The 134,631-nt window shown below is 45.4% G+C and overlaps 3 protein-coding genes across 3 annotated transcripts; 1 reads left to right on the top strand and 2 right to left on the bottom strand.

Annotated features, from left to right (window-relative positions):
* Positions 1 to 13,216: 13,216 nt before the first annotated feature.
* STXBP2 (syntaxin binding protein 2) lies at positions 13,217 to 64,599 on the bottom strand. Its single transcript, XM_044279054.1, has 19 exons — positions 64,449 to 64,599; positions 48,948 to 48,997; positions 47,574 to 47,655; positions 46,955 to 47,031; positions 42,306 to 42,384; positions 41,428 to 41,531; positions 40,320 to 40,468; positions 39,515 to 39,599; positions 39,077 to 39,207; positions 35,523 to 35,630; positions 35,383 to 35,440; positions 34,247 to 34,312; positions 30,654 to 30,734; positions 21,617 to 21,755; positions 19,942 to 20,048; positions 18,036 to 18,134; positions 17,227 to 17,315; positions 16,978 to 17,135; positions 13,217 to 15,939 (listed from the first exon to the last, which is right to left on the bottom strand). The coding sequence occupies exons 1-19, from the start codon at positions 64,483 to 64,485 to the stop codon at positions 15,860 to 15,862; spliced, it is 1,779 nt and encodes a 592-aa protein (XP_044134989.1). The 5' UTR covers positions 64,486 to 64,599; the 3' UTR covers positions 13,217 to 15,859.
* Positions 64,600 to 64,818: 219 nt separating this feature from the next.
* Positions 64,819 to 77,036, top strand: LOC122927324. Its single transcript, XM_044279053.1, has 8 exons — positions 64,819 to 64,901; positions 68,039 to 68,099; positions 68,207 to 68,253; positions 69,647 to 69,697; positions 70,063 to 70,143; positions 70,243 to 70,459; positions 75,956 to 76,079; positions 76,288 to 77,036. Exons 2-8 carry the CDS (start codon positions 68,066 to 68,068, stop codon positions 77,000 to 77,002), a joined length of 1,269 nt encoding a protein of 422 aa, XP_044134988.1. The 5' UTR covers positions 64,819 to 64,901; positions 68,039 to 68,065; the 3' UTR covers positions 77,003 to 77,036.
* A 15,942-nt stretch (positions 77,037 to 92,978) lies between these two features.
* Positions 92,979 to 101,270, bottom strand: LOC122929431 (protein PET100 homolog, mitochondrial). Its single transcript, XM_044282991.1, has 4 exons — positions 101,136 to 101,270; positions 98,356 to 98,442; positions 95,982 to 96,014; positions 92,979 to 93,142 (listed from the first exon to the last, which is right to left on the bottom strand). Exons 1-4 carry the CDS (start codon positions 101,160 to 101,162, stop codon positions 93,074 to 93,076), a joined length of 216 nt encoding a protein of 71 aa, XP_044138926.1. The 5' UTR covers positions 101,163 to 101,270; the 3' UTR covers positions 92,979 to 93,073.
* Positions 101,271 to 134,631: the final 33,361 nt, after the last annotated feature.

Raw genomic sequence — 134,631 nt, 5'->3', positions numbered from 1 at the left:
CGTTTGACAAATGCATTGAAATACTGGATCCGTCTCTCCGGTATCATCCGGAAAAACTGATCCGGTATTTATCATTTTCACATTTTTAAAGGTCTGCTCATGCGCAGACTGGATCCGTCAATGCGGCACGAATACATTTCAATGGGAATTAAAGCCGGCAAGTGTTCTGGAATTTTGTCCGGAGAAAATACAGCAGCATGCTGCGGTATTTTCTCCGGCCAAATACTATAAAAGTGATTGAACTAAAGACATCCTGATCGGATTGCTCTCCATTCAGAATGCATTAGGATAAAACTAAAACGTTTTTTTTTTCCAGTATTGAGCCCCTAGGACGGAACTCAATACCGGGAAACTTTAACGCTAGTGTGAAAGTACCCTAATGCTTGGATATTATGGGTCCTCTAGAGGAGCAGGATCCTGGAGACCCTCCCTTCCTTCTATGGGGCATCTAGTCCAACATATGAGCTCCTGGATGTGGGTTGTGTCACCAGGGCCTGAAGGCTTTTATGGATTTTTTTTTACATTGTAGGTTTTTGTAAGTTTTTATGTTGTCCATATCTTAGAAGAAAGTAACATGTACGGTATATGAGAACAGTGGAGGTGCATGAAGACAAATATCTGGACACCTTGATCTCTTTTTTGGTTTACAGTCTTTCTGCTTTACTAGTTTCATAACATATTTTCGCAGAAACTACCACCTTGTAGCTGTAGACCTAAATCGGTGAAGATGATCAAGATGGAGGTTAAAGAACATAACCGGGAGATCAGGGCCATAACCAGTTGGCCATATGAGGCCTAGCGATTTCTCATGGTAGCCCTGCACCTACCTTTAAGCTTTGAGGGTCGTGTCCCCATTCATGACTACAGTAAAGACTCCTTAGGGTATTGAGGACAGCATCTGCTCCAGAACTCTCAGAACCAACTGGTGGGATTTGGCGCACCTCCAGTAATTAGATGTAAACTATTTGGCAAATCTTATTAACGTGCAGAATATGGTAATATTTTAAGAGGATTGAATTTATACTATGACGTTTGGTAAGCACATTACTCTGCAACGTGCCTATATTTCTATATCCCAGAGAACATAATGATTGGCTTCCTATAATAGTGAATAGAACTTGGGGCCATATGTTGCAGTTGGCAATTGCCTTGATCCCTCTCCTCAAGCACATGATCACATATACATATCCATACTTGAAGACTATAGAAAACGCATGTAGTGCCCAGAACATAGGATTATCATACGATGAAATATTTGGCAGTCATATCTCATACAGATGGTTGTCAGGTCTGTGAGTGTTAATCCATGAGAAGGATTACTCGGTACGGAGCCAAACGGAGGTTACCGGCTCTTCTGTGTGGGAGAGATTTGATCACAAGGGCACTCGCCTTATGAGAACCATAGAAGTTTGCTATTTTTAGAAGCAATAACTGACCATGAATGGGAGGATGATCATTGCTGCCATATTGTCTCCTGGAATCTGCTAACTTCCATGTCTTCCACATTTCTGAGAGCAGAGGACATGGTGAAGGGTAAAAGCATGCATCTTTTTGGGGGGGTTGTGTTATTAAGGTCTACCTAGATGTGAATAGAACTGAGCCCATGAAAGTAGGGCTAATTCTGTAAAAAAAAAAAAAAAAAAAGGCGAAGGCTATGTCAACCTTTTTTTTTATTTTTTATTTTTTTTGGGGGGGGGGATGATTAAAAGTGAGGAATCAAGCATTTATTTTTTTCTGTTATTGCCCAGGATAAATGATTTTATAGTTTAAGGGCTCAAGTTGAATGGGTCTGGATCTGTCCCGGAGCCTGCGCGAATGTTCTCCGTGCATTGGGGACTACAAATTGCGGTGCCCAATGCACGGAAAGGAACACATACATTTATGTGCATGAGCCCTAACCCTTAGGGCCCTTTCACACAAACGATACGGATTGTCTCCAGATGCATTCAGGGTGCGTTCAGTGAAACTCGCACCATTTTGCAAGCAAGTTCAGTCCGTTTTCAGGGTTTTTTTTCCGCACGGGTGCAATGCGTTTTAATGCATTTTTCATGCACGTGATAAAAAAACCTGAAGATTTACAAACAACATCTCTTAGCAACCATCAGTGAAAAACACATTGAACCCGGAATTGCTTCCAGATGCAATGCGGTTTTTCACGGAAGCCCCATTCACTTCTATGGGGCCGGGGCTGCGTGAAAAATGCAGAATATAGAACATGCTGCGATTTGTATGCAATACAGAACTGATGCGTGAAAAAAAATATATATATGTACACAGACCCATTGAAATGAATGGGTCATGATTCAGTGCGGGTGCTATACTTTCATGTCACACATTGCACCCGCGCAGGAAACTCTCTTGTGTGAAAGAGGCCCTTACAATTTTCCATTTTCGATTTTCACTCACCACCTTCCTAGAGCCTTAACTCTTTTTATTTTTCAGTTCACATAGACTTGTTTTTTGAAGGACAAGTTGAACTCTCTAATGGCACTATTTGATATTGCATATTATGTAGTGAGCTGCTGGGAAAAAAATCCCCAAAAAAAACAAAAAACCTGCAATTCTGCCATAGTTTTATGGGTTTTTTTTTTACGACTTATGTGGTAAAATTGACCTGTTACCATCATTCTACAGGTCACTGGGATTTTGTGTATAGAGCTGAGGACATGGGTTGCTAGATGGCCGCTAGCACATCCGCAATACCCAGTCCCCATAGCTCTGTGCGCTTTTATTGTGTAAAAAAAAAAAAAGATTTGATCCATATGCAAATTAACCTGAGATGACTCCTGTCCCTGAGATGAGTCCAGCATGAAGGAGCCCAGCACCGCCCTGCATCCTCAGAATCTCCTACTTGCTCCCTGAAGTCAGACAGCCAGAGCGCCGTAATCTCGCGATGCGCAAGATAGCACTTGCACAGTTCGTTCCTTGAGGCTGATGCCAGCACAGGGAAGGAACACTATGACGACACTGCGCATGCGCTAGCTTGAGCATCGCGAGATTACGGCGCTCTAGCTTTCTGACTTCGGGGAACAAGGAGGAGATTCTGAGGATGTGGGGCGGTGCTGGGCTCCTTCACGCTGGACTCATCTCAGGGACAGGACTCATCTCAGGTTAATTTGCATATGTATAAAAAAAAAATTACACAATAAAAGCACACAGAGCTATGGGGACTGGGTATTGCAGATGTGCTATCGTCATCTAGCAGCCCATGTCCTCAGCTCTATACACAAAATCCCGGTGACAGGTTCCCTTTAATAACAAGCGATCAAAAAGCATCATTTACTCCAAAATGATACCAATGAAAAATACAAGTCGTCCTGCTAAAAGCAATCCCTCACACAACTCCAGCAGCAATGCAAAAACATTTTTTTTCCCTTTTAAAAAAGGGGGTTTTATTGAGAAAAAAAAGTTGTAAAATATAAAAATTAAAAAAATAATATATATATGTATTTGGTATCACTGTAATCGGACAGACCCAGAGAAGATATTATGTTATTTATACCGGAAAATAAACGCCAGAAAATTTATAACGTAAAAACGCAGTGGCAGTATTGCTGTTTTTCCCCATCTCCCTCCCAGAGTTAATAAAAGTTAATCAGGACTTCCGGTTCCGGCGCTCGTATGTGAAGCAGCAGGAGAAGAGAGCTCCGTGCCTGAGAACCGACCGCAAGACCACAAACGTTTTCAAAGGGGTATACCCCCGCTCACCCGCTCTGTATCTCCTCCGAAGCGGATGGAGAAGTACTTGACCAGGAGTGGTGCATGTGTGGGCAGTCCGGCACTCCGCAGGCTCGCTAAGGCCGCAGCTGAGGAAGACAAGATGGCGGGAGCAGCGGATCGCCTCACGCGCTCAGCCAGATCCTCGTCCCAACCCCCTCCTACTACCTTGAAAGCCGTCGAGCCGTTACTCGCTCCGGAAGCCTTCGATCAGGAGCCTGAGGTACTGCAAGGGTTGGGGGTGGGATGTAAAGCCCTGGCAGTGGAGGTTGCTAAACTTCTGGCTCCAGACATTAAAGCCGCGCTTGAGGCCGCAGTGGAGACCACGCTATCGCAGCTACAGGCTGATGTTTCTAGACACTCGTCCCGGATTTCCGAACTGGAGGATAAAATCGGCTCACTGGAGAGTGAACTGGGCCAATCCCAGATGCAACTACAGACAGTGTTGAGATCCACAACGGGTCTACGCGATAAATTAGAGGACTTGGAAAACCGGTCCCGGCGCAGTAATATAAGAATTATTGGCCTACCAGAATCGGTGCCTGCTAACCAGCTGCCTTTGATTTGTTCTGTGGACATACCTAAAGCCCTGGGGATTCGCAGCCCTTGTGTGGTGGAAAGGGCGCACCGTGTAGGCCCAGTGCGGCTGGATCAAAATGGCGACACCTACAGCAGTGACCAAGCGGTGAGGCCCCGTCCCACAATTGTCAAATACCTGAACTACGCTGAAAAAGCGGACATATTGGGACAGTTTAAGAAAAGAGGGAAACCGATTGATGTTAGGGGCTACAAGGTTTTGCTGTTTGGGGACTATAGTGCTGAAGTCTCGAAAAGGAGAAGAGCTTTTTCAGTGATATGCTCAAATCTTGTCAGGAAGAAACGAAAGTTCGCTTTGTTATATCCGGCGACCTTGAAAGTGTTCAAAGATGATGGCTCCTCGGAGACTTTTGGAACCCCGGAGGAGGCCGAGGAAATTATGAATATGCTCAATCTAGAGGGCGCAGCTGAGAGGTCCCCGGACCAGATTTCGTCTTCAGGAAGACCGCCATCGTCACAGAGGGACAGGCCAGCGCCACAAAGACCTCGATCACCACGCCGGCGGGGGAATCGAACCTATGAAGACCGACGTTCCAGGAGGGACTAACATACTAAAAGCTTGTTTTGAGAGCTGTTGGACCGGCATGTTATGGTAGCTATGATGATGGGTTGTACCTCTGTGGTAACAGATCTAGCCGTTGTTTGAGTTATACCAGAAGTGACTTCCATGTCTCTCATGAACGGCACTCAATAAGCTATTTGGCAGAACTGCCTGGAAATGATTGACTTGGAACGACATTTTGTTTATCTGCCTAGGTACTAAATAGAATGCTTCTATAGATGTATTATGCAAAGGTTCATTAGGTTAGCGGAGGGGGTTAATGTATATTCTGCTGGGTTAAAGAACAGGAGATTGTGAGATAGCGGAGTCTCTAAATAGACGAGAAAAAAGTGAAGTCAGGAAGTTATAAGTTCGCAGTCACCTTTGGTGATAAAGGGATTGTTTTAGTTTTAGTTTATTCTGTTAGAGAGGGACAAAGGGAGGTTTTCTTAGCACTACAGATAATCCATCCATTCTTGGAGTGTGGCACTTGCTAGGAGGCAGGATGGTGAACATAGTAACATGGAATGTCAAGGGTCTACGTTCTCCTCATAAGAGAATGATGGTTTTGCGTCATCTGAAGAAACTGGGGGCGGATATTGCTTTGTTACAAGAAACGCATTTGGAGGCAACAGATTTTGGGAGAATGCAGAAACTATGGGTGGGGGAAGTGATAGGCTCTCCATCTGATGAGAAGAGGGCAGGAGTACTCATACTATTACATAAAAAATTGCAGTACAAAATACTGTCAACAGAGGCAGATGATAGTGGGAGAATGATTACCCTAACCATTGAGACCCCTGCTGGGACATTATCAATTTATAATGTTTATGCCCCGAATGTACAGGCAGGTCCCTTTATGGGAAGATTGGAAAGGCTCATCCTACAGGACTCCAATAACTTAGTGTTAATAGGGGGAGATCTCAACATGGTACATTCGGTCCTGGAAGATAGGAAGCGAACTAAGATGGGCAGAGCAGACAAGCAACGTACATGGTCTATACTTCCAAATATGATGGAAGCTACTAATTTAACTGATATCTGGCGACATTACAACCCCATGGAACGGGAATATACACACTTCTCTCACTCTCAATGTGCCTGGTCCCGGATAGACTACTTTCTAGGGTCCGGTTTATTGACCGCCAAAGTCAGTACAGTAAAGATAGAGGAGATGGTGATATCTGACCATTCACCGGTGACATTGAGACTGAGAGAAGTTGTTGCAAAAGGCCAGGATATTCTATGGCGATTGTCAGGGTACTTAGCCATGGATGAAACTTTTAAATCTAAGGTACTAGGGTGGTGGTGGACATATAAAGACACGAATGGGCAACACCAGGACAACCCATCCCTTTTTTGGGATACAGCTAAAGCTGTATTGAGAGGAAATATCATCTCATACACTGTGGCTCAAAAAAGGGATACACGTTCCAAATTACTGGAGGCCACAAATAATCTGAGAACACTTTACACTGAGTTTCAGCAGAACCCCACAGAGGCCAACAAAACTAAATGGATTACAGCTAAACATAACTACGACCATTATGCAGAAAAACTGGAAAGGGTCCATGCGGATCATTCCTCGGCGTATTTTTTCAAATATGGTAACAAGTCGGGAAGACTCCTGGCCAGGCTTGCACAGGGAAGGAGAACACAGTTGCCACCTCCCAAGCTTAGAACAGGGACGGGAGATCTGTCTAGTGACCCAAAAGCCACTTTAGAGATTTTTAAAAGCTATTATGAGCAATTGTATTCCCAGGACCCTTGCAATGTTGCGGAAGGTTGTACCTTCCTAGACTCTGTCACTCTGCCGTCTGTTGAGGACACGGATCTGTTAATGTTGAATGCTCCTATCACAGAGCAAGAAATTAGCATGGTGATAAAATCCTTACATAATGGGAAAGCCCCGGGTCCCGATGGTTTCCCGGCGGAGTTTTACAAATCCCTGGGCCCGGAGATAGTCCCTAGTTTACTGAAGTTGTTTGAGTCGATAATCCAAACTCAGACCGTGATGCCCTCGGGAAACTTAGCACATATTAAACTGATACCCAAACCGGACAAGGACTCCACTCTTCCGGGGTCCTATAGACCCATCTCCTTGATAAACCAAGATTTAAAGATCTTAGCGAAGATAATGGCTAACAGACTGGCTATTATTATGCCCAAACTCATTGGTTTGCATCAAGTTGGATTCGTGAAAGGCCGGTCAGCCACGATTAACATTCGAACAGTTCTGGCGGTGCAGGATTGGCTCCTCAGGAGACGGCAGACGGATGAGATGGGAAGGGAGGCTCTTCTGGCCTTAGATGCCGAAAAGGCCTTCGACAACGTGAATTGGCAATGGTTAGACCTGGTATTGGATAGGATAGGAATCCAAGGCCCCTTCAGGGCGTTTGTCCATGCGATTTATGCCACCCCTCAGGCAAGGATTTGCCTCCCAGGCTGGTTGTCTGCTCAGTTCCCTCTTAAGAAAGGCACGAGACAGGGATGCCCTCTTTCCCCACTTTTGTTCAATATAGCTCTTGAACCGTTGGCTAGACATTTGCTGAATTCGGATGTCTATGAGGGAATAAAGGTGGGGAATAGAGAGGTTAAACTGACGTGTTTCGCAGATGATATGCTGCTGTTTTTGAAGGATCCCACTAAAGATCTGTCAAAAGTACTGGACACCCTTCACAAAGTCCAGGCCTTTATGGGCTATAGGATTAATGTAGCTAAATGTCAGTTGTTACATATTGGTAAAGGCTTAGGAGTGCGGTATGATGAGAACCTAATAACGGTGGCACGAGATCATATAAAATATCTTGGTATTAAAATAGGCAAGTCTCCAACTAAGATGTACAGCTTAAACTATGACCCCTTGATAGCCAAGATTATTCGAGAACTGCAGAAATGGCAAGAGCTCCCACTGACATTATTAGGGAGGGCAAGCCTCATTAAGATGACAAGTTTTGCTAGGCTCCTGTACCAATTGCAAACAATACCGCTTTTATTGAAACACACAGATGTGAACAAACTACAATCTGCGTTTGTAGCTTTCCTATGGAGAAAAAAGAGACCCCGGATTGCTTATAAGAAACTCTGCCTGCTAAAATGGGAGGGGGGTCTGCAGTTACCTGATATTCGAGGTTATAACCTGGCAGCACTGTGGCGGTATATACGAGATTGGGTGGGAGGAACCTCACATTACACTGATAGGACACTGGAGCAGGAGCTGGTAGCGCCACATGATCTACGTGCTCTGCTACACTCTAAAATGTCATTGCTTCCAGAGGAGGCCAGACAAGCTCTGATTCTTCGGGATACAATTGCGACGTGGAAACACGTCAGGAAATTATATAAGCTACCAATTTATATCTCAACTTACATGCCGTTGTGGTCCCTTCCATCTTTTCCACAGGGAGGAACCAACAGGTTGTTCCAAGAATGGCGGAGGAAAAATGTACGGAACCTAGGTGACCTCTTAACGACTAATGGGCTTAAGCTACTATCCTGGGAGGAAATACAGTCCAAATACTCTATACCCCCGAACCAATATTTGCAGTTTTTGCAAATACAGGCTTTCTGCGCAGCCCAATCAAAGACGCTAGGAACTGAGACGGCTACAGCTAGGTTTGCTGCTCTGATGAGCCAGGCGAGTCAGATGGACTCTATTTCTATAATATATAGGAAACTAATGAACGTCAAACTTGAAGGGGTTGCGCAGACAGTTTTCAAGGAATGGGAGAAACAGGTGGCTGATGATAAACTTACCTTTAAGATACGAGAGGGGATGGATAAACTTAGATGTGCTATCAGTAGTGAACATTGGAGAGAAACACAATTCAGGATAATTCACAGGGCGACCTATGCTTACAATTTATCCTATGGCAATGCGCCTGCACACTACTTGAGACAGTGCCCTAAATGTGATCTACCCAAAGCCGACCTTCTGCACGGGATTTGGGGATGTAGCAAGCTACAATTGTATTGGGAACAAATCTGTGGATATGTTAATGACGCCTGGAAGATTAGAGTTAAAAATGTACCCCAACAATGTGTATTCCACTTTATTCCCAGAGACCAAGATGACGCTGACTCGTCCATAGTGGGCACCAAGGGGCCTCATGTAGTGTTACTTGCGGCGAAAAAATGTGTACTGAGGAAATGGCTTCAGCCCCAGCTGCCCACTTTGGATGAAGTCATCGGCACGGTGAAGGTGCTAATGTATATGGATAGATTGGATGCGGAACGCAATAAGGAATTGTCTGTACAGTCCTTTATTCATAAATGGAGACCGTTCATTGAGCATTCACTCACAATATATGAAAAGAGAGAGGTGATTAAACCATTCACTGACACAACATGGTACATGAAAGCGAATCTAGCAGGTACTTTAGGAGACTTGCGGATATAGTTCAGGTGGATTTGGATTATCTGTAGTGCTATTACATTGTTTATACGTCTGTATGAAAGAAAGGAAATGGATGTCTGGATTAACGGATTCATGACACTGCATGTGTTAAATCGAAATCGGTCCGACTTATATTGGTAAGGACCCACTATTTACAAGATGCTGCGGGTCTTGACACGCTTTTTCTGAGGGGAAGGGAGGGTTGGGGGGGTTATAAAATAAAAAATGGAATGATCTAGGCGGTCTTTTTGTGATATGCAATGACTAATGCCAATTCTATGTTTTACTATGTACGAAATGATTCATTGTATACACTGTGTCATCTCTTGTGTAACCTTGCCTCATGCCTGATCTGAATAAAAAATTTTATTACAAAAAAAAAAAAAAAAAAAAAAAAAGTTAATCAGAAAGTTATGAGCACCCCAAAATGGCGCCATTGAAAACTACAACTTTTCCAGTAAAAAACAAGCCCTCATACAGCTATATAGAAGGAAAAAATAAAAAAGTTATAGCTCTTGTAACACAACGATGAAAAAAGGAAAAAAAAAAAAAAAAAAAACACCACCCAAAACAGCCATCCTCACAATCGTAGCCGTAATTTGGTCTACAAACCATGGATCCACAATGCACTGTCTGCATTTTTCTCAGTGCCATCACTAAAAATGTATATTCTTGTCCACAATGTGGCCCAGAATAAGACATGTTCTATAATTATAAGAACAGACATATGGATGCAGACAGCACACGGATAACATCGGTGATTTTTAATTTTATTTTTGCAGACCCATAGAATTGAATGGGTCCATGTGTGATCTGCAAAAAAGTCTGAATGAGACATGGATACAAAATATGGGCTTCTGCATGAGGCCTTATACTGTGATATTAAATAACTTCCTATCTGGGTGACCACCATCTGTTTACATATAACTACATGCATTGAAATGGTCACAGAAAGATACACTATAGGCTCTATGATTTGTAGTGTAACAGTCACCAAAATAAAAAATAATATATGTTTCTATCAGTATATGGACAAGGTGGGGTAGTGTCAAAGAGTCTCTGTACTTTCACACAATTTAATTTCATTGGGATAGCCCCCTGCTTCTGAGTGAAATAAATCTAGCTGTGCAACAGAAACAAGGAATAATATGGCTGAAAAGACTTTAGGGAAGCCTAAAACAAAAAAAATAAAAATAAAACATCTGTTCCTTCACAATTATGATTGTAAAAAGCTCAGCTTTAAAAGGGAGTCTGTCACCTCCATATGACCATATACAGCGCTTACATGGCTCTGTAGCACACCTATACAGGATTGTAACGGTACCTTTGTTCTTTTCTTTAGACTTGCACCAGCAGGAAAAACTAAGTTTAATTCATATGCAAATAAGCATTTGCAAGTGCCCAGGGGCGGCGTTCAGTGTGTAGGTGCCCAGGCTGCCCTGCCTTCTTCTCACTTTACTCCTCCCCAGTCTCTGCCTTTGCCCGCCCTCCAAGTCCGGACCTATCGATGAGGCAAGAGACTTGGAGGGCGGGGAAAGGCAGAGATGGGGGAGGAGTAAAGTGAGAAGAAGGCAGGGCAGCCTGGGCTCCTACACACTGAACGCCGCCCCTGGGCACTTGCGAGTGCTCATTTGCATATGAATTAAACTTCGCCGGTGCAAGTCTAAAGAAAAGAACAAACAGGGGTCAAGTCCTGGGAAAAAAAGTGTGGGAACTCACCCAAGATCCACTGCAACCCCCCCTCCAAAAAATAAAAAAAAGCACTAATCTAGCATGCTGTAATTTGTGTCGCTGCGGACTAAAAAAAACAAAAAACAAAACACTTTTAGAAAAGTTTGTCATGGGATTCGATCTCATGACCTCTACACATCAGAGGCAAGGCATATGCCCTCACAGCTATGAAAGCTATATAGCTGGTTACTTAAAAATGTTTATATAAGACTTCTACTGTAGGTAACTTTGCCCACTGTGTATGGATGTAGCAGAGCTGGGTGTGTTGGGGCAGCTGTCATGTGTATGGTTGTACACTAGGTATCAGTAAACTAGGCATCAGTAGAAGTATCAGAAAAAAAAAAAAAAACACTTTTAGAAAAGTTTGTCCTGGGATTTGAACTCATGACCTCTACACATTAGAGGCAAGGCATTTACCCTCACAGCCATAAAAGCTCTTGAGGTAGTTGCTTAAAAAAAAAAAATAAGACTTCTACTTATACCTAGTGTACTGATACCTAGTGTACAACCATACACATGACAGCTGCCCCAACACACCCAGCTCTGCTACATCCATACACAGTGGGCAGCTGTCATGTGTATGGTTGTACACTAGGTATCAGTAAACTAGGTATCAGTAGAAGTCTTATAAAAAAAAAAAAAACACTTTTAGAAAAGTTTGTCCTGGGATTCGAACTCATGACCTCTACACATTAGAGGCAAGGCATTTACCCTCACAGCCATAAAAGCAGTTGAGGTAGTTGCTTAAAAAAAAAAATAAGACTTCTACTTATACCTAGTGTACTGATACCTAGTGTACAACCATACACATGACATGACGCTGCCCACTGTGTATGGATGTAGCAGAGCTGGGTGTGTTGGGGCAGCTGTCATGTGTATGGTTGTACACTAGGTATCAGTACACTAGGTATAAGTAGAAGTCTTATATTATTATTATTATTATTTTTTTTTTTTTTAAAGCAACTACCTAGACAGCTTTCATGGTTGTGAGGGTAAATGCCTTCCTCTGATGTGTAGAGGTCGTGAGTTCGAATCCCAGGACAAATTTTTCTAAAAGACATTCTAAATGATCTCATAGTGAAGGGGGCGGGGCGCCATGAGAGGAGTCACAGGCAGCAGCACCGCACAGACAGCTTCCTCTCAACTGAAGCCGCCCCTCCTCCCTTAGCCTCCTGCCATGAAAAAAGTGCAGGAACGCCGTTCCCATGCGTTCCCCCTCCACTCGACCCCTGAGAACAAAGGTACCATTACAATCCTGTATAGGTGTGCTACAGAGCCATGTAAGCGCTGTATATGGCCATATAGAGGTGACAGACTCCCTTTAAGCTGTTAGCTGATCTGAACTGTATTTTTCTTGTGTATGACCACTTTGAATGCATATTCACCTTATATGAGTTCTAGTCCATCCTTTACACCAGGCATCCTCAAACTTGCGGCAATGCCACAATGCCCTGATACCTGTAGGCTGTTTGGGCATGCTGGGAGTTGTAGTTTTGCAACAGCTGGAGGGCCGCAGTTTGAGGATGCCTGCTTTACACAGTCCATTGTGTTGGTCTCTTATTATCTGCACGTTCTTCAGGTGACCAGCGATGTCTTCATCCACTCTCTCAGGATATTAACACAGACTTTTTTTTTCCCCTTTAGGGTTTATATATTCTTTATTAAATTAGTACAACAAATCACAGAGACGTTATATTAGAAGTCATTACAATCACTCTATGCAGGAGAATTCATACAATGGCTGAATGGCACATAAAGGGAATGGGTTGTACTCCGTGCTCTTTAGTAAAAACTGTAAAATATACAATTATAAGAAGCAGACGGAGCTTAGCTATAGACAAACCTTGTGGACCACACATTCCCAAGACAGAACCATAGCAGAGACTACAATTCCTTACATTCGAGGTGGAGATCACTAATCAAGAAAGGTGCAGTGAAGCCCATAAGCAAACTGACTCTGAGGTGGCTATATATATATATATATATATATATATATATATATATATATATATATATATTTTTTTTTTTCATATCATTATATCAGCACTGTTCCTATTAGGCTCCATTTACACGTCCGCATCCATTCCGCAATTTTGCGTAACGGGTGCGGACCCATTCATTTTCTATGGGGTTGGAATGGATGCGGACACGATCTTCGGGTCCGCAGCTCCACAAAAGATAGAACATGTCCTATTCTTGTCCTCAGCTTGCGGACAAGAATAGGTATTTCTATAGGGGTGCCGGGCGGGTGTGTTGCGGGTCCGCAACACACCACGGACGTGTGAATGGAGCCTTATTATGTATACCTGCCCATCACTAAGGCTACAGACCATACTTGAGAAAAGTCAATATGTAATTAGAGAAGCAGAGCTTCTAACGCCAAGAACAGCACCACTCTTTTACAAAGGTCGTGTGTAGTATTACATCTGAGCCTTACTCGCTTGAATGGGACCGCCCACCACTGGCAGAAGAGTAGTACAATCTGCAGCAAGTGTGACTGTCCATGGGTGACCTTGGTGTCAGGATCACAATTCTTCATAAGCAGCTATATAGTTCATATCTGTGCCTGTCCAAGTTGGTTGCACCCAACTAAAATTGGAGAAGCTTTATTTAAAGGGGTTATCCCATCAGTAATTGAAAAATTAAACATCAGATATAATTTAGTACATGGCAACCTCTTTCTAACAAAGCTAGAACCAGTCCTGTACCTCACATGGATCCAGAGATCTCCACATTTATTGCTGCAATTGCTCTGCTAGATTTATTACAAGCTGACAGTTTAGGGGGCATGCACCTTCTCAGGAGGCATGTCCATTCTGCTGCAGCTGGTGACAGTTGAAGGATGGCGCTGAGCATGTGTGTCAAGCTCAGTGAGCAGGACAGAGAATATAGAAAAAGAACAAACAGCAGGTGGCGCTATACAGATACATTTTATTGAATAACTCAGTGGCTAGACTAAATGTTTAATTACATGCAATTACAAAAGTGTTCAGATCCAGGTGCTGGTTTGAAAAATGTTAAATTTTTTGTGGGACAACTGCAGACAAAATGATCTCCTGATATTATAGGGGTTCACGTCAAAGGCGCCTGTGCTTAGAACGTTATGGAGAATGCCAAATGAGGTTTCCTATAGTAGGCAATGATGGTATATATGGATTAGATATGCCATTAATGTCTGCATGGTGGGGGCCCAACTGCTGGGACTTTCCAGAGACGCCCCAACAGAACGTGGCACCTGGGGGTGAAGCGGGGAAGCTGAATGTCTGACCTTGTGATACAAGAACAGGAGCCACTCATACTGGCTGTTACTGAGGAGTCCTGACCGTGCCCTCCTAAATTTCCTTATGCCCAGGGGAGAGGCATTAAACCCACCTGGTGATACATTGGTGCCTCTGCCCCCATTATTCTAGGCACTGGTGGTGGTTCTAGTGGTCAGTAATGACTGTAATAATTATATATGCCATCAGTCCTTATGGTTATAGATCTTTATCTTTTCTATGTCACTTGTGGTCTTCATATGCAATGACTGGCTGTATTATGAAGAACCCAGGTCCAGTATGGAAAAGATGTGTGGACCTTTTGGAAAATTACAGATTCTTCATGAAAGTCTCGGAGATACAGCTGCTACCAGAGCAGCTGGATATGGAGAACACCCATCATCTGTAGTCAAGACTTCCTTGACAAAGATCAGGTTGAGATTATACACGCCGTGGGGAGATTTTTATCATAACTGGTGGCTATGGGCCATCTACTTCACACCTCCCTTGGAGGAGTGACTGAAAATTATCACATGAGGAGAATACTGTTAAACACATACATGTATATAGTTTATATTAAAAGGCACATATATATTTCCATTTGCAATATAAAAAAAAAAAAACAACGCAAAGCACCATCTGTAGACGCACTGACATGGGCGGATGTGCACAAACCCTGGACTCTTCATCCAGTTTCACACAAGTCCTTCCTGCTAAACAGTCAAGAGATCCTACACCGAATGGTGGAAACTAAAACATCCCCTGCATCAAACTCTCTGGGGGTGGTAGAAGATCCACCAGCCTCCTTCCCCAAAATTCAATTCCTCAAAGCTTTATTGATAGAAAGCAGATTGCTGCAGACATAGCGATAAGGAACCATCCTTATTAATAAGGGATTGTTACTACAAACCGTGAGGGTTGTTCCATCTGTATCGCCACAAAAAAAAAATTCTATACACTAGTTCTGGCCCCTTAGTAAATGACCTGTATCAACAAATGAAATCATTTTTTTTTTTTTTTGTTGCTATTACACAGTTTGACCAGCAGGGGCCAACCTAAATAAGCCGTTTTGTGCACATATAGTTACAGGATAGAAATAATTACATACAAATACGACACTATAGACCATATATTACTCAGCTTTCCCAGATCTGAAGCACAGGCCATGAAATGTCTGTGGAGGGTGGACCCAGGAGGCGAGGGTATGCAGACAGGCAGAATAGCAGGTTGTGTAAGGCACACTATCACAATATAAATATCCTTCAGAAATCTTTTTTTTTTTCCCCCTCTGGTTACAAAAATATATATTATCGAAACTGGGTTAACCATTTGATAGAAACACAACTAAGAAGGATCATTTTTCCAGGGCCCTGAGAGTAAGGAAACCTTGTGCGCTGGTAAAACCTGGTTTAATAAGGTAGTGAGTGGACCCCACTGACATAAAGAAGGGGTACACCTGCTCCTCCATGGTGAGAGGACACTGGCAGAGTGGAGAATGTCCCCATGGTCGGTGCCCTCAGGAGGTTGGCATCGCCGAAGTGTGACTTATGGAATGTTACGAATGAGGGTGAAGATCCGAACCAAAGGGCTTGAAATTAAAACAGAAGATGGAGGAGGCATTCACTCGTTCTTAGGGAGCTGCTGGTCCAGAGACTTCAGGCCATCCAGGAACATGGTGGGTGTTAATATGTGAGTGGAGCCTGGGACACAGAACAAGTCAAAGATTAATTCAGCCAGGGAAACGGAATGTGAACGGAAGATACGATTGTGCGAGATAAAAATAAATAATAATGGAGTTGGCTACCTCCAGAAATAGCACCACTATTATCCACAGGCTGTGCCTGGTACTGCAGCTCAGCCCTATTGAAGTAATTGCTGCAGTACCTGCTTGTGGACAAGCAGGGAAAAACAAAGTAGACCATCATCTTACACAACCTCTTTAAAGTGGCGCTCTAATTTGGAAGTACAAGGGCTGTCATACACTGTGGTCAATTAAAATTCCACTTAAAGCGGTATTTTGGCTGTTAAAAGTTATCACCTATCCTATAGGGGATACCTATTAAATTGGTGGTGGTCCTGCCTCTGGGACCCCCACAAGATCACAAGAATGGGTACCCATACCCCTCGAAATGCACAATGCTGCTCCATTCATTTCTACCATTTTCAGAACTCCCATAGAGATGAAAGGAGCAGCCGTTTGCATGCCGGACCTGCTGCTCCGTTCATTTTGGGGGATACAAGGTACCCATTCTCGTGATAGGTGGAGTCCCAATGGTTGGACCCCCACTGGTCTAATAGTTATCCCCTAACCTTAACCGGAATACCCCTTTAAAGGGGGTTTTCTGAGATTTTCAAATGTCTGGCTTAGAGTAGGCAACGGTATAAAAGAAATTGCCTATTCTCACCCATTCAATCCCCCGTTGCCACACCAGCAATTATGTCACCTACATCATGCAAATGCTGCAGCCAATCACTGGTCTCAGCACTGCACACACGACCACTGAGGCCAGCAACTGGCTGCAGCAGGCATATGAATGATGAACATGACATCATGACTGACTGGGACCAGAGCGGCAGAAGATTGAATGAGTGAGTTTTGGTTATTTATTTTATACCATTGCCTAGCCTTAGCCCAGACAACCCCTTTATAGTAAATAACATGCCAGAAGATGACACAATTCCCAAATAAATTATCCCAGGTACCTCTAAAGCTGGACCTAATCGGAAGCAAAACCTACCCATCAGAACTTCCCATTTTGAGTCCGTGGCTTTGGTCAGGTCATAGGCGCATCTCATTTCAGACATGGAAACTCCTCCCAGGACATAGACAATAAGTCGGGGTCCTGATCTGTATTCTGCCGCGCTGCGCGTTTTATGCCAGTGACCGAACCGCGCACTGCAAAACAGAAAGAAAAGTATAAAAAGGGAAAGCCAACATTCAGAACCAAACACTACAATCAGACCCTGCGTAGACCGTCATTCCTCACCTCACCGCCGCCTGAGAGCTGCTCACTTGGTTGCAGGGCTCTGACACAAAAGGCCACTGTTTCTTGTCCAGCTTGTCTTCAATGGCATCCTACAGAAGAGCCACACGCACAGTGTAATGGAGTCACACAGACATTTATAAACTGCCAGGCAAATGCAGCAAAAGTAAAAGGAAGATCTCAGCAACCTGGGGGTTAAATATCGATGATCACTGGCCAGCCCAATGAATGGGACTACTGCGGCATGGCCATTTCCATGGTGAATGTCCAACATTCATTTTTTTATTTAATCTCCGATGATGAATTTCTTACATCTACATCTTTATAGGGGTCAGAAATATCCCTGCAGAGACGGATTTAAAACCGAAGATACTGGCAGCCAGCATCTGCCACTAGAGGGAGCTTGCTGCATACTATTCAGTTCAATGTATAACCAATATGCAGCAAGCTCCCTCTAGTGGTGGCTGCGGGAAGCCAGCATGTAAAGTTTTACACTTATTTCAATGTAAGGAGCACTGACCACTATACAGATTTATCAAATTCATTAGATCAGAATTCTCCACCAAAAATACATATGGTTAATAAAGGCAGGACTTTGTTTTAAAGGGGTATTCCCATCTCAGCCAACTATGGCACATTTACAGCATATAGGAGATAGATGCAGGTCCCACAGGTGAGATCTGCATCTGTCAGATATACGCTGAGGATATGCCATAAATGGCAGATAGGAATACCTCTCTAAGGGTTTTCCTTATTTAGTTAGCAGGGGTAAGATTGAGGATGGGGTTGTTAAATGTTGACAGCAAATATACCTCCATGATGTCTTTTAGTGCTGGTGTCCAGCGAGACAGCTGGTAGGTGGACTCTGGCCGGATCTTTCTGTCGGGTTTGTTGGGTGTGGAGGACGGCTGCTGCACGAGGCAACAAGAAAATGCTTGCATCATATTCGTTAGATACAGGGACGTAAATGATCTCAGGGATACACAAATTCTGAATGATGATATTTACAGGATCATTCTACAAAAAACTAAATAAACATTTTTTTTATTTTTTTTTGGGGCGAGTGGGTTTCGCTCACCCCACTTAAAAAAAAATTAAAAAAATTACTACCCAACAGGAATCTGTTTAAAAAACACACACACTCACCTCATGCAAGCTGTTCTATTCCAGAGCTTAGGCTCCCATCCTTGCTGCTTCCCTGGCCACCTAGACCACTGCAGCCATGCACTTTTCAGGGGTGCTATGCCACCAACCAGCAGGGGCTCAATGGTCATGTGCCACTTGGGGACATCTCACTGCTGTGGCCACTGGATGGCTGCAGTGGTCCACGTGATCAGGAATGGGACATCCATGATAGTGCTCCAGGGACTGGGTGGCCCCCCTTTTAAGGTGCTGGAATATGGAACAATTTTATCATTGTCTTAGGGGGTCTTCTTCAAGAGAGAAAGGAAATGGACAACTGCTCTAAGAATTTACTGGCTATGTACACTTTTGCAACCATTTACATCAGACCTGTGTGTCCCCATGATAACAGACAACAGGTTAACCCGTGTAGTCTGATGTTGCAGTTATCCTCTTTCATCTGCTCCCTACCTCTCGTGGTCCTGCTAATGTATACAAGTACGGCTGGAATCATACAAGTAGTTTTTTTTGTGACAGTTGTTCATGCAGTTTAAGCCAAAGCCAGAAATGGATACACAAGGAATGGAAAATATAAAAGGAAGGACTTCTTCCCGTCGGATCCATTTCTGCCTTAGGTTGGAAACACCGCTTTAATACCGTCACACAGAGCTAGGATTACAGCTCAGCTCCATTAAAGTAGATGGGACCGAGCTGCAGTACCAAACACAACTTCTGGTCAGGAGGGACGGACCACACAGACCTATAGGTCTACACGGACGCTGTAAAACACAAAAAGGCATTTGCTTGCGAATTGAAGAAATATAACTGGTTGCCAAGGTGTACCTACCCTTCAAGTAGACATGACCTGAAGTAATGCCTCCGTCACACAATGTGCCATAGGTTGCATTATGCCCTTCTATAACTCTTGATCCTTTGCAGTAACTGCACTCCAGCAGTAATCGGCATCAGTTACTGAACTAGGTCTATACAGGTTTCTTAATCTAGGTGGTCTAGCAAGGTGGACCACCATGACCGTACATTGGAATAACTATAATGTAATGGTCACGGGACAAGATACCATATTGTACAAGACACTGTCTTCTCCATGCTACACAGGCTTGTTTCAGGAAGTGAGGGAATAAGGCAAAAGAAATCATCAAGCACCAAAATCAGTCAAGACAAGGGGAAACTAAGAAGAGCATAAGGGTCCATTCACACGTCTGCAAAATGGGTCCGCATCCGTTCCATAATTTTGCATAACAGGTTCGGACCTATTCATTTTCAATGGGGCCAGAATGTGCTGTCTGCATCCGCATTTGCACTTCTGGATCCGCAAAAAAATAGAACATGTCCTATTCTTGTCCGGACAAGAAAAGGCATTTTCTATGAGAGTGTCGGCGATGTGCAGTCCGCAAAATGCAGAACATACATTGCCGATGTCCATGTTTTGCAGATCCGCAAAACACATACGGACGTGTGAATGGACCCTTAAAGGAAGGAAGGAAACGGTTACCGGCTATCTGTGCAATGAGCAAAAGCATAGTAAAGCAGAAATCTCACTTTAAAGGGGTGTAAATTAGTTTAATGATAGCATACCCCGGATATCACACGGGCTCCCAGGCGCTGTAGGTTGCGGATGATGTTGCTGTCGCTCTGTATGTTGGCATGCTGGATTAGTTTGGTTAAGTTTTCCTCTGTTATACCTACATGTGGGAGAATTAGAGATAAGCCATCCATGTCTTACTAGTCACTCATGCGTGAGGATATTTCCCAGCCAGTAGCTAGCCGGCAGAGTGCAAAAAACTGCTCCCGTGGTTAAAGGGGTTGCACAGGATTACAAAAGCTTTGCTTTAAAAAGAGCACCACTCTGGACCAGAGGTTGTGTTTGGTACTGCAGCTCACTCCCATGTACTTCAATACCAGACACAACCCATGGCGTGGTGCTGTTTTGGGTTGTGGCCACCGGAGGTGTGGTTCAAAATAAGAGCTCCTTTACATGGGGAAAACTTCAATGGGACACATGGAAAAAAGACACACTCCACACCAGTGACTAAAGGGACCATGCAAAAAAAGGGTCTGAAGATCCCGATGCGGCCTCTGGGGACTGCTAATTTTGGAAAGGGGACTCATTCCAACTACATGTTCTCATACGTTGTAATTTTGCAGTAAATTAGTCGCTGGGACAGATATTGGGGACCCTCTGCGAATTCTCCCCGCTCATGCCAGGTCTAAAAAAGTGGGCGTGGTGTGAGCGGTGACATTCATCATTTTCTACGCCTGGTTTAGGCACATAAAATGGTCAAAATGCAAGACAGCAAGGAAGCCGTCTTTCATTTAGAAGCGGTGGTAGATCCGACGGCGCCTCTTCATAACTTCGGCAGATCCACCGCCAGCGCAGGGCCTTATTAAGACCGGTGCCTAAAACGCCGCTCTTAAAGGGGTATTCCCATCACATACAATGGGGGCATATCGCTAGGATAAGCCCCCATTGTCTTATAGGTGCGGGTCCCAGAGGTGGGACCCGCACCTACAATAAGAACAGCGCAGGGAGAGCTGTGGCTGGAGGACCGCAGATTTCCAGGGGCTCGAGCCACCACCAAGGGCTGCTCCCATAGAAGTGAATGGGAGCACACCGCACACACGCGGCCCCTGCTTCCATTCATTTCTATGGAGCAGACGGAAATAGCCGAGCCAGCACTCAGCTATTTTCGTCGGCCCCATAGAACTGAATGGAGGGCTGCTGCACTTGTGCCCTCTGTTCATTTCCCTGCTCTGTTCTCATCCTAGCGATATGCCCCCATTGTCTGAGATGGCAAAACCCCTTTAATAAATGTGCCCCTGTGTCAATGGGGGATAGAGCAGTCTATGTACAAACTACTCCAACTCCATACAGATGTAGCAGTGCTATCTACTATGTACTACGTAGCTGCAGTTACCAGGAACCAAATGATGTACAGGTGTTGTATGAAAAGAGACCTTGTCCTTATGATCTATTAGGGTATACAGAAGGGAGCATCTCCCAGTTAGGGTCTCCTCTGTAAGACTCTTATGATAGGCCACCATATCGTTCACATCTTCTGCAAAATCAGCTGTTTGCCAATGGCACCTGGAGTCTGATCTGCAGTTGAATGTGAAACTGGTCGTCTCCGATTAGACAACCCCTTTAAAATCGGCCATCAATAGCATGGGCACATTTGGTGCTTATTTAGTCAGCTGGTTTGCATTACAGAAGACAAGAAGCCTCCTAATTGACTTCCAGGTAGGCACGTACCATTCTTCAGGTAAATATACAGCACGATAATACGGATCTTGTCATAAGGTTTGACGGCTGGATCCAGAAGCACAGGAACAATGATCTTCATGGGATCCTTTAATTTCTCACCCTCAGCATCAGAGCCCATGGCCAAGTCCTGTAAGAAGAAGACGATGGTGACAATCCTCTTATTGGGAGAGTTCATTTCTGTGTTGTATAACTAGGGACATGCACCTGTCTCACACCTAATGTGAATCTACAGATTTTCCTGGTTCATCGTCCCCTTATTATATATTACTAGCTGAAGGACCCGGCTTCACTCGGGTATATTTAATCTATTTAATTTAATGTTTGTGTGTCGTTAAAAGATATCAACACTATCCACTATAATAGTGACCCCGCCACCAAAACAGTGACCTCCACAGCCCCCCACCCCTTAACTCTGACCCCCCCCCCCCCTCACACAGTGCCCTGTGTCTTAAAATTGGACCTCCACAGCAGCCCACCCCCTTAACTTTGACCTTTACAGCAGCCTTCCCCTTTAACAGTGACTTTCACAGCACACCACCCCCTTAACAGTGACCTCCACAGGGGCCTGCCCCCGTTACAGTACAGTGAAGTTAAAGGGGGGGGGGGGGGGCCTAACCAGACCAGGGCGTGGCTTAGCGGGACCAGAAGTCAATTTTTTTAAATTTTTATCGTGAAAATTGGTACATTATCACATATGTCAACATTCCAGTACATAAATTTACATACTCATACACTGCAATATCATCTTCGGGTACTGGCAAATATGAAGCACATTTTCCCATGTGGGACATCAGTAACATCAATATATAACATCACCTAGTAGTATACAAAACTCTACCTAACCCAATATTACCCACAGCATCACAACAAAAAGATATGTTATGTGTTTTGAACAGAGTGCATATGAGATGGAAGCGCCGTGATCGGAGAGGAGCACCAAGATCCCCATATCTTCTAAAATTTTTGAGGACATTTCCTGTTACCATACATTATTCTTTCAAAAGGCAGTATCTGATTTACCAGCGCTTTCCACTGACCTATGGTCGGCGGTCTGTCTGCCATCCAGCGAAGTGCTATTGCTTTCCTGGCCAAGAATAGAGTCTCTCTCAGAAAGGTCCATATATACAATGTGCGGTTATCACTTTCCACTATACCCAAAAGACATATCTTAGGACAACAGGGTACTACCTCTGCGATCAAAGAAGACATAATATCCACTACCTTCTTCCAAAAGGACTGTACACGCCGACAGTCCCATATAAGATGCCAGAAATCCGCATTGGTTTGAGCGCATCTGTGGCATCTAGTGTGATCTATCCTTCCAATCTTGTACAACCTGGTGGGTGTTAAGTAGCTCCTGTGGAGTATGAATAGCTGAAACAGCCTATTATTATATTGAGAGAGGGCGATACATTAGACGGTGCACTCAGAGCATCTGACCATTCCTTAGTGAGTTGTGGTATCCTCTCTTTCCACCTGGTCTCCACTAACAGAGGTTTGGAACGTATTTTAAGATCAAAGAGGTGTGTATATAAAAAAGGTGGAGATCATACCTTTCGGCCCCTGGGTCTTAAGTATGCCAATCAATGGATATTTTGAAATGGCGCGTGTGTCCTTATGAAATAGAGAAATGTAGGGCATGTCTCAACTGCAGGAATCTAAAAATGAGAGCGCATAACCCCTACCTTCTCCTGAAGCTGAGTGAAAGAGTATAAGATACCTTTCTCATACAACTCCCCCAAGGTGAGTACACCATAGTTTTCCCAGACAACTCTAACCTCACAATGCAACAAGTGTGGGAACATAGGGTTATCTATAGTACAACAGCATCAGGGAGGTCCTGGTATTGTTGAAGTTTTGCAGCCTTCCAAACCTGATGAGCCAACCCGTGTATGGGCAATATTCGGCCGCCGATAGCGCCGATTCGGAATTCGGTAGAGGAGTTTGTGTGACCCAAGTGGTCAGGAATCTCAGCTGACCTGCTAAAAAAATATAAAAATAGATCGGGCAGAGCTGCTCCTCCCTGCTGCCAACCTCTCTGTAAATTAGCCAAAGCCAGCTTCCTCCTTTCTTTTCCCCCACACAAATTTTGCAATTGCAGAGTGTAGTCGCTCAAAAAAACTTCTCGGAACTGGGGCACAGGTGTGTTCTAATAAATACAATGCCTTGGGTAGGAGGACTATTTTGACAAGATTCAATCTGCCCATTACGGATAAAGGCAATGTGGTCCAAGATTTGAATTTGTCTACAGCATAAGATTCAATGGGAACAATGTTAAGCTGGTGGGACATTGCAGGGTCTTTGGTAATAATAATACCCAAATATTTAAAGTGATCCACCACCATAAGATTGTAATATACAGGGGGCCAACTCAGGGACCATAAGGGTATGAGGGCTGATTTGGACCAGTTAATGCGCAAACCCGAGAAATTACCAAAGCGATTAACAAGTTCTTGATAGGGATGTATCCACTGAATCCATAAACAAAATAAGGTCGTCCGCATACAGCCCCAACCTGTCCTCCCTACCTCCCAAGGATACCCCCTTAAAGATGGCATCTTAACGTACTCTAATGGCTAAATATTCAATTGCCACCACGAACAACAGGGGGGACAAAAAACACCCCTGCCGGGTCCCCCGGTTTAATGGGAAGGTAGAAGATAAAGAGCCATTGATCGAAATATTAGCCGTGGGCCGGTGGTATAATACCCGTATCCAATTGACAAAGGTAGGGCCGAAGCCAAAGCATTCTAGGACCTGCAACAAGGATGGCCATTCAATGGAATCAAACGCCTTGGCCGTATCTAGTGCGGCCAAGGCCCATTGTCTGCCATCCGCACAGCCCACCTGTGCAACTACCTGGGTTCTCCTGATATTGCTGGAGGTGGAGCGACCCGGAATAAAGCCTGATTGATCCTCATGAACAATGGAGGTAATCACCTTGTTCAACCTATTTGCTAAAATCTTGGTTAGTATTTTATAGTCTAGGTTTAATAGTGATATTGGGCGGTAGGATCCACATTCTAAGGGGGTTTTATCAGGCTTCAGGAGTATCACAATAGAGGCATCATACAATGAATCAGGGAGATTACCTCTTTCCAGGGAGGCAGCATACATCTTGAGCAATTTAGGTCCTATGACACCTTCATATTTAGAGTATACTTTAAGAGGAATACCGTCTGAATTTAGGGAAGTCCCCGGGCCCAGACCTTTGATGGCTGCAACTACCTCTTCCAACATGAGCTCTTCATCAAGTAGCCCCCTGTCCAAGGGGGATAATTGAGGATGAGTCACCTCATCAAGATATGTTCGAAGTTCAGATGGGGTATATTGAGACTGCGAGGTATACAGTTCACTATAAAATTCTTTCAATCTATTCAAAATCCCGCTAGGGTCCTCAACCACAGCACCCTCTGCATCCTGAATGCAGATAATGGGGGGGCCATAGTGTAATGTCTGACAACCTGGGCCAGGACCTTCCCCGTTTTGCTACCATACTCAAATGCTTGTTGTTTGAGGAAGAAGAGCTAACGGTCACTCTTTTCTTGTAAACATAGCAAATATTGTCTGCCTTTTAGCATCCAATCTAATCTGTTCTCCTCAGTAGGATCAGAAACATATTTATGCTCGGCTGTCTTGCAAAGTACGCACAACTCCTCCTCTTTAAGCCTCGCAGCTTTTTTGATGTAAGAGATGGAAGATTTAATGCATCCTCGTAAAAAAGCTTTTAGGGTATCCCAGAGGGTGAGGGCATCACTACCCCCTTCTTTGTTCAGTTCCAGAAACATTTGCAATTGGTCCGGTATGCGATCATTTATGATCATCAGGGACAGCCAGAACAGGTGAATGCGAAGACTGTGGCCTCGTGTCTCCCCACCAGGAGGGGTCAACGTCCCCACAATAGGTGCATGATCAGACGGTCCCCGAGGCACCTACTTTACATCAGAAATTATGGGATGGGCCTGCGCGTCACATAGCAAATAATCAATGCGGGACAGCGCCCCCTTGGAAGGCGTGAAACAAGAGAACTCCCTACTAGAAGGGTTCCTCTCCCACCACACGTCTAAACACCCCAGCTCCAAGATAAAGCGCCTAAGCCTCGAATCACTCGTGCGGATAGTGCAGTCACGGGGATTAGCCTGAAACCTATCCATTGACTCATCCACCACTAAATTAAAGTCTCCTATACACAATACCTTAGAAAACGGAAATTGAGCTGCAAAACCCGCCGCAGCTTGTAGGACAGAGAGGTTGGCAGGAGGGGGTATATATATAGGTTGAGTATAACATAGGGTACACCATTCAAATGTGCAAACACAAAAAAGTACTTGCCCTCAGGATCAACCATTTCCTGATGTAACTCCCATCTAACCGAGCGGTGAACCAGCACGGACACCCCTCTGGAATAAGAAGTACCATATGCACTAACTGCCCACTGCACCCACGGCTTATGCAGCCTACCCTCCGTTTCAGCTGTGTTATGGGTTTCCTGAGGAAATAATATGTGCGAATTATACATGCAGACTTGTGCGAACACCGCCATACGCTTCCTGGGACCTCCCAGACAGTGTACATTCCAGGACATAAATCGTTACAGACGCCATGAGTACTGGAGGAATATAGGAAGGGTCCAGGAAATCCATAATCACATAATTTAAAGCTACCAAAGCGATGTATACCACAGCAATAAGTGATGCACCAATTAACATAAACACAGTTAGACAGATAACTCAACAGAAAAGCCCAGCATGCTGGGTAATAAACATGTTTGGAACACGTAACTTCAGTGGCGATGAAAGTGGGGGACCTGCACAGTGTAAAGGTAGATCAAACTGGTGCAGGTGAGAGAACTGGCTCCCTAGATAAGTGATCAACAATGCCAGTAACGTATTACTGCTTGGACAGTACCTGAAATATGTTTCAGTGATGTCCACGGGTCTCTCACACCTGCTAGTTGACCGGTATAACGTTCACATGGAAGTCCAATAAAACATTCATAGCCCATAATAGAGATAACAGAAGGCAGGCATGTCCGGTCCTGGACAACAAGATATAGCTTCCCTTGAATAAGTATCACCTCATCTCTGGGGCGAATTCCTGGGTCTCACCAAGAGCCAGTCCTTGGCATCCCTGGGGTTATTGAAGAAGAATTGTGACTTCCCTCCATCTAGGACCCTCAAGCGGGCAGGGTAGGCCAGCCATGGAATATTGCAAGTCGAGGTCTCGCAAACGCTTCTTGATAGATGTAAATGGGCCTCTCCTTCTGTAACTCCGCTGAGAAATCCGGGTACAGGGATATGTTAGCAGATCCAAGGGTAATGGTTTGCTTCACTCTTGCCTTAGACAGGATGAGGTCGCGATTCCGCCAATTGAGCATGCGGGCGAGAAGCGGTCTTGAAGGGGCCCCAGGTGGGGGCATCCGAGCTGGAACCCGGGGAGCCCTCTCCACTGCGAAGGCCGCATCTGGAAACGTCGATTTAAACCATCCCTCCAGAAATGTAGCAGGATCGGGTCCCTCGGTTCTCTCAGGCATGCCAAGTATGCAAGTGTTGTTTCTCCTCGAACGGTTTTCGAGGTCATCGCATTTCTGACGCCACATCTCAACCGCTCCTTCCACAGCAGATATTCTAGCTGTCAGAGGTCTGGTCGAGTCCTCCAGCTCGGACACTCTTTCCTCTGTGAGCCGGAACCGCTCCCACAGCTGTTGAACATCATGGCGCAGGAGGCCTAGGTCTACTCTGACCTCCTCTATCTTGCCTGTGAGAGACAACTGGCATCCCATGATAGCTGCCATCAACTGGCTGCGAGAGGCTTGCAAGGTTAGCTCTGGTTCCCCCTCCGTCTCCGTCGTTGGGTTGCCCGGATTGCCCCCTGGTTTGTGGCGCACGAGGAGAGGAGGTAGCGGCGGCGCCATGTTGTGCCTCCTGGCGAGTGAACTCTTTTAGGCGATCCGCCGCTTGTTGCGCTTTACTAGGACCCATAATCAATGTTTGGCCCCTTGGGGTTCCTGGGCTCGGGCTCTGGGTGAAATATCTGGGTTACAAGCAGCAGGATTAGTCAGGATTGATGATGGGAGCCGGAGCAGCTCTCAGACACGTCCGGCCATGTCGGCAGTTTTTTCAATCTGTCGGCTGAGGAGTGGGAGGGGCCAAGGCCTAACCGGATCAGGGGAGTGTGCTTTTGAACAGCTCACTGTAATAAAGCAGCACTGTTCTGTCAGAGTGTGAGCAGTAGGGAGAAAGTCACCGTCCCTCCCACCTTTGCAGCTGACAGAAGTTGATTTTTACCTTCATTTTTTCAATCCCTGTTGGCTGAGGAGTGGCCTAACCGGATCAGAGGAGTGTCCTTTTGAACAGCTCACTCTAAGGCCTCATGCACACGACCGTTCCGTTTTTTTGCAGTCCGCAAACCGCGGATCCACAAAAAACGGAAGCCGCTCGTGTTGCCTTCCGCAATTTGCGGAACGGAACGGGCGCCAGCAATATAAATGCTTATACTTATCGGATGCGGACCCAAACAACGGTTGTGTGCATGAGGCCTAAGACAGCAGCACTGTGCTGTCTGAGCGTGACCTGCAGGGAGAAAGTCACCCTCCCTCCCACCTCTGCAAATGACAGAAGTTGATTTTTACCTTCATTTTTTCAATCCCCGTTGGCTCAGGAGTGGGCGTAGCCTAACCGGATCAGGGACGTGGCTTAGTGGGACCTGGAGGCGGGGTTTTAAGTCTTTTGAGGGTGGACACATTGTGGCAGGGGGCATGTCTGGGCTCCTTCCTGCAAGAGTGACGCCCCTCTGGGCACCTTACTGGCTCATTTGCATACCAAATAAACTGGATTTTCAGAGGATAAAAACCATCTATTGCTGGAACAAAGGCACATCTGGAAATAAGGTACTAAGTGCTATTAGGCCATGGCTTTATTTCAATAGCGATTATCCTGGTGACAGATTTCCTTTAAAGCTCTCCTACAGCAGTGAAGAAAAATGGCTGGGTTGTTATGGAAACCTGGAGTACAACTGTGTATGTAGCGGCTGGAGGACCTGCGAGCTTCTATTGGCTGATGAGGGTCATGTGACCAAGCTTTTATTGGCTAATGCATTTTTTTTTTGGGGGGGGGGCAGGGGGAATCTCTCAGGAACGGTACATCCTAGAGAGCCGAGACCTAGTCTAAAACCTTCCTGGACACCTGAGGGGAGGCGCTGATTTTTGTAAGAGCGCAGCCATGTTTTTCTAATACTGTACAACCCCTAAAGAACCCATCTGATACATGTGAACTATGCCCCCTGGTTTGCTATATACAGTCCATATGCCATTTTCTGTATGAACCTCGCATACATTTATAGGTATCGCATCAAGGACCCAGACTAGTCAGCCCATTCCCGCTGGTCACATGAGGGACTGTTGTGCATTTTCATAAGTATACAATATTATCTAATGACATTACATCCAAAATGTATGCTCATCTCATTGCCTTTAAGAATAAAATCAGCCTGAACCAAAGTTCTATTATGTGGTTGAGGAAGCCAAGATGAGTTCATGGCAAGTTCAGTTTATATAAAAATTGTGAACATGAACGGACATTGTATATGGGTTTATTTATGGGGAGTACACCAGCTTCCTCAGACATGTCTGTCTGAAGGGAACAAGGTTGTTTCATGGATAAGCCATGACGTGATAAGAATTCATATCCTTGAGGCACACCTGCTGTATGAGGTTCAATTTATATATTCATAAAATTATATATTCATAATATATATATATATTATATATCTCTATCTCTCTATCTATCTCTGTATGGAATATTTAGTTTACAACATATTTTAACCAATAATTAATATATTAATATAATGTGTTGTCTATGTAACAATGTATCGATATAATTATATATATATATATATATATATATATATATATATATATATATATATATATATACATATACATATACATACACATATACATACACACACACCATATATGTATCAATTAGGATGTATCCTGTAGAAGGTACAGAAACATTGAAGTAAGTTTCTATTAATTGGATTTCTGAGAAGAGTTAAAAGTTATTTCAAAACAATAGTTATTCATGGATGTAGATAAGTAAAATATACAAGTTCCAATGCCGAGTATCAAGGCCGTCATATAAAATTTTATCAAGTTAACATAGATTTCAAAAAGATCCAAGTCCAGGATATAGGTAATTAAAAGTGTCAGGAAAAGACCTTCCTCAATGATGTATATTAAAAAAGTTAAGAAGGTCATGTGAACGTATTTATTAGCTATTTAGTTTTAATGTTTAAAGTTGTGATGTTCATCTGCAGTACCACAGTGCCATCTGTTAAGAGTTAATATGACATCATGGTGTTATTAGCATGCGAATACACCCACCTTACCTGATTGGAAATCCCTAATCTAAAGGGGATGATTCTTAGATAAGGGGGGGGGGGGAATAATTTCTGGTCCCACCTGAACTCTGTCTACCTTTGACCTGGTAATGTATATTTGTTTTTACTGCTCGTGATATTAATAAGATATTTCTCTCGGTATATAGCCAAGAGTTCCCATACTGTGGTAAAATATATAGTGTTAGGCGCATCCATAATGCTGATTATTCTCTTAGCAAAGATGCAGATTGTTAATGGAAGATCTGACATTATTTGAAAAGAGGAGTAAAACCCTTGGAAAGTTATTTTCCATAGTCCGATTGCCGAGCTGAATATTTTATCATATTAAGGGGGTGTGTTAGCACTACCGTGTGGTACATTTTGGGTATTATTTTGTAACTTCATCATTTGTTTTGCAATTGTATTGATTTTATATTCTTTGTTTTATAATAAACGATATATATATATTTTGCATATACAATTGTCCCTTTGTTTCACTGCTTGCACAAATCAAATTAAGATACTCTATAAAAGAACTTAGAGGCGATTATGTCCACCTGAAGGATAATATAATTTTTATGTTTTTTTTATCCTCTCTTTTATATGAAGATTCTTTTTATATAGAAGATATGACAGGACGTACCTGCTCCACAGCGCACAGTTTGTCTATGCCTCCTTTGAAATGCTTCATGCAGTCCTCTGCCAGGTGAAGGTGTGTGGAGTACTGTGCGCAGGGGAGGAAATGGGAAATATTAATACAGTTGGCTTTCTAAAAGAAATCTAATCCATCTGATGGGACAAATATATAAAAAAGTGACATAAGGAAGAAGGATCACAGCCTGCTACTATCATCTCTTCGCTGTCCAGCATCCCCTTGTCTTCATGATATCAATCTCTTACCTATCAGAGAGGAAATGTGTAAGATTTGGCGTCGGACGAGTGGGGGTGGGAAAAGTTGCACATGTTATCACCAGGATGTGTGGACTCCTCTACTAAAGACTGGTATTTCATACAGTACATTTGGAGAGTCTTCAGACCCTTTCACTTTTTCCACATTGTTATGTTACATAAGATTTATAATATTTTTTTTTTTACATTTTCCCCATCAATCAAGGAATTTCCCAGAGTTGTACCTAAGCCACTCCTGTGTCGTCTTGGTTGTGTTCTTAGGGTCATTGTTTTGCTGGAAGGTGAACCTTCAATCCAGTCTGAGGCCCAGAGCTCCGGATCAAGTTTTCATCTCCCTATACTTTGCTCCATTCAGCTTTCCTTCAACCCTCATCATTCTCCCTGCCCCAGCACCTGAGAACCACCCCAACATCCTCATGCTGCCACCACCATGCTTCATTATAGGGATGGTATTCGGCTGGTGATGAGCAGTGCCTGGTATCCTCCAGACATGACGCTTAGAATTAAAGCTGAAAAGTTCAATTCTGGCTTCACCAGACCAGAGAATCTTGTTTCTCACAGCCAGAGTCCTTTTGGCGTATATAAAAAAAAAAAAAAAAAAAAAAAAAAAAGGGGAGAACCTTTTTGCTGGCCACTCTGCCATAAAACCCAGATCAGAAGAATTCTGCAGTGATGGTTGACTTTCTAGAAGTTTCTCCCATCTATACAGGGAGTGCAGAATTATTAGGCAAATGAGTATTTTGACCACATCATCCTCTTTATGCATGTTGTCTTACTCCAAGCTGTATAGGCTCGAAAGCCTACTACCAATAAGCATATTAGGTGATGTGCATCTCTGTAATGAGAAGGGGTGTGGTCTAATGACATCAACACCCTATATCAGGTGTGCATAAATATTAGGCAACTTCCTTTCCTTTGGCAAAATGGGTCAAAAGAAGGACTTGACAGGCTCAGAAAAGTCAAAAATAGTGAGATATCTTGCAGAGGGATGCAGCACTCTTAAAATTGCAAAGCTTCTGAAGCGTGATCATCGAACAATCAAGCGTTTCATTCAAAATAGTCATCAGGGTCGCAAGAAGCGTGTGGAAAAACCAAGGCGCAAAATAACTGCCCATGAACTGAGAAAAGTCAAGCGTGCAGCTGCCAAGATGCCACTTGCCACCAGTTTGGCCATATTTCAGAGCTGCAACATCACTGGAGTGCCCAAAAGCACAAGGTGTGCAATACTCAGAGACATGGCCAAGGTAAGAAAGGCTGAAAGACTACCACCACTGAACAAGACACACAAGCTGAAACGTCAAGACTGGGCCAAGAAATATCTCAAGACTGATTTTTCTAAGGTTTTATGGACTGATGAAATGAGAGTGAGTCTTGATGGGCCAGATGGATGGGCCCGTGGCTGGATTGGTAAAGGGCAGAGAGCTCCAGTCCGACTCAGACGCCAGCAAGGTGGAGTACTGGTTTGGGCTGGTATCATCAAAGATGAGCTTGTGGGGCCTTTTCGGGTTGAGGATGGAGTCAAGCTCAACTCCCAGTCCTACTGCCAGTTTCTGGAAGACACCTTCTTCAAGCAGTGGTACAGGAAGAAGTCTGCATCCTTCAAGAAAAACATGATTTTCATGCAGGACAATGCTCCATCACACGCGTCCAAGTACTCCACAGCGTGGCTGGCAAGAAAGGGTATAAAATAAGAAAATCTAATGACATGGCCTCCTTGTTCACCTGATCTGAACCCCATTGAGAACCTGTGGTCCATCATCAAATGTGAGATTTACAAGGAGGGAAACCAGTACACCTCTCTGAACAGTGTCTGGGAGGCTGTGGTTGCTGCTGCACGCAATGTTGATGGTGAACAGATCAAAACACTGACAGAATCCATGGATGGCAGGCTTTTGAGTGTCCTTGCAAAGAAAGGTGGCTATATTGGTCACTGATTTGTTTTTGAATGTCAGAAATGTATATTTGTGAATGTTGAGATGTTATATTGGTTTCACTGGTAAAAATAAATAATTGAAATGGGTATATATTTGTTTTTTGTTAAGTTGCCTAATAATTATGCACAGTAATAGTCACCTGCACACACAGATATCCCCCTAAAATAGCTAAAACTAAAAACAAACTAAAAACTACTTCCAAAAATATTCAGCTTTGATATTAATGAGTTTTTTGGGTTCATTGAGAACATGTATTTTTGAGGATTCATTTTATTATTGAACAACAACCAACTTGCCTAATAATTCTGCACTCCCTGTACACAGGAGCTCAGCCAGGTGACCATTAGGTTTTTGGTCACCTCTCTTACCAATGCCATTCTCCCCCGAGAAGTTTGGAGGGTTGGCCAGCTCTAGTCAGAGTTCTGGTTGTTCCAAACCTTTCCATGTAAGAATTATGGAGGCCACTGGGCTATTAGGAACTTTCAATGGAGCAGACATTTTTTGTACTCTTCTCCAGACCTGTGCCTCTTCACAATCCTATTTCTGAGCTCTACAGGCACTTGTTTCCTCCTCATGGCTTGGTTTTGCTCTGATATACATTGTCAGCTATTAGACCTTATATAGACAGGGCCGTGTCTTTCCATATCATGGCCAATCAACTGAATGTACTACAGGTGACTCCAATCATAGTATAGAAACATCTCAGAGATTATCAAGAGAAATGAGAGGCCCCCAGAGCTATATATCAAGTGTCACAGCTAAGGATCCGAATACTTATGACCTTTTGAAATTTTAGTGGTTTTTATTTTTTTATAAATTTGCAAACATTTCTAAAATTCGGCATTATAGGGTACCGAGTGCAGATTAATGGGGGTGAAGTTGATTTTTTTTAAAATTTATTTTATTTTAGCACAAGGCCGCAACATAACAGAATGTGCAAAAAGTGAAAGGGTCTAAAGACTTTCTAAATGCACTGTACATAAAGATAGGTGGCCTCCTTTGACCTGACCCATCATTTTAAGAAAGTGGTGTGACAAGAAATCTAAAAAAGTAGCTAATTTTTGCGCAAAATGTTTGAGTTTTGTACACCAGAAAACATCTATAGTACATCAGCCTCTACATCAGAGATGTTTTAGGTCTCCTCAGTTCTGGTACAGATATGTGCATGTAGACACAGGTGACGCGTATGAACTGTGCACATCCAGTGCTTTTATTTTAGGAGGTCAGACCCAAGTCATGACTGCAGCACTGGACCATAATACAATCTGCAAATCAGGATCAGTACTAGATGAGTGATGTATTCAAAGAGCTGCTCAACTTTTTATGTAGAATGACTCAATGTGTCAGATTGTTTTGAAAAGGTAAGAACACCCCATAACGGGACAGCACTTACCTTATTTAACTCTTTCTGATACTGTGGCATCTTCTTCAGTATCTGAGACAAGTCTTTGATGTTGGCCTTTAAAGAAAAAAAATGGAAAAAAAAAAACATTACTGACATAATTTACAACAAGGAGAGCAATGAAAGACTCAATGAGAGACAGACCCCATCAAAACAAGAAGCCAAACTATAGGAGAAGACACTAATGAGGTCGCCCCCCCTTAGATATTTATGGAGAGGTGGTGCCAGCTGCAGCAATAACCAGATGCACAATGAATGGAGAGGTGGCTGCGCAAGTGGATGGCTCTCTGCATTCACTTCTACTTCTCCCCAGGTGGATCAGTAGACTCCCATTCTCCACACAGGTCTCCACTGGTGGCGCTGCTGCTGCTCATTAATAAAATGAGTAGTCCGTACACCGTACACCGCTGAGCTGTCAGCGGTGTACGGAGAACTGAGTGTTAAGCGCACAGTGAATGGTGCGCTTTAGGGATGTAAAGTATATTAGAACATTTTTTTTTAGGGGATTAGGGACAACATAATTAAAATCATTATAAGAGTTTAGTTACTCTTTAAACTGAGCATATGCGAGCACTGAGCACGCGAGTCAGACCAGAAATACGGAAAAGAAAAAGAAAAACAGCAGGGGGCGCTATACAGATACATTTTATTGAATAGCTCAGTGGCTATACACGTTTTTTGAGCTGAAGGAAGGACACCATGAGGACTACCAAAATCAATGAATGTGGCACAGAGAATCCTACGGCCCAAAAACCCTCACATAGAAACTGACCAGACCTACCATCTGACGTCCAGTGATGAAATCTATTTCTATACATACACCTCTCACTTAGTCCCTTGGCGCCTCCTTCCCTACACTTCACTCCCATTCTCTCCTGTTCCTTATTCTCTTCCCATCTCCAACTCAGTTTTTTCTTTATCCGTCCATACATACAGTATAGAGCAGGGATCCGCAACCTCCGGCACTCCAGCTGTTTTGAAACTACAACTCCCACAATCCTCCATTCACTTCTAGGGGAGTTAAGAAACCAGCAGAGCATGTCTGTAAGCTGGGAGTTGTAGTTTCACAGTAGCTGATCCCAGATACAGAGAACCGGAATTAAATCACAAAGCAGAATAGCATCTACCTTGTCCGTCGTCATTCTTTTACTCTCACAGAAAGATCTCAACAATTCTGTCACTTTCCTGCAAGAGACAAGGGTCAGTTACCAAAAACTCCCTGTGCATGTGTAAGTCAGTGCATGAGCCACAAGGTGCAGCCTCTCACTTGGACACGTCTGCAATGTGCATATGGCGGAGCTCCACCCACAGATCGTCATCTTCATCTAGAAGGACCTGCTTCTCACGGGAGTCTCCGATGCCAGTGGTCTCATACCTGTGAGGCAGAAAGAAAAAGGAAGGTATATCACATGGGTGTGAGGGGCAACATGGGGTCCTGAGGGCCCAAGACAAAGCAGCCCAAAAGTTAAAGGCACAAAGACAGACATCTCTTGTCTCGCTCAGAGCCTTTACTATGTTATTATTTTGGCTGACATCACTGCGTGCATTTGATTGTTGTAAAAAATGTTTGAGTGCACATAAATAAATAAAAAAATTAAAATAAAATGACAAAAAAATAATTCCACTTTTACTTTTTATTTTACAAAAATATGTTTTTTTATTGGGGTTTACTGGGAATAAATAACTATTAAACGGAACCCGTCACCCTGAAAATGCAGCGTAATCTGCAAGCAGCATGAGGTAGAGCAGAGGAGCTGAGCAGACCGACATGGGTTCTGTGGGAAAAGATTCAGTAAAACTTAATTAATTTATAATAGGTATAATAGGGATGTCCCGATACCATTTTTTTTTTTTTAAGACCAAGTACGAGTACCGATACTTTTATTTAAGTACTCACCGATACCAATTATGGTGTGGTAATGTTTTTACAGCAAATTCCAATTTAAATTTAGTCATATGGGAGATTTATCAAACCTTGTGCAAAGAAACAGCGGCGCAGTTACTGATAGCAATGAAAGAAATTAAAAGCTGGAATTTGGTTGCTATGGACAACTGCTTTATTTTTCCTTTGTACAAGGGTTAATAAATGGGCATATAACAGTGTTTCCCAACCAATGTGCCTCCAGCTGTTGCAAAACTACAACTCCCAGCATGCCCGCACAGCCTTTAGCTGTGCGGGCATGGTGGGAGTTGTAGTTTTGCCATCCCCCCACCACCTTATTTTATTATTTACTGTTTGTCTGTTTTAACATGAAATGGAGAGAAATTAACTGAATGTCTCTGCTATTTCATGCGCCATACCCACCTGGCCTGCTGCAATCCTTCCCATGCAGATGCACCAGAGTACTGGGAGGAAGTGGCTTTAACTTCCTCCAAGTGCTAGGCAACTGCATGGGACTTGAAACACCGCCACACAGAAGTCCCGCTCCCACACTGATTGGCTGGGAGCAGCGCCGCCCGGAAGAAAATTTGACACGCCTCTGCCACCGCTGATCTGGGCCATGAGGTATCAGCGACATTTGCACGATTACAAGTACTATTGCAAAGGTCCGGTATCGGCCCCGATACTGGTATCGGGACATCCCCAATTTATAATTTTACCCGTAAAACTTTTTAATCATTCAGCTCCGCTCCTCCTGCTCTATATCATGCTGCCTGCTAACTGTACTGCATTTTGAGGTGACCGGTTCCCTTTAAGGGCCCCTAGCCCGCATCACCTACTAAATCATTCATACTTTCATGCTTCCCACCACCCCGACCCGGCATACTAACTCCTGCTCTTCCATCTTCTTGTCCTTGGCTTGTTTTCTTCTGGCCAGGGCACAGACATGGTCACCTGCTGCTTGGGGACAAGTCAATGCAATGATGAAAGAGCCAGGGACTGAAAATGGAGGGAGGGAGTCAGTGTCCAAGAGGAAGTCGGGGTCCCAGGCGGCATTGGAAAGGCAGTGGTGGGACAGTGGTGATGAGAGCATGGCTTTCTTTATGTTTTTAAGCCACTGTGCCTGCTGCCTCCAACTTTTTTGCACTGGAATACCCCTTTAGCGCAAACAGCCAGCTCCCTTTGTTGATGCCACAGCTGTAACAGATCGCTGCATTACAAGGGTTAAACAGCCAGGATAGGGGTGTTGCCACAAGGTAGCCACTGTCACCACATATGAATGCTCAGCTGTCAGTGCCATACATCGACGCACTGTGTAGGAAGGAGTTAAAGGGGTGAGGAAAAAGTGCTCCAGGAAGAAGCGCACACAGCGCAAAATGGCGGTGCTGTTCTACGTATCCACCAAACTGCATGTATTAAGTCTTCTAACTACGGTACTTAATGACCAGGCCTGAAAGGGCCTCAATTACCAGCTAGGCATTTAGGCAGTAATTTTTTCCTAACATGTTCCCCAAGAGTCCATAGAAGACCTCTGAGGGACAATTTTCTATTTTTGTTTGGCTTTTCACTGTAACTAGGGAGCCCATAGGTTATAAACCCAAAGTGACCAGTGTAAAAACCTACATAAAGCTGGAGACCCCATTAATCCCTGTAGAACGGGGCTGTGTGTTCCAATACATTACCATCTATTTGCTGCCACTGATTGGAGTCCAGACTGTTTCCCTCACAGAGGATTGCCTGGACGTTATAACTGATCACCTATCCCCAGGATAGGTCATCAGTATCTGATCGGTGGGGGTCCGACACCCAGGACCCCCACCGATCAGCTGTTTCAGAAGGCAGCAGGGCTTGCGGTAGCGCCCAGGCCCTCTCACAGCTTACTGTAGACCATGTGATGTCACGCTTATCAGTCTGGTGGCCTAGGCGCAGCTCAGCTCCATAGAAGTGAATGGGGCTGAGCGCGATACTAATCACAGCTGTTTTACAACGTACGGCGCTGTGCTTGGTGAGCGAGGAGAGCGCCGGTGCCTTCTCAAACAGCTGATCGGCAAAAACTTGAAAAATCTTTTTAAAGAAAACCTGTTAACTCTCCTCACAGATAAAATAAATTTGGATAAACTAATTACAGTGCATTTTTTCTTAAAGGGGTGTCAGCGTTATATAAAAACTCGGGCACCCCCTGTAAACTACCTGAAATTAACAAATAAATGTATACTCCCCTGTTTTTACTTCCTGTGATGTGCTCCTCTATTCCCATTGCTGAGGTCACCTTCTTGGCTGCGGCGGTGACATTCAGTGAACTCAGGTCACCGCTGCAGTCATAGCGCAGACCAGCAATTTCTGTGCAGCTGTGACCTGAGCATGGAACGTCGCTGCTGCAGCCAAGGAAAGGACGCCAGCATCGGGAGGATCAGAGCGCAACACTCGAAGAAACAGGGGAGAAAACGGGCGAGAGCGTCCATTCACTTGTTATTTGTGGCCATTTACATGGGTTTCCCAAGTTTTTATAAACTTGGACGACGTCTTTAAAACCCTGCATTGTGCTTTTCCTCTGTTGTTCCTCTTGGAAAGTCTGAATGAACGGATGGCTGGATGTACCAGGCAGTGCCAGACTGTGTAGTTTCGCACCCCACTGACAAGGGGAACGGCAACACCCAGTTGTCAATTTGTTCTTCCATTTCTAGGAGGAATAACAGAGGAACGACAATACAGAGCTATGAGAAAAGCTGCATCAGAATTATTTCATGGGGAGGGCACGAGAGGCAACAGGTCCTCTTAAAATATTATAGGGGGGGAAATGACTGCAGACGTGGATAAATATGACTGGACAGAAGGACAGCTGTCAGTAGTAATCATACTGACACAGCTGATGGGATGCCCTCCTGGCCCAATGATCACATGTAAGACAACGGAGGTGAGGGGTGATGCACTGCACCTACTGGTATATATCTTGCTGAATATTTAGCAGGTCGTAAGCCATGGCCTGAAAGGTGAGCTCATGCAGGAGAGGAGACACGGGGTCATATCCACGGTCCACAATCAGAAGCTGGGAGCGGGACTTGTCTGGACCCTGGGATGGGAGAGAAATTGGGTAAAACAGAGGGAGGGGATGAGGCAAATCGGGACTGGAATGAAGAAGAGGAGAGACATGGAAACGGTACAAGGAAGATTAGGGAAAGGGATAGCAGCACGGAAAGGATGGACAGCATGGAATCGTAGAAACAGGCCTGCTAATGTCTGCACTTCAATGAGGAGGCCGTGATACCCAACGTAGGTCATCATGTCCTCTCCACAGGCAAGTTGGATCAAAGACAGAGGAACAGCTGAGGACCCTGATGGATCAAGATAAACATCATGGCCCAGGAGAGAGGCCTCACCTCTCCCATGCTGGGGTTGTCGGCTTTGAAAGCGTTCAGCCTGTCTTGCACCATGTGAGCGAGGGTGGTGTTGTCCTCATAGCCACTGCAATGGCAGAAACCAAGAATTAACGGCGATTAGTGTAACAGTGTTATACACATCAGATTAATGTCAGCGACAACAGTCAACTCTGGGGGCAGCAGCTGACCCTCTAATGTAGATAGGGAACAGGGAAGAGAAGGATGCTAGTTTGATATAAAGTGCTCAATCCTTTTTTTCTCAGAAAGATAAACTGCCCCCAGATGTGTCCGATAGCGTCTTATTCCCCTATTCCCACGAGAACACATGCATGCTTGGCCCAAGGGGGGTGTGAAGTTTAGGAAGGAATTTCTGAACAAAACCTATCTAATGGATTGACTTTTACCTGGAAGCAGGTCCTGGAATTTCTAAATGATGAGGAGCACACAGCACCACCAGGTCCTAAACCCACAGAACCCATCAATGCAAATGCTTCTTGACCAGTGCTACACACTACTTACTACATCACATAGGAACCGCATGGAGGCAGGTCCTAGACCTCCCATCCTGAAAGGTACGGATAATAGCAGCTAACACCATACTTCTCTACCAAATGGATATTAGAGTTTCCTATACATACAGCAGCGCTGGATCTCCTACCAACCCCAGCCTGCCCCCGTCCTCCCAAAGTACAAGGGAGTATATGTGCAGTAGGCCCCTCTGAACCACGTGGCCTGGTCACTATTACTAATATCATTGTGCTTGGGTGGACCATGTACGCTTCTCTGCCCATCATCAGGTATGTACCTGCGGTATCTGACAGCTGGATACTCCTTTAAGGTCTCACATAACGTGGCAATCTGTTCCGCCAGCATGTCCAGGCATCTGTTCCGAGCTTCCTTTTCTACCTTGCTGAAAAGAGTGTGGAAAGAGTCCTTTGCATCCAGACAGTAGACCTGGGGGCACAGAACCGGGTTATACAACCTGCACTGGATGTCCAATGGACAAGGTCATTGTGTCCATCCGTGGAAGATCACCATAAGCATGATTATAAAAAACAGCTAATAGGATGTCCAGACCATAAAAGGTTTGGCCCCCTGACTAAGGCTAGGGCTACACATGTGTCGCACACCATTTTTTATGATGATAGTCAACGGTGTCGCACTGACATGCTGCAACTGCGATAGTCGCATAGAAATCCAACTTGGATGTATTTTTTTCGATTGTCGTGTTGCAGTATGTCAGCAGTCCAGCAATCCACCCATTGGGCTGCCTGGCACCCCTCTTTTCTACCCCTATCCATAGCGTGTTCACTTTGTCTCACCCAGGATCCCCACTTAGTCCGTTGATAATTAGATTTACAATGGAGAGCAACGATCATCCACCCGAAATCTTGTGACGATTTTTGCACATCTCTTTTTTCAGAAACACTGCAACCCATTACCCAACGATCATGTGATCACCAAGATCAAATCGCTGCTGCTACCTCTGCCGTATACACCGCACTCAAACTCTGGAATTTGGAATTCTGTTTCTACCTTCTCTTGAGAGTACCTGGCTGTCCCCGACACCCGCTCCGCTGCTGCAGACGTTATTCTAGAACGCTGTTGAAGACGGCCCGTTAAAAGGATTTTATTCTGGATAGGTCATCAGTTCTGATCAATGGGGGTCCGACACCCAGGACCCCTGCTGATCAGCTGATCGAGAATAACATCATTGGTCACATGGTCTAGGTGAGGAAAGGTTTTCAGTATAAAAGTTTCAGAAAACCCCTTTAATGACTAAAGGTAAATTGGTGGTTATTAAGGGGTTAAAAATCACACACAAAAAAAAGAAGTGCGAAGGTGCTCTTAGCCTGAGAATCACAACTACGGTGCATGTGCAAGCGCGCCAATAGCACATTTATATACCTTACCTGACACTCGTACGGGAGGAATGCCAAGTTTATTTCCTTTAATGTCTTGATCACTTTTGGTACTCTGGATTTCCCCAGTTCATTAAATAAGTTCTCTGGACAAGCTGAGGAGGAGACAGATTCACGTTATCACAGCGACCTCCATGGGTGGCGGCTGCTGATGTCATGGACACTTGTGAGGGTCACTTCATTTCAAATTTTTTTGGGGTTAAAATCCTGGGTAGATTCTTAGCGACTAATGATTGTACATGTACAGAGTGGATACCGGCCCTTAGGTAACTTTGACCCCTCAGATGCGACGGCCAACAGCGACCATGGGATATGAGCGGTCAGATAGAGGGAGCGTACACTCTTCATTCTGATCGGCTCCCTTTAATTTTTTTTTTTTTTTTTATCGGAGTTGAAGCCATATGGTTAAGTAAAACTTGCTCTGTCTGCAGCCACCCCTAGGGGGAGCTCACTGCAGACAGATTTACATAGCTCCCATTGAACACAATAATACATATGTATGCACTAATCTACCTCTACGGGGGCTGCAATAAAAATGAGTTTTCTTATCTTAAGAGGTTGAACCCTTTTTCTATATGGAGAATCATTGGGAATTAACTACGGTAGTCACAGTGGGTCTGGCCGCTAATACCCGTGGTCTTAATATGTTTTCAGGAGACGATCTCTGCAGCACTCTGGTTGACAGAGGAGATGAGTGGATCAAACCCCACTCTATGCCATATCTATAAGTACCATGGAATGAGCCACATGTCTATGACCAGATGCACCACCCGCCAATATTATCCCTTATGACCCAATATCTCAAACAAAGCCCACTTTACGTGATGGCAGTGACCCTCACCCAGCTGTGGACCAATACTGATACTCACTGTCTGTGAAGAATATGTGCACAGCTTTGTACATAGGAGCACCAAGGTCTTTGAAGTCTGAAATCAGGGCTCGGACAGACTGCAAGATAAAAGCGTAAAAATAATAAAAACTTTTAAAACATTTCCAACATCATCACATATAAGCCATGATCTACAACAGGGATCAGCAACCTCCGGCACTCCAGCTGTTCCGAAACTCCTAGAATGCCTCATTCACTTCCATGGATGGCAGCTGAGCATGTTTGCATGCTGGGAGTTGTAGTTTCACAAAGCTGGAGTGCCGAAGGTTGCTGATCATTGATCTACAAGAATGAGCACTTACAGCCACGAGTATAACATGGAAAATACAGAAGACTGAAGGACTCCATATAGTTCTCTTCCCAGATCCAATAACCATAAAGTAGGACAGAAGGAATAGTGGCTAATAAAGGGCTCACTTTTCCACCATCCCTTTATGTTAGAAGGGCTCTCAGACAAGGTGATTACAGGGCGTCCCACAGCTAGAAAACCATGATCAGCTGCATCTGTGGGGAAACCCAGCAGCAAGTGAGACATTTCTCTACAGCTCCTCCAGAGGGGAAATTAAGGATTACAGTGTGTCCATTAAGGGGGCATTCACATGACCGTATCGATTTTGTGGTCTCCAAATTGCGCATACTGGCTGTGTCCGTTCCACACTTTGTGAATCAGCATGCCTGCTCTTTGTTAGAAATGCTTATTCTTGGCCGCAAAACTGACAAGAACGGGACATGTTCTGTTTGCGGGGCCACAGAAGGACATACGGTGTGCTGTCCGCATCCTTTGAAATAAATAAGTCTGCGTCTGATCTGCAAAAAAATGCAGTTCGGATACAGACCGAAAATATAGTCATTGGAATGTCCCCTAAAGGGAAAGGCCACGATCAACGTTTATCTCCTACCTATGCACCATCATGTAAATTCACTGGGACCTCCATCGATAATGAGGATGGGGGGTCTCCAAGTCCCCTGTGGAATGGAGAAACAGGAAACGTAATTAAGCTCCTATCCATGAGGACAAAAGCGGTCTCTCTAGTGCCAACTACTGGATAGCTACCCTATAAGTTAATGCCTGGCCCTTTACACAGGTTTTGGAACAGCAACATAGGATAAAAGCCAAACTAGAGACTATTCCATAAGAAAAAGGCCCTTCTGCAGACAGTGATTTCGGGGATTTGGCCCCTTGTCAGTGAAGTGCAGCTAAGTGGTTGGGCTGGGTGAGAATACATTGACGTGGGTCTGGAGAATTAAGTTGCTCCTTGTGGACATCACCAAGTCGGTGTAAGGGGTGTCACAGGCCCGGCAATGCAACCTGGGAAAAAGGGAACTTAAATAAGCTCTCACCTATCAAGACAAAATGGACCACCATAGGGCTGGGTGAAATCAAAAACATTCCCGTTATAAAGATATTAAGAAAATTGTGGGGATAACGATATATACCGCGATAAATACCCATCCCACAAGGAGACATTACTCTGCGTGGGCGCCACAAGGAGACATTACTCTGCGTGGGCGCCACAAGGAGACATTACTCTGCGTGGGCGCCACAAGGAGACATTACTCTGCGTGGGCGCCACAAGGAGACATTACTCTGCGTGGGCGCCACAAGGAGACATTACTCTGCGTGGGCGCCACAAGGAGACATTACTCTGCGTGGGCGCCACAAGGAGACATTACTCTGCGTGGGCGCCACAAGGAGACATTACTCTGCGTGGGCGCCACAAGGAGACATTACTCTGCGTGGGCGCCACAAGGAGACATTACTCTGCGTGGGCGCCACAAGGAGACATTACTCTGCGTGGGCGCCACAAGGAGACATTACTCTGCGTGGGCGCCACAAGGAGACATTACACTGCGTGGGCGCCACAAGGAGACATTACACTGCATCGGGTGGCTGGGGCCCAAGGTGACATTATACAGACATTGGCTGCCTGGCCATTTCCTGCCGTCGGTGAGCGGGGTCATGGGGAAATAGGAGCGAGAAGGAGGTCGCCGCTGCGGGAACTGACGTGTAATGTGTGCAGGAGGCAGGACGTGGACATTTTAGAAGTGGTCAGCACACATGCAACCGCTCCTAGGAGGTCATTAAATACAGTTGTTATTAAGAAACGTGATATCGCCACATCGCAATTTCTTAATACTGCGGTATATCCCAGACACTAGACCACCACTCATCTGCTGCAGGATCACAGAGGTAAATTGAGCTGCCTAATCTTGAACGTAATTGCGGATGAGAATAGGACATGTTCTATTTTTTTCGGGAACGGAATTGCAGACCCGGAAGTTCCACCCCATAGAAATGAATGGGTCCACAATTCCGTTCCGCAAACTGCAGACAGAACAGAATTGCGGACGTGTGAATGGACCCTTACTGTACCTGGGGAAGATTCAGATTGCAGATGGCGACACACACAGGTTATATAGCCAGCATGGTACTGTGTATGAGGCCCTGCCATCATCATAGGCTGGGGAAGGGGGGGGGGGGGGGGGGGGTCCCATCAGCCCAAACTGCACAACCCCTTTATCTTGATTTATAAAAAGGGACAATAAGATCTACACAAGTAAATGAGAACGGGAGGTGCAGGGGAAATATTACTGAAATACGTCATTGTTATGATGGCTGGTTCTAAAAGTAGCATGAGAGGAACTGGTCTGACTGGTTTGTGTCACTGCTGCCATAAGAATACAGGCTTTATTCCCAGCTCTTACACTTTTACCATCACATTGTAGAGGAGTGAGACATGGTCACCGCAGGGGGTCTCTGGAAACCTGCGACGTTACATAATGGCCATGAAAGACCTGGCAGCAGATCCAGGAGGGTGCATGTATAGCATGGCATAACGGGTAACATAAAAGGGTTATTACCATCACTGGGACAGGTCATCACTTAGTGGGGGGGTCTGACCTCTAGGAACCGTACAATGCTGAGACTGAAGAGGTTTCAGCGCTCATGCAGTGCGACACCCTAAGCAGCAGCGCTCCTGGGCACCCGGCTGTGCAGGGAACTGCAGCCTGCCCCAACCAACTGATAGAGCCGTGCTGCAGTCTACCTTTTATATACACAGCATATAGACAGGCCAGCAGGGGTAGTAGAGACCCAATATCGACATCAGGGGTGGCTAGGCCAATGGCCAGGATCTCTGCATCATTGCCAGTAAAGATCGTACAGCCTTAGGGCTCATGCACACGACTGTGGATAGTGGTCCCATGCACTTGAATGGGGACAGAGATCCGCATCCAACGCTCCGCACCGCAAAAAAGTAGTGCATGCACTACTTTTTAGTGCTGCACAGCATCTCCCCGATTGCAGACCCGTTCAAGTGAATCCCCTGTTGATAGCGGATAAGTTGTTGAAATGAGACAAACACCATAAGATTTTTGTGGAAGTGGGAAATTTTTTTTATTTTTTATTAATGTGATACAACTGAAAAAAAAAAAAAAAAAAAAAAGAAAGATTTGAAATTCTGATGCACGAAGGAGCATAAATACCCCTCATTTATTAAGAGGCATTGGTCTCCTAATAAATTAGGTGCATCTCACTTAAGCACAGGGAGATCAAGACGGGCGTATGGGAATGCCAGTGTTGAAAGATCGCCCCCCTATATCTTTATTTTGCAGGTCAGTTCGATTACCGCAATAGCAAATTTACAGAGTCTTATGTGAAGCGCTGATTAGTACCGGTGGACTGGGAAGCGGTGAAAGCGCTATACTCACCTCTTCCTGGTCCTCAGCGCTCTGATGTGAAGGCTGCGCACATGTGAGGGCACAATGTGACCTCACACTGTGCGCGCCACACACAGCAGACTGAAGAGGAGGATTACCGAGCGCGGCCGGTGAGGAGCGGCAGCTTCTGGAGCAGGAAAGGTAACGGTAAGTGTTTTTTTATTTTATTTTGGGGCTGAAAAGATGCCTATGGGGGCTGATGAGAGGGGCTCTTATCTGAGGTGTTATTGAGGGTCATTCATATTGGGGTCTGAGCTGAGGTCTTATTAGGGGACTGACCTGAGGTGTAATGAAAACTTTTTACTTATTGTCCCCCTCTAAAACCTAGGTGTGTCTTATGGGCCGGAGCTTCTTATAGGGCGAAAAATATGGTAACTTAAAGTCTCCATATTCTGATGCCCATAACCTTTTTTAGATTTGCGTCTCTATGGAGCTGGTGTAAGGAATTTTAAGGGTATGTATGAATTTTTGATCAATTTTTATAAATTTTTTGGGGAGGCAAAGGCTGAGGTAGAGCTTATTAGAAACGTTACAAAGTTATAATTGCATGCCTGGGAGCATTCAGAAGGCTCCTGGCTGCCATAGCAAGCCTCTCAGATGGTGTACTCACAATCAACCATGGCATTTGAGGAGTTAAATATCCGCGATTGGGGTGGTCTCCGATTACCGAAGCTGCAGTCAGATGTCTGCAGTGTATAACAGCAGGCACCCACCAGCTATGGCGCCCACTCAGCTCCTGAGCCGTCTCCTTGTTTGATAACCCGACATCTGCTGCATGTACGGTGGATGTCGGGAAGGGACAGGAGGAAACTAGTAAATATGCTTCTTTTGTAATGATTTTTAAACAACTCCTTTAAATGTCATGTACAAAATGGCTGCAGACAATACTAGCATAATATTAGCACTTACCTTCTCGCTGGGAGTGATGAAGTAAATGGCTTCCAGGCTGGGAATTGGTTCTCTTCTTTTATTCACGTCTTCGACAACTGATTTTTGCAAATGGAAAAAAAAAAAAAGAATCATGATTAACAGTCCTTAAAGGGGATGTCTGGGAGCACAATACTGATAACCTATCCTCAGGATAAGGGCTCATTCAGACTACCAAGTGCTTTTGTGGACCGCACATGGCCGGCACCATCCTAGAAAATGCCTATTCTTGGACAAGAATAGGACATGTTCTATCTTTTTTTGCGGAGTCGTGGAATGGAAATACGGATGTGGACAGCACACGGTGTGCAGTTTGCATCTTTTGCGGCCCCATTGAAATTAATGGGTCCGCACCCATTCCGCAAAATTGCAGAACGGGTGTGGACCCGTTCATATGGCCGTGTAAATGGGCCCTAAGTCACCAGTATCAGACGGCTCTGGGTCCGAATCCAGGAACTCCCACCGACCAGCTGAAGCCGGATGCTGAGAGTTGTAGTTTTGGGACAGCTGGGGAGCCATAGGTTGTAGACTACTGCTAAACATGGTCCGATTCAGAGCAGGATATGCTATTCGTTCACTCATACCGGAGACCCAGACTTACTGGTGATGCCTTCATCCAATATGTCTGACATTTTACAGCAGGAGGACAGGATGCGCATGCTGGTGTGATCGATGAGCAGGACCTAGAGAAACAGAAAATCAAGATCACGTGTCCAGTGAAAATGACCACTAAATCCAAGCAAAAAACATCAGAAAGCAATAGTGAAGGGGAAAGCAGAGGTTTTCAGTATGACCGGTCTATGCCTTCATAGCAACACCCATGATTAGTGCATTAATTAATGCATGTGCAGTGCCACCAGACTCCGCCCTCTCTGCACAACCAGAGGCATGATGGGAAATGTAGGCTACTTTAGGGAAATGGTATCAGAGGGCGAGAAGGAACCAAAACAGCAGACACCCCAAAAATGCCACATCAACTAAAACAAGTACTTGTAGATTATTCCTCAAAGTGGCTCTGTGACCTGGATCCCCCTATACAACCAGGCCTATAGCCTGGCAGGGTTGCCGACGCTGATTCCAATGATGCCTATCTTATCTGTAGGTAGTAGCGTTGTGTAGATATTTGAACATTTATAAATATGCTAATGAGTTATAGAAGCACCAGGAGGTGCTCTTATGGTGTTCCAGCACCGCCCCTTTCCTTCATATAACGCCCCCCCTCTCACTTAAGATTGACAGCCTGCGCACTCGTTGTCTATAACGGCATGTGCACACAACATCTTTGGCTTCATCCCGATGAGCGAAGACGCATACTGCGCATGTGCCGTTCACGTCACTGAACCCAAAGTGGCGGGCGCAGTCGGCTTGAAGCTGACTGCTCCGCCACTTCCGGGTTCAGTGATGTGAACAGCGCGTGCACAGCATGTATCTTCGCTCATCGGGATGAAGCCGAAGATGTGCGCACGAGCAGTTGTAGACAGCGGGTGCCCAGGCGAGAGAGCTCAGCGCTAGACCAGAGGTCTAGTGCTGTCCATCTAAAAGGAGAGGGGCGTCAGTATGGGGCTCATTAGCGCATTTATAAAGGTTCACATTTCTCCACAACGCTACTACCTACAGATAAAAAGATAGGCATCGTTTAATTCAGCATCAGGAACCCTACTAGGCCTGGTTGTATGATAATAACCCATGCACTATATGAAAAATTATAATAATGTGCTGGAGTGCTTCTTTATATCGATTCAGGGGATTTGGTGCTCTATAACCGTAAAATGGAATTGTAATACCAATAAAGATATTTTGTAGCTATTCAGAAAGAAAAAAAGATTATGTTTGAGGGCACGGTTGGAAATGGTTCACAATGCTGTACACAGTAGAGGTGTAGATAGGACTGAGATGTGGGTACATAACAGGGACAATGCGGGGGAATGGTAAGGGACGTGGTCCGGTCCCAGTAACCCGCGTCCCTGACTCTTACCTTCCACTCTCCATCCTTCTTCACACTGGCAATCACACCGCTCAGGATTTCTGCAGGGACAGGAGATAAGGAATGAGTGAGAGCATTATGTGCAGAGAATACACTAGTAATAATTCATGTAGGTAAAAGGGCTTTTCCATAATCAGCATTTACACCTATTCACAGGATAGTGTCTGAACAGTGGGGGGGGGGTCCAAATGTTGGGATTCCCACCGGTCAGGAGAATGGGGGTCCCTTCTCAGTCATGTGAAGGACCACGTGGTTCCACATGCACACTACTGCTGTTTAAATAGAAAGTAAGGGACCTCATGACTGGTGGGGTCCCGGTGATCAGACACCTGTGTACAGGGGAGAAGCGGTGACTATAGGAAACCCCCTTGAACAGCTTTTAATGCCAGGCACTTTACGGACCGTGGACTGATCAGTGGGGGGGGGGTCTGACTGCTAGGAAAACGCTGTGCCGTCTCTTGCTGGCTGCAATTCTTCTAGAAGCGTCAAAAATCAGAATAAAGCAGTGGACGGAACCCATACACAGAAAAGGAAGACGCAGATCGGCACAATCTATACATGATCCACTTAATCTTCTTAGTTTTTAATATTGAACTAACTGGCCCGACTTACTTTCCACAGACAATCTACGCTATGGGGGGCATTTGTTAAAGGGAACCTGTCAGTTTTATGGTGTCCTCCTAACTAAGGGCAACATAAATAAGTGACTGATTCTCTTAGCAAAATGCTGGGTCACTTTAATTGACCCAGTCAATCTGCCAACATCTGAAAAGCTCCAGCTGATAATGATGAGTCCTGAATATTCATAAGCTCCTGACTCTCCCCGCCCACCTGCTGCTGATTGACAGTTATTTTCCATATGAATCAGCAGCAGGTGGGCAGGGGAGTGGCTATAGCTCTGAATTAAATATACGCTGGACTCAATGACATCACGCCGGACTCTAATCAGCTCATTAGCATGCAGCATGTGCATCTTTGTGTCTATATTATGAGGTAACCATCTGTCACACCAGTAAGTGAATACATCTAAGGCACTTTTTAGTAGTTAATGATTGTATATAATTAGTTACATTATAATCAAATATCCACATGACAGGTTCCCTTTAAGCCCAAGGTTTCTTACGCCTGCCTTAAAAGGGGGTTGGCACATCTCACACACTGGTGGCATATTGCTAGGATATGGCACCAATGTCAGATAGGTGAAGGTCCCACCTAACACTAGAATAGGGCTCCCAAAAGTAAAGGAGAGCACACCGCTCTGAATAGAGTTCCAAGAAGAGACAAGCTCTATGGCGCTGCTGGAAAAATTCCCATAGAAGTGAATGGTGGGTGGCCATTTTACAGATAGATGGGGGTCCCAGAAGTGGGATTGATTGGCCGACAGCTATTGATCATGTATGGCCAGCTTAACAGCTCAGTTATATGTGCAGGACATCCTGCGGCCATGTTTTCCTCTCATGGCAGGGTTTTCATCTGGCATCTCAGCAGGATAATGCTCACACACAGCAAGGACAGCTGTAACATCTGTGGGCAAATGTTCTGCAGTATAGTATACACAACCTGTATGCTTCCATGCCCAACCGTACCTCACTGCGCAGCCAGGCCAGAGGCCGCACCTCACCGGGCAGCCGGGCCAGAGGCCGCACCTCACCGGGCAGCCGGGCCAGAGGCCGCACCTCACCGGGCAGCCGGGCCAGAGGCCGCACCTCACCGGGCAGCCGGGCCAGAGGCCCTCACCGGGCCAGAGGCCGCACCTCACCGGGCAGCCGGGCCAGAGGCCGCACCTCACCGGGCAGCCGGGCCAGAGGCCGCACCTCACCGCGCAGCCAGGCCAGAGGCCGTATCTCATCTGGCAGCCATCAATAAACGTCTCCTCCTCTAATACTGTAATCTATTACATATATCATCATTACTTTCCAACATCTCCTTCTTGTGACGTTGTGCTTCTCTCAATAAGTGCATTTATCAAACTTAGATCCCATCTACATGACAATAAGATAAGCTGTGTGCCTTGGTCAATAGGGGGTTAAACATGTCTGAGTATTGCAGATAACGCAACCTCATCTCTAAAAAAAAAAAAAAAAAAAAAAAAAAAAAAAAAAAAAAAAAAAAAAAAAGGAGAACTGTACTTAAATTAAAATTTAAGCTAAATTTATCTAAGATATATGTGGATTTTCCGGGCATCTTGCAGGTTTAGGGGTAACACCTGCTCAGTGTAAAGAAACTAGTGCTTCAGTCCTCATCAAAGGACGAACACAAGCAACCAAATAACAGAAAAAAAATACAAGCGAGCAACTGGAAAAGCAAAAAAAGAGGAAGCGCGATGCTGTGACTCTGGGCGGGCGTGACTGCTAGGAAATCCTGTGATAGAGGATCGTTGACAGATAAGCAGAGGACAGCACTCGGGCCCTGAAGTCATATCCCTGCACACATCTATAATTCACTGGAAAAAACATCTCATTCAGGCTACATGCACACGACCGCATGAGTTTTGCGGTCCGCAAAAAAATAAAATGATTTAAAAAAAACGGATGCCATCCGTTTGTTTTTTTGCGGATCCATTGTAACAATGCCTAAAACGGACAAGAATAGGATGTTCTAGTTTAAATGAATGGGTCCGCATCCTGTCCGCAAAAATAAAAATAAAAAACTTAACGGACACAGAAACAAACAACGTTCGTGTGCCTGTAGCCTAATAAAGCAGGCCGAGGATTACACGGTGCGACTGCTGCCAGGAAGGCTTCTCCCGTCACCGGCACCTAACAACCACACCCTGTTAGGGTCCATTCACACATCCGTGTGTGTTTTGCAGATCCGCAAAACACGGACAGCGGCAATGTGCGTTCCGCATTTTGCGGACCGCACATTGTCGGCACTAAGAGAATACGCCTATTCTTGTCCGCTATTGCAGACAAGAATAGGACATGTTCTATTTTTTTCAGGATCGGAAGTGCGGGTCCGCACGTGCGGCCCCATAGAAATGTATGGGTCCACAATTCCGTTCCGCAAAATGCGGAATGGAATTGCGGAGTTGTTTAAGGACCCTTATACTGCCAGCATCTCCTGACCCCATGGCCAACCTGCAGCTCTCCAGCTGTTGCAAAACTACAACTCCCAGCATGCCCAGACTGCCTACAGCTATCAGCCTACAGCAGGGCATGGTGGGAGTGGTAGTTTTACAACAGCTAGAGAGCCACAGGTTGGCCACCCCTGCCATATACCATATCTGTGGATGTTGTGGATTACGCATGGATTTTCCACGTGGATTCTTGTACGGAAAAACACAGCGTAGTAAAGTACCAGCAAAGTGGAGGAGCTTAGGCAAATCTCACGTACACTTTGCTTTTTCGTTCCGTGAAGAAATTGACCCGATTTTGAAATCTGCAACATATCAATTCTTCATGCGGATTTCATCCTTTTCAATGCAAGGGTGGGATCTGCAGGAAAAACCGCATCAGAGCCGCACCAAAACCCACACATTTTAAATGAGGAATTGGTGCGGAAACGCATAGAAATCCAAATGGAAATTTGGGTGAAATGTCTGCAAGACAGCCGGCACCCGTACAGAAGGTGCGGCATTGCGTGAACAATTTAAAATCAGCACAACAGATCAATGTCCCCTCGGGAGAAACGGAAAATGATTTGTCTAACCTCACGTGTTAAGCCTCATTCATATGTCCGTGCCCAAATCCGTGTGTCCGTTTTTTCTGCTGTCTGTGTGTCATCCGTGTTTCGCTGACACCGCACAGCTGAAAATAAATTTTTAAAGCATCTCCTCTTCCTAATGATCCGTGAAACACAGATGACATCCGTGGTTTTCACAGACCCATAGACTATAATGGGCGTGATGGATCCGTGAACATGGACAGAATAGAGCATGCACCTGTGCAAAAAAAACGGACCCACTGATGTGTGAATACACACATTAAAATGAATAGAACACTGAGGTGTGAATGAGGCTTTACGTTGCAGTTTTTCTGTAATCGCACTCTGTGCAGTCACCTAATGGTGACTAGAGGGGGTGTACATTTGGGTGCTCCGGCTCTTCTGATCTGGTTAGAGGAGCCATCACCTCTCCTGACACCTCTGTTCTACTTCTACAATTTTGGATCATCTCTCCTTAGAACTGTGGGCCATTCCTCTATTATTCTTCCTGGTAACATCTGAAGAACCTGACAGCTGGGAGTTACCGTGTCCCTGCACAATCTAACTCTGGCGGCACCGACTGTGTAGGGGGAACAGCCCCCAAATGGTGAAACCCAGCTGTCAGTTCATTCATGCAGTTCCAAAACTTTTCACCAAAACCTCAGGAGGCCACCAGTGATTCATCTAGAGCTGGTACACCCTGCCGAACCCGCAGTATGCAGAATTCAGGCTGCAACACTCAAGAGCTGGTACTGCCCAGGACTATATGGGTGGAGGAGTGCATACCAGATTACAGAGGAGCAACCGACCACCTTGTAAGAACTACAACACCCAGCATTCTGCAATCATTGCCCTAGATGATGACGACTTTCTTGAGCTATAGACACAGGGGCGGTGTACAGCAGTCCTGCATCCGCACCGCCTGACAGATTGTATAACCATGTCCAGGAACTAGCACTGTATGTACATACAGGAGCCAAGCAGGACGTTAGACACACACAGGGAGCTGAAGAGCTGACACTCTAATTAACCCTTTAGCATACAGGTGGATGCTTCAGGAACAAACTGAATAATACATGATAGGACACGGTTGATTCACTTAAAACTTTGTTAGAATACTGTATGGCGCGAGCGTACAGTATGAGAATGTATTGGCTCCGATGAGCCCAAGTTATTACTTCGCAAAGTCTCGCGGGGCTTCGGGCAATAACTTCAGAAATTAAATTTTACTGTAAAAAAACTTTTACCAAAGTTGGGTTCAGTAAAAAGTTTTTTTTACAGTAGAAATCGATTTCTGAAGTTATTACCTGAAGCCCTGCGAGACTTTGCGAAGTAATAACTCAATAACTTGGGCTCACAGGAGCCAATACATTCTAATACTGTACGCTCGCTCCGTACAGTATTCTAACAAAGTTTTATGCAAATCGAATTCAGGTGTTTCATTCCGAAGTCGATTCGCTCATCCATAGACAGATCAGTTCTCTGTGTGGTGGAGCATGCTTTAAATGCAATATGAGGGCATATGGACGCCCCCCCCCCCCCCAGGTGTCATAGCAGCTCGTCCAGGGAGCGTGTCCTGGTGAGAACAACTGATTGCTGGAGATCACAGCATCCATGATCGCGATCATTGCACTTTGGCACTGGCGCAAAGCAGATACCGAATAACATGACATGGTGAGGTGCAATTATCAGCCGATAACCGGGGAGAACTGTGCAGACAATGGTTACGCACAGGCTTCCCGTGTACGCTTCATGTGAGCACAGACGTGCCATTAGGCTCTCGTCTCATTACCTTCCAGCCCTCTGTCTTTGGGACACATCACAAGGATTGCCTGACTGAAGGCTCCGATGCATGTCAAGGGTATACCTCACCTATAGAACATTGAAGTGGTGGCCCAGGCTACAGGTAATGTCAACCTAGCCTGAGAATAGGTCATCAGTAATGAAACCAGACAGCCCCCACTGATCAGAGTCTGTACAATGTATGGACTGGATGCAGAAGTCTCCACATATTGCGCAGTTTCCAGTCCACAGCAGCTGACTTGTATGGCAGCGGAGCTGCAGTACCCGGCATGGCCACTACATTGCATATGGAGCTGTCAGCTTCTGGGGGGCTGCCCGAAACAGCTGATTGGTGAGGGTGCCGGATGTCAGACCCCCTACCCCCACCGATCCCATATTGATAGCCTAGAATAAGATCAATACTGAAGCCCTGGAAACCCCCTTTGAAGGGGTTGGATGAGTGTAACGGATCTCCTGGCACCCCGACCGGGTACCTCCGTCGATAGATGCTCCTAGTGCTTTCCGAGGACTCCAAACACTCCACTTGACACCGTACGCACTGCAGACCCCACGAACCGCCGAAGCTTGGTTGAGGTCTCACCGTCTCCTACCCACCCTGGACCTACGACAAGGCTCCAGTGGGTGAACCTCTCCTACATCCAGAGAGCAGGAACAGCTCTTACAAGAGCTAGTAGTTATGCCAGGGGAGTATAGCAAATGTTCAGCGTATAGCAATCCCCCAGTGTCAATCAGTTACCCAAACACCAGCCTCAACATGATGAAGGATAAAACAGGCACTCTTTATTGAGGGCTACCCGCCCGTATTTATGCAGGTCCCCATCTGGTGGACATGCCCCTAGGGGACCAGATGGAAGACTGACACAGGACAGATATGCAGCAATTCAGGATACACAGACACAATACATCCCCACAATGCATCATGGTTTCCTCCTCTCTGCCCTGGAGACACCCGAGGAGCAATTCAATTATCTCTCAGGACAAAGGGAAATCGCCAATACACATGTGGAGACAACAGGACAGAAATCACCATTTAAACATACAATGTCACACCCTTACAGTAAACACAGACATTTAACATATCCCCAGATAGCTCAAGTCTGAGTGCATATTATTAGGTGAATGGCACTCAGACTACACGAATACAATAAAATTAGCTATCTGGGTACCCTCACATAACATAAAATACAATTCCAAAGACAGATTTAAGCTGTGCGGCCGGTCTGTCTTCTCCTTTAAAGTTAGTATGGGCCATAATCCTGAGGCTGGTAGCCAGCCCCCTCCAAAACCCAGTGGCGAGGTTGGTTTTGCCACAATGAGGATCACAAATGTTATTCTCTACTGCAAAAAAAATAAAATGTATACCAGCGCAGGGGTAACTAAAGGAAAGGATACTCTTTTTGGGTAAATTCGAGCACTGTGGATGGGGTCCCATGTTGTGTCCACTGCCTCTTCATTCAAACTCTATGGGACTACCAGACATGGCGGTGCACATGGCCGACTGATGCTCCATTTATACAGGGTTAGGACCCCTGCCAATTCTTGTGAACTGATGCTCTATTCATGCAAAGTTAGGAGCACCTCCACCCCCTCCCCCCCCCCGCATTGTTGTGAACGGACGCTACTTTCATACAAGATAAGGACCACACACCCCTCTCCCCTAATTCTTGTGATTGGTGGAGGTGCCAGCAGTCAGACCTGCACTGATGTAACAGCCCTGGATAGGAGCTGGGCATACTGGTATATCCCTTTATGTCTAAGGGCCCTTGCACACGACCGTATGCCCTTCGAGACATACGACCTGTGAGCGGGCCATATGTCCCGGAGCTGCATTGATCCTGCACATGGGAGCGCACAGCATCATATATTACATGTCGGGCCGCCCGCGGGGCTATCGTCCCGCACTTACATGACAGCTGATCGGGAGGGTTTATGTGTCAGGATTGTTTTGGACCCCTACGGATCAGATCCTGAGGATAAGCCATCGATATTCTACTACTGGAAAACCCCTTTAAGGCTCTCTGCACACATGGCAGATTCTGAGCTTTTTTTCACGGATTTTCACCCTAAAGAACCGCAGTGTAATACAGTACCGGCAAAGTGAACGAGACCTGACAAATCTTTGCATATTTTGTACAAGTGGAAATCAACCTACTTTGTGGAATGTTAAATCTGCAGCATCAATTGTTTGTTCAGTAGATCCCTTTATCTATGGTGGTTTCCTCCACAGACTTCAATGGGTTTGTTAAATAAACAGAAAATCCACAACATAAACTGATCAATAGTATGAATTTATGCTTTTTATCGGGTTCTCATGCAGATTTTTTTCATACGAATAGCAAAGGGTTTTCTGATATTTTAATACTGATGACCTATCCTCAGATCAGGTCATCACTATCTTAATGGTGAGTGTCCAACACCCGGGACACTCGCCGATCAGCTGTTTGAGAAGGCACCGCTGCGGCCTTCTCTGCGCTCATGAAGCACAGCGCCGTACATTGTATAGTGGCTGTGCTTGGTATTGCAGCTGAGCTGCGAAAAGTCCATGTGACCGATGATTGGCATCACTGGCCTAGGGAAAGCCGAGAGAAGGCCTCTGTGCTACTGCAAGTGCCTTCTCAAACAGCTGATCGGCGGGGGTCCCGGGTGTCAGACCCCCACCAGTTGATGACTTTTCCTGAGGATAGGTCACCGGAAGTAAAATCTCAGAAAACCCCTTTAAGATACGAATCTGCCACAGGCAATGAAAAATGCCATGTGTTCTGCAAAACAACAAGCCCTCAAACCTCATCAGAAGAAGAAACGGCTGCAGGAACGCGGTTATGCAAAAATAGACTAATGGCGGTGACGAGTCGTCTGTAATAACCGATTTTACAGAGTGAAGAGTGTCAGAATAATCCCTCATAAATAGCTTACAACCTGTAAAATCAGTCATAAAAATACTAGGAGTCACCATGAGATGGTACACATCACATCGCTGTGGGCTGGACACTCTACGGGCCAAAATAATGGCCCGGCTGAAGGCTGCCAACATGGAGAAAGGGACCATGGCTATGGACGCCACCCAGCGTCTTCTGTCAGGACAACCCCTTCTCGTCAGATATGGGTGCTGGGCTCACAGGCAGGATTGACTGTATGGTGCACAACCACAGAGTTGTGGTTTAGATAATTGACCTCAGAGCCCTCCGTAAGTATAGGTTCACCAATGTGGGTATTTCCCCTATAAGACCACCGAGCCCAAAATGTGGAGACCATTCCTAAACCCAAACTTATGATGATTGCACAGTCCAAGGACCAGTCAGATACACGAGTACGGCGCTAGGTGCCTACTCTAAGGTGAGCTATACACACCCTCCAGAAATACGTCAAGCACAGCAGAACCTGAATCCTGGTTAATCCAGACGATACTTCGTAGGCCATCATAGATGTAATAAAGGGATCCCTCTGGGTGGATAGGGGTTGTTCAACCTACACCAGCCCCCCTGTCCCAATCCTATTCATACAGTTCCAGGAAGCTGAGATCTAGGCTGCTATATGCAATGAAGGATGTAGCCATCTCTACAGAACAAGCAAGTAACAACCAAGCTGAAGGGTCAGAAACAGCTGCCCAGATCTCCGCTCCGGCACCCTCAACATGCCTAGAGTGGTAGTTTTGCAACAGTTTGGGGACTACTGTCAGAGGATCCCTCGCCTCTTCCTCTGGAGGGAGGAACCATATACTAAATGCAATGGGCACCCAGATCCGTGCCTCCACACAATCCCGTCTCTGAGCTCTACAGGCAGATCTTTCCCCCTCATGGCTTGGTTTTGCTCTGATATACATTGTCAGCTGTGAGACCTTATAGACAGGGCTGTGTCTTTCCAAATCATGTGAATTAACTAAATTTACCACTGGTGACTCCAATCAAGGTGTAGAAACATCTCAAAGAGAAATGGGAGGCCCCCAGAGCTAAATGTCAAGTGTCACAGCAAAGGATCTGAATTAGGGCTGAAACGATTACTCGATTGAAGCGAGTAATTAGATACAAAAAAAATCCTCAATGCAAATTTTTTGCATCGAGGATTCGTTTGCGTCATATGACCACAGAGCGGGAGTGAAGCAATGGCGATATCGCCGTATCGCTGTTTCTTAATACAGTGGTATATCGTTATTCGTTAATACCGTTTTTTTGCCCAACCCTACTCCCCAGTGCCACCAGCTGCTTCACCAGTGCCACCAGCTTGCCCCCCCGTGCCAGTACTTTGCCTGTAGGGGCGCAGCTCCACAGCTCCACCATCTTCTTCTCCACTGTACTGTATCCTGACACATCGTCAGGTCATAGTGCACATAAGCAGGAGAAGATGGAGGAGCTGTGGAGTGGAGCCCCTACAGGAAAGGTAAGTACTGGCGCTGGGGACATGGCTAGGAGGGGGAGTTGGTGGCACTGGGGGGGGCAAGCTGGTGGCACTGGGGAGTAGGGTTGGGCAATAAACCGGTATTATCGATATACCGTGGTATTAAGAAACAGCGATATCGCCATTTCTTCATTACCGCAGTATCTTAGTGACATCATAGGGGCAGACACACGTCACAGTGCTGAATGCCTCTAAAACGTCCGGCGCACATTACAGCCGGCACAGTGGAGAAGTAGAGAGTCCCCCCCCCACTGTGATCCGGCTGCCGCTGCACCACCAATGAGAGGTAATAGTGAGGAGGAGGGGAGGGGCTGTGGCCGCTGCGCCACCAATGAGACTTACCCTCAATTAAAATATAGACTGCGGGTACCAGCCGTATCACATACCCAGCACCCGTTCCCAATGACAGGAAGCGGCGATCCCGTGAACCGATGCAATTTACCCCTGAAATGCGGCACTTGAGGGGCTAATTGGCACGGTTCGGCGGGATCCCTGTCATTGAGGCAGAGTGTCTATATTTGCATTATGAAGTTTATTACATTCATTGGTGCCTACCCCCATACCCCAGTATCGTAAATTATAATCATTGGTGGCAGTGGCCACAGGGTCCCCTCTTCATTGGTGGTGCAGTGGCAGCTTCTGATTGGAGCCCCAGCAGTGAAATCTCAGGGCTCTGATTGGTTACCATGGCAGCCAGGATGCTACTGAAGCCATCCATGGCTGCCATGGCAATCTGCCTGCTGTCATGTGCACAAAGCTCAGGGCAGCAGGGGCAGTGTGAGGTCCTATGCACCCTAATAGATCTCTATTAGGGTGAATAGGACAAGGGATAAAAAGATCCTAGGTTCTAGCCCCATAAGTGGGCTGTTAATAAATATATAAGTAAAAAAAATATTAAAATCACCCCCTTTCCCAATTTACATTAAAAAATTATATATTATATCGCCTCGTCCGGAAAAGTCCAAACTATGAAAGTATTGAAAATATCTCTTATGTGGTGAACACCGTAACAGAAAAAAAAAAAAAAATTTAAAAAAAAAAAAAAAAAAAAAATAAAAAACACACGATTCTCCTTCTCCCCTAAAAAAAAAAAAAAAAAATATATAGGATAGGACTGTTCCATTATGGGCCGCACGTTCCATAAATTGAGGAATTAACACTCTTTGGCATTTAATTTTTCTTTTGCGTGGTATCGAGTATTGCATAACTTTTTTACGGGACCGAAATTTAATAATAATTTTGGTATTGTGACAACCCTAGTCACGGGGGTATAAGTCCTGTAGGTCACAAAGAAAATGCATCTGTTGCTGTAAACCCCCAGAGCCAGGAGACTGGCGCACACAGAGAAGCCGGGGCTGAGAACAGCCGCTGCACTCTGGGGGCTGCGGTAATAGGGCTGTAGTGTGTAGGGACTAAGACCCATATGGGAAGCGCCCAGTCTTTAGTAAATGACCCATAATGTTTTATTTGACTGAAAGGCATCTTTATGATGCCAAGGTGCCCTGCCTGACAAAGCAGCAATCAGCCATCATCAAACCCTGATATCTCCAGCACACTCAGAGAATGGAGCAGCAGGGGGTACGGCTGCTCCATCAGATTTGGGAGAAACGGTGAACCCGTTCTTGGTGGGCCTAAGAGATATTACTGCATGGGGGCATCAAGGAGACATTATAATGTATGGGGGCAACAAGGAAACACGTTTTGAGTGTTTTTTTTTTTCTAAATGGGCATTTATCACGATATATATCGTTATTGTGGGAATATTTTTGATATCGCCCAACCCTACTGGGGAGGGCAGCTGGTGGCACTGGGCACTTAGTTTTTTTGTTATTAGACTACTCGATTCATTGATAGAATACTCTATTACAAAAATAGTCGCTAGCTGCAGCCCTAGTCTGAATACTTAGGTCCATAAATTTTTTTGTTTTTCCTTTAAAATATTTATTTTGAATTTTTTTTTTATTTTACCACCAACCCTATGTGACACGACTGCACTTACAGCATCCTTTCTTCGAGCTTTGCATGGACCCTCGCCCTGACGGCTGGGTGTCACCACTCCCCTTGTCGGTCAGGTGTGTACACAGTCTGACACTGCCAAAATGGACTGGACAGTTTCAGTGTGTGGGAAACATTTCCATGAGGAATAACAGAGGACTGGCCCAATGCAGAGAATGCAAAAAAATTTATTTTCATGAAAAGGACAGAAATGTATAAACTGATCACTTTATATTATATACACGCACTAGCAGAAAATGGAAAAAAGCTCCTGGAAAATGGATGGCGAGATGAGATTGACAACTTATTACCGGTTAGTGGTGCTTGGTCAAAGATCACACAAGGTGGTGCCCACTTTATTTTGGGGCTCTGCAGCAGGGTATATGTTGACGCGGGGTCACATTAAAGGGGTATTCCTAGATGTCTCTTCTATTTCATGTCTAACATCTTTTGCATTGATACTTATTAAAAGTTGCCTACAGCGCTGCGCTCCCCATCAAATGATATTCTCCTGGCGCTTCCAGGATCACGTGCCGTACATTGTGCACGTGATCCTATCCTGGTCACAACCCGCAATGGACTGCCCCCTGTACATGAATCGCTACACTGTGCAGCACACAATACTATCCCGTCCCCTAAACAGGCTGAAGGCGCCTGCGCAGTCAGACAGCCTTGATCGCTGACCGGCATGATGCCAGAAGCCGGCCTGGTTAGGGGGCGGGATACGATTGTGCACTCTCCAGCGCTACTGTATACTCTCCCGCATGCACTGTGGCGATAGAGCGCAGGGGGCAGGCCATGAACATGCCATCACTGTGGGCTGTAACCAGGCTAGGGTCACCTACACAATGTATGGCACCTGATCCAGGAAGTGCCAGGAGAACATCATTTGACCAAGAGCACAGCACTGGTCCTGTCTCAACAAGGGTACTGGGTGGCATCTCCCCTCCAAGATGCCACTCTGTCATGGTAAGGGTTGTACAGATGCTGAAAGCAGTGATAGGACCAAACACCAGGTGCGTGGAATGACGTGTCTCCACACTACATGATGGCAGTAGACTTTCTCCAGCCCCCTGTGAACTCCGATGTGGCCATTATTAGCACCAAGGCAGAACCTGCCTTCACCATTGATGGCTACATCAGATTTCACAGAAGAGCACCTACTGCTATCATGCGAACCGACACCAGGTGTCACGATGTGGGGAGCCATTAGCTACTATGGCTGTTCCAGTCTGGAACGCGTGGAAGGAACATTAACAAGCCTTCGGTATATCCAAGACATTGTGCCGTTTTTTTGCCTTAGATGTGGTGTTCCAATGAGATAACGGCCACCACACACTACCCATGCAACGCAACGTGTTCTTCAAGGTATCCAGCTGGATTGCCAGATCTCCCCCATTGAGAATGTCTGGGACCAGATAGGGCGACTATAATGCAGACCGAAAAAGGGAAAGAAGCAGAAACATCCAGACGGGACCCGGGTGAAAGAGCCCGCAGCGAGCAACAGTGCAACGGAGATCGCAGCATCGGGGAGGAGCAGTCCTATGTAAAAGGGTCTCCCTCCATAGCGCTATACTCTAATTAGACTAAGTGCCCAGAGAACCCCTGTATTACATCTTGTAAAGTGATGATCAGTGAACCCCTGCGCATCCAGAAGTTCTGAGAAGGAAGTGGTCGCAGTCCTCACCCAGCACTATGGTGCCTTCTTCACACATGGGTGCTCAGGCACTCAGCTGTGCAGAATACGCAACTGAATGGAGGTGTCACATCTGAATGGCACCACAGCACTGGATCACGACTATGACCACTTAATTATCATGATGGGCAGGGGTCCGAGAAGCCTGACATCTGCCAGTCATTAAGAAATCACACATCCTAGTCATATACCATTGCAGTGTGGCATTGTACATCATGCCTACTCAGGTCACCCAAAGTGGTGCTTGAAAGTTTGTGAAAAGGAGTCAAAAATATTACACCTGGTCATTTACTTATGGAGGAAAATCCAATATCACATGTTTATGAGGGTCAAACGTATGTGAACCTTCAGGATTAGAGGATAATTTGAAGGCAAAATTGACGTCAGGTGTTTACACCAATGGGAGGAGAATCAAGAGTGAGTGGGCCACTTGTTCTATTCGAAGAGAAGAGATCTATCAATGTCTGATCTTCAAAACAAGTTTGTGGAAATTTATCATGGCGCGGACAATGGAGATTTCTGAGGACATCAGAAGAAGAGTTGTTGATACTCATCAGGTTGGAAAAGGTTACAAAACCATCTCTAAAAAGAGTGTGGACTTGACCAATCCACAGTCAGACAGCCAGAGTACAAATGGAGGAATTTCAAGACCTATTTTGCCCTCTCCAGGTGTAGTGGACCAATGAAGATCACGCCTAGAGCAAGACATGTAATAGTCCACAAGGTCACAAAAGGAACCTCTAAGCAACTCAAGGCTTTTCTCACAAAGTCTAATGTTAATGTTCACGAGTTTACCATCAGGAAGACACAAAACAACAATGGTGTGCGTGGCAGGATTGCAAGAAGAAAGCCACTGCCCTCCAAAAACCAACATTGCTGCCCGCCTGCAGGTTGCTAAAGATCAACTGGACAAGCAAGAAGACTATCAGAACAATGTTCTGTGGACAGATGAGACCATTAATAATGAGATGAATTCCACCTGTTAAACATGATCGAGCAGACAAAAACTGCTGCAGCGGTATTTGTCCATCGAAAACCCGGTATTTATGACAGTAAGCTGCCAGATCATCGCCGGATCTCATTATAATCCAGAATCCGGCAAAGCTACATCCGGTAAACTCCGGATCAGGTTACCGAGATGAGAACGAGCCCCGAGTTGCAGTTATTGCTGTACAAGGAGGACACACCAGATACTTAAAGCAAAGGTTCACATACTTCAGATAGTCGACCTTTACCTCCGTAAATAACTGGCCAAGTCTAATATTTGTGACTCATTTATTTGGTTATCGTCATCTACTTTTAGGACTTAAGTGAAAATCTGATGTAGTTTTAGGACAAATTTAGTCAGAAATAAGAAAAATTCTGAAGGGTTCACAAACTTGTAAGCACCACAGTGTCATGGCTGTAAGCCGCCTGGCGCTCAGATAGTACTGGTACTGCAGTATCATAGACAGGCCTGTCAGAAGTATCAGCAACGACATGATTGTTTCCAAACGTAACTGGCAGAATCTTGAATGCAGCTCTGGAGTAGGATACAGACTGTGACTGAGGGTCATCTCATCACACACAAATCATATAGACTATACATGTACAATGGAGTACAGAGACCTTCTCCAATCCTATAGTATATACATTCCTGAGGGGGTAGGTGGTCCTCCTCCAACCATACAGATATATTACTGAGGAGGTAGGTGGTCCTCCAGATATGAGGAGGTAGGTGGTCCTCCAGTCCTACAGATATAATGAGGAGGTAGGTGGTCCTCCAGATATAATGAGGAGGTAGGTGGTCCTCCAGCAATCACACACAGGCACATGTTATATCGCTGACACTAGCAGCCGCGAGGTAGTACAAGACCAACAAGCCAGCAAATGACATAACTGCTGACGTCACAGCTGCGCTCTCCCAGCCGGTCACTGACACAGAATCCGCCAGGTCTGTTCTATACAGAACCGCCACTTACTCTCTCCCACCACCGCTTTCAGCCCGGACGGCGCCATCCTCTCCTGCCCCACCACCGTCACCAAACTACGGTCCCCCGAAACTTCGGCGACTTCCGCGTTGTGGCGTCACACTCACTCGTGACATCACGGGAGGAGCAGGAAGTCCGTTACCAAGGGGCGGGCACTCGGTTGTCAGGAGGAGTATGCGGCGACCCAATGACGTCGTTTATTTACCAGAGCGCAAGACGTAGCGGGGGGCGTGGTGTTAGTGATGTATTGGCGTCTGCTGTTCGGTTATAGGACGGCATTGCCACTTGGGCGGTGCCAGTTGAATTATAGGGCGTGGCTAAGCGATAGATGGGCGTGGGTTGCCTGCTTATTGGCTGCCATGGGCTGTGGGGCGTGGTTTCACAGGAATAAATTATATGGACTAGGCCGTGAGGTTTAGCAAAAAATCGCAGTGCTTCGATAAGGTAGGATTCAGACATGCAGGTGTTTACACTAAAGCAGGGAGAGGATCCAAAAGGTAGTTGTGGGGGAGACTTACCGCTCCTGTGTTCTGGATCCGCCCCGGGCTATGCGGCCTGTGGTAGTGCTTCTCCGCAGGTGGCTCTGCTCCTGTGCCAGTAGTTGGCATCCATGTTTAGGGGTTTTGCCTTTCTCTGAATAAACACAGTTGGCGAACTTTTTTTTTTTTGCGGCTCCAAAAACAATGCTTGTCTGCAAAACGGACAAGAATAGGACATGTTCGCGTTGTTACTCGCATATGGACGCGCAATGTACACGGAGCCCTTGGGCCTCATGCACGCGACCGTTGTGTGCATCCGTTCTGTCATTTTTCACAGTTTAGCAGAGGTCCCATTCAATTCTATGGAGCTGTGAAAAAAAAACTGATAGTCCTCCGTTTTTTTTTTATCCGGGTCCGTGCTACCAGTCCGTCAAAAAAATATAACCTGTCCTATTCTTGTCAGTGGAAAACTGAGGACGGACCCATTCAAGTCAATGGGTACGTAAAAAAAACTGATGCACAACTGGTATGTCGTCCGTGTCTGCTTCCGTTTTTTTTCTACAAGACCTTGCTGCAATAAAATTACACTTTTCATTAACCTTCCTTTTCCCCTGTCAGACAAAAAAAAAGACACAAGGAGACACAACTGAAGCAAAATCGGACACGGACCACTGAAGCCAAATCACTGACTGGCCTTATGGTGTCGGCACCCTCGGGTACTCCAGGTGCTATGAAACTACAACTCCCACCATGTGTACCTGCTGGACGTTATTGGAGCTGCCATAGAGGTGGGTGACTGGAGCACATTGCTGGGAGTTGTAGTTTCACAACAGCTGGAGGGTAAGGTTACATCCTCGGTTATGTGAAAAAGCGTCCGTCAATCAAGTCCTGCTTACAATCCAGCAGTGTTGATCCCGAGGAAAGCAAAACCCCCTATAAGGGCTCGTGCACACCGCCGTATGTATTTTGCGGTCCGCATCCGTTCTGCAAAACGGATGCGGACCCATAAATATGGTCGTGTGAATGTACCCTAAAACTGATGATTATTTTTTTTTTTCTTTGAATGCAACGATGTGTAAAAAACAATGTGCACGTGCACAGAGCGATTGAGATGAACGGGTCAGGATTCAGTCCGGATGCTGTAAGTTCAAAACTCGCCTGTGTGAAAGAGCCCTTAGGCTACTTCCAAATCTTCGCTGTGGCTTTCTGGTTTTGAGATCCGGTGGAGGATCTTAAAACGGGACCGAAACGCTTGGGTTTTGTCCCTATGCATCCTGAATGGAAAGAGATCTGTTCAAGATGCATCCGTTCTGGCAGCAAAACGGATCCAGCGCCATAAACAATGGTAGTCAATAGGTGCCGTTTTTAATGGATCCGGTTTTCCTGGATCCGTTAACTTCTGTTTTTAGCAATGCGCATGTGTGAGATGAGGCTAATGCTATATAAATATTCCACTCCCTCATTGGCCATTTTGTTTTGGCAAAACAAAGGCAGCAGGCCCATTCAAGTGAATGGGTCCGCATCCGTAATGCGGAGTACACGTGGCCAATTTGCGGTTCCCAATACAGGCTCTGACAGCCAGCGGCCGTGTGGTCGAGGCCTTATGACATGCCACTGTATACGAGGTACGGGCCAACACGTAACAGTGAAGTGGTTCCAGTACACGAAATCCTAGTAACTTCGGCGGACCCACCGCCGATTCTAAGGGCCCATTCACACGACCGTACTGCTTTGCGGAGCAGCAAAAAAAGTGGAACCGTTCTGCAAAAAAATGGAGCGGAGTTGTTTGTTCCCTTTTTTTTTTTCTTTTTTGTGCGGATCCATAGACTTGTATGGGTCCACGGAACGTTTTCTGCAGACAAGTATAGGACATTGAAATTTATTTTTGCGGAGCCGCGGTACGGAATAACGGATGCGGACAGCACACGGTGTACTGTCCGCATCTTTTGAGGGCCTATAGAAATGAACGGATCCGCAGACCTTCCGCAAAATTGCGGCACTGGTACGGATCCGTACATATGGTCGTGTGAATGGGCCCTAAATGTAAGACTAAAACGGGCGTAGAAAATGGTAAATGAGACGGGCCTGCCCGCGCCACGGGGAGTGATCGGGGAAAAGTCGCCGATTGCGGCACAGGTGTATTTCTGTTTAATTACTATATATATATATGTTGGTAAGGCTGATTAGTCAGCCTGCATTTGTGGGAGGGGCGGAGGCTCTTCATATACGAGCCACACCCTCACTCACAGGTGTGTGTTTTCAGGTGCCAGTAGCTTCATTGCATTCCCTCACTCATGGGAGGGCATAGACAGAATCTTGTATATTATGGCTTCTTGCCGCACTAACCTCCGACTCCCCACAACCACGTTGAATCGGATTTTGGACAAGGTCCAGCATTTTCTCACGGTAGAAGATTCAGATAGTAGGTCGGTCTTCACGTCTCAAGCGTAAAAACAATTCTCAGGGGCGCACAGTAGAAGAAAGTGCGGATAGCTGTTGTCTGGGTAACTATTCAAGGATTCTCTTCCTAGCTACATGGTTCTTTTTGGCCCTCATTCCTGCATAGTCTAGGCAGTTAGGTTTTGGTCCCACGATCTCCTGACGCTAGGTCATTGCCAGTACTCGCACTAGAACCAAACTTTACAAGTTTCAGTTGGTTTTTATGATCCATTTCACAATGTATTCTCGGTCCTCCATTCCGCTTTGGTGCAGTATCCGCAATATTGAGCATCATGTCTCTGGCCTTGTCATCCACAAGATGGGTTGTAGGTTTCCTACTGGTCTTGCCTCACATACCCCGAAATTTCGCTCTAGATCCCGGATGCCTTGCAGTTGGCTTGGGGATTAGTTTGTACATGCCATTCAAATTCCTCTTCTACCCTACTTGGCTTGGTTTTTGCCCACTTATAGGCCTACCCACGATCATGGCTTAGGGCACACAACAAGCCATTTAGTCAGGTCAGCTAAGACACGCCTAGCTGGGTTAGGTTGTTCCCGTTGTTTTCTCCCTAGGGTTCTTCGGATACCTCTTGGCCGTAGCCATGACCACAAATTATATATATATATATATATAATTTTGATCAATATATACTTTTTTTGTAGAATCTGGGGGAAAAAAAAGTTTGATCTATGGTTGGAAAAGTCAGGACAAAATCAGCAAAAAGTAAGTTTTTGACTCCAGTATTACACACGTGATCTCGCTCTCTCCATGTGCAGTCAGTGAGGCTGATAGTAAATACAGTGTATTAGTATCTCCTGTGTCTCCTACAGAAATGTCTTCTGACAAAGCGAGGCCACCCAGAAAACACCGTAGAATTGTAAGTGTATCAAGCACTGTTTCAAAACATTATCCTTTGGCCTCATGCACACGACCGCTGTGTGCATCCGTGGGCATTGTGCCGTTTTTTTGTGGACCCATTGACTTTCAATGGGTCCGTGGAAAAATCGGAAAATGCACCGTTTTGCAGCCGAGGCCGTGATCCGTGTATCCTGTCCATCAAAAAAAATATGACCTGTCCTATTTTTTGGACGGACAACGGTTCACGGACCCATTCAAGTCAATGGGTCCGTGAAAGAACACGGATGCACACAAGATTGGCATCCGTGTCCGTGATCCGTGGCCGTAGGTTGCTTTCATACAGACGGATCCGAAGATCCGTCTGCATAAAAGCTTTTTCAGATCTAAGTTTTCACTTCGTGAAAACTCATATCCGACAGTATATTCTAACACAGAGGCGTTCCCATGGTGATGGGGACGCTTCTAGTTAGAATACACTACAAACTGTGTACAAGACTGCCCCCTGCTGCCTGGCAGCACCCGATCTCTTACAGGGGGCCGTGATCAGCACAATTAACCCCTTCAGGGGTGTACATGACTGCCCAGCAGGGGGCAGTCATGTACACAGTTTGTAGTATATTCTAACCTGAAGCGTCCCCATCACCATGGGAATGCCTCTGTGTTAGAATATACTGTCGGATCTGAGTTTCACGATGTAGCTCATATCCGACAGTATATTCTAACATAGAGGCGTTCCCGTGGTGATGGGGACGCTTCAAGTTAAAATATACCATCGGATTGGAGAAAACTCCAAACGGATCCGTCCCCATTGACTTGCATTGTAATTCAGGACGGATCCGTTTGGCTCCGCACGGCCAGGCAGACACCAAAACGACTTTTTTTTCCATGTCCGTGGATCCTCCAAAAATCAAGGAAGACCCACGGACGAAAAAACGGTCACGGACCTACGGACCCCGTTTTTGCGGACCGTGAAAATAAACTGTCGTGTGCATGAGGCCTTAATCGATATCTATTTTAAAGGGAACCTGTCACCGTGATTTCTTGTATAGAGCTGAGGACATGGGTTGCTAGATGGCCGCTAGCACATCCGCAATACCCAGTCCCCATAGCTCTGTGTGCTTTTATTGTGTAAAAAAACCTGATTTAATACATATGCAAATTAACCTGAGATGAGTCCAGCGTGAAGGAGCCCAGCACCGCCCCGCATCCTCAGAATCTCCTCCTTGCTCCCCGACGTCAGAAAGCTAGAGGTTAATTTTCATATGTATCAAATAGTGTTTTATTGTGTAAAAAAAAAAAAAGCACACAGAGCTATGGGGACTGGGTATTGTGGATGTGCTAGCGGCCATCTAGCAACCCATGTCCTGGGCTCTATACACAAAATCCCGGTGACAGGTTCCCTTTAATTGTAGGTTTCATCGGAGGAGGAAGTCTCACCTAGCACGGACCCGGGCTGGCAAGATGTAAGTACCAGATTTTTCGCCCTATAAGACGTACCTAGGTTTTAGAGGACAATAATAAAAAAAATGTTTTCATTAGACCTCAGGTAAGACCCCAATGTTAATAAGACCTCAGCTCAGACCTGAATGTGAATGACCCCCAATCAGACCTCAGATAAGAGCCCCATACGCCCCTTATCAGTCCCCATGCCTTGTGCTTGATGAGATAAAAAAATTTAAACTTGCCTCTCCTGCTCCAGACACCGCTGCTACTCATCGCCATCACAATCTTCTTCCTCCTTCTGTCTGTTGTGCTGCGTCTTGTGGGGCCAAAAATACGGTATATGCATATAATATATCATAGTTCACTTTTTATTTTATTTTTTTAGGACAAAATACCTGTCGCCACAAGAGGAGATCCCCCAGGCTCCTCCAGAGGTCGTCGGGGAGCTCGTGGCGATCGGAGACGTGTAAGTATCTTAAACTGCGATCTAATTTTCATATAATAATTTTTTTATTTTTTTTATGTCCATTCTTCATTTAAATATTTTTCTTCTGGCTTCTTCCAGGGTTCCAAAGTCTCCACCAGTGAAGATGAGGAGGTAGTTGTCCCTCATATTGATAATGACCTTCTCATCCAGCTGGTGGAGGCGCGGCCCGCCTTATGGGACCACGGTGACCCCCAACATGCTGACCATCAGCACACCCAACGGCTCTGGGAAGAGGTGTGTGCCACGCTGTTTCTGACCTGGGAGGATCTCTCAAGAGCCACTCGGCGCCAATCTAGTAAGTAGCGCAATAGATATTTTAACTGCGGTTTTGATATCTATTAATAAAAGCATACTTAGATTTCCCTTTCGCCCATGACAGCACCCTTGAGAGACCGCCTCCATCCAGGACAGGAAACAGGAACTTTCGTGGAGAGCTCATAAGGAGGAGCATGGCCCCGAGACCACCAGTTCCTGTTTCCTGTCCTAGACAGAAGACGGTTCGTGGAGAAGAGGAGAGAAAGCTAGGCTGCAGGGCCCCGGAGGAATTTTTCTAAGTGGGGTTACCTGTTCCGGCATAAGTCTCCTCTAGGAGCCGCCGGCCGGAGTCTGGTGTCTGCTGCTGGGGTCTGGCTTACGCTGCGCTGGTGATACTCTGCAGTCCCGGGCTCACCGAGAGGTGCGTTCGGCACGCCGGTCCTTCCTGACAGTGCTCAGGCGGGCCGGGGCCTTCTTCTCACCTCGCGCAGGGGGAACCAAAATCTCGCGATCCCAGCGAGATCCGGGTCTCTGTAGAGACTTCCGGTTTTTGGAACGCACGTAGCGTGCGTTCCGGAAGTAGGAAGTGCCTTCTCCTACTTAGGCCGCAGAGGGTTTCCAGCAGGACCCGACCGAGGAGATTGGACCCACAGGCGCACGGTCAGCAGCAGCCCATCCAGCCAGCCAGCCTTACAGGAAGCCAGATTTCCTTTGAATCCGGGGAGTCACTCTCTATCCCACAGCAGTATGGAGGAGGAGAGTGCCCAACGCGCCGATCAACAGGAGGGTCATGAGATCAGACCGGTACTCCTGGTGGGGTAAGGGGGATCATTCCCCACCATTTATTTCATTTTTAGTTAGGCTAAATCTCCTTTCCCTCTTTTTTCTTCCTGCATTTAGACTACAAAAGAGGGCCCTAGAAAGGCAATTTCAAAGACCAGAGGGAAGGAGTGTGCCGTCTGTAAAAAGAAACTGGCCCCCTCTTGGTTGAAAAAGCTATGTCAAAGTTGTATTGAGAAACTAGTGGAGGAGGAGTCCCCATCCCTTCTACAGAGTATTAGGGAGATGGTGAAGACGGAGGTCTCGGATTCCCTGAAAGATTTCAAAAAGAGCTTTCCCGCTGTAGCCTCTACCTCCCTGGGAACCAGATCAAGCACGGCTAATAGATCTGACTCAGATCCCTTAGAGGATAGTGATACGGGAGAAATCCTAGATAGCCCAGACTCGTCCCAGGATGAAGAATCCACGGGCAGGCCACTTTTTTCCCCCGATGATACGGAAGCTTTACTAAAAGCAGTTCGTGCGACTATGAAAGTAGACGAACCCAAAGACCCAAGATCCGTTCAGGATATCATGTTTGGTGATCTCGGGCAGAAAAAATCTAGAGTATTTCCCGTTAACGAGAATATAAAGTTTTTAATACAGAAGGAATGGAAAAGACCCGATAAAAAAATTTTTGTGCCAAAAAATGTAAAAAGGAAATATCCCTTTGACGAGGCAGACTCAGTAAACTGGGACAGACCTCCTAAATTGGATGCACCTGTTGCGAAAATTTCAAAAAAATCGGCCCTTCCGTTTGAGGACTTGGGTTCTCTTAAAGACCCTATGGATAAGCGAGCAGAGGTTTACCTAAAAAAAAGTTTGGGAGACCTCAACTCAAGCGTTCAAACCAAATATTGCCGCCACATCCACTGCTAGGTCTCTGAAATTATGGCTAGAAGAATTAGAATCTCACATTCAGAACAAGACCCCGAGAGATCAATTGTTAGCCGTTTTCCCCACTCTACTTAAAGCAGTAGACTTTATTTCTGACGCATCAGCAGATGCTTTAAAATTAAATGCTAGGTCAGCTGCTCTTTCAAATACAGCCAGACGAGCTATTTGGCTAAAAGGTTGGTCGGGAGACACGGGATCTAAAAATAAGCTTTGTGCAATTCCTTGTCAGGGCGATTTATCTTTTTGGATCCGTCTTAGACGACCTTTTGGATAAAGCCTCGGACAATAAAAAAGGATTCCCTTTCTCCAGACCCCCGAAAAAACAACGTTTTTTTCGCAAAAACAAGAAGGATTTTTTTAGGGGGCAGAGGAAAGACTTCAGAGCTGACAACAAGAATAGGAAAAGCAAGGGGTTTCTCTTCAGTTCCCAATCCTCCTCAACCTCTAAACCATCACAGCAATGACGGTTTCTCTCCCGTGGGGGGCAGACTTTCTCTCTTCCTCTACGCCTGGGAAAAAATCTCCTCAAGTCCCTGGATTTTAGGCGTTATAAAGGAAGGGTTTTGTCTAGAGTTTGTCTCCCGCCCACCGGACAGATTCAAAATCACGAATTTTCTAGGAAACCCGGGGAAAAATCTAGCCTTACAACAAGAGATTGCATCCCTACTTCGGAAAAATGTTCTAATTCCTGTGCCGGAGGCAGAGAAGGGCGAGGGTTTTTACTCCTCCCTTTTTCTGGTCCCCAAACCGGATGGAACATTCAGAACTATTATAAATCTAAAGGATTTAAATCAATTCCTCTCTTACAAAAAATTCAGAATGGAGTCGATCCAATCAGTCATAAAACATCTATTCAGGGGCTGCTTCATGGCTACGATAGACGTAAGAGATGCGTACTACCACATTCCCATTCGGCTAGACTGTCAAAAATTCCTCAGAGTCGCGGTTTCTATAGGAGGTCACATCCAGCACTTACAATACACAGCCCTTCCCTTTGGGATTTCTCAAGCTCCCAGACTTTTCACGAAAGTCATGGCAGAAGTCATGGCTCATGTAAGGAAAAAAGACATTTTACTAATTCCTTACCTAGACGATCTCCTGGTGGTAGCAGAGTCAAAATCCATTCTAGAAGCACACCTCAAAAAAGTAGTGCAGATCCTAGAAGACCTCGGCTGGCAAATAAACGGAAAAAAATCCCATTTAATACCTTCCCAAGTTTGTATCTTTTTAGGGATGATACTGGACTCAAAGAAACTACTCTGTATTCTACCCCAGGACAAGATTCAGAGATTAATACAACAGGTTCAGTCCCTGATATCGACAGAGAACCCTACTATCAGACAAGCAATGGCGGTCTTGGGCAGAATGACCTCCACTATACCAGAGGTCAGTTGGAGCCATCTTCACTCCAGACCCCTACAGTGGCAAATTCTGAAGGAGTGGCAGGGTTCCCTCCGCCCATTAGATACACCTTTCACACTCACCCCCCAAGTGATCCAGTCCCTTCACTGGTGGCTGAACCCCGTAAACCTGTCCCAGGGGCTCCCTTGGATCCAACAAGATTTTGTTACCCTTACCACCGACGCAAGTCCTTCCGGTTGGGGGGCCTGTTGCCAAGGGTACTTAAGACAAGGTGTTTGGGAAAGAGAGCAGAGTCTAGACTCCCAAAACATGAGGGAACTGAGGGCGGTCTTTTTCGCCTTAAGAGTTTCTTCCTTTACTACAGGGAAAATCTATAAAAGTTTTTTCAGACAACGCCACAGTGGTCTCCTATCTGAACAAACAAGGAGGAACCAGATCAGAAAATCTTATGCAGTTAACAACGGATATATTTTCCCTTATAATTCCTTCTGTGCCGTCCCTTATGGCAATACATCTAAAAGGTACAGAAAACAAGGTGGCAGATTTCTTAAGTCGAAATACACTAGACCAGGGGGAATGGTGTCTGAACCAAATGGTGTTCGATCAAATAATTCGACTTTGGGGTCGTCCTCATCTGGATTTATTTGCCACCAGAGAAAACAGAAAGTGTCATCGTTTCTTTTCCCTCAGCGCGAGAGATTCACCAACAGGGATAGATGCCTTCTCCCTTCCCTGGCCGAACCAGCTCCTCTACGCCTTTCCTCCATTAAGACTTCTTCCAAGATTCTTACAGAAGCTGAGACAAGAAAGAACAACAGTGATCTTAATTGCTCCTTTCTGGCCCAGAAGAACCTGGTTGAGGAAGCTATCCTTGACGGACCCTTGGATTCTCCCGGAGAGGCAAGATCTTCTATCCCAAGGACCAGTCAATCATCCGAGTGTGAAGCAGTTACACCTAACAGCATGGCTCTTGAGGGGGAAATCCTAGAAAGTAGAGGACTCTCCAAGAGCGTAGTTTCCACTTTACTATCCTGCAGAAAGGATGTCACCTCCTCTATTTATCTCAGGATTTGGAACACCTTCCAGAAGTTTGCCAAGGATCCAGTGAATCCTTTAAATCCCCCACCTATGTGTAGGATTTTAGATTTTTTGCAAGCTGGACATGAAAAAAATTTGAGGCCAAGTACTCTTAAAGTACAGGTATCCGCTTTGAGTGCGTTCTTTGATTCTCCCATCGCTAGCCACCCGTGGGTCCGAAGATTCTTTAAAGCCATCAGCAGGCTTAGGCCTATATCTGGACCTTCAATTCCCCCCTGGGACCTCAACTTGGTCCTCACTAGCCTCACAGAACCTCCCTTTGAGCCACTTAAACAGTTACCTATAAAGATCTTGTCTTTCAAAACAGCGTTTCTTGTGGCAATTACCTCAGCAAGGAGGGTTGGTGAGATTTCAGCCTTCTCTACCTCGCCTCCTTACACTAACATCTTAGATGATAGGGTTCTCATTAAACCAGACCCTTCCTTCTTACCGAAAGTGGTTTCTATGTTTCATAGAACGCAGGACATTATCCTTCCTTCCCTGTGCCAAGATCCGAGAAATGAAAAAGAGGAAAAACTGCACTGTTTAGATGTAAAAAGATGCCTATCTCATTATCTGGAGGTTACTAGTCAGTGGAGAAAAACCTCAAAACTCTTCATTCAGTTTAGTGGGAAAAATAAGGGCCTCCCAGCCTCTTCTAAAACCCTTTCCAGATGGATCGTGAGAGCCATTAATTTGGCCTATTCTTCAGCTGGAAAGGCTCCCCCGGGGGGCTTTGGTGCTCATTCTACAAGATCAATCTCCACCACTTGGGCAGAAAGGGCTGACGCTACCTTAGAACAGATTTGTAGAGCAGCCACATGGCAGTCGCCTGGCACCTTCTTCCGTCACTACAGATTGGACCTAGGCAATAGAGAACAGCTAGCCTTCGGTAGGAAAGTCCTCCAGGCGGTAGTCCCACCCTAAGAAATAAAGGGATTTCTATTCTAGTCGTCTCTCAAGGGTGCTGTCATGGGCGAAAGGGAAATTTAAGATTACACTTACTGGTAATTACTTTTCCATAAGCCCATGACAGCACCCGGGTTTATTCCCACCCTGTATAGAATTAGAAAAAAAAAAAAAAAGAATATACACATATATATATATATATATATATATATATATATATATATATATATATATAAAAAAAAATATATATATACATATACAAAAAAAAAAAAAAAAAAGAGAAGAGTGTGGTCTAGGACAAGTTCTTGCGATTAACTGGTGGTCTCGGGGCCATGCTCCTCCTTATGAGCTCTCCACGAAAGTTCCTGTTTCCTGTCCTGGATGGAGGCGGTCTCTCAAGGGTGCTGTCATGGGCTTATGGAAAAGTGATTACCGGTAAGTGTAATCTTAAATTTTTCGCTTTACTTTACAGTTAAAAAGGTTCAGATTAGGTGGCAGTCAATGAGGGACCGCTTCAAGAAAGATTGCATCAAAGCTCGGCCCCAATACCGATATCATGCGGCCTTGGGGTTTCTACACCAGACGCTGGCATTAAGGTTATTTTTTTTATATTCTTATTCGCTAAAAACGTTTTTTTCTTTCTTCACTTTCCTGTTTGCTCCGTTCGACAGAAGGGGCTGCCCAAGACAGGAGCATTTGGCCTTTGTCTTGGACAGACCCATCCAGTCAGATGGAGCCAATGGATAGAGCCAGACTCTAGATTTGATGGCCAATCTAACTTTTTATTTATTTTTTCCCCCTCAGATCAGCTAGCAGCACTCAAGAGTCTGAAGCAGTCCCTGAACCGACCGCCACCTCCAGCCCCTCTGATCATGACACTGCCGATCCCCTACCGGGTCCTTCTGGCGACCGGCCCCGGGAACAGATTATCTCCCCTTCCTGGACAATTCCAAGTCGCCAGAGGACCGGTAGGCGCCGTCAGGGGGTGTATGAGGACTTTATGAGCACCGTTGCCGACGCCTTGCAAGGTTTTACAGAGGACCTCAGGTCCATGAGGGCTTACACGATGCGATGCCTGGAGAGGGCAGAGTCATCGCGTGAACTTAGCCCTTCTCATCATTACCTGCACTATTTGGTCGCCATGATGGACCAAATGAACCCTGAGCAGTTGCATGAATTCAAGTTGCTGGTCGAGAACGGGAGCTGGGAAATAATGCACCGTCCCCCACCCCAGTCCTTATCCCAGCACCCATCCTTGTCCGATCTCCCCGAGCAGCCGCCTTCTTTTTCTTCTACTCCTTCTCCTCACTTTATACCTCCAGCTTCTTTCCCCACTCCTACACATGCTCGGGAAAGTTCCTCACCATCCAACTCATCTTCCCACCACAACCCACAATTCCCTCCTGCATCCTTTCCCAGAGCCCGTGATGTTTTATCAGGCGGCTTAACCGACGACGGAGGGGATAACATTGCCGGCCCAAGAGCGTCCACCCCCCCACGACAGTTCAATCATCTGTAGCTTTTTTTTTTTTTGTTTGTTAAATAAAGTTCAATAAAATATATTGTTTTTTTTTTAATTATTACATTATGAGATCCCATTTTGATTGCCTCATCACTTGGTCAATTGTCTTCACTTATAATCTGACAGACTATTGGGTACAAACATTCCTTTGAATGCTCGTTCCCAACAATCTGCCAGTGTATGCTGCCAAAAGCTCATCTGTCAAGTGAAAGGATCGTCGGTGCAGGCACATGAATTATGGTTTCTGAGCAGCAGATCGTGCAGTCTACAGCGGTCCGCTGCTAGGAAACGATGCAGATATAGGAGGACACGTGACCAAAAAAGTAATCCAGTAGGTGAGCACTTCACCTACACTTGGGGAATGAATACTTCCTTGCTGATCATCTGCGTGTGATTTGACCATATTAACATGAGTGACTTGCGGGAATCGCGCTCCGTGTGTGAGCGTGGTTCTGCGTTCTGGACTGCAGGAACGCATGGTATTATCATGATTGACATGCTATGTGCCTCTGACGTTATTGTTGGAGAATCCTAGTGATCGCTTTAGAGCACTATGATCCTGTAGCAGTAAGGTCAGGCAGAGACGCACAGCATTATAAATCATAATACCGTGCGCTCCTGCAATCCAGAACGGAGGATCACGCTCATACACGGAGGGCAATTCCAGCAAGGAAATCGCTAGTGTGAAAAAAGTGCCCGATTTTGTATGGGCACATACACTGCCTGGCCAAAAAGTCACACACTAATATTTCATTGGGCTGCCTTTAGCGTTGATTACAGCACACATTCGCTAGATTCTGCAATGTCACATTTACTTCTGTCCAGAGTTGTATTCATTTTTTCCCCTCACCCATGACGGCACCCTATGTGACTCAGGACCTCTCATCTGGACAGGAAACCAGAGAAGATAAAAAGAACACACCCCCACCAAGCACCAGTTCAGGTTTCCTGTCCTCCGGATGGGAGACCCTGAGAAGCAGGGCAGCGGAGATCTGCTGCTGAAGACATACCTCATCACCGCTGGGGGAGGGTCTGTGGCCGGCTGCCGTAGGAGACCTTTTTCCCTGGGGAGCGGTAGTTCTGTGGCCGTGCCGGAAGCCGCTCCCCGCAAGTCTGCCTCCTTCCTGCGCTACTTTCCGGTCCTGCGGGGAGCCGCTATGGTTGTGTTCAGGCGTCTCCCCTCTCTTGTCCCAGCGTGAGGGCTGCCGCCAGTACCAAGGATGGAGGCCGCGCGCATTAAGCAATTGTGCGCATCTGATAACATCAAGGGGGCAGGGCCTTCGGGGACCGCGGAACCGGAAGTAGAGGCCGAGGCGCGTCTTTTAAATATAAGAGCGGCTGCAGGAGCAGGCAGTCAGCGTGGAAGGCACACCGTGTTTGTGCTGAAGAGATTCCCAGCTTGGGCAGTATGACGGAACATTCGGGTGGATGTGCTGAACCCTTGAGGCCCGCAAGCTCGGTACCAGTCCTAAGGAAAGGAAAAGTTTCTTCCTCCATTAGTTCTTTTCCTTACTAATGGTATATTATTTGATTGTTGTAGACCTCAAAGCCACCTAAAAAAATCTTCTAGCAAGACCAAGCATAAGGAATGTGCAGGATGTAAAGCGGCCCTATCTGCCTCATATCTTAAACCACTGTGTTCAGCATGCATAGATAAGCTTGTGGCGGAAGAGTCCCAGAGTTTGACCAGGTCCATGAAATGTTTAATTAGGTCAGAAGCGAAGGCTTCGCTTAAAGCATTCAGTAAAAGCCGTACCAAGTCCCAGGATAGATCTACAGAATATGAAAGCGTGGAATTTGACTTTTCTGATAATGAAGATAAAGAATGAGGACAGTTGTTTTCCAGCGACTCTGATTCCTCTGATGATGAATATTCAGGAAGATCCTTTTTTTCCCCTGAGGATACACAGCCATTACTGAAAGCTGTAAGATCCACTATGCCTGCTAGAAGATATTAAACAGATTAGATCTGCTGCGGATGAAGCCTTCCAAGCGCTAGGCCCCAAAAAACAGGGTTTTTACTATGCACGAAAACTTACAGGCCCTTATCAAAAAAGAGTGGAAAAATCCTGCCTTATTCCCACTTCAGTAAAGAGAGAGTATCTGTATGATGAAGTAGTATCCTCAATATGGGATAAGGCTCCTACAGTGGACGCCCCGGACGCCAAAATAGCCAAAAAAGCAGCACTTCCCTTTGATGATCTAGGTTGTCTTTCCGATCCTCTAGATAAGAAAGTCAATATTTATTTCAAACGTGCCTGGGAGACATCAGCCACTTGTCTCAGACCTGCTATCGCAGCTACCTGGGTATCTAGGTCTCTCCGTCTCTGGTTGGACCAGCTAGAGATTCATCTTAAAGGGACACTGACAGGCCCAAAAAGCATATTTAGGTATAAATATGACAGTATAGGTCATATAAAGTGTATTAGAATCATCTAAGTATCCCCCCCTGTCCACCTTATAAATACAGTAAAAATAAGTTTTATAACCTGCTTTCATCGTGTTCAATCTGCCCAAGGGGCGGCGTTTCATCTCAACTTGCGCCCAGCCAGCCTCGCCACAACTGCCGTTTGAAGCGCCGCCCAGCTAATCAATATTCACTTCGCTGGGCGGCTACTCTGAAGCGCTGCTGTGCCCGGCGCATGCGCATTAAGCAGAGGCTGCATCGGCCTCTGGGAATCAGACTGCGCAGGCGCGATGCGATCCCGGCCAGTGAGGGTGCCGGGCGCATGCGCTGAAGATGGCCGGGGACACTAGTAGCCGCCCAGCGAAGTGAATATTGATTAGCTGGGCGGCGCTTCAAACGGCAGTTGTGGCGAGGCTCGCTGGGCGCAAGTTGAGATGAAACGCCGCCCCTTGGGCAGATTGAACACGATGAAAGCAGGTTATAAAACTTCAGATTACTGTATTTATAAGGTGGACAGGGGGGATACTTAGATGATTCTAATACACTTTATATGACCTGTACTGTCATATATATATATATACCTAAATATGCTTTTTGGGCTTGTCAGTGTCCCTTTAAAGAAAAGAAACCTAGGGAACAAATCCTAGCTTCCTTACCTACATTCTCTAAGGCTACTTTCACACTAGCATTCGGGGCTCCGCTTGTGAGTTCCGTTTGAAGGCTCTCACAAGCGGCCCCGAACGGATCCGTACAGTCCCAATGCATTCTGAGTGGATGCGGATCCGCTCAGAATGCATCAGTTTGGCACCGTTTGGCCTCCGCTCCGCTCAGCAGGCGGACACCCGAACGCAGCTTGCAGTGTTTTCGTGTCCGCCTGGCCGTGCGGAGCCAAACGGATCCGTCCAGACTTACAATGCAAGTCAATGGGGACGGATCCGTTTGACGTTGACACAATATGGTGCAATTGCAAACGAATCCGTCCCCCATTGACTTTCAATGTAAAGTCAGGAGTCCCTATTAATATACCATCAGATCGGAGTTTTCGCCGATCCGATGGTATATTTTAACTTGAAGCGTCCCCATCACCATGGGAACGCCTCTATGTTAGAATATACCATCGGATTTGAGTTACATCGTAAAACTCAGATCTGACAGTATATTCTAACACAGAGGCGTTTTCATTGTGATGGGGACGCTTCATGTTAGAATATGCTGAGAACTGTGTACATGACTGCCCCCTGCTGCCTTGCAGATGCTGCCAGGCAGCAGGGGCAGACCCCCCCCCTCCTGTATTTTACTTATTGGTGGCCAGTGCGGCCCCCCCCTCCCTCCCCAGTATTAATTGTAACCAGTGCGGCCCCCCTCCCTCTATATTCATCGGTGGCCAGTGCGGATTCCCAGTATTAAATATGACCAGTGCGGCCTCCCCCTCCCTCTATATTTATTGGTGGCCAGTGCGGATTCCAAATATTATGACCAGTGCGGCCTCCCCTCTCCCCCCCCCCCCAATCATTGGTGGCAGCGGAGAGTACCGATCGGAGTCCCAGTTTAAATCGCTGGGGCTCCGATCGGTTACCATGGCAACCAAGACGCTATTGCAGTCTTGGCTGCCATGGTTACTTAGCAATAAATACAAGCATTATACTTACCTGCGAGCTGCGATGTCTGACCGGCCGGGCGCTCCTCCTACTGGTAAGTGACAGGTCTGTGCTATAGGCAATGCGCCGCACAGACCTTTCACTTACCAGTAGGAGGAGCTCCCGGCCAGTCAGACATCGCAGCTCTTCAGGTAAGTATAATGCTTGTATTTATTGCTAAGTAACCATGGCAGCCAAGACTGCAATAGCGTCTTGGCTGCCATGGTAACCGATCGGAGCCCCAGCGATTTAAATCGGACTCCGATCGGTACTCTCCGCTGCCACCAATGATGGGGGGGTGTGATTTTAATTAGGGAGGGGGGGCGAGGCGAGGCCGCACTGGTCATAATACTTGGAATCCGCACTGGCCACCAATAAATATAGAGGGAGGGGGAGGCCGCACTGGTCATATTTAATACTGGGAATCCGCACTGGCCACCGATGAATATAGAGGGAGGGGGGCCGCACTGGTTACAATTAATACTGGGGAGGGAGGGGGGGGGGCCGCACTGGCCACCAATAAGTTAAATACAGGAGGGGGGGGGGGTCTGCCCCCTGCTGCCTGGCAGCATCTGCCAGGCAGCAGGGGGCAGTCATGTACACAGTTCTCAGTATATTCTAACTTGAAGCGTCCCCATCACCATGGGAACGCTTCTGTGTTTAGAATATACTGTCGGATCTGAGTTTTCCGAAGTGAAAAATAAGATCTGAAATAAACAGTTATGCAAACGGATCCGTTCTGAACGGATGCAAACGTTTGCATTATAGGAGCGGATCCGTCTGTGCAGACACCAGATGGATCCACTCCTAACGCAAGTGTGAAAGTAGCCTAAGGCGGCAGATTTTTTAACTGATGCATCTACTGATGTTATCCGTTTCACTGCCAAATCCTCGGCTATGACTAATGCCGCTAGAAGAGCCATTTGGCTTAAATCATAGAAAGGGGATCAAGGTTCTAAGGCCAGACTCTGCGCCCTTCCATGTGAAGGGAACAGACTTTTTGGATCTTGTCTGGATGAAATACTGGAGAAGGCCTCGGACAAGAAGAAAGGGTTTCCTGCACCTCAGAGGAATCCCTTGTTTCGTAAACCCCAGCAGAGTTTTAGAAGACAGAGGGGCAAACCATATGATAAAAAAGAGAGAGACGGGTTTCAGAAAAGATCAGGTGGATTCCTCTTGAAGACCCAGGATAATACGCTGAAAGGGAAGCAACAGTGACGCCAGACTCCAGGTTGGGGGAAGGTTAGCTTACTTTTTCCCAGCTTGGACAGGGATTACCCAGAACAAGTGGGTCCTGGGGGGGATAAGGAAGGGATTCCGGTTGGAGTTCCTGTCTTATCCTCAAGACTCTTTCACCTGCACTCCCCTTCCGAGAGACTTCCAAAAGTCCAAGGTGCTAGAATCGGAAGTCGGTTTATTATTAGACAAAGGAGTAGTCTGCCAGGTACCCAAGAGGGAGGAAGGCAAGGGGTTTTACTCCCCTCTATTTTTGGTCAAAAAGCCCAACGGATCCTTTCGCATGATACTGAACTTAAAAAAGCTAAACAAGTTCTTAAAGTACAAAAGGTTTCGTATGGAGACAATAAAAACAACCCTAGATCTGTTATTCAGGGACTGCTGGATGGCGAGTATAGATCTATAGGATGCTTATTAACATATCCCAATTCATGCTTCCTCCCAAAAAATCATGCTTCCTCCCAAAAACATTTGAGAACAGCAGTCTACATGCATGGTCAGCTTCTGCATCTACAATACAGGGCACTCCCCTTCGGTGTCTCACAGGCCCCGAGAATCTTCACAAAGGTAGTGGCAGAGATGGTGGCCTTTCTCCGACTGTCCAGGGTAGCGTTGATACCTTATCTGAACGACTTTTTGTTCATTGCCCACACAAAGGACCAATTACAGAAAGATCTAGTTCTGGTATGCTCCCTGTTAAAGGATCTCGGATCTAGGAAGATAAATCATGGAAAATCTTGTCTAACCCCGTCTCAGAATTGCACCTTTTTAGGAATGCAGCTAGACTCCAGGTCCCAGAAGACAATCCTCCCACAAAGGAAAGTCTTGTCCACCGTAGAGCATGTTTGGGCCCTGTTTCGTTCCTTCCAGTGTTCTTTCAGACAAGCAATGATGGTACTGGGTCATTTGACGGCTACGATTCCGGCTGTACCCTTCGCGCAAATTCACACAAGACCACTGCAGGTGGATATTTTGCAGGCTTGGAATGGACTTCCACAAACACTGGAGGAAAGGTTCCATCTTTCCTCCAGAGCAAGATCATCCCTTCTGTGGTGGACATCCCAAAGAAACCTCTGTGGGAATGCCTTGGTCTTCTGCAGATCCCATGATGATAACTACAGACGCTAGTCCCTGGGGCTGGAGTGTACACTCCGAAAAAAGATACTGGCAAGGAAGGTGGGATTTAAAAACAAGAAAATGCACTTCAAACTACAAGGAGCTCAAAGCCGTAGTGATGGCCCTAAAGATTGCAATTCCGGAAGTCTCAAACAGAAGACTGGTCTTCTACTCGGACAACTCAACGACAGTGGCTTATATAAATCGCCAGGGCGGAACAAGAGTACCATCCCTTCTCTCCCTCTGCCAGGAGATTTTTCTATCCGCAATCCATCTAAGGGGAAAAGAAAATATTCTAGCCGACTTTCTAAGTCAAGCTCAGTCAAGCAGAATGGAGTCTGAACGAGGAAGTATTCTCTCAGATTGTGTCCAAATTTGGGTCTCCGACAATAGACCTCTTTTCCTCCTGGAAAAACAGGAAGGTGGAAAGATTCTTCTCCATAAATCGTTCAGAGAATCCTACAGCTATAGACAGTCTAGCTCAAGACTGGAATCAGGAATTCGGATACGCCTTCCCTCCCCTTTCCCTAATTCCCCAAGTTTTGAAGAAAGTCCAGAGGGAAAGAGCCTCCATAATATTAGTAGCCCCAAGATGGCCAAAGAGTGTGGTATTCAACCCCGATAAACCTATCCAGGGAGCCCCCTTGGATCATTCCTCCAAGGGAAGATCTTCTCTCCCAGGGCCCTGTCCTACATCCCAACCCAGAGATTCTGCAGTTTTCAGTATGGAAGTTGACAGGGATATCTGGTTAGGAAGAGGCCTTTCCGACAGAGTGGTTTCCACCCTTTTAGGCAGCAGGAAGGTTTCTATGGCTAGGAAGTATAATAGAGTCTGGAAAACCTTCTCTTCCTTTTTGGGATCCAGTCCAGATCCGTTTAGTCCTCCAGAAGTCCCTAAGATCCTGGATGTCCTGCAAGCTGGTCTGGATAAGGGGCTCAGGGCCTCCACCTTAAAGGTGCAGGTGGCGGCTTAGAGCTACTTTTTCGACTTCCAACTAGCTGTCCACCCTTGGGTTAAGCGTTTTTTATCTGCAGCAGCTAGACTCCATCCTTTCCTAAGACCCCTTTCCCCTCCCTGGGATTTAAATAAGGTTTTGACAGCACTTGCTCAGGAGCCCTTTGAACCTCTGTCTGAAATTCTGCTAGACATCCTGTCCATAAAAATGGCTTTCCTCTTAGCCATCACCTCCGCTAGGAGGATCTCAGAAATCCAAGCCTTTTCGGCTTATCCTCCTTACACTACTATTCAAGAGAATCAAGTAGTCATTAGACCCCTTCCTACCTTTTTACCCAAAGTAGTCTCTGATTTTCACAGGAACCAAGAATTGTACTGCCGTCTTTTTTTTCCTAACCCTTCCAACAGTTCAGAACAGAAATTCCATTGCTTAGATGTTAGAAGATGCCTGCTGGCCTATTTAAATGCCACCTCCCCTTGAAGAAAGGCCAAAAATCTCCTGGTCCAGTTTCTAGGCAAAAACAAAGGGTGCAAAGTGTCTTCCGGGGTCATTGCTAGATGGGTTAAAAAGGCCATAGTTAAGGCTTATATTTCCTTAGGGCTTCCTCCTCCATCTGGATTCGGGGCCCATTCCACTAGAGCGATCTCGTGGGCAGAGAGCAGATGTTTCTCTAGCTCAAATTTGTAGGGCAGCCACCTGGAGCTCTCCACATACCTTCCTTAAGCATTATAGATTGCAGCTTCATTCTGATGCATCCTACGGAGAGAGGGTTCTTCAGGCTGTAGTCCCTCCCTAGGTTCCAATTTATAGTCTATCTCGCATAGGGTGCCGTCATGGGTGAGGGGAAAACAACATTGCTTACCAGTAATCGTTTTTCTCGATACCCATGACGGCACCCTCCAAAATTCCCTCCCAAAAAAATAAATAAAAAAGGAAAGTATATACACTCACCTAAAGAATTATTAGGCTAATGCGATTATCTAGTCAACCAATCACATGGCAGTTGCTTCAATGCAAGAAGGGTTGTGGTCCTGGTCAAGACAATCTCCTGAACTCCAAACTGAATGTCAGAATGGGAAAGAAAGGTGGGCTACAACAGCAGAAGACCCCACCGGGTACCACTCATCTCCACTACAAATAGGAAAAAGAGGCTACAATTTGCACAAGCTCACCAAAATTGGACTGTTGAAGACTGGAAAAATGTTGCCTGGTCTGATGAGTCTCGATTTCTGTTGAGACATTCAAATGGTAGAGTCCGAATTTGGTGTAAACAGAATGAGAACATGTATCCATCATGCCTTGTTACCACTGTGCAGGCTGGTGGTGGTGTTGTAATGGTGTGGGGGATGTTTTCTGGGCACACTTTAGGCCCCTTAGTGCCAATTGGCCATCGTGTAAATGCCACGGGCTACCTGAGCATTGTTTCTGACCATGTCCATCCCTTCATGACCACCATGTACCCATCCTCTGATGGCTACTTCCATCAGGATAATGCACCAAGTCACAAAGCTCGAATCATTTCAAATTGGTTTCTTGAACATGACAATGAGTTCACTGTACTAAAATGGCCCCCACAGTCACCAGATCTCAACCCAATAGAGCATCTTTGGGATGTGGTGGAAGGAGCTTCGTGCCCTGGATGTGCATCCCTCAAATCTCCATCAACTGCAAGATGCTATCCTATCAATATGGGCCAACATTTCTAAAGAATGCTATCAGCACCTTGTTGAATCAATGCCACGTAGAATTAAGGCAGTTCTGAAGGCAAAAGGGGGTCCAACACCGTATTAGTATGGTGTTCCTAATAATTCTTTAGGTGAGTGTATATATAAAGAAGGACACATGTATGTACGTATGTATATATGTATGTATGTTCCACAATCAATGAAAAACACAACCATCAATTTCAACGAAACTTGGTATACACATCCCTTGCTACCTGGAAAGAAATCTTGTGGGGGTCTCAGCTCTCTAGGTCGTACCGTTCCTAAAATATATCCCCAAAAAATGACCTGCATTAGCCAATACAAGCCTGCAAGTCTTTCTCTTCATATCCCAACTGCCATACACATGGTCACATGTCCCTTATCAGCCAATAGAAGCTCTCCACATACACACAGTTTTACTCCAGGTTTCCATAACAACACAGCCATTTTTCTTCACTGCTGTAGGTCAGCTTTAGGCTAGGGCTGCACGACACGTAGGGCACAACTACACTGCTACATGCATGGATTTTTTGCGACTGTCGTGTTGCAGTCGCAGCATGTCACCGTGTGACACCATAGCCTATCATTCTAAAAATTGTTGCGTGACATTGGTACAACAAAATGGTGCACGACACACGTCGTCATGTAGCCCTAGCCTTAAAGGGGCAGGGCGCTGTGAAAGTCAATTTTAAGGGGGCAGGGGTCACTATTAACCCTTTCAGGCCCAGAAGGTTTTTTTTGTGGTTTTTTTGCGCTTCCTTCCTTCCCAGAGCCATAACTTTTTTATTTGTCTGTTCACATCTGTCTTGTTTTTTGCGGCACAAGTTGTACTTTCCAACGCCACCATTTAATATTGCATATGATGTAGTGGGAGGCAGGAAAAAAAATCCAAATGGGGTGAAATTGCAAAAAAATATCTATTCCACCACAGTTTTACAGTTTTTTTTTATTTACGACATTTGATGTATGATAAAACTGACTGGTTACTTTTATTCTACAGGTCAGTATGAATCCGGCGATAACTTATATGTATAGTTTTTCTTGCGTTTTGATAGTGATAAAAAAATAAAAAAGTGGGAAAAAAGTTATATTTTTTGTTGCTATATTTTGACCCCTATAACTTTTTGGTAATTTTGTGTACGGAGCTGTATGGGGGTCATTTTTTGTGAGGCGATCTGAACTTTTCATTGATACCATTCTGGGGTGTGTATGACTTTTCGATCACTTTTTATTCAAAAATTTTGTAGTAAATGAAGCAACCAAAATCGTCGAAACGTTATACTGTTTGCCGTAAGGGGAATATATTTTTATATTTTTATACTATGGGCATTTTTGCACATCGCGACACCCATGATGTGTATTTTTTAAAAATGTTTAGTTCTTTTATTTTGGGAAAAGCGGGTGATTTCAATTTTTATGTTTTATTTTATTTTTTCAACACTTTTTTTTTTATAGTTCCCATAGAGAACTAGAACATGCCATCAGTAGATTGCTATTACCATAGACTTGCATTGGAATCTATGAGAAAATTACTACTTTCCTATGGAGCCCTATTACAGGCAAGGGCTCCATAGGAAAGACTATGCAGCAACCTCCTGTCATTCATAAAGACAGAGGCTGCTGCACACACGCTCCGGCTCCTCCAATCGCCACACGGGGGAGCCGGAGCACCACCTAAGGCACGTGCTTCCGATGTTTCACACGCTCAAATGCCGTGGTCAGGATTGACCACGGCATCTGAAGGAGTTAAATGTCCGCCATTGGCATTACTGCCAGTTGCGGACATGAGCCGCGGGTGTCTGCTATAAGAAGCATAAATCCAATAGACAGCTCACGATACCTGTATGCGTTGCGTGGGAAGGGGCAATCCCCAAACGCCTGGTAATGAGAGAATCCCAGCAACGTTTTTCTTCTGAATAGATATGCTTTTATTTCATCCACAAATGATATGGTACAGGACGCGTTTTGGCCAGTCCAGTTGAGAAAGGCTAGACGGGCCGAAACGCATCCTGTACCATATCATTTGTGGATGAAATAAAAGCATATCTATTCAGAAGAAAAACGTTGCTGGGATTCTCTCATTACCTGCTATAAGAAGCAGGCGCCCACCCCCGTCTATGGCGCCTGCAGCTGGCGCCATCTTTAAAGACCGCGCCAGCGCCGTACATGTACAGCGCTGGGTGTTAAGGGGTTAAAGGGCCAGGGCGCCATGGAGGACACTGTTAAGTTGGCAGAGGCAACAATTAAAAGGGCAGCTGCTGTGGAGGTCACTGTTAATGGGCAGGGGCCACTATTAAAGGGGCAGGCCACTGTGGAGGTCACTGTTAAAGGGGTGGGCACTGTGGAGGTCACTGTTAAGAGAGTGTTTACTGTGGAGGTCACTGTTAGGCCGTGATGTGTGTCTGGATGCGTCCCGGGTGCATTGCGGCAAACCCGCACTAGTAGGTACCCAATTGCAGTCAGTTTTGACTGCGATTGCGTTCCGTTGTTCAGTTTTTATCGCGCGGGTGCAATGCATTTTGCACGCGTGTCGTAAAAAACTGACTGTGGTACCCAGACCCGAACTTCTTCACAGAAGTTCAGGTTTGGGTTCAAGGTTGTGTAGATTGTATTATTTCCCCTTATTACATGGTTATAAGGGAAAATAATAGCATCCTGAATACAGAATGCATAGTACAATAGGGCTGGAGGGGTTAAAAAAAATATAAAAAAATTTACCATTTACCATGGTGATGGATCATGTGACGGACCATGTGATGATCGCAGCGACATCATCAAAGGTCCTTTTCCTCAAAGAAGAAGACAGAAGAGAAGCCGGTCTGCGCGAACAAGTGGATTAAGGTGAGTTAGATTATTTTTTATATTTTATTTTTAACCCCTCCAGCCCTATTGTACCCCTCCAGCCCTATTGTAAATAATAATGATCGGGTCGCCATCCCGATCGTCTCCTAGCAACCGTGCGTGAAAATCGCACCGCATCCGCACTTGCTTGCGGATGCTTGCGATTTTCACGCAGTCCCATTCACTTCTATGGGGCCTGCGTTGCGTGAAAAACGTGCAAAATAGAGCTTGCTGCGATTTTCACGCAACGCACAAGTGATGCGTGAAAATCACTGCTCATGTGAACAGCCCCATAGAAGTGAATGGGTCCGGATTCAGTGCGGGTGCAATGCGTTCACCTCACGCATTGCACCCTTAAAGGGGCGGGCACTGTGGAGGTCACTCTTAAAGGGGCGGGCACTGTGAAGGTCACTGTTAAGAGGGTGTTCACTGTGGAGGTCACTGTTAAGGGTCAGGCACTGTGGAGGTCACTGTTAAGGGTCAGGCACTGTGGAGATCACTGTTAAGGGTCGGGCACTGTGAAGGTCACTGTTAAAGGGGGTCACTGTCCTCTGTATTGTATATATACACAGTATACAGTCCTCTGTAGTATATATACACAGTATAATGTCCTTCTGTGTAGCAGTATACTGTCCTGTGTAGTATATATACAGTATACCGTCCTCTTCCATGTTAATTACTTTACAGAGTTTAGTGTCAGCTGCGAAAATTGATATTTTACTGTGCAAGCCTTCTACAAGATCATTAATATATTGAAAAAAATAGGGCCCAATACTGACCTCTGTGGTACCCCACTAGTGACAGTGACCCCTCCAATACTACCCCACTAGTGACAGTGACCCCCCCCCAGTACTGACCTCTGTGGTACCCCACTAGTGACAGTGACCCCTCCAATACTACCCCACTAGTGAGTGACCCCCCCCAGTACTGACCTGTGTAGTACCCTACTAGTGACAGTGATCCCTCCAATACTACCCCACTAGTGAGTGACCCCCCCAGTACTGACCTGTGTAGTACCCCACTAGTGACAGTGATCCCTCCAATACTACCCCACTAGTGAGTGACCCCCCCCAGTACTGACCTGTGTAGTACCCCACTAGTGACAGTGATCCCTCCAATACTACCCCACTAGTGAGTGACCCCCCCCAGTACTGACCTGTGTAGTACCCCACTAGTGACAGTGATCCCTCCAATACTACCCCACTAGTGAGTGACCCCCCCAGTACTGACCTCTGTGGTACCCCACTAGTGACAGTGACCCCTCCAATACTACCCCACTAGTGACAGTGACCCATAGCTGGGTTCAGGCTCCATCACTCTCCCTCTTGTGCTGTAGGATTCAGGTCTTCCCAACACCAGCATCTGGTTATACGAGGTCACATGGCCGCTGCAGTATCTCTAATGCGTTGTGTCACATAGGAGGCACATCACCCCTGCAGTCACTCATTGACTGCAACAGCCACGTGACCCACATCAAACCAGATGTTGATGATGTGGGGAAAGCTGCAGAGTCGGCGGGGGAGTGAAGGCACTAGGAACCCATCAGCAGGGATCAGGTCAGCAGGATTCCTCTGCAGGTCCAGCCATGCTGGGGGATCTGCCTGAAAGGGCCCCCAGGGGTGATAAAACTTGCACCAAATGAATTTGTCTTAATCACTGTCCACTCAGCAGGACAGTTCTTGCAGAATGCTATGCCTCTGTCTGAAGGTCAGGTAAACCACGTGCTGGGTCCTCCAGACATTCTCTTATGTAACACAGACTGGTCCTGCATCCAGGGTCTGGTCTCAATACATGGCCGAGTGGAGATCTAATTCCTATGTATGAATGGACAGGACAGAGATCTTTCTAATGAGCTCTTTATACTTAGGCCTGTACCCATGACAAGGGGGCATTCCCTACATCTCCCGCCAGCTGTTGCAAAACTACAACTCCTAACATACCATGACAGACCGCTATCAGGGTGTGATGGGGGTTCTAGTTTTGCAACTACTGGAGATCGCTGGTCTAGAAGAAAGATAGAACATAGATGGGGGTTCTAACATTAGACTTGCCATTAGTCTCCGCCTATCAGACCTTGCCAGTAGCATGGCACAACAGGTTGCCTGGCACATCAGTGCTCTACTGCCAGGCTATAATGCCATAGAGTATGATGCACTGCAGAGCAATACACAAGCCATCAAAGGACAATTAATGAAATATTCCAGTTGCAAATCTCTATTCATTACATAGTGGAATGCGTTGAGAACAATAAAACATAAAAATGATCAATGAAAATTAATATCCCATGGAGGTCTGGATTTGGAATGATTCTCAAAATCAAAGTGGAAAATCAAATTTCAGGCTGATCCAACTTCAGTGGAAATGAGGCTCAGTAGTGTGTGGCCTCCACGTGCCCGTATGACCTCCCTACAACGCCTGGGCGTGCTCCTGAGGAGGCGACAGATGTTCTCCTGAGGGATCTCCTCCCAGACCTGGATTAAAGCAGCAGTTAACTCCTGGACAGTCTGTGGTACAACGTGGCATTGGTGGATGGAACGGGACATGATGTCCCAGATGTGCTCAATTGGATTCAGGTCTGGGAGACGGGCAAACATGCAGAGAGGAGGCTGGAATAAAACTACATGTTGTAGTTTTATTCCGGCCGCCTCTCGGCATGTTTTCCGTGCTGCCGCCAGAACTCCAGCCCACCCCTGTTATAGTCAATGGGGTCGAAGCAGGTAGTCCGGGGGCACCAGTGCACTAGCGGCAGCTGTTAACCCGCCGGAACAGCCTGACAGAGTTCCTTACCGCTAGTGTGAAAGCACCCCAAGTCATTAAGAAGATTTTCCGGGAGTAGAATACTGATGACCTGTCCTTGGGATGTCATCAATATCTGATCGTGGTGGGTCTGACTACTAGCACACTCCCCACCGATCAGCTGTATGAAAAGGCTGTGGAGCTCTGCAGCCTCCTCACAGCGCCGTACATTGTATAGTTGCTGTTCTTGGTACTGCAACCCAAGTCCATTTACTTGACTGGGATTGAACTGCACATGGGCCACGTGACCGATGAACATGAGGTCACTGGCCTAGGAGGAGGCCACAGCGCTCACCGGAGCACCACAGCCTTTTCACACAGCTGATCGGCGAGGGGTGCAGGGAGTCAGACCCCTCCCATAAAGAACCATCCAGATATCCTCTACAGACATAAAGACAGAAAAGTATTCATGAATGTGTGACCTCCCCTCTGCTGGAACTGGGGGACCCCTAAATATCAGCCATCCTGTTCGTTATCACTACGTGCAGTCTGTTGTTCTGCATAGGAATTATTCTTTTTACAGCCAGGTGACCATTGACAGTGCCTACCTGACCAGGAGCCATCATGAAAACGACACAATTAAAGGGATACTCCAGGCAGAGCAGATGCAGTGTTATCCAGGGAGTAGGATCAGAAGCAATGGTGCACGATGTTTAATCTTAGATTTTTTGTAAAGCATGTACCACCTCAGGCCTTACACTAGGCATAACAGTGTGCCAGCTTTGCTATGCCATATAGATCAATGGAACCTCAGAGACCATAATTCCATCTGTCCAACATCTCCAAAATCAAACTCAGTGGGCCATGAAACTCCGAGAGGTGGGGTTACCTCTCATTTATTCAAAGGGATATCAGGTTTGGGAATCCTACTAAACTCTTGTGCCAAGTTTTTTTACATGTCCCCTATTCCGAGGATGGGGAAAAAATGGTTGGTGGGGGTCCAACCACTGAGACACTGAGCGTTCACATGAATGGGTGTCCTCCATCACCCCGTATGGATAGAGTGCTGGTTGTGCATGCTCGCTGCTGCTCCGCTCATCTCTTTCGGACTGCAGAAGAGAAGCAGAGTCATACGCTTGTCTATCTCTGGCAGTCCCATAGAGATGAACAGAGTGGTAGAGGGCGTGTTCAACTGCCGCTCCACGGAGGACCACCATTCTCATGACGGAGGGGGTTCTAGTGGTGAATAGGGTAGATAGGTTCAAAAAACTAGGCACAAACCCTTTAAGACCCAGGTCCAGTGGTATAAAGTAATAGTAAATAACTGAGATATCGGAGCTATGTACAAAACATGTCTTTACTGTAGTCATATACATCGGGGGCCATATACAGAGTGCAATGAGGCATGGGGGGGGGGGGGGCCGCAGGACGCTCTAGTCCTGCATGTAGAGCTTCTCTTTCTTCAGTCTCATGGCCTCCTTCATTTCCTGCAGCTGTCTCTTCTGTGTGACAATACAAGAAGGATCACAAGGTTAATAAAAAAAATAAAAATAATCCAAAAATTATACACAAACCCCCCCCGCTGATTCCCACCAGCCGACTAACACTGCAGCGTTTATTTAAAGGTTATTCCGATATCTTCCGCCTTCACTTTATAAGAAAGCAATACCCCTCCTAGAGGATCATTTGCATATAGTAAAACATCATTTTTCCCAGCAATGCGGACACATATGAATACGGGACCAACACGGATGCCTTCAGCTGCCAAGTGCACATACAGGTCAGCCGGATTCAGAGGTACAAAACTGCTGACAGATGCCTTTTTTAACTTTATAAGATCTGGCAATACCTATGCCCTAACAGAAGAGGGCGCTACTGCGGGGGTCAGTAACTACACATTATACAGCTGACTGGTCAAAAGGAATTTCATGATCAGCTCCATGAGGCCTTCACAGGAAGAGTGATCATGGAGAAAGTCGTTGGATGCCTTTCAGCCACTGGTTTTCCCCCACTTTGGAACTGGCAGGGGTGGAGGCTCAAGGGTTGCATCTCCATTCCATCCTACCCTCTAAAAGAAGAAGATTTCCATCCGAAATGTAAAAATGACCACATACTGCTAAATCCGAGCACCAGCCAATGTCTCTTCATATCGCTTAGGCCTTATTCACAAGTCAGCGAATCACGGACATGTGTTATGGGAGATCTCCACCTCCAGCACACGGATCCATTGTATTCGATGGACATATTCAGAGGTCCGAAACCTGCCCTACAATGGTGTTTTCTGGGCCAAAAACTCCCACTTAAAGTCTATGGGTCAGCAATTTTGCACGGACCATAGCTAGGAGACGCTCTGCGAATCCCCTATTCAGCCTAGCAGTAAAACGGATGAAGCATCGAGGGTGAAAAGAGTACGCAACACGGATATTGTGAATGATGAAAAACATATACAAACGTGCGAGTACGGCCTTAGGCTGTATTTAACGCATATGCAAAACAGCTCCCCCAGGAGAGGCCTAAAAAAAGGTGTCGGGCCGTATAGGTCTGTACTTTTTTCGTGCAGCGGACTACGATATCCTATCCAGAGTCATCGCCAAAAAAACAAAAAAAACACATGGGAGCCTAAGAGCGATGGCTATGTAAGCCTATATTGTACAGTGGCATCAGTCAGAGGCATACCTCAGGATATCCTCCTGTACATCTCCAACATACTCCCCAAGCTCATTGCGAATACACCTTAGGTCTCATGCACACAACCATGCTGTTTTTTTGCGGTCCGCAAACTGCGGATCCGCAAAAAACGGAAGGCGCCCGTGTTGCCTTCCGCAATTTGCAGAACGGGCGCCGGCAATATAAATGCCTATTCTTGTCCGCAAATCGCAGACAAGAATAGGACATGTTATTTTTTTTTGCGGGGCCGCGGAACGGAGCCACGGATGCGGACAGCACACGGAGTGCTGTCCGCATCTTTTGCGGCTCCATTGAAATGAATGGATCTGCATCCGAGCCACCAAAACGGCGTCTCGGATGCGGACCCAAACAACAGCCGTGTGCATGAGGCCTTAAAAAGGCAGTTATGTTTTTTGTTGTTTTGTTTTTATTTGTGACAACCAGTTTTACAGCAGGGACAACAGTCAACAGCAGCCATATTGGGAAGCTGATCTCCCCACAACTTTTCTCCATGTTATCACCCCTCTTAGGGCTCTTTCACACTTGCGTTCTTTTCTTCCGGCATAGAGTTCCGTCGTCGGGGCTCTATGCCGGAAGAATCCTGATCAGGATTATCCTAATGCATTCTGAATGGAGAGAAATCCGTTCAGGATGCATCAGGATGTCTTCAGTTCCGGAACGGAGCGCTTTTTGGCCGGAGAAAATACCGCAGCATGCTGCGCTTTTTGCTCCGGCCAAAAACCCTGAACACTTGCCGCAAGGCCGGATCCGGAATTAATGCCCATTGAAAGGCATTGATCCGGATCCGGCCTTAAGCTAAACGTCATTTCGGCGCATTGCCGGATCCGACGTTTAGCTTTTTCTGAATGGTTACCATGGCTGCCGGGACGCTAAAGTCCTGGCAGCCATGGTAAAGTGTAGTGGGGAGCAGCATACTTACCGTCCGTGCGACTCCCGGGGCGCTCCAGAGTGACGTCAGGGCGCCCCAAGCGCATGGATCACGTGATCTCATGGCACGTCATCCATGCGCATGGGGCGCTCTGACATCATTCTGGAGCGCCCCGGGAGCTGCGCGAACTGTAAGTATACCGCTCCCCCGCTACTACTAGGGCAACCAGGACTTTAATAGCATCCTGGCTGCCATAGTAACACTGAAAGCATTTTGAAGACGGATCCGTCTTCAAATGCTTTCAGTTCACTTCCGTTTTTCCGTATCCGGCGTGTAATTCCGGCAAGTGGAGTACACGCCGGATCCGGACAACGCAAGTGTGAAAGAGGCCTAAGCAATCACTCTACTACGGTCATCTCTCCCATGTACAGCCACCAGTGACCCCAGGGAATATGATACAGGAACTTTTCTTCATATCATCACCCCTACTGTTACTGCCATCTGTCAACACAAGGTACAGGAACTTTCCTTCATGTTATGACCTCCATTACCAATCAGAGAAGATATCAGCCCTCTGTGTTAGGGAAAGGGGTCTTTTAGGGAGAATATAAGCCGTTTTCACATCTAATAAACAGCTGATCAGGACATTTGTGGACTGTGACATAAAAGTTTCCTGGATTGCAGACATTTTTGGTCTCTTCCGTTCTGGTGATGAACATGTGAAGATATAGGCAAGCAGTGGCGAGACCTCTGACAAGCCTCCTCCTCACAACCTCTGTTATTACCTGGTCATCTTGTTCCGGTGGATAAATCTCCCTCTAAAATAAAATGGAAAAAAAAAAAAATTTGAAAATACTATTTCTATACATTCAAGTGAGCAGTATGGGCCCTCCAGCAGCTACATGTCTCCCAGAGTTTACAATGCAACCGACTCGGCACAGTTCCTTAAGGCTACATTCACACGACCATATGTGTTTTGCGGTCCGCAAATTGTGGATCCGCAAAACACGGATACCGGCCATGTGAATGTAGCCGGCCCTATAATAGAAATGCATTTTCTTGTCCGTGGATGCTGAAAAGAATTGGACATCCACGGATCAGATCTACGGATGCGGACAGCACACAGTGTGCTGTCCGCATCTTTTGCGTCCCCATTGAAATGAATAGGCCCGCACCCCTTCCGCAAAAATTGCATAACGGATGCGGACCCAAAATACTAAACAATGTCTCCCATATGCCCGGGCCTCTCACACTTAATATACTTACCTTGCTCCCCGCACGGCCACTTCTCCCCATTCGCAGATGAAAACATCCACTGTTGGGGGGAGCAGCCAATGGCAGGCGGGGACGAGCCTCCCTAGCATCGCGGGTGACACTAGGGAGGCGCGTCGCCGTCACCGCCTGCCATTGGTTGCTACCCCCCCAAATTAGGTGTTTTCATCCGCGTACAGGGAGAAGCAGCAGCAGCGGTGCGGGGACCAGAAGCGGCGCAGGGAATGCGGTAAGTATATTCCCTGTGAAGGGCATCTTTTTAGCCTTGGATAACCCTTACCTCCAGCAAGTCTTCCATGGAGTCACAGAAAAGAAGCTAATTCCTGAGACGCAGGCAAGTCTGCCTAGTTACACGAAGATGTGCCGTTCAGCACACTATAGTTGACAACCCCGAAGAAATGTACTGGCGGCCACACTGGTTGTCAGCTAAAGAGGATTTGTATCCATTGATTCACAGAAGTATATTTCAGACAGATCTCTATCTCAGACCCTCCATGACCACGTTCCCCGACCTGTGGCTCTCCAGCTGTAACAAAACGACAACTCTCCGGAATGCACTAACAGCCCATGGCTGTCAAGGGATGCTGAGAGTTGTAGTTCTGAACTAGCAGGAGAGCTACAGGTCGAGGGAAACCCTCATCTGCAAGAGGTCATCTCCTTCCCAGATCATAAATACAGATGAACTTATATCGAGGAGTACAGCCGGGACCGCCGCTGAGCAGATATGGCGTGTGTCAGAGCGGTGCGACTGTGTGTACTACAGGTGGAGGAGCTGGCGCCGTGCCCCAATTAGGATCAGCAGTGTGGTGGCATTGGCATGAATGTAAGGAGCCCGCTCATAATACATGAGCCCCCAGTGTAAGGCAGCTTAGCTCTGCAAATGATTCCCCAGTATTTCCCAGTATGCTGTGGGCAGTGTTAGGCTACTTTCACACTGGCGTTTTGGTTTCTGTTTGTGAGATCCGTTCAGGGCTCTCACCAGCGGTCCAAAACGGATCAGTTCTGCCCTAATGCATTCTGAATGGAAAAGGATCCGCTCAGAATGCATCAGTTTGCCTCCGATCAGTCACCATTCCGCTCTGGAGGCTGCCTGCAGCATTTTGTTGTCCACCTGATGAAGCGGAGCCAAACACAATGTAAGTCAATGGGGACGGATCCGTCTTGGCTATGGTTAAAGATAATACAAACGGATCCGTTCTGAAGGGATGCAGACGGTTGCATCATCTGAACGGATCCGCACAAAACGCGAGTGTGAAAGTAGCCTTAGGTGTAAACGTCACCGATCTAAAAAGTAGAGAACTGTCTCTCTAGCGCCTCCTATAGGTTGCCACCCTGTAAGTCAATGTCCGCCACTGTATAGAGGCTGTAAACATGACAAAGAATCTCAGCCAAACCAGTCTGAAAATGCCCCCCCCCTAATAGGCTGCTATGAACACTTCATAAGGGCTCCGGAAGAGTCCTGTGCACCTAGCTCAACCAGAGCACCAAGCCCTGCACTAGTGCACGGAGCAATGCCTCCATAAATACAGACTGCAATGGAACATACTAAGAAATCCAATGACTATGGAGGCAGAGCAGAGACCCCCTGCAGGAGGCTGGCATCGGAGCAGGCAAGGGAGCCAGGGAAGCACCACGGGGGCGTGTCCTTTTTCTCCCCATTGGTCAAATCCACACAATTTGGTGCCGATATGCTGCCGCAGATCTGCATCGTGTGCAGGTACCCTAAAGGAGGGTCACCAGAAAACGGAGGCCCAAAGCCTGAGGCTGCACTCCTGAGAGATTTTGATGATGTAGATGGTTATGGAGATGGGGATTTATAGCCGCAGGAGTTCTTCAGTATCAGAAGCAATTATTCCATGTGTCCACACCTACAGGTCGAGGACTTACCTTACGCTTCACTATGTACTCTTCAAAGTATTCCGGCTGGTTGGAGATCCAGAACATGGTCACAGGGAACGTCAGATACAGCGCCATCTACAGGGAAAGAGGTGACATTGCACTCATCAGAAAAAAAAAAAAAACTAAAGTACATATAAGTTCTGCAATTCCTAGGGTGGCAAAATGTCATCTTGTTTGTGATGCGGATTTTCATCCTACCCAATTTAATGGGAAGTCTGGAAGTCACGGAATCTGCGCCAAGAATTAATACGTCACTTCTTTTTTTTTCATGCATGGTTTTTAAAACCGCGAACAGGAGAAAAAAAAACATGCAGCGTAAATTACCAGTAACATGGACGAGAGGTAGATTGCATGCGTTTTCTGTGTGGATTTTATGAGCAGAATCCGCGCCAAAAATTCCCAGAGGAAAAGAAAATAGGGTCAAAAGGTATTTAAAGGGGTTTTCTGGTTGTAGAATACGGATGACCTATCCTCAGGATTAGTGGGGGGTCCAACACCCAGCACTGCCCCGATCAGTGAGCGCCATGGTCTAAACTGAAACTGCGCAGCTAGGAAGCCACACCAGACCTGAACTACGAAGGTGAGAGAACCCCTGGTCCAGGGTGCTGTGGACCTCAGACTGGGATGAAGGTTCACCTTCCAAAAAGACAATGAGGCTAAGCACACAGCCAAGACAACACAGGAGCGGCTTAGGGACAACTCTGTGAATGTCCTCGAGTGGCCCAGCCAGAGCCCTGACCTGAACCCAATCGAACATCTCTGGAGAAGCCTGAAAATGGCTGTCCACCGTCCCCATCCAACCTGACAGAGCTTAAGAGGATCTGCAGAGAAGAATGGCAGAAGATGTGTGCAAACCTTGTGGCCTCATCGCCAAGAAGACTGGAGGCTGTCATCACTGCCAAAGGGGCTTCAACTAAGGCCAAATGCACGCGGCTGTGAGCGGTCCGTGGTATCCCGGCCTGGCATCCCGCTGACAGCAGGAGCGCACGGCGTCATTGGTTGCTATGACGCCGTGCACTTCATGCCGCCGCTGCACTACAGTAATAAACTCGTATAGATCATACCAATGTATTACTGTAGTGCAGCGGCGGCACGAAGCGCACGGCGTCATAGCAACCAATGTCAGCAGGATGCCAGGCCGGGATACCACGGACCGCTCACGGCCGTGTGCATTCGGTATAAGTCCTGACTAAAGGGTCTGAACACTTAGGTCAGTGCAAGATTTTAGGTTTTTCTTTTCAATAAATTACAAAGATTTCTAACATTGTTCTCACTTTCTCATTATGGCGGACCGAGTGCAGAATGACGGGGAAACTTGATATTTTTTTTTTATTTTAGCCCAAGGAGCAACGTAACAAAATGTGAAAACCGTAAAAGGGTCTGAAGACTTTCTGCAACTTCACCAACCTACACTACAACCCCCAGCATGTCCTAGGCAGAATCCACAGCTCTTGTGACACCACAACCCTCAGCATGTCCTAGGGAACAATCTACAGTTTTTCTGCATGCTTTTCCGACTATTTAAGGGGGGCTACGTAAGATACAGAACCCCCATTCTCATGATCAGTGGGTTTCCCAGAGGTAGGACCCCCACCAATCTACTAGCTATCCCCCTTCCTTTCTTTAAGGCCTCATGCACACGAACGTTGTTTGTTTCAGTGTCCATTCCGTTTTTTTGCGGATAGGATGCGAACCCATTCATTTCAATGGGTCCACAAAAAATGCAGACAGCCCACCGTGTGCTGTCCGCATCAGTATGTCCGTTCCGTAGCCCCGCAAAAAAAAAAGAAAATAGAACATGTCCTATTCTTGTCCGTTTTAGGCATTATTATAATGGCTCCGCAAAAAAACTAAACGGATGTCATCCGTTTTTTCTGCAGATCCGCAATATGTGGACCGCAAAACACAGGTCGTGTGCTTGTAGCCTAACTGGAATACCCCTTTAAACCATTGCCACTACAATCCAAGGATAATCCTGGACAGAATCTGCCGTTCTTGAGCTGCAGTGACACTACAACCCTCAGTATGCTCCCTTACAGACCCTGCAGCTCCAGAGCTGCCACCACTACAACTCCCAGCATATTAGACAGAATCTGCCGTTCTTGAGCTGCAGTGACACTACAACCCCCAGCATGCACTATTCCATAATCCTCAGCTCTCTGCTCTTTCCACTACAACCTAAAGACATAATCTCCACATCGTCAGCTGTTCTGACACTACGACCCCCAGCATGTACTAGAGAAGAAGCTACTGTTTTTCGGTTACTGTAACACTACAACCCCCAGCATGCACTATTACATTATCGTCAGCTCGTGGCACTGCGACCCTCAGTAGGTTCTAGGAAATATTCTGCAAGCTTCTGTCGCACTACCACTCCCAGCATATCCCCGCAGAGAACCTGCAGCTGTAAAGCTATTGTAACACTACAACTTCCAGCATTCCCAAGGTCAAAATGTATAGCTCTTGTGACAGTACAACTTCCAGCATGCCCTTTGTGACACTATAACCCCCAGCACGACCTAGGAAACATCCTGCAAGCGTCTGCTGCACTACAACCCACAGCATACCACAGCAGAGAACCAGTTCTAAAGTTACTGTGACACTACAACCCCACATGCAGTTTCTGAGCTGTCTAGCAGGACACGCTGGGATCTGTAGTGTCACAACAGGCAGCATTTACACCTTCCTAAGAACCCTTCACTCCCGCCACTCAGCCCCAGCAGTGGCGCCGCTGATCTCAGGCTCCTCTGTAGACACCCTGTATTTACCCTGAAGATCTCCAGTTTGACCCCCATCTTGCTCACAAGGCCGCCGACCACGCCTCCTCTGCTTCTATTGGCTGCCGCGCCTGTCAATCAGCGCGATGTCAGGGAAAGAACAGATAGCGTGACAAGGCCACCGACCACGCCTCCTCTGCTTCTATTGGCTGCCGCGCCTGTCAATCAGCGCGATGTCAGGGAAGGAACATAGAGAGCGTAAAGACGTGCGCGCTCCCGGCGGCAGCCCGACAACAGGGATGCGCGCTCCTGAGCGGATGGGCGTGAGACTGGGAGCATAGTGCAGGGCAGGCGAGGAGGTGTGGCTGTAGTGGAATACAACTCCTAGCAGGAAATGGTGGGAGTAGTAGTTCTACCATTTAATAACACATGAAACAGCCATTCTTGAGTTGGAGTCTTCTCTTGGAAAGCCATAGCTGAAGCTTTTCTTTTTCTTTTTTTATCTGGAAAGCAAGCAGAGATCTTGAAACGAGCAGCTGAAAAAGAACTTTATTAGAAAGTCGTGGGACTTTTCATTATAGGAGCAGTGCATACAGATACACAGAGCCTGCAGCCCCATCCCCCTCCTCCCTGCCTCCTATTTATTAGACTACAGCTCATCCGGTATATATTACAGGGGTTTCTGTGACCTCAGGATAGGTCATCAATGTATGATCAGTGGGGGTCATATGCCTAGTGCCAGGGCCGTAGATAATTATTTTTCCTGGGGGGGGGGGATTCAGCTTTCTCAAATTATAAGAGTCATCATCCACATCCACAGATATCCCCCCCCCATAACAGTGTCCCTATTGTAAGACGGACCCGCCGTTCCTTATGTAAGTGACTAAGTGAGCTACTTGTGCAAAGTATATGTACTACTACTATCTAATAATCTATCACTAACTTACTGGGACTGGGAGTGTCAGGACTCCAGATGCTTGGGCACTGGGCGGGCAGACAGGCTGGCTCCCACTCTTCAAACACTAAACCTAGGCGGCCGGCGGCAGCGTAACGTGACGTCACGGCGCATGCTCCTCCGACTCTATTAATGAAGGCGGAGCAGGCTCGTGACGTCGGAGTGAGTGACGTTACGTGGCTGGCTGCCGGGAGACGGAGGCAGAGCACAGGAGCAGTGGGGGTGGACTGAATACACTGTCTACAGTATGCGTCTTTGTGTCATAGTTACCATCTGTGCGGTCGCCGGCCCCGTCGGACACTAGTGCGAGTGGCAGGTGGCAGTGCAGGAGGCGGAGCACATGGGTGTGATTAGGCACACCCCGTGCGCACGCCTATGCTGCCCGCCCTGCAGCCTCCATCACCTCTCTGTGTGCCGCACTGCCCGCGCCGCACTGTTCTCTGGCAGGTTAAGAGGACAGACACTCTGGGGGGGGGGGGGGTTTGAACCCCCCTATCCCCTCCTCATCTACGCCCCGGTAGTGCCGATGGTCAGCCCCCCCACCGATCAGACATTGATGACCTAGGGTGCATTCAGTGCAGCTTTCCCTGGTGATAACAGCTCAGTGCCAAGGGATCCTGAACCTACGATCATCAGCTAACTTTTTTATATGAAAAGGGTTGGTCTTGATGGAGCAGGCAAAAGGGGTTGTCCAGGATGTTAATATTGATGGCCTGCACACCTGCCGATCAACTATTTGTGTAGTGCTGCAGTAGCTTCATACAGTACACAGTGGACGGAGCTGTGTAGCTTTGACACCTATTTTCAGGGTTACTCCTGAACAGCTGACTGGCAGGGGTGCGGGATCCTCACCGGTGGATAGGCCATCAATATAAAATACTAGAAGCCCCTTTAAAGTCTTTGTTAAATTAAATAAGGAACAACACATCATAATGTATTTTATAATGCAGAATATTTAACTCTGTCAATACAGTAAAAATATGAATAATTGCAGTTTTCAACTTTGCCACTAGGTGTCAGAACTGAGAGCCCCTGCAGTCTTCAGTGGCCTCTAACTATGCATGTTTGGGCTTTATTGTCCCAAAGTTCTGTATCTCTAACTTTCACACTGGCGTTTTGGTTTCCGTTTGTGAGATCCGTTCAGGGCTCTCACAAGCGGTCCAAAACGGATCAGTTTTGCCCTTAATGCATTCTAAATGGAAAAGGATCCGCTCAGAATGCATCAGTTTGCCTCCGTTCCGTCTTCATTCCGTTTTGGAGGCGGACATCAAAACACTGCTTGCAGCCTTTTTTGTGTCCGTCTGACAAAAGTGAGCCAAACGGATCCGTCCTGACACACAATGTAAGTCAATGGGGACGGATCCGCTTTCACTGACACAATCTGGCACAATAGAAAACGGATCCGTCCCCCATTGACTTTCAATGGTGTTCAAGACGGATCAGTTTTGGCTATGTTAAAGATAATACAAACTGATCCGTTCTGAACGGATGCAGATGGTTGTATTATCTGAACTGAAGCGTTTGTGCAGATCTATGACAGATCCGCACCAAACGCGAGTGTGAAATAACAATCTGAGCACAAAGTTTTATGATTTTCTTCATTTTACCCAAACAGCAAAATAAAAAATAAGTAAAAAAAAAAAATCCAGCAATTACTGGTCTAAGCAACCTCCTAGTCTATTTATTGTAAGTTACATTGCAGTCACTTAGGGTACATTCATACGACCATATGTATTTTGTAGACTGAAAAACGCAGATCGGCATCCATTTCCTTTGCCGATCCATTCACTTCAGTGGGTCTACAGTTCCTATGTGTCGCCATGGTTACAGACTACAAACAATCCCTGTGTAGTCTGATCCTGCAATCTTTCTTTACTCCACTTGCTCTCCTCGCTCTTCTTGCTAGGAGGCTGGATAGACATTAGGACTGCATGATCAGATTGCACAGGTTTGAGCTTAAAGGGCTTCTGTCACCCCATTAAACCGTTTTTTTTTTTTTTCTTTACTAATAATCCCTACACTGCGATCTCATCATACATAAGCTAATTAATGATTTTCGTTCAGTAGAATTTGTTAAAAATCGATTTTTGAAATATGTAAATTACCTTGCTACCAGCAAGTAGGGCGGCTACTTGCTGGTAGCAGCCGCATCCTCCGATTGTAATGACGCCCCCTCTGCTTGTTGATTGACAGATCCCGTCCGCTGGCCCTTTCTCTGCTGGCCCTGCCTGTTTTGATTCAATATCTGGCGCCTGCGCCGCGGCCGTACCTCTCTTCAATCTGCGCAGGCGCACTGAGAGGCGGCCACTCGCTTGGCCGCTCGCTCTTCAATGCGCCTGCGCCGGGTGTAGATGTGACGTCATCGGCGCAGGCGCATTGAGGATGGAGCGGCCGAGCGCCTGCGCAGATTGAAGAGAGGTACGGCCGCGGCGCAGGCGCCAGATATTGAATCAAAACAGGCAGGGCCAGCAGAGAAAGGGCCAGCGGACGGGATCTGTCAATCAACAAGCAGAGGGGGCGTCATTACCATCGGAGGATGCGGCTGCTACCAGCAAGTAGCCGCCCTACTTGCTGGTAGCAAGGTAATTTACATATTTCAAAAATCGATTTTTAACAAATTCTACTGAACGAAAATCATTAATTAGCTTATGTATGATGAGATCGCAGTGTAGGGATTATTAGTAAAGAAAAAAAAAAAACGGTTTAATGGGGTGACAGAAGCCCTTTAAAAGGACTTGACCACAAAGACATAAAATGCTGCAGTTATTAAAGGATTAATGCACTGATGCTAATTCCGGGCGTGACGCAGATGGGTGGGGTTGTTCTAGGTCTTTGTACAACACATGTACATCTGTCCGTGCTGTTGTGAAACCTGGGGATTATCATGTTATATAATGAAAAAAAAAATATAATTATCAGATGATCGACTCTAATCCTCCTGTATTTGTCATCCATGTGAGATGGAAATATGGTGAACATACTGCATATAGGATTATTTTCCTTATCAATGTCATGGTGCCCATAGGGGTGGAAAAAAACTCCAATTGTGAAAGTTTCAATTTAGTGGGGAAGTTACAGGGCAATCAGCTAATATTCAAGCCCCCCTGAGCCCACTGCTAATCTCACCCAGCACACGCCCGCTGCAGGGAGAAACAGAGCATTGAGTCCTGTTGCTAAGGATGCTGTCGGGTCACCAGGGGGCGTGGCTCAGCAGCGCATCTCTCGCCAAGGCTGCGAATCGCACCGCTGGAGCCTGGACAGGTAAGTTTCTTAGAAAGAGTTAGGTATTCTGTTATTTTATTCTTTATATTTTATAATCGTTTTGTAATTGGTCTGTCATTTTTATAGTGTTCTTTTTATATTTTGTAAGCACTGTTTTTATATATAAAACTTAACGTTTAGTTCTTGTAGTTGTAAATAATCCATAGCTTTTCTAACAGTGGAAGTGGCATCTCAGTGGGTGACGACAGTGTCGGACTGGGGTGCCTGGGGCCCACCAGTAGAACTGACTCTGGGGGCCCACCCTGCAGTTGTATACAAATATCGCAAATTCATTTTTTCAGACTTTAGAATGCAGTTTTTTAGTGTTTTCATCATAGCATTTCAAGATCCATCTTTTTTTTTATTTTTGCACTGAGTTAGCTATGCTAGACTAGAGCTTACTTTTTTTTCAAATTTCTTTTTATTGAAAGTGAAAAACAGATAATACAGCATCAGGTTGAACCTTCTGTTTTGCATGAACATCCATGAATAACCGTCGACACCGACGGTATATATATATGAGGTATACATAGCAGTTCACACACAGTGCATTAAGTTATTGCATCTGACAGTAACTGTACAGTACATATCAATATAAGATTGCACGTAGTTCTCAGGCGTAAAGAACATGCAGGGATATGTACTGACAAAAAGAAGGGGAAGGTAGGGGAGAGAGGGGGACACGCAGGAAAAAAGGGAAGGGGGGGGTAATGGTGGAAATAAGAGGATGAGGGTTGTGATTGATTCCACTGATAGAGTTCATCAATAGTACACAAGAGAACCAAAGACTCCAATTTACATGAATAAGCTGCAGCAACCAAAAACTGAGAATATCGGCGAAAGAAATTGAAGAGCATGGAATCAAGCTGGAGGGGCTTGGATCCTATATTTTTTCCAGGGAGCCCAGAACTTCAGAAACTTCTGGTATTTCCGCAATTCCCAACTCACAAGTTCCTCTAATCTGTAGATTTGGTCTACTTTATCAATCCACATGTCCAATGTCGGGGGGGGGGGGGGGGGTGGTTAATATCCATCCATTTAAGAGGGATAAGCAGTCTAGCCGCTTGGATTAGTTGTGTCGCGAGATCCTTTTTGCTCGGGCACCATGAATCGTTGGGGAGCCATAGCAAAACGGATTCAGGGGCAACAGCAATCGTTTACCTATGATACCCTCAGTTTCTGTAGCCACTTTACGCCAGAATTCAACAATTCTAGGACAAAACCAGAAAATATGACTCAGTGTGCCTGAATCTTCCCCACATCGCCAGCAAGCTCCTGACTCAGCAAGCCCTAATGTAAATAAATGTTGCAGGGTTTTATACCAATGTGTTAGGACCTTGTAGGAATGTTCCTGAATTCTAACGCATCGCGAGAACCCATGTGAACATGAATGCATCCTTACTATATCTCTTTCTGTGAACGTTCTACCTAACTCTTTTGACCAGTGGGCTATATATGCAGGTGTACTTTTGTTTTGCCCAGTTAAAATGGAATTGTAGAGGATAGAGACCAATTTCTTTGGCAGATCTGTCTTGGCTAAGAGTTTTTCAAACTAAGTAAGTTCACCTATCAACCATTTATTGGAATAAAGGGTCTTACAAGTTGACAGTAGTTCCGCCATTTCAAGAAAATTGGACGTAATCGTGCCAACGTCTGGGGGTTGAGGTACCCCATCCCTACAAACCATATCAGCATTAAAAGTGGCCCAAGTCTGGTCCCTAAATTTATTCCAAATCTGAGGCGCATTAAAGGACTGTGGCCTCAACAGGAATGGAATCAGTGAAGCTGGCATTCATGGCGAAGGCCAGCCCAGGATGTCTCTATCGTTTGCTACTGAGCGCATCATCACTACTATGCCCTGAAGTATCGGGTTAATAAAGGAAGGGATATTCTTTTTCAGTCCCCAAAGTCCTGCTAACTGAGGAGGAGTCATAGAGAGGAATTCCATATCTACTCCATCAATTTTGGAGTTGAGTTGGAGCCATCTCTTCATGAGTATTGCCTTGTAATACACATATGGGTCTGGAAGCCCAAAGCCGCCATGCTCCTTCCTCATAGCTTGCCTAGCATAGGGCAATCTTGCTCTTTTCTTATCCCATAGGAATTTCGAAAAGGAGTATTTGATTTGTTGAAAGAAACTCTTGGGGATGAAAATTGGGAGCATTTGTAAGACATAAAGTAGCTGAGGCATAATAAAAGTCTTGAGAAGATTTTTTCGGCCCATCCAAGAAATATATGGGACTGCTAGGGACGTAAGCTGGCTCTGAATTTTAGCTACCATAGGGGGGGGGGGGGGAGTTAATTTTGTAAGTATTCACAAGTTCCCAGGGAATTTTAACCCCTTAAGGACTTAGGACGTATCGGTACGGCATGGTTCCCGAGTCCTTAAGGACCCATGACGTACCGGTACGTCATGAGTTTAAAATAAGATTGCGGCCGCCCGGGGGTTAATCCGAACGGGATTTCGGCTGAAATCATTCAGCCGGCATCCTGTCACAACGCCGAGGGGGGTCATGTGACCCCCCCGTATCGGCGATCGCAGCAAACCGCAGGTCAATTCAGACCTGCGGTTTGCTGCGCTTTTAGCCGATTCTGATCCCCGCGGTCTCTGACCGCGGGGATCAAACGTTAAAATGCCGGAAATTAAGTTTTATTAACCCCCCCTGCACCCCTGAATGATATTATGTGGGCGGGTGGTGCAGGGGGGGTGTCGCAGGCGGTGCGGGAGGTGCGGGAGGCGGGCGGTGCGGGAGGCGGGATCACGATCCCCCGCCCGCCTCCCCTTGAATAATCGTTGGCTTCTAGTGGGTATACCAGGGTGCCAGCACATTGCTGGCACCCTGGAATAAACGGCTGACATCGGTGATGCGATGTCAGCCGTTTAACCCTTTCCATACAGCGGTCCGTACGGACCGCTGTATGGAAAAGGTTAACAGCTCAGGGAGCTCCCTCCCTCTCCCATCGGGGGCTGCTGTGCCTTTGCAGCCCCCCGATGGGAGAGGGAGAGAGCTCCCAGGCAGCCCCCCAAGCCCCGTCCTTACCCTTCCCCGTCTGCGAAGTTCTGAACACTACTGAGCAGACGGGGAAGGTTCCCATGGCAACAGGACGCCTCTCAGGCGTCCTGCTGTCCATGGTGCTGAACAGATCTGTGCTGAAGGCAGAGATCTGTTCAGACAAAGTGGTAAGTAAAATACAGTGCAGTACAATATATATTGTACAGTACTGTATTATACAGACATCAGACCCACTGGATCTTCAAGAACCAAGTGGGTCTGGGTCAAAAAAAATGTAAAAAAAAAGTGAAAAAAGTTAAGATAAAAAAAAAACACATTTATCACTGAATAAAAATAAAATAAAAAATATACTACACATATTAGGTATCGCCGCGTCCATAACGACCTGATCTATAAAACGGTCATTTTACTTTCCCCGCACGGTGAACGCCATAAAAAAATAATAATAAAAACTATGAGAAAATTGAAATTTTGCCCACCTTACTTCCCAAAAAAGGTAATAAAAGTGATCAAAAAAGTCGCATGTAGGCCAAAATAGTACCAATCAAACCGTCATCTCATCCCGCAAAAATCATACCCTACCCAAGATAATCGCCCAAAAACTGAAAAAACTATGGCTCTTAGACTATGGAAACACTAAAACATGATTTTTTTTGTTTCAAAAATGAAATCATTGTGTAAAACTTAAATAAAATAAAAAAAGTATACATATTAGGTATCGACGCGTCCGTATCGACCAGCTCTATAAAAATATCACATGACCTAACCCCTCAGATGACCACCGTAAAAAAATAAAAATAAAAACGGTGTAAAAAAAGCCATTTTTTGCCATCTTACATCACAAAAAGTGTAATAGCAAGCGATCAAAAAGTCATATGCACCCCAAAATAGTGCCAATCAAACCGTCATCTCATCCCGCAAAAAATGAGACCCTACTTAAGATAATTGCCCAAAAACTGAAAAAACTATGGCTCTTAGACTATGGAGACACTAAAACATTTTTTTTGTTTTAAAAATGAAATCATTGTGTAAAACTTACATAAATAAAAAAAATTGTATACATATTAGGTATCGCCGCGTCCGTGACAACCTGCTCTATAAAATTACCACATGATCTAACCTGTCAGATGAATTTTGTAAATAACAAAAAATAAAAACGTGCCAAAAAATCTATTTCTTGTTACCTTGCCGCACAAAAAAGTGTAATATAGAGCAACCAAAAATCATATGTACCCTAAACTAGTACCAACAAAACTGCCACCCTATCCCGTAGTTTCTAAAATGGGGTCACTTTTATGGAGTTTCTACTCTAGGGGTGCATCAGGGGGGCTTCAAATGGGACATGGTGTCAAAAAACCAGTCCAGCAAAATCTGCCTTCCAAAAACCGTATGGCATTCCTTTCCTTCTGCGCCCTGCCGTGTGCCCGTACAGCGGTTTACGACCACATATGGGGTGTTTCTGTAAACTACAGAATCAGGGCCATAAATAATGAGTTTTTTTGGCTGTTAACCCTTGCTTTGTAACTGGAAAAAAAATATTAAAATGGAAAATCTGCCAAAAAAGTGAAATTTTGAAATTGTATCTCTAATTTCCATTAAATCTTGTGCAACACCTAAAGGGTTAAAAAAGTTTGTAAAACCAGTTTTGAATACCTTGAGGGGTGTAGTTTCTTAGATGGGGTCACTTTTATGGAGTTTCTACTCTAGGGGTGCATCAGGGAGGCTTCAAATGGGACATGGTGTCAAAAAACCAGTCCAGCAAAATCTGCCTTCCAAAAACCATACGGCGCACCTTTCCTTCTACGCCCTACTGTGTGCCCGTACAGTAGTTTACGGCCACATATGGGGTGTTTCTGTAAACGGCAGAGTCAGGGCAATAAAGATACAGTCTTGTTTGGCTGTTAACCCTTGCTTTGTTAGTAGAAAAAATGGGTTAAAATGGAAAATTAGGCAAAAAAATGAAATTCTCAAATTTCATCCCCATTTGCCAATAACTCTTGTGCAACACCTAAAGGGTTAACGAAGTTTGTAAAATCAGTTTTGAATACCTTGAGGGGTGTAGTTTCTTAGATGGGGTCACTTTTATGGAGTTTCTACTCTAGGGGTGCATCAGGGGGGCTTCAAATGGGACATGGTGTCAAAAAAACAGTCCAGCAAAATCTGGCTTCCAAAAACCATACGGCGCACCTTTCCTTCTACGCCCTACTGTGTGCCCGTACAGTAGTTTACGGCCACATATGGGGTGTTTCTGTAAACGGCAGAGTCAGGGCAATAAAGATACAGTATTGTTTGGCTGTTAACCCTTGCTTTGTTAGTAGAAAAAATGGGTTAAAATGGAAAATTAGGCAAAAAAATGAAATTCTCAAATTTCATCCCCATTTGCCAATAACTCTTGTGCAACACCTAAAGGGTTAACGAAGTTTGTAAAATTAGTTTTGAATACATTGAGGGGTGTAGTTTATAGAATGGGGTCATTTTTGGGCAGTTTCTATTATGTAAGCCTCGCAAAGTGACTTCAGACCTGTAGTGGTCCCTAAAAATTGGGTTTTTGTAAATTTCTGAAAAATTTCAAGATTTGCTTCTAAACTTCTAAGCCTTGTAACATCCCCAAAAAATAAAATATCATTCCCAAAATGCTGCAAACATGAAGTAGACATATGGGGAATGTAAAGTCATCAACATTTTTGGGGGTATTGCTATGTATTACAGAAGTAGAGAAACTGAAACTTTGAAATTTGCAAATTTTTCAAATTTTTTGGTAAATATGGTATTTTTTTATCCAAAAAAATTAACATTTTTGCAGTGTCATGAAGTACAATATGTGACGAAAAAACAATCTCAGAACGGCCTGGATAAGTCAAAGCGTTTTAAAGTTATCAGCACTTAAAGTGACACTGGTCAGATTTGCAAAAAATGGCCAAGTCCTTAAGGTGAAATAGGGCTGAGTCCTTAAGGGGTTAATTCCCAAGTAAGTGAGGTAGGATGACTGCCATGTAAAAGGGGTAAGTCCCTGTATTTTGGTAATTACCGAGGGATGGGCCGAAACATTCATAGTCTCAGACTTAGTGCTTACCTTTTTCAATGCCACCCTGTGAGGGTACATATCTTTTATCGATTAACCTTTATTCATTTTTTAGGGAGGTGGGAAAAACAGAAAATCTGAAATAGTTTTTCATCTTTTTAATGATAATTACTGTGTAGAATAAATAACTATATAACTGGTGGCAATACCAAATATGTCTAATTTATTTCATATTTTACTAATTGACAGCTTGTTGATTTGTGGGGCAACTTATAGTTCTTTTTAGCATTATTTGGGGAATATATATATATTAAATGATTTTTTTAGTTAGTTTTTTTTTAAAATCACAATAGGAAAAGCAGTGAATCAACTATTACTTTAACTTTTTTTCCTGCCATGCAATAAATGTTATATTATCTGTGTTACCTGATGGTGCCATGGTCACTATTGTCAGTGACAGGGATGGTCAAAATGTGGCCCTTCAGATGTAGGCTGTCCAGACATGCTGGGAGTTGTAGTTTTGCAACACCCGGAGGGCCACAGGTTGGGCATCCCTGGTCTGTGGTGTTAGAGGAGTTAAACAGCCAGAATCAAATAACTGACAACTGTTCTGGATCTGACAGGATAGTCCTGGAATTTAGTGGCAGTACCATGGTCACGGAATGGCTGAGGTACAGGTCCTTCTAAAAAAATTTGCATATTGTGATAAAGTTCATTATTTTCTGTAATGTACTGATAAACATTAGACTTTCATATATTTTAGATTCATTACACACCAACTGAAGTAGTTCAAGCCTTTTATTGTTTTAATATTGATGATTTTGGCATACAGCTCATGAAATCCCAAATTTCCTATATTAAAAATTTTGCATATTTCATCTGACCAATAAAAGAAAAGTGTTTTTAATACAAAAAAAGTCAACCTTCAAATAATTATGTTCAGTTATGCACTCAATACTTGGTGGGGAATCCTTTTGCAGAAATGACTGCTTCAATGCGGCGTGGCATGGAGGCAATCAGCCTGTGGCACTGCTGAGGTGTTATGGAGGCCCAGGATGCTTCGATAGCAGCCTTAAGCTCATCCAGAGTGTTGGGTCTTGCGTCTCTCAACTTTCTCTTCCCAATATCCCACAGATTCTCTATGGGGTTCAGGTCAGGAGAGTTGGCAGGCCAATTGAGCACAGTAATACCATGGTCAGTAAACCATTTACCAGTGGTTTTGGCAGTGTGAGCAGGTGCCAGGTCGTGCTGAAAAATGAAATCTTCATCTCCATAAAGCTTTTCAGCAGATGGAAGCATGAAGTGCTCCAAAATCTCCTGATAGCTAGCTGCATTGACCCTGCCCTTGATAAAACACAGTGGACCAACACCAGCAGCTGACATGGCGCCCCAGACCATCACTGACTGTGGGTACTTGACACTGGACTTCAGGCATTTTGGCATTTCCCTCTCCCCAGTCTTCCTCCAGACTCTGGCACCTTGATTTCCGAATGACATGCAACAGTCCAGTGCTGCTTCTCTGTAGCCCAGGTCAGGCGCTTCTGCCGCTGTTTCTGGTTCAAAAGTGGCTTGACCTGGGAAATGCGGCACCTGTAGCCCATTTCCTGCACACGCCTGTACACGGTGGCTCTGGATGTTTCTACTCCAGACTCAGTCCACTGCTTCCGCAGGTCCCCCAAGGTCTGGAATCGGTCCTTCTCCACAATCTTCCACAGGGTCCGGTCACCTCTTCTCGTTGTGCAGCGTTTTCTGCCACACTTTTCCCTTCCCACAGACTTCCCACTGAGGTGCCTTGATACAACACTCTGGGAACAGCCTATTCCTTCAGAAATTTCTTTCTGTGTCTTACCCTCTTGCTTGAGGGTGTCAATAATGGCCTTCTGGACAGCAGTCAGGTCGGTAGTCTTACCCATGATTGCGGTTTTGAGTAATGAACCAGGCTGGGAGTTTTTAAAAGCTTCAGGAATCTTTTGCAGGTGTTTAGAGTTAATTAGTTGATTCAGATGATTAGGTTAATAGCTCGTTTAGAGAACCTTTTCATGATATGCTAATTTTTTGAGATAGGAATTTTGGGTTTTCATGAGCTGTATGCCAAAATCATCAATATTAAAACAATAAAAGGCTTGAACTACTTCAGTTGTGTGTAATGAATCTAAAATATATGAAAGTCTAATGTTTATCAGTACATTACAGAAAATAATGAACTTTATCACAATATGCTAATTTTTTTAGAAGGACCTGTATATCCAGCTCTTAACTGTCTCTGCGTCCTTAGGTCTGCTCGATGCTTCGCCATTCAACACAACTGCCGGCACTTTCCAGCAGGCACGATGTGGTCACACATACATAGCGCCGACGGGCTGTGCAGGGGGAGTGGTGCAGGCCAGGAATTATCCTCTGCTCATACAAAGGACAGCATCGTGCCTCCTGGGGAGCGCAGGAGCTGCTCCGATCAGAAGGGAATGCTTAGGTGAGTATATAGTGGGTTTTTTTTTTTTTAACAGTAAGGTGGGGGGGGGGGGCACTGCTGAGAGGCATAACTATTGTGAAGGGGCACAGTATGGGCATAACTACAAACCGGATTCCAAAAAAGTTGGGACACTAAACAAATTGTGAATAAAAACTGAATGCAATGATGTGGAGATGGCAAATGTCAATATTTTATTTGTAATAGAACGTAGATGACAGATCAAACGTTTAATCCGAGTAAATGTATCATTTTAAAGGAAAAATACGTTGATTCAAATGTTCACGGTGTCAACAAATCCCCAAAAAGTTTGGACAAGTAGCAATAAGAGGCTGGAAAAAGTAAATTTGAGCATAACGAAGAGCTGGAAGACCAATTAACACTAATTAGGTAAATTGGCAACATGATTGGGTATAAAAAGAGCTTCTCAGAGTGGCAGTGTCTCTCAGAAGCCAAGATGGGTAGAGGATCACCAATTCCCACAATGTTGCGCAGAAAGATAGTGGAGCAATATCAGAAAGGTGTTACCCAGCGAAAAATTGCAAAGACTTTGCATCTATCATCATCAACTGTGCATAACATCATCCGAAGATTCAGAGAATCTGGAACAATCTCTGTGCGTAAGGGTCAAGGCCGTAAAACCATACTGGATGCCCGTGATCTCCGGGCCCTTAAACGACACTGCACCACAGACAGGAATACTACTGTAAAGGAAATCACAGAATGGGCTCAGGAATACTTCCAGAAACCATTGTCAGTGCACACAATCCACCGTGCCATCCGCCGTTGCCAGCTGAAACTCTACAGTGCAAAGAAGAAGCCATTTCTAAGCAAGATCCACAAGCTCAGGCGTTTTCACTGGGCCAGGGATCATTTAAAATGGAGTGTGGCAAAATGGAAGACTGTTCTGTGGTCAGACGAGTCACGATTCGAAGTTCTTTTTGGAAATCTGGGACGCCATGTCATCCGGACCAAAGAGGACAAGGACAACCCAAGTTGTTATCAACGCTCAGTTCAGAAGCCTGCATCTCTGATGGTATGGGGTTGCATGAGTGCGTGTGGCATGGGCAGCTTGCATGTCTGGAAAGGCACCATCAATGCAGAAAAATATATTCAGGTTCTAGAACAACATATGCTCCCATCCAGACGTCATCTCTTTCAGGGAAGACCCTGCATTTTTCAACAAGATAATGCCAGACCACATTCTGCATCAATCACAACATCATGGCTGCGTAGGAGAAGGATCCGGGTACTGAAATGGCCAGTCTGCAGTCCAGATCTTTCACCTATAGAGAACATTTGGCGCATCATAAAGAGGAAGGTGCAACAAAGAAGGCCCAAGACGATTGAACAGTAAGGCTCCTTTCACACGGTTGAGTATTCCGCGCGGGTGCGATGCGTGAGTTGAACGCATTGCACCCGCACTGAATCCTGACCCATTCATTTCTATGGGGCTGTTCACATGAGCGGTGATTTTCACGCATCACTTATGCGTTGCGTATAAGTGAATGGGGTTGCGTGATAATCACAAGCATCCGCAAGCAAGTGCGGATGCGGTGCGATTTTCACGCATGGGTTCTAGGTGACAGTCTATTCTCTGTATTATTTTCCCTTATAACATGGTTATAAGGGAAAATAATAGCATTCTGACTACAGAATGCATAGTCCAATAGTGCTGGAAGGGTTAAAAAAATAAAAAAGTTAACTCACCTTATCCTCTTGTTCGCGTAGTTTGTTCCCGGTCTGTTCTTTGCTAGCTGTGGGCTTGGGCTAAAGGACCTGTGGTGATGTCAGATCACATGCTCCATCACCACGGTGATGGACCATGTGATTGGAGCATGTGATCTGACGTCACCACAGGTCATTCAGCCCAAGCCCACAGCTAGCAAAGAACAGACCGGGAACGAACTACGCGAACAAGAGGATAAGGTGAGTTAACTTTTTTATTTTTTTAACCCTTCCAGCACTATTGTACTATGTATTCTGTAGTCAGAATGCTAATATTTTCCTTTATAACCATGTTATAAGGGAAAATAATACAATCTTCAGAACATCAATCCCAAGCCCGAACTTCTGTGAAGAAGTTCGGGCTTGGGTACCAAACATGCGTGATTTTTCTCACGCGAGTGCAAAATGCATGACAATGTTTTGCACTCGCGCGGAAAAATCGCGCATTTTCCCGCAACGCACCCGCCTCTTATCCGGGCAAAAAACATGACGCTCGTGTGAAAGAGGCCTAAGAGGCCTGTATTAGACAAGAATGGGAGAGCATTCCTATTTCTACACTTGAGAAACTGGTCTCCTCGGTCCCCAGACGTCTGTTGAGTGTTGTAAGAAGAAGGGGAGATGCCACACAGTAGTGAAAATGGCCTTGTCCCAACTTTTTGGGGATTTGTTGACACCATGAAATTCTGATTCAACCTATTTTTCTTAAAATTGTACATTTTCTCAGTTTAAACTTTTGTTCTGTGATTTATGTTCTATTCTGAATAAAATATTAGAAGTTGGCACCTCCACATCATTGCATTCAGTTTTTATTCACGATTTGTATAGTGTCCCAACTTTTTTGGAATCCGGTTTGTGTATGTGTATCTGCCATGGCTCTCCCCCAGGTATAAATATATATATCTAATCCAAATAAATGTAAAGCAGCACTCCTTAGATAAAAAGTGAAAAAATACAAAATGTATTCAACACATGTAGATACAGGCAACGTTTCAGCTCTCTCACAGAGCCATCATCAAGCCAAGTGAAATACATAATAAAGTGACTGTGCATATGTAGGAACATTTCAGGAAGTAATCAGTGCTAATTTCCTGTTTAATTCCATACTGGTGCATGTAATTCCATACTGGTGCATATAATTCCATACTGGAGCATATAAAAACTCCATACAAAACAATTCATTCTCTTGTGACAATTCATGGTGCAGCAACCATCAGATCCCCTCAGGTATAGTGCATCACATTTCCGTGATTGTCTTCAATTTCATACTGCTTCATGTACTGTATACTCATGTTTTCCCAAATAGTGATAGTTAGTGATTAAAACATCCATGGCTTGCTCCAACATAATTCACACCTGTAAGAAAACCGCAACACAGGAATCCATAAAATTCAGTTACCTTATGCTCTCATGGCACTACATCACAGATGGAGCGTTCCCCCATCTCGGCATGTCTCTCTGTACACTGCGCCTGCGCTGCCCTCACCACCCACGCACTTCTCTCCTGTTGCTAGATGTATAAACTCCTTCCTTTTTTGCATAAATTTACAGTTTACACAGTTCAGGCAGGGAGAACTGCCATTGTTTTTAGTTTTGAAAAAAGTCTGTCGTAAGCGTCCTTGTTCAGGATCCCTTGTCCTCACCACTCTATCTTTGATGTTTCGTGTCCTTCTATAGGACATCAGTGGGGCCTCTTTAAAAGCCAACATGTTCGGGTACCCACTCTGTAGTATACCCCAGTGTCGCCTAATGATATGTTGCACTTTGAGACTATCTTCATTGTAAGTGGAAAGAAACGGTACCCGATTAGGACTTTTCTTGGGGCATGCTTTTTTTCACCTCCTCCCGAGGGATCGATTTTACTTTATCAATATGCCGCTTCACTAATGTTGAGGGATATCCCCTTTCTAGGAACGAGTCCCCCATTTTTTCCAAGGCTTTATTTAAATGATCTTCCTCATCTACAATCCTTTTAACCCGTAACATCTGACTATATGGGAGCGATTTAATCATCCTAGTCGGATGACAGCTTGTATATTGTAACAGAGTATTTTTATCAGTTGCCTTAACATGCAAATCTGTGTGCAACTGCCCATTCTTTATGTACACCTGTGTATCCAGAAATTGTTCTCCATCACTGGATGCCACTAATGTGAACTTGATATGTTCATCCATATTATTAAGGAACACATGAAACTCGGATAAAGCATCTTGGGTTCCAGTCCAGATGAGGAACACATCGTCTATGTACCTCCACCTCATAAGCACATGTCTATAGTGGGGAGATACATAGACAAGGCGCTCCTAAAGAGAACGAACAAAGGTATTTGCATAAGTGGGCACGATGTGGTTTTCTTACAGGTGTGAATTATGTTGGAGCAAGCCATGGATGTCTTAATCACTATCACTATTTGAGTATACAGTACATGAAGCACTATGAATTTGAAGACAATCACGAAAATGTGATACACTATACCTGAGGGGATCCGATGGTTGCTGCACCATGAATTGTCACAAGAGAATGAATTGTTTTATATGAAGTTTTTACATGCACCAGTATGGAATTACATGCACCAGTATGGAATTAAACAGGAAATTAGCACTGATTACTTCCGGAAATGTTCCTATATATGCACAGTCACTTTATTATGTGTTTCACTTGGCTTGATGATGGCTCTGTGAGAGAGCTGAAACGTTGCCTTTATCTACATGTGTTGAATACATTTTGTATTTTTTCACTTTTTATCTAAGTAGTGCTGCGTTACATTTATTTGGATTGTGTTTGGACCCCAGGACCCAGGGGAAAACGCTGGCACCTGAATCATTTGCATCACTTGAAGTGAGGAGTGCTGCCCTGCCATCCTTTGGATATATATATATATATATATACGTATGTATGTATGTATGTGTATATGTTTATAGATGTGCCCCAAGCATCTGTGGATATATATATATATATATATATATATATATATATATATGTGTGTGTAGAGGGAAGTGGTATAATTGTGCATATGTGTGTGTGTATATATATATATATACAGTACAGACCAAAAGTTTGGACACACCTTCTCATTCAAAGAGTTTTCTTTATTTTCATGACTATGAAAATTGTAGATTCACACTGAAGGCATCAAAACTATGAATTAACACATGTGGAATTATATACATAACAAAAAAGTGTGAAACAACTGAAAATATGTCATTTTCAAGGTTCTTCAAAGTAGCCACCTTTTGCTTTGATTACTGCTTTGCACACTCTTGGCATTCTCTTGATGAGCTTCAAGAGGTAGTCACCTGAAATGGTTTTCACTTCACAGGTGTGCCCTGTCAGGTTTAATAAGTGGGATTTCTTGCCTTATAAATGGGGTTGGGACCATCAGTTGCGTTGTGGAGAAGTCAGGTGGATACACAGCTCATAGTCCTACTGAATAGACTGTTAGAATGTGTATTATGGCAAGAAAAAAGCAGCTAAGTAAAGAAAAACGAGTGGCCATCATTACTTTAGGAAATGAAGGTCAATCAGTCCGAAAAATTGGGAAAACTTTGAAAGTGTCCCCAAGTGCAGTCACAAAAACCATCAAGCGCTACAAAGAAACTGGCTCACATGCGGACCGCCCCAGGAAAACAAGACCAAGAGTCACCTCTGCTGCGGAGGATAAGTTCATCCGAGTCACCAGCCTCAGAAATCGCAGGTTAACACCAGCTCAGATTAGTGACCAGGTCAATGCCACACAGAGTTCTAGCAGCAGACACATCTGTAGAACAACTGCTAAGAGGAGACTGTGTGAATCAGGCCTTCATGGTAGAATATCTGCTAGAAAACCACTGCTAAGGACAGGCAACAAGCAGAAGAGACTTGTTGGGCTAAATAACACAAGGAATGGACATTAGACCAGTGGAAATCTGTGCTTTGGTCTGATGAGTCCAAATTTGAGATCTTTGGTTCCAACCACCGTGTCTTTGTGCGACGCAGAAAAGGTGAACGGATGGACTCTACATGCCTGGTTCCCACCGTGAAGCATGGAGGAGGAGGTGTGATGGTTTGGGGGTGCTTTGCTGGTGACACTTTTGGGGATTTATTCAAAATTGAAGGCATACTGAACCAGCATGGCTACCACAGCATCTTGCAGCGGCATGCTATTCCATCCGGTTTGCGTTTAGTTGGACCATCATTTATTGTTCAACAGGACAATGACCCCAAACACACCTCCAGGCTGTGTAAGGGCTATTTGACCATGAAGGAGAGTGATGGGGTGCTGCGCCAGATGACCTGGCCTCCACAGTCACCGGACCTGAACCCAATCGAGATGGTTTGGGGTGAGCTGGACCGCAGAGTGAAGGCAAAAGGGCCAACAAGTGCTAAGCATCTCTGGGAACTCCTTCAAGACTGTTGGAAGACCATTTCAGGTGACTACCTCTTTAAGCTCATCAGGAGAATGCCAAGAGTGTGCAAAGCAGTAATCAAAGCAAAAGGTGTCTACTTTGAAGAACCTAGAATATGACACATTTTCAGTTGTTTTACACTTTTTTGTTATGTATATAATTCCACATGTGTTAATTCATAGTTTTGATGATATATATATGTAGTACTAGAAGACTGGCACACTCGACATATGGGACTTTTATGGATCAGCACAAATCACAAAATTTATTATACATATAGATAAAACAAAATAAAAGATATAAAGATGTTTGATGATTCAAACCTTGTACAATATAATGATGAACACTCAATACCTATTCTAATAAAAATCGCATGATAATTAGCTTAAAAGTCGCATGATACAATAAGATAAAACATGAAATGTCGCATCCTATACTGTGTGATAACCTTTATATTGGTCAAAAAGTTATCACTATTTTCAAGTATAATTCCTATGGAAAAAGGTATCTTCCTTGATTATGTCCTTTGTAGAAAAGGGTGCAGAAAAATAGTTGTTGCCGCTAAGATAAAGTTAGTATTATAGCCGAGATGAGAATTGTTCAATAAGGCTTTAAGTATAGTTGTTTCTTTTTGTGCAATATTGTTTGATGGTTATTAATTTTAGTGTAGATAGTGTGACGAAACCAACCTCGCCACAGTGTTTTGGAGAGGCCTGTTTACCAGCCTCCTGCCCCAGGATTACGGCCCTTTGAGATACTTTTGCTAACTTTTGAACCCCTGAACCGATTCAAGTGAATTTTGGATAGGTTTGTCCCCAAGTTATACTGGTTAAATTGATGTAAGTTATATGTATGGACAATGTAAACTCACAAAGTTGTAACAATTTATGATAAGTGTAACTTGTCAGCTTGGGAGATAGTTGAGTGGATAGACAGAGGGGAGGAATATGCTGGGTGTGTTTCTATTGTCCCATTGTTCTGTTGTCCCATTGAGCCATTGTGTGTTTAAATGGTGATGTCTGTCCTGTTATCTCCACATGTGTATTGGCGATTTCCCTTTGTCCTGAGAGATAATTGGATTGCTCCTCGGTTGTCTCCAGGACAGAGAGGAGGAAACCATGATGCATTGTGGGGATGTGTTGTATCTGTCCTGTGTCGCAGTCTTCCTTCTGGTCCCCTAGGGGCGTGTCAACCAGATGGGGACCTGCATAAATACGGACGGGTAGCCCTCAATAAAGGGTTGCTGTTTTTACATTCAACATAGAGCCTCGTCTCATGTGTGTGGGGATTGCTATACGTGTATACTCTCCTGGCTATTACTACTAGCTCTTGTAAGAGCTGTTCCTGGTTCCTGTGGTGGTATCGGTGTCGAGCGGAGTGCTTGGAGACCCCGGGAGGCACTGGGAGCATCCATTAACGGAGGTACCCGGTCGGGGTGCTAGGAGGTCCGTTACAGATAGTAATCATTCACTGTTGTGGGCTTACCTTCCCTATATCCCGGCTGGTCAGTCTGATTGTTTGGGGCCCGCTGGATACCGGCATCCCGGCTGATTTTTCAGTCAGCGTCCCACGTGTATTCGGAGGTTAGTTTGTCGCTCCGGAAATGACGTAATCAGCTTGCAGGACTGGGATTGTCTATCTTTCTCGATCTAAGTTTTCGCTTTAACAATCGATAGTTTCAAAGCGATAATCTTGTATCAGTCTTACAGTACACTGTTATTTTGCATCATGGAGTCCATTCTTCTTACAAAGGGGTCATATTACGATCTTGTGTTGGATCCTTAAACCAGACGCATTTCGGGGACGGCTCTCCCCTTCCTCAGTGGTAATGACCCTCCCATGTATCTTATGGGTTTTTATACCCTTGATTGGTAGATTCCAAAATCCGATATGGATTGTGTACATTGTCATTCTATCGGATCTTTAAATGCTTGTTTTATTTGTTTTAGATATAGCATTTATATGTCAGATTTCTTAGTTACGGTTTTTCATCCATAGGCATTTTATACTCGATTTTTCCACTTGTGGTTGTCTTGCGGTTTTGATGCGTTTTATATCCTAAAGATGCTTTTTTTTTGTGATATGCTGCAATTTCTTCTATTGTACATGCTCAATTAAGGATTTTGTTGCACACACTTTGGTTAAATTTATATAACACTTTTACAATCTATTCAGTGTGTGTGCCATTCATCTCCTATGCGGTTTTAATAGTTTTATTGTTCACATAAACATTAAAAACTTTAAAATTGTATTCTTATAGTATAGTAATCAGCTCGTTCAATTGTAACCTACATTTTTACACAGTATTGGTTTTCATATTTCCGTTAACTTATACATGTTTATACATATAATTAAATTTCTTCACTTTTACAATGCCCTATTATAATTCTGGCAGTTGTTATTGATGTGTCGCCTCTATAAGGGGTAATCTTGTTTTGAACCTTGAGTCACATAGATTTGTTACTAGTCTACAGGATATGGAAGTTTACCTTCATATGTATATTTTAATCTCTTGTGGGACCTTGTTTTTTTGGAATTTTGTTTTTTGGAATGCCCGGTCTCCACGTGAAAACCATCTTGCTAGATGGGAAGGGTACATGCGCTCATCTACACTAAAATTAATAACCATCAAACAATATTGCACAAAAAGAAACAACTATACTTAAAGCCTCATTGAACAATTCTCATCTCGGCTATAATACTAACTTTATCTTAGCGGTAAGAACAATTTTTCTGCACCTTTTTCTACAAAGGACATAATCAAGGAAGATACCTTTTTCCATAGGAACTATACTTGAAAATAGTGATAACTATTTGACCAATATAAAGGTTATCGCACAGTATAGGATGCGACATTTCATGTTTTATCTTATTGTATCATGCGACTTTTAAGCTAATTATCATGCGATTTTTATTAGAATAGGTATTGAGTGTTCATCATTATATTGTACAAGGTTTGAATCATCAAACATCTTTATATCTTTTATTTTGTTTTATCTATATGTATAATACATTTTGTGATTTGTGCTGATCCATAAAAGTCCCATATGTCGAGTGTGCCAGTCTTCTAGTACTGGATATCATTTTTTGCATTCTTGAAGGGTGAATCAATATAGACTTGAGCACCTTTTCGTGGTAGTGAGGAGGTGAGCTATTTCCCATTCTACACTTTTTTTGAATTATATATACAGTATATATATATGTATATGTGTAGAGGGAAGTGGTATAATTGGGCATATGTGTATATATATATATATATATATATATATATATACATATATATATGTCTAATATATATATATATATATATATATATATATTGGCATTGAATGGCCAAGTGGGATATGTTATATATATGTAGACGGAAGTGTATTAAATATTCCCTAGATTCAATTCCCTATCAACTCTTATCAACAGTTCATCCCCCATGTTTAGAAAGACTTGTGCTGATAGTCTGTAGGATAACAGTATCTAGTCCTCTTTTGTTCAGGCCCTAAACAGTAGGATGGTCTCGTTTGCTGGTCACCTCAGGACAAAGATGGCAGACTCTCTGGCACCGTTTGTCAGGGGGCTTTCTAACCAGAGACATCATGAACCTGTTCCCACATCTCTGCCCCATGGCTAGACTCCATTCCCCTACTTCCAGCATTTTGGGACTAGGGGGGAGGACTCTTGGGATTTGAGCATAAAGAGAGGCACACTTGGTAGAGGAGAGAGAAGTGGAGTGCATGCAGCCTCACGGATGAGGGAGAGCCATGCCCAGGAGAATGAGCAAGCGAGGATCTCTCCTGGGACGAGTGTAACTCCCTAGAGACGAGCACTGGCTAAGTATCATTAACCCCTATTGCACTGTCCTGCAGGTCTTTTACCCCTGCTAACCCCTTCTGCCAATATCCTTAATCCCTGCAAAATGGACGATGATAAAGTCACAGCGTTTAAGGTTAAGTTGCAGGCTAATCTAGAGAGTTATGAGAAGGAATAGATTTAATGGTCACATACAAATGGTAAATGTGACGCGTTTCGGCTGTTAGAAGCCTTTGTCAAACATTTGATTTTTGACAAAGGCTTCTAACAGCCGAAACGCGTCACATTTACCATTTGTATGTGACCATTAAATCTATTTGATATAACTACCAAAGCTAGTGCCGGTCCTTACTATACCATTATCTGTGGATCTTCTTCCCTGGACGCGCGCACCGCACCGCTGCAAGCAGAAGTGCCGCTCGTATCTTCTATTGGATTTATGAGAAGGAAGTCATGATTAGGAAGAAAAGCAAATTTCAGAGGGATAAATCAGACTTTGAATGCAAACAGGCATTTAAATGGAAACATGCCGGCAACCCACGAAATATGGGTCGTGGTCGTATGAACACCAACATCTCCAGTAAACGTAGTGACAATGCGGCATCCAGCTCCATTGGTTTCAATAGTAACACCAGTGATGTTTTTTTATCCGAGACAAGCGACGAAGGGGTAACCAGGCGAGGATTACGTAAATTCCAGAAAGAGGACATTTGCACAGCAGAGAGGCAGCAATCATTACCCTGCCACTCGCAGACGACAACCCCAACACTAATGGGTGCCTCTATTGAGAACCCTGCAACTGATGAGGACGCCCTAAGAATCATTAACCTCTCAACACACCCACTTACACAAATGGAAAGATCGGTGTTGGTAAGAGGTCTTTCCTTTTCTCCCATGAACATGTTGAATAAATTTGAATTCATAAAGGATATTTATTTATTCTGCAGACAACTTTGTTTCAGAGCATTATATGCTCAACCATCTTTGGTACAACAGCTACCTGAGAACGAAAGGGGTATTTTTATGGATCTGATGGATCTATTGAAGGAAAGTGAATGTGAGACAGGTAGGCGTCTATTCACGCCACGAAAACCGTCCATCATCACTCCCACATTTAATCTCTTTCCTAACATCCAACTATTTTTTCAGGTCATGGTGGCGGAGATTAGGAAACTACAAGTGAACAAAATCCACAATAAAAATCTGACCAAGGCAGAACTGGTGGCCGTCTAGGATTTACAGAACAACGTGGCTTTTGTCATCAAGGAGGTAATGTTGTATTGTGGGAGACTGGGTTATATATAGCGGAGGCTAGAAGACAACTAAATAATCGTCATTTTTATACTCCATTACCTACAGACCCCACCACAACCTTTAAGAAAAAATTGGATAGACTTCTTACCTCTGCATGGCAATTCAATATTATCACCAAAAAGGAAAAGGAGTTTATGGAAGTCAAATATCCCACAGTCCCGACCTTTTATATGCTCCCCAAGGTGCATAAGGATTTGGCTGTACCCCCGGGACGTCCAATTGTGGCGGGGATAGGTGGGCTATGTGAACAGGCTTGCATTTATCTTGACTTCTTTTTACAGCCCTTTGTCCTAGGTCTTCAGTCATATCTTAGAGACTCCATGCAGTTGGTACAACATCTACAAGAGATCCAACTTCCCCCGGGTAGACTGATACTTACATGCGATCTAGAGTCCCTTTACTCGAACATTTTGCATAGTGATGGTGTACAAGCTACCCAATACTTCTTTCAGAAAGCAACCGGGGATCCGGCACATCATACATTTCTGGTGAGCCTTCTGGAGTTCGTCCTCCACCACAACTATTTCGTGTTTGATCGAGTCTTTTACAGACAGGTTTCGAGGACCGCGATGGGGGCACGCTGTGTGCCCTCCTACGCCAACCTATTTTTAGGTTGGTGGGAGGAGACACAGGTGTACCCCACTGCCATTTTTAACGAACATGTCATTGCATGGTTTCGTTACATTGATGACCTCTTGATTTTTTGGCAGGGCACAGTGGAACAGTGCATTGAGTTTTTGTCAGCATGTTAAATACCAATCTGTTTAACATCTCCCTCACTTACAGGATCTCGGACACCACTGCTGACTTTCTGGATCTACCACTAAATCTGGATGACCAGGGTATTTGCACATCACTATTCCACAAGGAAACGGCAACTAACAGCTTGCTACACTTTGACAGCTTTCATCCGGCCCACTTGCGAAAAGGGATCCCCAAGGGACAATTCCTCAGATTACGCCGCAACTGCACCACCACTCCTGACTTCAGTGAGGCCTCCTGTGATTTGACAACCAGATTTCGAGCACGGGGTTACCCTAAGAAAGTAATTTCAGGGGCATTTGAAACTGCTAAAGCGGCTGATCGCTTGGAATTGTTGAAGCCAAAACTCAGGCCTCGGAGTACCCAGGTACACCTCATCACCAAATATAACAACCAATGGCGTGACCTATACACAATACTAAGTGTACACTGGCACCTTTTATTGATGCATCCCAAGCTGAGTGGGTATGTCAACCCTAGTCCGAAGTTTATTGCACGCAGAGCTCCAAACTTACGGGACAGACTGGTACGTAGTCATTTCCAGAGACCTACACAGGGGTTGGGGAGGGGTGTCAGGATGCGTGGGACATACCCGTGCGGGAATTGCAATATTTGTCAATACATGATTTGTACTGACTCTTTTCCCACCTGCAGGCATCCGGCCGTGATTTCCTTGGGTCATTGCATCAACTGCCGGACTAGGAATGTGATTTATGCACTCATCTGCGAATGTGGAAAAATGTATGTAGGTCAGACTGGTCAGGAGGTACGGAAACAGATCCAACAGCATCTATCCAATATTGCCTTGGCCCGTCGCGACCGGACTCAAGCGAAGAAACTGTTGACCTCAGTCGCTGCGCATTTCCTGGACTGTCACCAGTCACCAGGACTTAGGATTGCTGGCCTCGATGTGGTGCGCATGAATCTGAGGGGCGGGTCGCCCACTTCCCAGCTATTACGTTTGGAGTCCAAATGGATTTTCAATCTGGATACAGTGGCCCCACATGGACTAAATGAAGAACTTACGTTCACTGGCTTCTACAATACCTGAATCTGGGGTTGCGCACTTGAATACTGTGCGTGTGGGGGGCTACTTCCTCCTTTGGGGTTCCATGGCGTGTTGTCACCCCAGGAGTGATGGGGTTTGCACTACAATGGGCAATACGCTCTGTGATGGTAGGGCACATGCACAGGTAGCTAATTCGCACACACATGGCCGTGTTGTGCGGTTTGGGAACAGTGTTTATTTGTGCACTTGTTCGCATGTATTTCATTTCAGCACCCTTTAGGTACTGGTGACTTCATGCTGATACAGGGGTCCAAGCAAAGGACTGCAGATTCAATAAACCAGGTATGGCCATCTGGCCTGCTATCACATCCCGATTATTAATTCATAATTTTTTCCATGTATTCCTCAATCACCTAACAGGTCCTCTCCACTCACACACGTTTTTGCACCCTTATATCCACCATACTTTTCACTTCCACTCTCATGGTCTTTCCCACGTTATATGTTATTCATCACTTCACTTTTCTTTTGTTTTTAGGTTTGCTACACGCCTTGGATCATAGAATAGGGTCCTCGTACATTTAATATTATTGCTCATCATTATATATCATTAACTTGCCCTGTAGGAATGTATATTGACATTATGGTAAGGATACGAATGTATATATTTATTTAACTCTTCATGATTATTTTTGTTTTGTGTGAAGTTTGTATTCACTGCTCAATGCTTGACCCCTTATATGCACATTCTTATATATCTGCATTTATGTCTATGCAGATATATGGTGGCTTTATTATCAGTGCCTCTTTATATGTATAACAAACTGTTCCCACTGCAGGCATGATAATTGCATCATATTGCATTATATTATATACTATTGCCCCATTGTCTATCATGATCTCTTGCATCCCCTCCGGCACATTTGGTTGCTCCTGGCCCTCCCACTTGTGTGGTGAACGCATCGTGCGCTCCACTATTCTCTGTGGAGCGCATCATGCGTTCCACCATGCGTTCCACCTGCCGATCATGTGACTTCCGGTTTTCGGACATGGATTGCCTGACATGCCTCCACACTGTCTACAACACTTTGCTGCACAGGTGAATTCAATCTTATCTCATTTACCACCTTATATAATGTGATACCCTAACATACAGCTCTTTACCCCTAAGGAAGCCGGATTGCTCCGGCGATACGCGTTTCTCATTTTTCCAGGTCCGCTGTACCAGCAGCTCATGTAGGTTTGGCTCTTCAAATTAGACCTTATCATGGTCCGTTTGCCCTTTTAGTGGTCTTACCTCATTCTACATTTGCTTCATGTTTTGCATTGGATTTTCACATGCTGGCTAATAGTGTATATGGCCATTTTGTGGCAGCCCAGTGGACCTGTGTGTGTCGGTTATATACTATATTGCATACCGCACTTTGTTCTTATTGTATACAATTTTTAATGTGTGTCTGTTAGTGTGTCCAATAAACTTTATACATATTTTTAATATTGATTTATTGTCGGATGTGCATTTATGGGGTGGTTCTTGTGACTCTCTCTTGGGTCAGGTTATATTGTTATATGCTTTTTTCACCACCCATTGCACTCCGTGTACTATTTGGTGTGCCCCCTGTCTTTCTAATCAGTTTCAATTCCCTATCAACTCTTATCAACAGTTCATCCCCCATGTTTAGAAAGACTTGTGCTGATAGTCTGTAGGATAACAGTATCTAGTCCTCTTTTGTTCAGGCCCTAAACAGTAGGATGGTCTCGTTTGCTGGTCACCTCAGGACAAAGATGACAGACTCTGGCACCGTTTGTCAGGGGGCTTTCTAACCAGAGACTTCATGAACCTGTTCCCACATCTCTGCCCCGTGGCTAAACTCCATCCCCCTACTTCCAGCATTTTGGGACATGGGGGGAGGACTCTTGGGATTTGAGGATAAAGAGAGGCACACTTGGTAGAGGAGAGAGAAGTGGAGTGCATGCAGCCTCACGGATGAGGGAGAGCCATCCCCAGGAGAATGAGCAAGCGAGGATCTCTCCTGGGACGAGTGTAACTCCCTAGAGACGAGCACTGGCTAAGTATCATTAACCCCTATTGCACTGTCCTGCAGGTCTTTTACCCCTGCTAACCCCTTCTGCCCATATCCTTAACCCCTGCAATCCCTGCACCCCAGTTCTCCTGCATTCCCTGTGTGCAGCCCCAGCATACCCTTGCTGGGCTGTATTTTCCCTTGATATCCTGGTCCCCTGTAATAGCCCCAATACCCCTGACCCAGGTAACCCCTGGTGTCCAACCCTGGGTTAACCCCTTTATGTCCATCATCCCATGCACTGTGATTATCCCTACATTGCAGTGATTGTGTGGATTACAGCCCCGCTTTAACCCTTGCATTGATGGGCTGTATTGACCCTGTATTCCCTGAACCTGTTCTCATGGCTACATACCCTTTCTACCCCGTAGGGACAGTGAGTAGCCAGGCGGGTGGGTTGCTGCTAATGAATGTATGTAAGTGTATTGTATAGATAGTGTGTGGGTTGAGAATTGGGAATTGTGTATTGTTTAGTGTAGTTAGGTTTGTATGGTGTTTATTGTAATAATCTTACTGTACCGTGATGTGTGCGTCTATATGTATATATATCTATAACCATTGAGCTATAGATATATATAGATATAGCGTATTAGTAGACTATTGCGTAATAAATATTTTATTATTTAAGGGCACAGTATCTGGTCCATTATTATAGTACAGTAAGGCGCAGGCAGTTGGCTTTCAGCGCAGCGTCCAGGCAAGGCGAGGGTGCATATGTTATATTATATTAAAGGGAACCTGTCACCCAAAAATCGCCTATTAAGCTGTTTACAGTACCTTATAGTGCTGTATACTCGGTTCTTGATGCACTTTCTGTTCGTTTTCCCGCATGTCTGCTCATTCAGAAATCGTAGTTATATTCAGCTGCTGCCCCGTGCTGCAAGTCAGGCTTGAAGTCATGGGGGCAGCGGCCTCGGCGTCTTACATGGCCCTCTCCCCGCCCCCTGCCTCTGTTACTGACAGCCGAACTCCGAATCCGGGACCGCGCTCAACGGCCGCATGCGCAGTAAAGGGCGGCAGGAGCGCGGTCCCGGCTGCCGCGCGTACTACGCGCCGTCTTACTTTCGCCGCACTGCGCATGCGCCCGACATCCTGTATCAAACGCGCCCGCGCCCAGATGCCGGGCGCGGGCGCGTTTGATACAGGATGTCGGGCGCATGCGCAGTGCGGCGAAAGTAAGACGGCGCGTAGTACGCGCGGCAGCCGGGACCGCGCTCCTGCCGCCCTTTACTGCGCATGCGGCCGTTGAGCGCGGTCCCGGATTCGGAGTTCGGCTGTCAGTAACAGAGGCAGGGGGCGGGGAGAGGGCCATGTAAGACGCCGAGGCCGCTGCCCCCATGACTTCAAGCCTGACTTGCAGCACGGGGCAGCAGCTGAATATAACTACGATTTCTGAATGAGCAGACATGCGGGAAAACGAACAGAAAGTGCATCAAGAACCGAGTATACAGCACTATAAGGTACTGTAAACAGCTTAATAGGCGATTTTTGGGTGACAGGTTCCCTTTAAGCGAATAAATGGGCGGGGTCACAGTAGATGACTCACGCCTGTTTAGGAATATTAATTATTGGTATTGACATAAATATTGGTAATTCATATTCCCCCTTAACAGATGTCAAAACATCTGAAAAAACGCCAAAGCTCCAGCATGTGTTTTTGATAAGAAGCCAGAAAGACACATAACACTACCTAAAGAGTTCAAATCTCCAGTAGCATAAATATACTTGTTGGCCCGATATTCATATTTCCCACAGTCCTTCAGCTAACATCTGGTGCTTGCGTTTTTTCAGCAAAAAAAATGCTGGCAAAAAAAAAATGCTGAAAAACTGCAAAGTAAGACTGTGTGAAACCAGCTTAAAAGAGTCAATGCTCAACATAGGTCTACTTTCCAAGCACTTGTACTCACTATCCCTCCACACTACTGCATCGTTGATGAAAGGATTTGGACCTTTCTGGACCTCTACAACAACCTTGGTTTGAGACACTGACGTCAGGAGAGATGTTTCTCAGTTGGCAATAATAGACACACACATCACTGAGAAACACTCTAATTTTATTATGCTATTGCTTGGCCTCATATAGGCAGCAGAAAAGTTTGTACAACAACAGCGTTAAACCAATCATAAATGATAAACATTGACGCCCATACAGATACCACTGGAACATCCCCTTTATGGGTATGTAATACGTCACATATAAGAACGTACGCAGTTGTGCCGAATGACCCTGAGTGAATTAGAACATTGGTTCTAATTCTGGGAGATTCCCAGAATCTGTCCTAAGACAGATAAGTGAACCTAACTCACAGTGGGGGAGGATGTGAAGTGCGTAGGTGAGATATTATAACAATTCTGTACATCATAGGGAAGACAACATGGAGTCACATTTGCCTTCAATCCCCTCTTTAGAACCAAATTTCTTAGATAATATGGTTCTTACCCTTGCCCTTTTCCCTGTATACCACCAGATATGTTCTATATCCTTCATGTGAGTTGTCTTCAGGATTAGGCAGCAGAGTCTCATAAAATGACATATTTGATACTCCTTTCATTATCAGTTTCCGTACACATGGTATGATGCAACTATTGCTATTACTATAATAATTATCAGGATAATGATTCCCAACTGTACAAGTGCCTGTTTCCAGGTAGTGAACCAGCCAAAATACTGATCCCATGGGTTATCGATACCTGAGTTTCTTTTGAGCTCGATTGATAAATCCTCGAGTTTCTTTATTGCCAGTGTGACCTTACCATTAGGGCCGGTGTTGTTGGGTATGAACGTGCAGCAGGATGAGGGGTCTGTCATTACCTTACAGACACCACCTCTTTCTGCAAGTATCATATCGAGCACCATGCAGTTTTGAATTGTCATAATGGAATCTGCCTGTGACTGTTCTGCTACACCCTGTAACGCATCCCTGGTGTAGTTTACAAACCTTTGTTGATTATAGTAGATATAGTTGATCCAGTCTACATTTTTGTTGATTATTATGTGGGGAATTATGGATTCAAATCCTGCTGCCACCTGACCTCTGGCCTTGAATTCACCGGGGATCCCTCTTGGGACCCCGATTGTATCAATATATACGTGTGGGTTGATGCTACCTTTTGGGAGGGCGCAACGGTTGCGTATATGTGTGTTGGTGTCTTTTTCATTTTCAGTGAAGATGTGTATGTTCATGATGGCTTTAGCAAGGGCGCATTCTCCTTTCCAGGAACCCTCTAGTCTAGATCTTATCTTTGCATCCCCACAGATCCAATATACATCTCCAATCGAGTATACTTGATTCTGTGTGAGGGAGGTATCTGTTTCACTGTAAGTTGCACAGTATCCTTCAGTGATCTTCCTTGATCTCCCCCTCTGTGGCAGGTATAGTTACCAGTATAGATATGTATACCTGCACCAGGGTGGAGAGCTTTTATGAGGAGTGGGTATTTTTGCTTCCATTCTTCATATGCAGACTGGTTACTAGATAAATTTGAGAATAATTGCAAACAACATTCCTCAACACTAGAGGGCAATAATAAGGGCACAGTACCTAGGGGAGGCTTAGCTGTCCCACATACATAACAATTACTTTTATTTACTGAAGCAGCGCTGTACTTCATCCATTCTAACCATAGGTTGGCATCAGAGAACCCAGTTTCTGCTGCAAGAGCCTCTTCATATGTTGGGTCAGATATTGTTCTCATATTGTTAAAAGTTAAGATACAAGGTTTGAGGGGGTTTGTTTGTTTCTGAGGGTATGTCCATTCTTATAGTGGTTGCAGTATCTCGTGGAAGGACTGCACTTCATTATGCTGCATAAACAGAAGGAGTAAGTTGCAACGTGAGTACTGGAAGAATTGTACCAGAAGGTAGTGATTCCACCTTTCTGAGTTATAGCAACTTCATCTTTGTTATCCTCCGGCAGAGTCATTAGGATCGTCAGTAATCCCACAGTCCAAGTGGACCATCTGTGCCATCTTCCAGAATTGAGGGAGTGCATCCTGGTGGAGGTCAGAGCTGTCTGCTCCCGTTAGCACCTCACTTTGTCCTTTTTCGAGGTCAGAGCTGTCTGCTCCCGTTAGTGCCTCACTTTGTCCTTTTTCGAGGTCAGAGCTGTCTGCTCCCGTTACTACCTTACTTTGTCCTTCTTCGAGGTCAGGACTGTCTGTCCCCGTTATCACCTCCTTTTGGGGTGCCTCCTTTACCAGTTTCACTCTGGTGGCGTGGATCCAAGTAGGTGCTTCTTCCGTGAGTACTGCTGTGCGGGTTGCGGCTACCACTGTAGTCGGTGGTCCGTAGGGGAAGTCTCCTGCGAATTTTCCTTTCTTTATAATCACGATATCTCCCACTTGGAATGGGTGAGTTGGTTCCTGTGGAAGACAAGGAGATTTACAAGCAACTTTTTCCTCAATTTCACTTAGGGTTTTAATCAATCTGGTTACAATGGTGTTTGGGTTGTTCCTCAAACATGTAATACACCTTCCCACATAATCTGACACTAACTGTTTAATGCCTGTAATATAGAAATTCTGCGCTAGCAGCATGTGTGTTGTTTGAATGCTGTTGTGTCCTACTCCATGAAAATGTGCAATGAACAGAGCGGAGCTATGCTGTTATATGCATGTTTCCCCCTCTTTGCAGAATAATCCTGTCCTAGGATTCTTCTGCAAGATTGGATAACACCAATTGGCCATTTCATCGTCAGTAGCTGAGGACTGGAGATCCACAAGCATCTGAGTTAACTCAAGTGAAGGAGGTACTAATTTCACCATCTGCAATGTGGCCGGGCCATCAGTGCAGCCTTCTTGGCCTCTGCATCTGCCAGGGCATTGCCTTGGGACACATGATCTTTACCACCAGTATGCGCCCTGCAGTGGACAATTGCAATCTGTCAGGGAGATCTTATGGCTTCTAAAAGTTGTATGACAAGTTGTGAATGTGAGATGTGCTTACCATCAGCTGCAATGAATAATCTCCTTTGCCAAATGACCCCGTGGTCCCAGACCACTTCATGTGTGTACCTGCTGTCAGTGTAAATGGTGACTGGCTTGCCTTCATGTAGTATGCATGCTCTCGTGAGTGCAATTAATTCTGCCACTTGTGAAGATTGTTATGTGATGGGTCTGGCTCCCAGGACAATATCTGTGTCATGTTGTATGGCGTGTATACAATCATGTGCCTCTGTCAAGTGATCCTCAGGTCCTTTAAGTCCTAATAGGGCATTCAAGATAGGTGCTGGACCTAAGGTGTGTGTTGCATATTTGGAGGGAGGGATTGCTGAGGAGTAGAATCTCCCATCCAGATAGTCTTTGTGCAGACATGTGCTGTGTGTGCATGCCTTTAAGAAGGCCTACTACATGTGTGGTGTACAGGATAGTCTCATGTCCTATTGTGAGTGGCGTTGCAAGCTCAGCAATCATAGCACAGGCTGCAAGAGATCTCAGACAGGCCGGCATTCCTTGGACGGATGCCAGAACCACCTTTGAGAAAAAAGCACAAGGACGTAACTTGCCTCCGTGATACTATGTCAGCACACCCGCCATGGTTTTACAATTTTGTCGAGCATATACGTGGAACGTGAGTTTGTAGTCAGGGAGGCCCAAACCTGGACTTGTCATTAAAGAACATTTCAAATAATCAAATACATTAAACATTTCCTCAGGAGCAATCAGGAATCCATTGTCTGCAGTAGTTTATCATACCAAGGAAAGATAAAATTTCTTTCTTGGTGTGCGGGGTGACCAGGCCCGCT

This window comes from Bufo gargarizans, chromosome 2 (assembly GCF_014858855.1).
Source record: "Bufo gargarizans isolate SCDJY-AF-19 chromosome 2, ASM1485885v1, whole genome shotgun sequence".
Classification (NCBI taxonomy): Eukaryota; Metazoa; Chordata; class Amphibia; order Anura; family Bufonidae; genus Bufo; species Bufo gargarizans.
The sequence above is the reverse complement of the archived record's forward strand: the minus strand, read 5'-3'. Positions and strand labels throughout refer to the sequence as shown.

Bases quoted from the DNA above. Each gene is read 5' to 3' on its own strand.
- STXBP2 (XM_044279054.1), bottom strand. From the start codon at position 64,485: ATGGCGCCGTCCGGGCTGAAAGCGGTGGTGGGAGAGA. The intron at 42,385-46,954 runs GTAAGTGCTAAT...TTTATCTTGCAG, and splicing joins TCATCACTCCCAGCGAGAAG to TCTGTCCGAGCCCTGATTTC. The intron at 35,631-39,076 runs GTAGGTGCAGTG...TCTGCCTCACAG, and splicing joins ATTCAGCAAGATATATACCA to GTATGAGACCACTGGCATCG.
- LOC122927324 (XM_044279053.1), top strand. From the start codon at position 68,066: ATGGTTGGAAAAGTCAGGACAAAATCAGCAAAAA. The intron at 68,100-68,206 runs GTAAGTTTTTGA...TGTCTCCTACAG, and splicing joins CAGGACAAAATCAGCAAAAA to AAATGTCTTCTGACAAAGCG. The intron at 70,144-70,242 runs GTAAGTATCTTA...GGCTTCTTCCAG, and splicing joins CTCGTGGCGATCGGAGACGT to GGTTCCAAAGTCTCCACCAG.
- LOC122929431 (XM_044282991.1), bottom strand. From the start codon at position 101,162: ATGGGGGTCAAACTGGAGATCTTCAGG. The intron at 96,015-98,355 runs GTAAGTCCTCGA...ATTTTATTTTAG, and splicing joins AGTACATAGTGAAGCGTAAG to AGGGAGATTTATCCACCGGA. The intron at 93,143-95,981 runs GTAATAACAGAG...ATTGTCACACAG, and splicing joins CACCGGAACAAGATGACCAG to AAGAGACAGCTGCAGGAAAT.